Source organism: Anthonomus grandis, chromosome 7 (genome assembly GCF_022605725.1).
Source record: "Anthonomus grandis grandis chromosome 7, icAntGran1.3, whole genome shotgun sequence".
NCBI classification, from domain to species: Eukaryota; Metazoa; Arthropoda; class Insecta; order Coleoptera; family Curculionidae; genus Anthonomus; species Anthonomus grandis.
In genome coordinates, this window is record NC_065552.1 from 29480505 (window position 1) to 29617376 (window position 136872).

A 136872-nucleotide genomic window follows, 5' to 3' on the forward strand; every position below is an offset into this window, starting at 1 on the left:
TTTAAAGCATTTGATACTGTAAACCACACTTGGTTTCTAAGAAAAACTGTAAGTGTAAGAGAATCTGCCTATAGATGTCTTAAATCATATTTATCAACTTTAATCCAGATTGAAACTGGTGTTCCACAAGGAAGTATCAGTGATGACAATTATTATGTCACCTTATTTGCTCATGATATATTGGAAATTGTCTCAGGTTATAACTACTTGATCTTTTTTACTGGTGTTAATAAAATGGTCTTCGAATTAACAGTGTAAATATCAGTTTTATCTTTTTCACACTTGCTTGAGTTACCCAAGAAAATCATTTGTCCTAACATGAACAGGTGGACTTGTGGCAAATAAGTTTGTAGTAACTATGCAATTTTTCAGCTTGGATATTTTGTAGATACTTACATACTATTACTTAAAAACCTTTTCTTACACTGCAGTATATTCTACTTTCGCCTATAGTTTGTTTGCTTGGGATAACTCCTGCACTATTGAAAGGGTATTGATCTGTTAAAAACGCATTATCCACACCATGGTTAGAATTCCTTATAGAGAGTCATGTCGAGAAATCTTTAAAAAGGAAAAAAATTATGGTGTCATAAATATATACATATATACTCCAATGTCCATGTAAAATTTTAAAAAAATCCAGGTTCTTTGTTAGGTTTTGAGATATTATAATCATTACAGGAGTCGTAACATGATTTTCATTCCTTTTTGTATATTTATTATTTAATTGACAATTTCGATGCATTGAATTATGTCTTAGATGTTCAGAAAATATAAATACCTACCTATTGCACTGCTGTAGCCACAGGTTTCCTGTTGCAGCAACACAACGAAAGATTCACAAGAATGAGTTACCTTGATGTGGACAGGGCTTTAGGTAACACAAGAATATAACCTAAAATATAAACAATTATCCTAAACTTAACCTACAAAATTTCAAAATATTTATATTGTTATTATAAAAATCAAAATTATTATCTAAAACTTTAAAGGCACGGAGTTTTAGATTTAACTCGAAATTCATCCAAAAGTATTATAAATTTGTGATTGTGTTGACGCAATACTAAATTCTCTATATTGTTTCAACCCAAACCATTATAACTTAAATTTCAATGATTTGTTTTTAAATATTAAACTGGTAATAGCTTATGTAACTTTTTGTAACTATAATTTATAATTTGTAGTAATAATAAGTACATATCTGCAACTACATTTATTAGTTTATAATAGTTTTGTGATAGAGTTATGAATAAGTTAACTCAAAAGTTATTAACAAGTCGGCCTAATATACTGACTTTACGTTTCCTAACATCTGATTCAATAAAAGCAGCAAAACTTTCATCTGCAGAGTACAACAATGCACAAAAAAGCAGTGAAGCTCCTCCATTTGTCATACTCCATGGATTGTTGGGATCAAAACAAAACTGGACTAGTCTGTGCAAAGCTTTTGCACAAAAAATTGAACCCTCTAGGAAAATAGTTGGTAGAGTATCTTTTAATAATAGACTAATATATAGAACATGTTTTACACTATATAGACACATAGAACCTACAGGATATTCAAATTATATAGCAGTATTACAGAATAAAGAAACAAACCGCCATCAACATTATTTTTCCATGGTTAGTTGACTCAAATTTAACATTTTTCATTTATTTAAAGTTAAAAATATTGCTTTTTAAGAAGTATCATCAGTTTCCATTAAACTGTATAAAATATATCATATTTAAAATTAGGATGATTCAACCTTTTAAAAAGCATCATAGTCATAGAGTGTGTCTTACTGGGCGGCCCAGAATATTGGAACATTTGAGTTGCATCACCTTTGAGCTTTAGCAATCCCAAGTATCTCTATAAAACTACCAAGATGAATTTTTCATTTTCTCAAATGATGAATTTTTTACCTAAAGACTGCCTCCAATCTAAGAAAAAAGGTTTTTGTTGTCTACTATCACTCTATTCTTAGTTACTTTTTAATTTTATTTAGTATTATTTTTTATTTCCCGATATCCTTAAGAGAACATTTTATTATTCCATTGTCTGTTGGCGTTTCTGGAATAATTTAGAATATAATTTAAGTACTAAATTTTCTTTCATAATTCATACAAAACAGACAACTGGTAAAAATAAATAATATGAAGAGTGGAAATTCCAAACGTTCTAAGTGCCATTTTTTTTCAAAATAGAGATATTGCCTTAAAAATGTTCTAGGTGCCATCGCAACAACCCTGAAAATGTTCCAAGTGCCAAACCCCTTTAAATGTGGTATGTTGCCTACCTAAAGAATGACAATGTTCTAAGTACGCGACAATTTTTCCAAACGTTCTATGTGCCATCAGCGAATTTTATCAAAATTAGCCGTCCGTTTAACAGATTCGAGTCACTGCCTTGTATTTATTTTTTGTTTATATTTTTGTTTTGGGGACTTTCAGGTTGGGAAGCGTTTCTCTTAGTTCTTAGAAAATACCCAATACAAAATGGAAAATAAAACAGATAAGCATGTGTGTAAACTCAGTAAAACTTCAAAGCGTGCAGAACAGTATAAAAATCGCGTTTCTGATAAATCCTATAAAAATCGAAAGAATAAAAGTGTTCCAGCGCTGCCACCTCCTCAAAAAAACGTGAGTATTTTGTTTTAATGCACTTAAGTTTTATATAAAAAATGTCAATAAATTGATTAATTTGTGTTATAAGTTATAACAAGGGGGGCTCTTTGAAATTTTTAGTCAAAACATTTTCGTAAGTGCCTGCAGTAATAAAAACTTACATATTTTTGTTACTTACTAAAATCATTATCGTAAATTTAATCACTTTTTATTGTTACAGGCAACTTGCAAATGCAAATACGGCTGCAAAAATATCTCGCTCGATTTGAAACTCAAATTACGTGAAGATTTTATGAAGATGGAAAATCACAACTTGCAGAACAAATAACAAATGTCACAAATAAAGCGGAGGCGCCATGGGACCTATGATACCCCGACTAACAGTCGCAGGAAATGTACCATTTGTTATTCTGTTCCTAATAATACAGGTAGCTCCTTCCAAGTGTGCAAGCAAACTTTCCAGGATATTTTTGCAGTATCGCACAGACGTCTACAAACTTTATAAAGTCGGTGTCAGGAAGGACTTATCACTTACACAGACAAAAGAAAGGGAAACGCACATCACCAAAAGTATACAAACGAAGATTGGGAGCAAATCAAACACCACGTTAACGCGTTTCCATGCGATGAAAGTCACTATGGTCGCGCTAAAAGTAACAAAGTGTATTTAAGTAGTGATCTTAATATTAGTCGTCTTTACAGAAGTTTTACCAGCAAAAATCCAGAAAGCAAAATTACTTACAAATTCTATCGAAAAGTATTTCTGAAAAGTTTTCCACATGTTTCATTTTGCCGTCCCAGGACCGATCCTTGCAGGACCTGCGATTTGCTTGCTTGTAAGATTTCATGTTCCAGTGGATCTGGATTAGTAACTGCTAAACGAGAGCAATTACTTCATCACAGCAAGTATAAGAGAGCCCTTGAATGTATGAATAAAGACTCTTACGATTCACGTTTTCCCAATTGTGACTTTTGTATGATATCTGTGGATCTTCAGCAAGTTTTACTGGTACCAAATTTAACTCATAGTAATATGTACTATAGTAGGCAACTGAGTTGTTATAATCTGGGCATCCATGTATCTCATCTAAATAAAGCTTTTATGTGTATGTGGGATGAAACAAAAGCTTGTTGTGGAAGCAATGAAGTTGGATCCTACATTTTACGTCTAGTGAATTCTTATGAAATTTTTGATAAAAAGAAACTCGTTCTATGGTCAGACAATTGTGCACGACAAAATAAGAACCGCACTCTTATTTTTTTAATGATGTTTTTGGTGCAAATTGGAATTTTGAAGAGATTGTTCAAAAATTTCTATTAAGCGGGTATAGCTTCTTATCGTGTGATCGGGACTTCGCGATAATTGAAAAAAGGAAAAGGGCCTCAAAGTGTTTTACACCGAGGGATTTACAGTAAGTGGTTGCTTCAGCTAAAGTTACAGGGGAACCATTCACTGTAGTTGACATGGAAAATTCATACTTTTTAGACCTAAAAAGCGCCTGCGATTCCGTACTAAAAGTAAATTTTTCAATATCAAAAGCTACTATAATAAAAGTTCCTAAAGATTATCCAGGTATTATTCAGTATAAGACCACATACAGTGACATAGAAACTTGGAAATGTATCAATGTACTAAAAAAAGGTGCTAAACCTAAAGATATTGGAAAAGCTTGCATGTCATTAATTTCTAAGCCACTTTTGCCGGAAGGCAAGAAAAAAGATTTGTCAGCCATGTTGGATTTTTTGCCAGGAACTGCTAAAGGTTATTACCAAAATATTCTAAAATAAAAATTTGTAATAAGTTAGTATGTCATTAATAATTCTTTGGTTAGTTATGTTTTATATAATAATATATTTTCCGTTAAAATGGTTCTATATATAAAGTACCATGGTATATAGAACGTTCTTTAAATACAGTTTTTTTTAGCACATATGGAGTTATTTTTTTCTTTTTAATTACATAGGTTAAGAGCGAATATACCCCAATGTTACAAGTAAAATACATTTTAATAAAGCTTTTAACTTAACATTTGACTTAGACAGTTTTTTTCCTTTCCTGAAAAAAATAGCTAAAGGCACTTAGAACGTTTGGAATTTCCACTCTTCATATATCTTAATTTTTCTGGTCGTCTAATACAGCATATAGAGTAAACATATTTGTTCCTAATTGTTAAAACTTGCTTTAGCTTTAATCTGCTCATCTTAAATACAGAGAATTTAATTCAAATTACAAAAATATTTTATTATCTGGGAAACATAATTTTCTGTTGATGAAACAGGCTCAATCTATGCTTACAAAATATCTACAAGGATATTATATACTGGTGTCAAACTAAATTTGAACACAGATTTATTTTTTATTATAATGTAGTTACCTATTTTATTGGGCATTACATCCATCATATTTAAATAAATATCAATTTGGAAAATACCATAGGTATCACACCTAAAAATTGAAAACACTAATTTATTTAATACAAAATCCTAACTTAAACCAATGTTTTGGTAAATTAATATACTATTGTTATCAAGGTAATTAAAATTAAATTGTATATACATAAAAGTCTAATTTTTTTTGTACATCTTTGATTCTTCCAAAATACTTTGTTCTATCTTTTTAGTAAAAGACTGTTAAAATCAACTGAACAAGTAGCTATGCATTTATCTTCATTTAAAATTATAAATGCACTTTCCTTTAATTTATATAGTTTTGAAAGTAGTTTATCTGCTAAAATTGCGGAAGCAGTCCGGTTTATTATATCATTATTGTCAAATGCATGTTGTGTAGTTTTTGATTCATAAAAATTATTGTGTTTTATGTTTCTCTAATTCTTTTTGCTACAGGTTTTACCTATGTATAATTTATCACAATTTTATTTATTTCATTTTCATTGTTCTATTTTTTGGTTTTCTTTTTATAGTTTAGCTGATATTGTAATGTATTTTTCTATTTAAAAATGATTCTTGTAATAAATTTTTTATTAGTTCTTTTAATTTTATTTAAAAACCAGTAGTAGTCAAATAAGATTTGTGGCAAATAGTGGTTGATGTGATTCTATATATGGATTATCAAAGACTGAATGTATAAACATATAATAAATAAACTTAAACAAAATATGTAACTACTTATGAATTTGTCACAACAATCTTACAAAGATTTTATTTAATGTAGAACTGGCTAAAAATGCTTTATGGGTCGAAATGTTTTGAACTTTGGCCACAATTTTTTTTAAAAGTTAGAATGTTCTATAATATAACATTTCATCAAATTACCTATTGGTACTTTCCTTAAAAATGGCCAGTTCTTATACAATGAGATGTTTTATAATTAAATTTGCTGCAACAACAACTCCAACTCTAAATTTTTTTCATAAATAATAATGAATACTGGATTATAAAAGTTTATGCCATATGACTCCAAAAGGAACGGTAAATGCCCTGAATAGCAATAATAATTTATATACACATTTTAATAATAGAAAAAGCTAGTCTTTATGTCATTCAGAAATACTCATAAAAACTTGTGTTTTTTTAGCATTAGATCTTAGAAATCATGGTGAAAGTGAGCACACAGAAGAACACACCTATGAACACATGGTTGAGGATCTTAAGCATTTTCTGCAAGAGAGAAAAATTGATAAAATGACCCTGATGGGACACTCAATGGGTGGCAGGTGCTCCATGTTATTTGCTTTAAAATATGTATAGAATATTTCAACAATTGATGGACCAAATTTCTTAGATTTGTATGTTTTAGCCAGAGTTTCTAGAAAAACTCATTGTGGTGGATATATCACCCATTGGTACAGTGTCACGGAAGTCGGAATTGGTGCATATCCTAAGTACTTTAGAAAAGTAAGTTAAGCAAGACTCAGTTTTTGTTCTCACTCTCTGTATCTTCATTTATTAACTAGCATTAATCTACTTACACATACACTACCGGACAAAAGTGGAGAAACAAAGTGTCTTTTGTATTTATTTTTATATTAGTGTATTTGATCATTAATTTTTAATTTTTTTTTAAATATATTCTTGTTTTTAGTCTTCAGTACCTCAATAAAAAATTAAAAAAAAAAACAAGTGACAACTAATATATTTTATTCTTGTTTTTACAGGAGACAAAAGTGGAGAAACACTATTTTTATTTATTTTTTATACACAATGTATTAGTTAGTTGTACATACAAATACTAATAATATGTAGCAAAACCCTTATTTTTTATAACTTCAGCACACCGACTTCGCATAGAGTTCATTAGGCTGTGAATATAACCTGCTGAAATGGAATTCCACTCCTCTTGAAGAGCTGTGAACAAATCATCCTGGTTTCTAAATTTATCTTTAATTGTTTGTCTGATTTTCCTATCTAAATTGTCCCATGGGTTTTCTATCGGGTTTAGATCCGGACTTTGTGCGGGTCATTTCATAAGGGGTACATTGTTGTCTTCAAACCATTTCTTTACTACTTTTGCGGTATGCATCGGATCGTTATCCTGCTGAAACGACCATCGAAGCGGCATATTTTCTTCTGCGTATGGAAGCATATGATTCTGAAGAATTCTTAAAAATTGAAATCTGTCCATTTTTCCTTCAACTTTTCTTAATGGTCCTACTCCTGATCCGGAAAAGCAACCCCAAACCATGATATTGCCTCCTACATGTTTCACAGTTGCTCTGGTGTCCGTTGGATAAGGTCTAGTATTGGCAGGACGACGAACCCATTTCATTCCATCAGATCCGAATAGGCAGAACTTACTTTCATCAGAAAATAGAACCGTTTTCCACTTTTGGGTTGTCCAATCAAGATGTTCCTGTGCAAATTGGAGTCTAGCCAATCTATTCTTTTTAGAAATGAATGGTTTTTTGGCTGGACGACGGCTATAAAGTCCAAATTCAGTCAAACGACGACGAATAGTACGCACAGATACCGAAACCCCAGGTATTTCATTATACATTTCTGTGGCGGGCATAAAGGGATGTTCTGTTGCCAACATTTTTATTTTTCTCTCAATAACTTTATTCGTTTTCCTTGGCCGTCCATACCTTGGACGGGTAGTCACACTATTATATTTTTTAAAAGCAGCAATAGTTTTTGAAACTACGGATCTTACGATTAACGATTAATTTGCCTAGCAATTTCACTTTGTTTTTATACCAGCTTGAAATTTTGAAACAATTAATTTTCGGAGATCAATACTCAGATCTATTCCGCGAGGCATTTTGCACAAATCGTATATGACAGTTTAACACTCAACGTTAAGATCAAACTAATGATAAATAATCACTTTAAATACCAAATAAGATTTGTTTGGAATGTTTATTCACTTTTGTCCGCATAATAATTTTAACAACTGATAAGGTAAATACAAACAAGAAGGATGTGTTTTTATGCTGCAACAATAGAGCTAAATATTTTCTACTAAAAATGTAAAATAATATCTTGTATGTTAAGATATTATTGTTAAATTTATAAATGTTTCTTTACTTTTGGCCGGTAGTGTATATGTTTTTATAATACAATTTTTTTTTCAGAATAGAAATGCCCAAGGACATGCCTCTAAGTAAAGCGGGAAGATTTGTAGAGGATCAACTTGCCAAGGAGTTCCATGAAAATGATCTCAGAAAGTTCTTGTTAACAAACCTGACATCAGATGGAAAAAATGGGTAATCAATCAGTTATCAGTTCATAAGAATATTAAGTAACGTTAGTTTTTTTATTTAATGAGCATATTTTTTCAACTTATATTAGCTGAAATTGCTTTATTTACGATCAAAGCCATTTTACACAGCGTACAAATGTTAATATTTGTTTTACATTATTTTAAAAAGAAGTAATGATTATCACGCTATTCTCAATAATTATTGTACAAATAAATATAAAATATGCCCCAAAGAAACAAATAGTTTTTACAAAACGTCGAGCCTAAAAACTAAAAATGCAACGATTACTATTTTATATTAACATTTTGCTCATTTTAGATTTAAATGGAGAGTTAATGTACCAGCTCTTATAAAAAATATAGAGCACATTACAGATTATCAGCTTTCAGAAAGACAATACATTGGTAGCACTTTATTTATAGGAGGCGAAAAATCCCAGCATTTACCGTAAGTACGAAATTCTAAAAAATCCTATTATAATAAAACCATTATACATATAAAGATAAAATTTATTATATTAATAGGTTAATCTTGTTAAAGATTGAACTTTAAATTGAAATATTTATGCATAAATTAGGAAAAGTTCAGAAAGTTCAAATTTTATTCATTGCTTGACAAGAGCTTGTGGAGCTAAAACTGATTTTCTAAGCATCTGTAAGTAGATTATCTTTACTGTCTGTCAGAACGTTATGCAATCATAAAATTAAATTAGTTTCAGAACTAATTCGCCATTTTTTATTTTAAGGTCATTATATTGTGAATATTCTCGTATAGTTTAGAGAAGTAGGTAGTTTTCGAGATTTTTATAATGTACGAGTGATACTCAGTATCCCTTTGTATTTATTTTTTGTACAATGATTTTACAGCCTAATTACTGAAGTTTATAAGTTGGAAAATGTTTTATAGAACTTCATAGCAACGGCGTTTAGCCCTTGAATTTATTGACTCAACACAGACCTGTTTTTTAGAAGCTTTAGGAATAATGGGCATTTGCTATATAGAAGCGCGGATATGTAATCAAAATTTTTATAATAATAATCATAATAATAAGATTATGTTTTTAAGAACTTCTTAAAAAACATAACATCGCACATGATCAAGATAGTCAAACACCTTATTATAAAGTTAAACCGCCCTCTATAGCACAAAATGCAATGCCAAGATGTACTGGGACAAAACAGTAAAGAAAGAAAGAAAGAAAACGTGCTATATTGCGTAAGACAAAACAAAATCTTGTGTACAAGCATCCTAAAAACTAAAAAATTCCAAATTCACTTTAAATTTCAAACAAACATAACATCTAAAACATTTTACCATAAAATTTACACACATTACCAAAATTAGTTATAATAAAACAGATTGAAAAAACCTTAAAAAAGCATCTTTTTGATAAATTTGATTTAAAAATAAGTAAAGCTGTCAATAAAACAGAATTTAGAGGAAGTAAATTAAAATATTTAATAGGAAACAAAATTAAAACACTAAAATGATGTCAGAGCACAGGTTAAAAGGTATCATTAAAAAAAACCGTCAAGGCTATAATATGCCCTGGCTAATAAAAGTGATTTTAATTTCTTTTTGAATTTCTTAACTTCTAAAATTTGTCTGATACATAGAGGAACATGGTTGTAATTTTTTTTGCTAAGGTATATAAGTGAGTTCTTGGTGAGGGAGGATGTAGGGATTGGTAAGGGAAAATCGTTAACCTGGCGAGTCATATGACCAGAGGGAGGTTTAGGACATTTATGAATAAGAATAGCTGTTTCTAAGATAAAAAGAGAAAAAAAGAGTTAGGATTTTTTGAGATATAAAGAGAGGTTTACAAGAATCTCTTAACCCAGCGGAATATAGGTATCTAACTGCCTTTTTTTGAATCACAAAAATTATGTTTAATAATCCCTTGTTGCTTAAACCCCAAAAAGGCAAGCCATAACGAAAATGGGACTCAATAAGAGAAAAGTACACTGAACGTGCAACTACCCCTCCCAGCTCATGCCCCGCCATTCTTACTGCAAAGCATTCAGAGGATAATTTTGATGCAAGATTTAGGATATGATCTTCGAAGCGAATGGTAATACCAAGGAACTTACAGCTTTCTTTGTATTGCAAAGGGGAGTTTTCACTAAAATAAGGCCCTGAACATCACACTTAAATCCCATAATAAAGGTTTTGCCCACATTAAATACAAGCCTGTTTGCAGCACACCACTCCGATAAAATCTTAAGATCCTTAAAAACCTGGGCGCTAACATTATCAGAATCTCTATGATTCCATAAAATGGTGGTATCATCAGCAAACTTTGCCCTGCAGTTTTAATGAACCCAAATCATTTACATAGAGCAAAAATAATAGTGGTTCTAACACTGAACCCTGAGGTACTCCAGTTTTAAGGGATCTGGAATCGGATAAACATCCAGATAGTGTAACTCTTTGGGTACGATTAGACAGATAGGATTCCAGCCATTGCAATGCCACGCCTCTAAAGCCATAATTATTGAGCTTAGACAGCAGTCTTCAATGATCTACACAATCAAATGCCTTGGATAAATCGCAAAACACTGCCGCTGCGGACTCTCCAGAATTTAAGGACACATAGACACTCTCCAAAAAGCCGAAAAAAAAGCGTCATGAGTCCCTTTTCCCATTTGAAATCCAAACTGATTTGCAGATAAAATGCAATTGTTGCAAAAAAGACAAAATTCTGATTTTTGCAAGTTTTACAACTATCTTGGAGAGGGTAGACAATATAGAAATTGGACGGAAATTACAAGGCTCACTCAAATCTCCACCCTCATAAAAAGGGATAACCACTGCCTCTTTCAAACATGTTGGAAAGATGCCATTATGAAAGGAATTGTTTATGGCAGAAGCACTCAATGCTGAGTGAGGCAGAAGGAGTAGTAATTTTGATGATATGATGAGTAGTTACAGATATAACTGTGAAACATAACTGACGAAATATTACTATTATAAACAAGCAACAAAAATTAGCTTATCTTGTTAAATAACATCATCCTATGCCAAGAAAAGAAAGAAATTAAACAGCTGAAAATATGCAAGTACAGGGTGCTCCAGAGAAACTTACTTATTTGAAAAAATTTCCGCGCGGTGAGTTGGGCGGGTAGAGGGGCGCACCTGAAGGGGAAAGTTCCCAAGTTTGTTTCTCCCTCCAGTCAGTTGCCATCATGCTCTGGTCTAGAGACTTAGAGAGCAGCGGGCATTCGCAGTCGAGAGCTTCTTTTCTAACGGTCGCTCACTTGTTGCTACGCAACGTGCCTTCCGCGCTCGCTTTGAAATTCCTCCCCACAGACTCGTTCCTGGCCGTAATTCGATTCTGTCCTGGGTTAACTCATTTCGGGAGTGTGGAAGTATTGCTAAACCCAGAAATGGACTTCAACGGACCATCAGAACTCCGAAAAATGTCGAAAGAAAGAGGCAGTCAGTTGTGCGTTCTCCCCGGCGTTCGGCTCGCAAACACGCAGCTGCTTTGGGAATTTCTGACACCACTGTTCGACGAATTCTCCATAAAGACCTTCAATTTCATCCCTATAAATTGGCTGTTATGCAAGAATTAACTGAACGCGATTTTGTTGCCCGTCAAAATGCATGTGAAATACTGGTTGACAACCTGCCTGAAGACGCGGTCGTTTTTTTTCAGTGACGAGGCTCACTTCCACATAAAACATGCATTATTGGTGTGGTGCAAATCCACGTGAGCTTCACCAGAAGCCACTTAATTGTGAGCGAGTTACTATCTGGTGTGCGATGTCGGTAATGGGAATAATTGGGCCTTTTTTTTTTGAAGAAAACGAACGCGCAGTTACCGTGAATGGAGCTCGTTACAGGAACATGATCGAGGATTTTTTTCTTCCAAAACTCGAAGAAATGCACGTTAGGAACGTGTGGTTTCAGCAAGATGGAGCCACAGCACACACAGCACGAGATTCAATGAATTTGTTGCGACAACATTTCCACGACCGCCTCATCTCTCTCAGAAGCGATCTCCAATGGCCGGCACGTTCTCCAGATTTGACTCCATGCGATTTCTTTTTATAAGGTTATTTGAAATCTCTGGTTTATGTCGATCGACCACGGACCGTAGCACACCTCAAGATCAACATTCGCGACGCAATTGCCAACATACCGATTGATATGCTGCAAAGAGTGGATACGAATTTCAAAAATCGACTTTATCAGTGTATGCGCAATAGAGGTCGCCATTTATCCGATGTCATTTTCAAGACTGCATGAAAAAAAAATTGGGATATTGTATTGTCAAATAAAAAAAAAAAATAAAACAATAATTGAATTACTTTTGTTTTTATTGACCTTTCAAATAAGTAAGTTTCTCTGGCGCACCCTGTACTACCGCCTGTGATAGGCGCGATAGGATTGTTACCAAAAAAAATTAATTCCTATTCAAAACGATACTTAATGCTACCCATATTGTTTTTTTTCAGCCAGTTTATTTTCAAAAATGTGGACGCAGCGTGTATCTTTTTATGAAGGTCGATACTTGACAGTTAAAACTTATGAACAAATAAATAATAATAATAATAAACAAAAAAAAAAGATAAACTTTCGGTTGCCTAGATAGCCTAGATTATTAAATTTAGATTTCAACAGAAGACATTTAATTCCTCTTCGTCATACATTATGCCTCTAGAAAATGGATAAACCTAAAGTTGAATTCTTAAAAAATATGATGAAAAATTTAACAATATCTCTAAACGTAAATATCAGAGAAGTTTAATATATTACCGAGACTGTAAAGAAAAGAAAATTTTCCAAGGAGACAGTATAAGCCTCTTATACAGCAAGTATGGATACATGATCTGCATGACACCAAACAGAAAAATCTGTCACTTACTGTTCATAAACAACTTGAAAATTTATGAAATTAATGAAGAGAACAACTCAATGTATCTATTGCTAACAACAACTCAACGCTCAACTAGTTGCTAGTAAAGGACTGCAGAAATAAATAAATATTAACTCTCTCCTGTAGTCACATTAATTTAATTTGATTAATATTTACCAATTGATAAATTTTAAAGATTAAATGATTCATATTGATTAAGTATGTTCTTAGTAGTTTTAAGGACAGGCCTAGCGTCATATAAAATTTTCCAACTGTTCCTGATATTGATGTACCTTAGTTCAATTTATAAGACTCTACATAATCCATTGATGGGGTATATATGGCGCAACTAACGCCTCCATTTGTTTCAGACTGATCTGTATCAATGGCCAGTGATAAATTCACTTCATGCCTCCTGTTGGTGAAAAAAGGTTGCCAGTGCAAATATCCGAATATACTCAAAATTCAATAATAAATCAGACCTTTATTCTTGCAGGTAGAAATATGGTCTAACATTTAAATACAACACTGTGTCTGTCAAAATGACACTTTTCCAAATTTTCAGTGCGTTTCGTTTCAAGATATTCGCAATAAAATGTATCCCGAAAAATGTGCGGTTCAAAGCGGATTTAGCTCAAACGAATCAAAATTATCGAAGCATTATCGATATGGCCTACGCTTCTTATCAAAGCACAGACTCGATGTTCGGTAAAATAAACCAACAGGATGTACTGGCTCCGTTGGTGATTGTTCATGGTATTTTAGGCTCGAAAGCGAATTTTAATACGTTATGTAAAAGGTACCGTACACATCTATTATAAATAATAATAATTGAAATTGCACCCTTAAAAGGTATCATCAAGTCTCAAAACCTAAACGTTTAATATTCGCTGTTGATCTGAGGAATCACGGCGATTCATCTCATTCGAAAGACAACAGTTATGACGATCTGGTAATGGACATGTTGAAATTTTTGCAATCGATGGGTTTGGGAAAAGTGGTCGTTATGGGACACGATATTGGCGGTAGGACTGCCATGTTGCTTGCCCTTAAATATGTAAGGATCAAGATAGGTATTATATTTTTTATCTAGTCATAGAGGTTGCTTTTTATAATTATCTTGAAGGAAGGCCCGATCCAATCACGCTTCTATTGGCCACTGTAATTCGTTTTTAACTTATTATATAAGGTGTTATTGATGATTTTTAGCCGGAATTGGTTGAAAAGCTTATAGTGAGTGACATTTCCCCGATAAGTACGAGCCACAGTTTCAAAGTGTTTCCCGAAGTGCTGAAAACGTTAAACACTCTAGTGTTTCCCCCAAATCTGCCCCCGGACCAAGCAAAAGCTCACGTCGTAAATTGTTTAAGTAGAATCGTAAAAAGTAAAGGATTGATGACGTTGATTTTGATGAGTTTGGTGCCTAAGTCTGAAGGAAGGTAGAGCTTAATAAGATTTCCAATTTAGGGATTCAATTATAAATAAATATTTTTCCAGCTACACTTGGCGTTTTAACAATAAAGTGTTGCTGGAGCATTTTGAAGAGCTAGCCGCTTTTCCTGATATACATAATTTAAGCTATACGGGTCCCACTATGTTTGTGGGAGGAGGCAAATCGGATTTTATACAGTAAGATTTTAATATAATGTTTTGCTTTTCAACACTTCTGCATAACTGAAACCTTTGGTAAAACTTTATAATCAAAATAGTTGTACCACTTAAACTAACTTTTGTAAAAGCCTAAAATGTGTGCAATAAAACGGAAAGTGCGTAATACTTTCCGTATAATATAATTCAGGGTCGGTTTTCCCTCCATTTTAACAGTGACCTTTTTAGTTCATCATTCTCAATCTCTTCAAGGGCCCTGACCCGTTTTTTGGATGTTGTATGCTTTTTAATAATAAACTCCTCTATCGTCTCCATTCGACAGTCGCGTACATCAATGTTTCTTGCGTAGACCGGCAAATTGGTTATCATTCTTAAAACTTTATTTTGAAACCGCTCTAGTTTGTTTAAATTTGTTTTTGTTATATTTGTTAAAATGCAGGTGCCATAAAGCAGTTTCGCTCTTATAACTTGTTTATATTATAAGAGGAGTTTATTATTTATAGACATCTTGCTCTTGGAGCCCAGATCTGAGCTGATCCAAGGCTTATACTCCTTGTATAAGCCTTCGATCAGCCCATTACATTGGTTTAAGGTTAGGGATAATTCTATGCAAAGTGGATCAGAGTGAAAATACAAGAAAAAAATTGTATAGCCACATTATAACATTTTATAAAAAGCCTAATGTGTAAATGAAAGTTAAGATGATTAAGTTTAATAATTGGCTTAATGAAAAGCCGCATGTAAAGTAGTAGAAATCATGCTTACAGGTGAGGTACATATGCTGCCTAGAAACTTGAAAGCTGATTCTTTATGAATATATACTTAAAAGCAGGATTTTATGACCACTTATTATAGATTTCTGTTTTTTTATAAAAATTGACTGATGTTGAAAGTCTAGAGTGGCACATATCGGCTAACGGCAGCTTATCAGTTTGAAGACACTAATTGGTGGTGGGTTGGCATGAATTATTCTAGAGATGCTTACCTTTTAAATTGTGGGCGCCATCCAGTTTGGTGTTTTTATTTAAAGTGCAGTTGTAAGAACCTTTAACTGGCAAATTGGTTATCACATAAATAAAAGGATGTAAAGAAATATAACATATAGTAAAACACAAAATAAGCTTCAATTATTAACACTATATTATAAAAATATGCAATTTCTGGTCAGTGTTCATTGTTTAAACTTTCACTTAAATAAACCATTGGTGTAAAAATTATAAGACAACAATTGTTAAAAGTACAACCCCTGAAATCAAAACTCTATGCACCAAAGTTATAAAACATAAAAAGAAATCAATAACCCGCTAGTATGTAACTACCCTTTGGCCAAAGTCAGCAACCTACCGAGCAGTACACTGTACGACATGTATGTACTAAATGAAATAAAATAAATATACCTTCCAGTGCGGTTGCTTACATATAATACTGTATGAAAATCAGAATAGTGAAATTAAAAGGTATTGAGTAAATTATTATTTAGATAGATAGGCAAATTACAATATATGTAAATTGCCAAGAAAGAACTTTAATCACTAGACAATAATTAATAAATTAAGGAACCATTAAATAATATAATTTAACCAATATGACTAGTCCCAAAACCCAAATAACAGAAACAAATCAGAAATCTAACATTGCTTACACATTCCTTTTAACTTCTTTAACCTGGTAACCCTTTGTGCAAATTTAAGGACAGCAGCTGGCTAAGGTCTAATCAATAACGTCATGAAGAAGCAATAAATTCTGATAAAGCTCTAATTTATGATGCCTCAGTATGGAAAATGCCGATACCTAAAAAATTGATCCTTAGGCATGGGGTACACGACCAATGACAAAGGACAGACAGATATGAAAATCACTCTAGTCAGAGAGAGAGAGAGAGAGACAAAAAACCTGATGCCAATCAATTGCTTAATTGCGAAGAATCGCTAACGCCATCTAGGTCTTCCTATTTTTTTATAAGGTCATTAACCGACTTTACACTAGGTGTCGCGATCAGTACTATCCTCATACAATATTAAATTATTACATTATAAAAGCAACCAAAAAGAATAAAACGCTACAATTTTCTAGCTATTTTATATGTCCTAAATATATTTGTAAGTAAATATTTATTATATTTCTTATAGTTGGTACATTATATTACAAAATAAGTTTAAACTTTTTACTTACCTTTTGGAAGAAACAAAAGAGGAATAATGAGGCCAAGCCTCTGTGGCTTTTTAGGGGTAGATTGAATTATGGGGCAATTTCACTAGTGGTTTTTAAGATTAATTATCCATTGCGGTCTATATTTGGCGTCTCTTGGAAAAAGCAAGTAGCTAGAATATAGGTTTGTGCAGCCTGGGACATAAACATAGCCATGGTGGTAATACCAATTCAATGTTAATAATTAAAAATTCGTGACCAAAGTAAAAAGTAAGCCTTAGATAACACAGCACACAACACACGAGAAAGTACACCACTGGAGTACCCGAGGTTATTGGATTTATAAATATGTAGCTAATTCCTATTTTGTGAAGTGTGCTAAATCTCATTTGACAAGCACTGGACACTAAATATTAATAGGTATAAGAAGTTTATAGTGTTTATTTCTTTAGTCTTTACGTTTACAGCGAAATTATTGAAATCGAAAGACGTGAGGATGGCGATGTCAATGGTAGCCAGAAGAGAACGCCAATCGGGAAAAACCATAGTCAAAAAATACAGAGTACCTCGATCTATCGGAGAATAAATGAGACAAAACGATTTCTGCAACATCGCAAAATTACGCTCCGCGCCTCGATCGAGCGGATAACCTCAAAACAATCCGACACGCTCCTTCCATTTAACTTTCTTTTCTAAAGGGAGATTTTCTGTGTTCTTAACTCAAAACGTTTTCGTCATTTTCACTTCCATGGACGTTAGAATACCGCGCATTCGCCTACGATTGTTTTGTGAGAAATAGCAAGTCGGTGACTGTAGTTCAACGTGAATACATCGCCAGCTATATTTCCATACTTATAATTCTTTTTTAAATCCATAATAACATAACTCCCTAAACATTTTTTATTTGTTAATAATTTTTTAATTGCCCTTTGGCACAGGATTTTGCTGTCCGGCATTACGGTTTTATATGCCCCTCATAAGTACCTTTCCATTCACATTCTTTTTATCAAAACCCCCGATGACATAGACGACCATAAAATGTCGCTGACTCTTAGACTATTAACTTTGATTACCATAGATAGCTGTAATATCAGTAGCAATTTTTTCTTAGTTTTTAAAGCAGAAGATAATTCAATAAAATGTTGAAACGTTTTTTGCGAACTAAATATATTTATTTGTTATTTAAACCACATTAATTTTATTCATGATTTTTTTAGGAGAAGCGACTACCCAAAAATCCAGAAATTATTTCCAAATTCGGAATTGAAATACATCGAGGGCGCAGGACACTGGGTGCATGCGGAAAAGCCAAACGAATTTTTTAAAATGACCATGGATTTCTTATCTAAAAAAACGTCCTAGAATACGCTATAAATAATTTGTCGTTTGAAAATTGGGTATTGATTAAAGGAAGTTTTTTTATGTGTTGTGCCGCAAGTGTTTTTATTCAAGATGACGCAAATAAAACGCAAACATATAAATAAAAATAATTTGTATTTCAACAGATTCGATTAAAAATAAAAAGAGGGAGAACCGTGGATAAACCTCAAGTAATAATTCATATACAAATATTAACCTCAATAATTTACCTAATATTAAAAATACATTTAGATCTATGTTACTAAAATTATATTTACAAATTTCTTCTCCAGCAAAACTTAAAATTAACTTTTAAATAAAAACTCGAGTTTTAGAATTTATAAAAACCACCTTGCACATAGGGTGACCGATCAAAGACGTATAAAACAGTAAGACCTTGTTCAAGAAAAGCTGAAACCATGTGAATTGAGCAAAGTAAGGAGCTTTTCAATAAATATTATAGGTTAATTTTGATACTCGGTTGTAAATAGGAGTTTCACTATTATCTCTTAGGAATGACGAAAGAAAATACTGCTTGAAATATTTGTATTTAAAAAAACATCCCTAATGTTTAAGAGTATTATAAAAAACATACTGGATTTCCTTTCTTTCCATTAGCTAGTCATTAAACATTTTCATGCAGTACCCGCCATATAAATAGATTTAAACTGCAGTTATTCAATAAATATTTTTGATATTCAATAGGCCACCCTCTCTGTATAATTAAAGCGAAACAGAATACCTTCTATGGAAAAAACTACATAAGGTATTTTTTCATTAGAAGATTTATTAATTTATGACTCGTTTCTATGATATTATGGCAGCTTTTTTGATCACACGAACCTCGTTGGTACCAACTATACAGGGTATTTGACAGATGATTGCATAAATAAACATAAGTGGGTAGGTATGATCACTTAAAAGATATTTAGCTCTCATTGCATGATAGAAAGTCACATAATATTGGAAATATTGACCCTTAAAATATTTAAATTTACCTTTTATGAAGATTTGATATGTTGGGAGGTATATTTATACATTCATATGCCATTTTCGTTTCTAGTATCAGTTCGATTTATTTATGGTAAAAACATTGTGACATGAAAATCCTGGCAATTACATAGATCAACCATTAGATGTGATAGATGCCTATAGCTTTATGAATCTATTGGAATTAGAGCAATTAGATAATGTGATAAATGTACCTAATACATTTTTGGATATATTTTTTATAAATTCTATCTAAAGGCAATTGAAGGATTGTGAATTAAACATAATCTGTTGGAATAGATCTAAACAAGTTAAATTGAACATTAATCATATGCCTAAGGAGGTTTATCGGAGGTATACTTCTAGAATTGAACACAACATGCAAGACGACCATTACAATTTTTTTCCGATATTTTCATTTAAACTACAAACCACTCAATCCACAAAACCTTAAAGCCCGACTTAAAACTTGTGATGTTAGGTCTGTAAGTATTATAACTACCTTTACGTCTGTAAGGACCTACGTAGGGTCTAATATAAATAAGAACAAATTGAGTGCGAGAACTTAGTTATAATTAAGTTCTTTACGAGTTAACTTTAGTGGCTAATGTTGTTGTAAGCAAGTTATTTTTTGTGGCATTATAGCGAAAAACTGTGGCGAACATGGGCCGGTTTTGACAGTGAGCCATCCTGTAGTAACACCTTTAGAAGAAGGCATTTAAGTGCCGATGCTAAAGAAATAATATACTTAAGTTTATTTTGACAAATCAAATTTTTGGCCCACGTTTTGGGTTGGTTTTCTATGCATTACTGTATCTAAACAATTTCTCAAACATTTTTTAAGCTCTTTATTTCAAAATAATTGATTGTAACTCACATTTGATTTCACTGAAAAAAAAAAAATATTTAAAAGTCAATATTTCAAAAATTATAAGACTTTTGACTGAGAATATTACGGCTTCATTATTTGGCAAACGATCTGCCATACCCTGTATATATTTCTAACTAAAACAAAAAAAAAACATACCAGCTTTTAAATTGAAACGAAAAAAATTAATTAATACTAAAGAGAGTTTTCAACAATAGAAAAGACGAAACCTATACATCCGAATTTCAATAAGGAACCATGATTAAGGATGGCAGAGCCCTCCCAGCCCCGCTTTAGTTCTTCGCTGTTTAAGGTGCAGCAGCATTCGACTCTGAAAAAAATATAAATAGAGATAATTAATGTTTATTTAAAAGTTTATGAGAGAAAAAAGATTATTTTATAAGAAATCTATTATTGTCCAGACATATGAAGAAACCCCGAAGTGTCACTGAATATGTTACGAATTTCTGAAACAGGCTGCTTGCCGTTTCGTTTTCGTTATTTATCGAGTTATGATGGACTCGTGACTTAACAGTTAAAAGCAATAAAACTAATGAATTTGTAAGTATTATATGTTATGTTTTCTTTAGCATTATCATTAATGCATATTATAAACACGAATACAAGATAAAATATAATACAAAAACTTACTCGAACCGGATTATATTTGTTAATAATATTGAGTTATATATTTTCTACGAGATAAATATAATTTGTATAACAGGAAAATCATGTAATACACTTGCTTAAAACCCACCCTCCATTAAGTAATCTTTTCAGGGCCTTAAGAGAAACCCGACGTAAACGCCCTACATTAACATTATCGTAGGAAATATTTGATTCTCTGTCTCTTCAGATTCTGTTTCATCTGCGCATCTCAGAGGCCAAGATACGTTGGCGACTTATTCAAAGTATTAAAACATTAATATTTTCTATTTGTATAGGAATTTACTGGCTATACACAACACTACCTACTCACTGAATAACAAGGTCTTAGTGATGTCATGCATTTAAGCCATTAAAGTCTATTAGTATATGAAGACAGATAGACTCATGTTAATAAAAACTATCGTTAATTGATTTATTTTAATATGATTATATTTATTCAATATTAAAAAATTCTTGACAAATTCCAAAAATTATGTTTGAGATTATATTATGAGAGTAATATTAAAAGCAGACTCCCAAATCCCCTAAAATTGCGTCAAAAGTCAGGATATGTATTACGATTATACTCTTAATTATGACTGCTTAAAATCATAAAAAATTGTAAATAAAAATATTTTTTGGTGCTTTAAGTTTACTTTGTTAAGGGATCAATGGATTTGTATAAAAATATTGTATAATGTATTATATCTTGAACTGTTGTATGTTTTCTTATACTACCTTCAGGTAAATGAAATTCACATAATTTTGTGTTTGTTGGCTCAAAGCTGTCTCGCTTTTACCCATTTTAGACGTAAATTTGCGCCTGCGGAAAATCAAAAATATAAACTTTAACCCATTTTTATAATTTCCGCTAAAGCCAGGAATACAACACTTTTTAGGCATAATTATATACAGCATGCAGGTATCACAAAACTGCCCAAAATGCAGGGAAAAAAGTAATTAGCCACCAATAAAATCTTATCAGTTGTGATGTAAACAAATCCGCCTACCGGCAGAAATGAAGCAGGTGTCAGCAGCTTAGAAATATTTTTCAGCGTATTTTTGCCCAACAATAGCAATTTTATATTTAAATATTGAATACAAAATACAAGCACATAAATAATTTCTTAAAAATTTAGCTACATACGTTGTTTTCGCTTGATTACAGTGAAAGCAACCCTTGTAGCTAATGAAAACAACCCTTCCAGCTATCGAAAAGAACCCCATGGAAAACCACCCGTCAAGTTTTCATTGTTACAAATTCTTGACGTTTAAGAAATATATCTTATTTGCCATATGCATTTAGTAATCCCTAACAACGCCCTTTATTTGAAAAAACGGGTCATTTAAACACCAAATTAATCTCTTCTTACCTACAAATGGATGAGGAACATTACAAACTTATTATTGAAGAAATGAGATCGAAGGAAAAGAATGATATGATGAAACCAAACAATTCTTCAACTTATTCAAATAACAATTATTATAATTGTTTTTTTGATAATTATTATTAAATTTTTGGTTAATATAAAAGATTTGTTAATATAAATTTGTTTTAATCGTTATTTGAGTAATTTTCTCCCTATATTACACTCGTGCCTAAAAATTTTAAGATTTGGCATTCAAGCGTATACTCTTTGAAAACACAACATTCGGTCATTTTCATATTTTGGCGAAATATCCCGACTCCGAAGGAGAACTTATGTTTTTAGAAAAATACGCTTTCATGCGAAATTATCGAAAATTTTTAAGCACTTGTGTAATTACCTCCGAAAACTATTACTTTAGACAACCACGACCGAGGTAGCATTATATTATATTATATAGAATTATATTTATCAATGATATAAAAGACTTACGAATTACGAAACCCTAAATCATAAAAAGAGGAAAATGGCGGTTTTTGCGATATTGAAAGAATTTTTATACATAAGATGCACTGTATTTATACAAATCAAATCATTTATTTCCATCGACATCATAACAATGTATAGGAATTGTCAATAAAAAACTACAATGCTAATAAAAATAGTATAAAATTACAAAGATATGAAAGGAAACAAATTTAACTTAATTTAGTCAATAAATCTACAAGTAAAGAACTCTGTCAACGAATAAAAAGGACAGTCAGCTAATATGGTCCTAAGAGCCCTCTTAAAAGTTGGAAATGTCTTAGCTCTCTTTATTCTACATGGGAGATGATTAAAAATTTTGAGAGAGTATATTTTGAGATGTAATTTCCGGACCATCCTGTACATGCGACAACCGGGTAAAAGGGATGTATAATTTATCTGTATTTCGAGTTTCATAAAAATTAAGATCTTCAGATCTCATGTAGTTTGAAAGATTTTTATGTATTTGACATGCGCACTCCAAGATATAGATGTTAATTATAGTTAGGATTTTTTCTTTTTTAAAAGTACCACGGCAAATTTCTCTGATGGAAAGTCTAAACATCGTACGTACAATGCGCTTTTGATTTATTAGCACTCTCCCAATACTGGAGGAATTACCCCAAGCTAATAAGGCATAGGATAGAGTGGAATGCACTGAGGCATAATAAAAGCTTTTAAGTGTATATGCATCCACATAGTCTCGAAGTTGCAAGATGGCATAATTGCTGCGGGACAATCTATTGCACACAGATTCCACCTGAGCATCCCACGATAGATATCTATCAATTACAATTCCCAAGAACTTGGTGGAGTGTTGTTGGATGAGGCTACTTGATGACTGCTCTCTAAGGAGTAAGCTCCGGTCCTGAATAGCTCGAATCGGAGTGAAAACAATGAAATTGGTTTTCAAACAAAGACCATTTTTCTGGAACCACCCCGCAATATCAGCTATACACTTGGTACATTTTGAGTGAATGGACTGCTGATGAGTGTTATGTAGCTGTCATTAACCAGGAGAGGCAAGTCATTAATAAAAAGTAAAAATAAAATGGCCCCAAGAACACTACCCTGTGGAACCCCAGTGACGACAGTTGCCCAATCAGATATGGTCACCTGACCACCAACTCTCAATCTAACAGCCTGGGTTCTACCTGTCAAATATGATTCAAGCCATTTATAAGCCGGACCTCTTATACCATAATGAAAGATCTTATTTAATAGTAATGCATGATTAATGGTATCAAATGCTTTAGTAAGATCAAAAAAGATACCAACAGATTTTAATTTCAATTCTAAATTATTCAATATATTTGTATAAAGAGATATTATAGCATCTGATGTAGAGAGTCCAGACCTGAATCCAAACTGATGACATGACAGTATAGCAAAATAATCTAAAAATGCAATGTCTTCTTTTCAAAGATCTTTGAGAATACAGAGAGGAGAGCAATAGGCCTATAGTTACTCATTTCTGCTGTCTCCCCCTTTTTATGAAGAGGTATGACATACGGGCATCGTTTGATAATATCGTAACACTTGATACTATAGTACCATGCTGGCAACATGTTAATACTGGTAACCAATTATGCTTCCTTCCCATACAAGGCCACCACAACCCATAGGCCAACTGCGTGAAGTCACATCACAAAATTTTGTGAAGTGTAGAGGTATAATATCTGCTAAAAGTAGGTGAGGCCTGATGCTAGGCTATGATCAAACGGATGTAGTCAGAAGTTACAACACAGGTTTCATTTCTTCCTGTTTTAGTCGCGCTCTGATTGTATAAAAGAAAATGTATATTCGCGGAGCAATATGTTACTGGTTTGTTAGCGCTTGCGTATCGAATAATTCGCTGTCAAACTCCTTGGAAGGTATTTAATAGGATATTGTAAATGTCACAAAATTATTTTGAAAAATTCCATTATAATTTTCGAAATACTTAATCGCGCTGAAAAACGGTTCTTAGGTATCACACACTGCATTAGGACATTCTAAACAACAATCACTTACCTATCAGTCCATTCGGCGGCCATCTTCGCCTCCCGTTTCCCCATACTTCCGTTACTGCCTACACTGTCAGAACGACCGAATTTCCGTTTACGGTTTATTAAATCTCTTACTTGACACTCTACATTCGCGGCCTACAAACAACCATTATTATAAAAAACAAATATATTAAAATGCAATCCGTACTAAACACGAATGATAAATTAATTAAAAAAATACCTTCTCGTCGGGACTCAAATTAACGTTAGTTCCCTTATCCGCCCCTTCGACCGTATCTCCTATCTGCGGTTCGATCGCTCTGTTTATCATTACGTTATTCGAATATAAAACGTTGTTCACGTAAGTGCCGCTCGGTGAATAGTTTATTAATTCATAGGCTTTCGTATACTAAAAATTATAAAATTGTTTCCAATAGTTTTCAGGGACACAAACTATTCGATAGTTCGGTACTGTGGTGTATATTGCAGGTTGTGGAAGGATGCAAAAAAATTCATGTTTAATCAGCCAAGTTTTGTTACTATATTGATTTTTTTTTTTAATTTCATTTTAACTACTTTAAAAGCAACAACAGTAAGTAAGCCTACTATAACAAAAGATCTCCAATGTTGAAATCTCCAAGAAATCTCCACTGTTGGGTAAAAAATTGACTAAGCTCGACGCCTTTCGGCTATAGCCATAAGAGCAGTTTTATTTATATCTAAAAAGGTTATAAAATAAGATACTATATAAAATACTAAAAGGATAAAAGGAAGCAAAACACTAAGAGCAATTCGATTTTTAAAATAAAATATTTTACATTAAATAGGCTCAACTATAGCCTCTTAACTAATATGTACATACAATAATTTTGTTTAAGTTTTACTTTTCTGTGTTTTTAAAAATCCAGCTTATCATCTGTCTCTTGCCATTCGTCGTTTCCTCCACCACCCTCTAGCCCATAATTAATTATTATGGGAAAATTATTAATTATTTATAAAGACTTTTAGCGCTCACTCGTGCAAATCTGTTGTTACTTTTTTTGTAATAATTTATTTAGTTTGATGATTTTTTGTATCTTTTTTTTTTTAATTTTCCTTATTAATTAACTTTAGGTTGATGGGTTTGTACTAACTACTCTTGGCTTTTTTTATCAGTAGCGAAAGAGTATCGGTTGTTGAAATTCGCGAGACAGAACTTTTTGTCAAAAAGAAAATCAAAATTCTAGCAATCTATTGACTCTTTCTGGCAAATAAATTACTACGAATTTTAATTAATTAATTTGAAGAAATTTGAATTTGAATTAATTAAAAACACTTATTACCACATCACACGTAAACAATAACAATGATAATATGTTGATATTTAACGACTCATTTTTATATTTAAAATTAATTATGTATCTGTCAATCAGATTTTTTTTTCAGATTCTTGTTTTAAGTAAGGCGAGAATTAACTCGCCTTTTCTTTTATTCTTTTTTTAGTTTTTTTCTTTGATGATCTGAAATATGCTCCTATGAATAATCAAAATGGATTCTGTATTGTGTTTTTAGTAAGTTTAATCAACTAACTACTAGTATTGTAAATTCTAGGATTAGGAAGCTTTTTTAGGACAAGTTTGTAAACTTAGTAAATCAAGTATATTTTGACTTTGACTTATTATACTTGTGTTGATAATTTAAATTCACCGCCCGATCATTTAGAGCATCACCTTCTTTGGCAGATTCGATCGACTCCAAGGCATGCAATTTTCTACCGTGTACAGCACAATGTAGCATTTTAAAACTTGTATTAATGTTAAAATTCTTTAAAAAAAAAAACATTTATACGTTCAACGTAGGTACATTTAATTTAAAAAAAATATTTTTTTAATTAAATGTTCCCCAGAGGCGCAACTATTTTCACTCGCTGAGTTCAGATATTCACGTATGAGCGTTTTAAAATCACGCGCCGTTTTACCCATATACGTAATCTCAAAATCGACGCATTTAAGGTGGTACACTCCGCTTTTAAGCTAGTTTTATGAAAATGTATCCTTCATTCTACTAAAGACAGATGTTAGACGATGTTAGTAGGTTTTATAAGAGTTCTTAAGAATATTGCCTAATATAGTGAGACAGGTCCGATGAAATGACAGTCGGTTTCTCAAAATTCTGCTCTATACAAACCGCTAATGAGTGATGAAAATTCTTGGAATAAGGCTATTGAATATTGGTATATAATTAAATTCCCATGAATTTGTGTTGTTTTATATAAAAAAATATAATAACAGAAAATTCGATTTTTCTCGGAAAAAATTTAATACAAATTTTCCACAAAATGTGCAATTTGGCATACCTTTTGTCTAATCTTTAAACACTTTAAACCAGTCTCAGATCGTACCTGTTAGACGCTTATTAATGTCAATGTATAACTACTATAATTCTGATAAGATGGAGAATATACAAGGATTCTTTTTGTAAGAACGAGCAAGTTTTAATCATTCTTTTATTCTATAATATTATGCTAATGTCTTTTCTGTAAAGTTGTTTTTATTATCTCATTGTTTAAAACATTATATATTTGTAAATCTCTGAAGCTTTTATTAGGTACCTCTCACCTTAAAATACAAAAATACGTACATTTTAGTATCCTGAGAATGGCAATAAAACTTGCCTAGAAGTCGATATAAACATCAGAGAGATCTTGCTTAATATTTGGTTTTGTTGGATGTAGGTCAAAAATAAAATGCTTCAGACGTTCAATTATATATTTTATCGACGTTTCGACGAGATCATTCTCGGGACTCTAAAAGATTCATAAAAAACAAATAAAATCATTGAACCAATTTTATACAATTGAAATTGAAATTACATTGAATGAAATTAAATATTTTAAAAATTGGTTAAAAAGCTGAACTAAAATTAAAAAAAAAAATAACGCTCAACGACAAATTTGAAAAAAGCAAAAGGTCACAATACATAACATTTGGAAGATTCAATCAAAAACGAAAAACTGTATATACACTTACATACATACCGGGTGGTGCATCGCCGAGCGGAACATAGGAAAACCCATGTAAATTTTAAAGGGGTCAATTATTGGCTTCCCTGTACATTTTATAGAAAAAATTTAAGATAACTTTTTGAAGAGACCAATCTGGCAAACCCTTGTGCAAAGTTTCAAAAAATTTTAATAAGCGAATCTTGAATTATTCAATTAAATGTAATTGCAAAATTAGCAAATTTTCGGTTGAGGTAAAACCAAACGGGCACCAGTAAAATGAATATTGTCACTGACGTGAGGAAAAGTGACAATAAATCAGTGACAGTCGATAAAAAAAACAGTTTTAGAGCAGTATCTGAAATGTTTTCAGTTTATTTCCCCACCAAGTCCATTCCGTCCATTTCAACTATTAAACGTATTGTCAATAAGTTCCAAAGGTACCGTAATAAATAATTGTAAATGTTCAACTCAGGATCTCGAAAATAGAGCCGAAGAAAGAGAGAACAGAGATCTTAATATTCTACTGCGTGTGGAGGAAAACAAGATGGTTAGTAGGAGGGTTCTTGGGCAAGAGGTAAATAAACATCATACAACGGTATTGCGCACTTTAAAAAAACACAAATATTATTCGTATAAATTCAAAAAACATCAAGAGCTTCAGGAAGGAGATAAGCGCGAAGAATGGCATTTTGTTTTGAAATGATGGAGAGCGCAAATAATGATAGGAATTTTTTAAGAAATATTTGTTTTACCGATGAATGTACATTTACCCTCAACAATGAACCAAATGTTCAGAATTGCCGGTATTGGAGCCAAGAAAATGAACATCGCTTGGTTCATACTCGGACACAATATCCCCAAAAAACAAAAGTATTCGTGGGAATTATCGGACACCATATCATTGGACCCTTTTTTATGGACTATAACCTAACAGCTGAAACCTATTTGGACTTATTTCAAAATCAAATTGGACCCGCCTTGGAAGAAATTGTTCAAGAAGATCAAATGATCTGGTACCAAATGGATGGTTGCCCGGCCCATAATGCCCGTATGGTTAGAGAGTGCTTGGAAAATGCTTTTAACGGCAATATTATTGGTCCACGGTACCGGATACTTTGGCCAGCCAGGTCACCTGATCTTTCACCGAATGACTTCTTTTTGTGGGGTCATTTAAAAAGTGTCATTTATAAAAGTGTAAAATTTCAGAATTTAAACCAGTTACAAAACGCTATTTCGTTAGAATGTAATAACATTTCCCAATATCAACTTAGTAACGTTAGAAATTAATTTTATGATCGGTTAGGATATTGTTTAGCTGTTAATGGGGGGAACCTCCCCCCCGGTTGTTTGAACATTTGATTAATTGATATTTTTATGTAATTCTCTATTATTTTTAAAAAAGTTCTGTTCTCTCTTTTTCGGATCTATTTTCGATCTTCTAAGAACATTTACAATTATTTATTGCAATGTCTTTGGACTCGAATTTACTAACAATAGGTTTAATGGTTGAAATAGACCAGATAGGCTTGATGGGAAAATAAACGAAAAAAAAAACATTTCTTGTATTCGGCTGTACGTCAGATTTGACAAAGCCTTATAACAAATTGTTTGCTGGTAATCCGAAAAGTTGGTAGTTTTGCAATTACATTTAATTGAATAATTCAAGATTCGCTTATTGAAATTTGTTGAAACTTTGCACGAGGGTTTGCCAGATCGGTCTCTTCAAAAAGTTATCTAAAATTTTTCTGTAAAATGTACAGGGAAGCCAATAATTGACCCCCTTAAAATTTACATGGGATTTCCTATGTTCCGCTCGGCGACGCACCACCCGGTATATTGTAGATCATAAGTGTAGTAGATTGTAAGTGGATATGCAATTTTTCGCTTTTGATAGAATCTTTCTAATGTTATCTATTGTGACCTTTTGGTTTTTAAATTTGGAAGGTTTAGAAATTACAGTGTCCTGAGGAGAATCTCATAGAGATCGAAACGTGTACAAAATACATAATTGATCGTCTGAAGCAGTTTTTTTAACCTATATCCAAAAAAAGCAAAAATTAAGCAAACTTATAAACTATGGTCACATGAAATAATTCACATCAGATAGATCTCAGTGTTTCAATTCTATTGGCCCTACCGAACAAAACCATCTTATGAATATTTTGGGCCACAAACATAACAAAACCTTGTTTATCTAATATTTGTGTTTTTTTATACTCCCACAACCTACAATACATTAAATTACACATTCGCAAACATCACTTAAAAAACTATTACTTACATCATCGAAAAAAATTGTGGCATGTTTCGGAACGATATAATTACAATATCCGAACTTTTCCAAGTCGACATCGTTAGATGATCCTCGACCAACATTTAATATTCGATAACGCATCGCCACTGCATCTGGGAATCTTGTGGAAACTGTAGGTCTGAATCCCATAAAACTAAAAGTTAAAATACAAAGTATTTAGTGTAAAAATAGATTTTTAAAGTAGAATTCGGATATGTTTACCTGGCATCATGTCTAACGTCAGTAGGATCGACTTCTCTCGTTCTGACATTATAGAAATGTTTCGAAACTATAGGACATAACATGGCCCTCGCCCTGATCAACGATCTGGACCTGTGTCGTCTTTTCGGACTTGCGAAAACCCTGTGAGAAGAAATAATTTTTTTTCTACTTAATTGGTATAACAAAAAAAATCAACCTATTTACCTTGATATCCTATCGATATCAGCGGCAGTCAGCAATTCACTTGGTAAAGGCATATTTTTTAAATTATTTCCGTTGTTTCCTTGACTGTAGGTGCTTACGTTGTTGTTTTGGTTATGATTAAGACTTGTGGCTAATTGTTGTAATCGCTGGTAGGCCAGAATTTTTAATAACCGATCGTCCAGTAATTTTGCATCGGATTCGACTATAAAACAAGTATATGAACTTAATGTTTTTTTATTCTCCAACGTGTATAACTTGTATAAATGTTCAGGTTTGACCCGTCTTGGGAGTCATATTGTGAATTCGCGGATTTCAATCAAACATTGGAAGAAGCTCGCTGTTTGGAAAATATTGATGTTAGCTTATTTATTGACAGAGAAAATTAAACGTATGATTTCCTTAAAAATAAAACTCTAAACGAATTTAAAAATCCAGTGCAGTTAAAAAAGCTAAAAAGCAATGTTATTTAGAATATTCTATTTGAAACTAATACATTTTTCTAGTATTCAAGAGCCTAATGATGAATTACTTATATTCTACTCTACTAATATTGATTGTAAATTTATAATCTAATATATAACAGAAACTAAATCAAATTCAAATCAAAGATTTAAATGTTGAAATTGTCTCGGTGGTCCACCTTTTGAGTATCGATATGATAATAAACACTTATTGTTTAGATTCTGTATTTCCTGAATATTAAGAGAACTAAAAAGGTTTACCTTTGCCAAAATGTTCGAATTGCCATATGTATCCACTAATAAGACTCATTTTAACACTGTTACTATTTTTATCCAATGTTATAGAAAAAAATTATGTGAAAGCAAATTAATAAAAAACACAGAAACTCAAGATTTTGTCCTGGATATGGTTGTGCTACAGCTTTGCTTTTCGTAATAGTTGATATTCTTAGAGACATTGACTTGGGCAAGGCACTAAGTTGATACACGATGCGAATCTCATCAATATTTCAATTAGTGATGAACAACTGCCTGTTATGCAATCTGCTGGAAATTTGGGTTTATTGTGGATATTGATCTACGCTTTTCTGAATAGGTCACATATAGCGTAAAAAACAGCATATGCAATTTAAAAGCACTAACACAGGTACCCGTGATGTACCTAACAACACAAACAAATAAACAGACAGAAGCTTCAAAGTCAAATGAATGATAGGGATATGTTAAGAGTAGGAAAAAAGGAAAAACCAAATGGATGAATTATGTTCTGACTGGTACGATAATTAATTGTTCGTTGGTAATATTTATGTGTATATGTTAGAACGTAGACTGTTTTAACCCCAAACTCTCAATTGTCTTCATAGGACTAAAAATTAGTTTCGCCGTAGATAATAAGCAGAGCCCTATAGGCAAGACTCAGGCCTAAGCCTCGTAAAAAGATAACGGTTTAAAGAGAATATATTTAAATAATTAAAAGTAAAGGTGTCTATGGGTCCAGAGCCAGACAAAACTTAGGGAGTGACTAATAAGCATCATATATTGACACAACAAATGTTTAACCCAAATAAACCCACATAAAGAACCGAACTTAGGGGCTTAAACCTCCCGTGTGCTTAACTCAATCAAAAATAAGTCAATAAAAAAGAATAATAACAGGAAGATGGAACGGAATGTTGTTTTTGTAACATTACATGAAAAATTAATGTTCTTTAGAGTTAATTTTAAATAAAATATCCGATATTCCACATTATTTTTAATTTCGACCGAAATCTAAACATTTCTAAAACAAGAATACATTCTGGGTGTCCTGGGTATATTTTTACAATAAAATGTAAACATTTTTTTTTTAATATTACTCAAACAGTTTCTTCTTTTTAGTCAGCTTTTATGCGTATTTTATTAAAATTAAATAATTTTTTCCAAAACCACAGAATGCTTATTTGCCAACAAATAAAACTGACATAGTTAAAATCCGAACCTAGGCCACCCGGCCAAGGAAGATTAGCTTACTATTTCATATTCAAAAATGTTAAAAATCGGAGATACCTAAAGTCGACTAGAACCGCACCAGGATTTAAAATGACAAAATTTATTATTGCTTTCTAAAAAATAAAAAAATAGGCTGGCCATTGAGTCGGTCGTATTTACCTCCCGTCTCACTTATCCCCACAGACGCAGGTCGTTCTGTAAGTTTAAACGAATTTTTCACTATCAAACACAAAAAATGAACAAAATTACTTACAAAATATTTCTTATGTTACATTTAAATTAAATTTGACATTAAAATGAGTTATTTTAACAAAAAATAAAAAAACACTGAAATAAGTTGATTTTAAAAGTGGCTAAACTGTAGACTTACCAGAAAAACATATGCCCTAAATCACACGATCATGTTTAAAAAAAAATCATTAAATTCAAGTAAATAACGAACATTACCTGGAAAAAAACTTAAAAAACAGGTTACTTTTAAAAACTGACACAAATTTCAAAAAAATGTCAAAATGAGTTTGACCGCTTGCAATTTGTTTCATTGTTTTGATTGTTGCTATGGTAAAAAAGCCAAGTCGATTTGTTTTTTCGGATTGACATACGACAACGATCAATTTAAAGCAGAATTTACATGAATACGCAACTTACCGTCATGACTGAAACATCCCTCCATAATGTCCTTTATTATGTTTTCTTCTTTTTTTAATAAATCCTTTTCGAAGTAACCCTTGTTGAGCTCCCGATCGCCATTTTCTCGGGTTTTACACGTAATTACGTTATTGCTGCAGTTCACGTTTACGTTTAAAACGTTATTCATGTATATGTGATTGTTTGTAATGTTGATGCATGTGGCGGGAGTATCAGTTGGGTCGGCTTTTACGGTTACGGGTGGCGGTTTTGGGTCGATTGGGGATGAAGAGAATTCCTTAACATTACTAGAAAAAAAATCAGTTAAAGTCAAAAACAAAGCCAAAAATTTAGACCGCAGCGCAGTAATGTTAGCAACGGAATACCAGCAACGGCAATGGCCGGGCCTTTTGAAAATTGATAGTTTACTCATCACAGGAAAAAACTTAGAGAAAACAAGGAACACCATTAGATGCATAATCTCAAGGCAAAAAAAAATTATTTATGGATTTTGCGATGTCGGTACAATCCAAGGGGACTGAAGGTAAAGAGACTGATCTACGCGCTTCCCAAATAAGGTAACGCGTACACAAAATTAAATAATAACTGGGTTCGCAAAGTAACAACCTCGGCGCTGTTAGTCAGAAGCGTACTTCAGGTGGCAGTGTTCTGTCCTTGTAATTAATATTACTGTTTCGCAAACAATAACAATACCAACTGTTAAAAAGTTGGTTGAGCCACTCAGGGCGACCAACAGCACCGCTGTGCCTACTTTCTAAAGCTGGTTATCGTTAATTTTTGGTTACGCACGATTAGCAAACAGAACAGTCTCCTTACCTGTAGTCTCCTTGGTACAATCAATAAAATTATATGAAATTTAATCCGAAAAAAAAAATTTTCAAATCGATTTCCTGAAGAAACAGAGAGTAAAAAACACCGTTGCTGCAGTTGAAAATTTTATTTTTTTAATTGATTTATCAACTACTATCCTGGGGATTATCACCCACTCGGAGTACACAACGATGGCTAAATATGATTTCTCTTGAGGACTATCGAACTAGGTGTTATATGATATTTCTTCACAGGTTGATTAATAATGCTATTGATTGCCCTGAATTGTTATCGCGGATAAACTTTAGGTGCCATACCAGAGTCCTTAAAGAGGCGTCCCTTTTTCTGGTTAAATGTCACCATACAAACTATTGTAAATTTTCTCCAATTAATCGACTCCACATGATGGAATAGATTTAATCAGGATTTTGACTTAGTGGATTTAAAGCCTTCAAAACTTAAAAGGTGTCTGAGTAAGTTTACTCGTTGAGTACTATGTGTTAAGTATCAAATAAATTTGATTGCTTTTACTTTTCTTATTTTGATTATTTTCCTTAACGGTATGTTAGTAGTTTTATATTTTTACTAAACTGGGGAAAACTATATATTGTTGTATTCATTTTTTTTGGCCAAGGTTAGTTTGTGCTTAAATTTTTCTGGAAGTTTTATCTTATTTGTATATCTTGGGCTGCTACATATTAATATACATTTAGATAGATATATTGTTGATTTATAGAAAATTTGGATACTTAATAGATTAAGTTCATTATATATCTTAATAATAAACTGCTCAACAATCGAACTGGATATTTTATAAATTACCAAAATTTGCCTAAAAAAATAAAATTCATCAAGTTGCGTTTTATGCTATGAGTAAATCCTGTTGATAGCAAATATTTTGTGTCGTTTTTTCCTTTTTTTCATACATTCTTATCTCTTTTAAAGAATTCGGTTTCAAAATCCTAACAATTTAGTCGCATAAAAGTGCTTGTAGAGACTTTATTATTCTCATTATTAACAATTAATCTCTTTACTTTCTAAAAAATAATGGTTCTACGACGGTTAGAAACAGTGCAACTCGAGCAATTAGTACGTTAGCTACAGGAGGTTCAACTCAAGAAGTTGCTAACCGGCTAAATGTGTCCCAAAGTGTCGTGAGTCGTGCATGGAATCGATATGTAGAGACTGAGTCTGCAGCTTACAGGCATGGTGGAGGCCGAGAACGTGCTACAACTCATGCTCAAGACCGCTATATAACAGTAACCACAAGAAGAAACCGAACATTTACGGCTTCAAGAATTAACAACTACTTAAGGCATGCTACTGGGAAGGTAATTTCTAATCAGACTGATAGAAGAAGATTACATGCGTCAAATTTAAGAGCCAGACGACGTGCCACACATCCACGGTTGACGGGGGAACATCGTGCATGCAGAAATCGGTGGGCAATAGAACACAGTACTTGGAATTTTCAAAACTGGAGGCCTTGTATGTTTACGGATGAGTCCAGATTTCGGCTACATATGTGTGATGGTCGAATTTTGGTGTGGAGGGAAAGGGGACAGCGATACCATTAAATGGCGCCCACTACCCTTTTTGGTGGCGGTTCAGTTTGCGTTTGGAGAAATGAAACAATGAATACGATATAGAGACGTTATTATAGAGAACATAATTGTACCATTTATTGGTGCAATAGGCGAAGAATTCGTTTTAATCGATGATAATGCGCGCCCGCACCGTGCGAGAATTGTCAATGATCGCATTGAATTTCATGGCATTACCAGAATGGACTGGCCACCACATTCACCCGACATGAATTGCATTGAACATGTATGGGCCGAAATGTCTCGAAGATTAAACCAGCTGGAACAGCCACCTCTAACCTTAGAACAACTAGCCAATCAATTACCGGAAATATGGTAAAACATTCCTCAACACTACATTAACAACTTAATAAGAACTATGCCAAACAGGGTGACAGCACTAAGACGAGCCAGGGATGGACCTATGAGGTATTAATTTTTATGACATGACTTTGGGGCACGCTTTGCAGGGTGTAATTTTATTTTAATTTTTCCTGTTGTGTGTTAAAAATTTAAATTTTTTAGGAGATATCTGTTTATTTCATTTTTTTGGGGCTATTGTAAGTGAACTTAATAGAGATTTATTTATTATATTTAATTTTGTTTTATTGTAAATCATTGGCAAACTAAAATTGCAGATTTTTATAATATCCACTTTGATTGTTGAGCAGTGTATATTTGTTAATGGCAGAATAATTATATACATTTAGGGTTAGGATATAATTTATTTTGTAATTTTGTTAGAATGGGGACATCTCGTAAATAAATAAATAAACGATGGTGAGACCCATCATTACATACGCAGCACCAACACAGAGAGGCGCCAAAGAGCCAAAGCTTCACAACCGTTACAGGAGACCAGGCAGCACCAAACTCTCTAGGACAGTTTGAGACTAGGTCAAAAACTGTACAAAACTGCTGGCAGGACTACTTATAAACCTTCACTGGATGCGAAAAATAGATTTAACCAAAACAGGTGGAGTGTAAATGTCTGGTGCGGAGTGTTGGAAAATAGAATTATTGGTCCATTTAAATGGCGAATCATATCTCAAGTTTCTACAAAATACCTTGCCAATACTGTTAAAAGATGTTCCCATTGACTTAATGATAAATATCTGGCATTCATGTTTGATTTTCTAAGTAACAGTTACCCAGATCGCTGGTTTGGAAGGTATAGTTTGTTCCCATGGCCACCTAGATCTCCCGACCTAACTGTCTGTAAGTCATAGTCTACTTATGGGGATGAGTTAACGATATTGAGTACAAAACACAGCCGATAACAATAGAATATATGACAGAGCATATTCAAAATGTTCTAAATTCCATTCAAGCGGAAATTGAAACGGCTGTTACCGTTTGTAGCGATAAAACTGAAAACTGTATTTTACAAAGTGGTAGACGCTTTGAACATTTGTTGGTCTTTAAACATGTTTTAAATTCTTTAGGGATATGATGTTTAAATTAAAATATTTTTTTTATTATAACTTCAGAATTTTTAGAAGTTTTGTTATTTTTACATAATTGGGATTAGTCCCATACCTAAATAAATTGCGAACCCAATAATTTTTAATGCCAAACGATATACCCCTATTAAGCGTCAAAAATTTATATTTCGGTAATAAATCGAAAAGTAAAAAAAATATCCTACTGCGGTTTTTAGGTTTCTTCTACTAAATTTAATCCACTTTTCGATTTTGCTACTAAATACCGTACTATTTAACTTTTTATGGAAAAACCAAAGTAACAGTTTTTAATTCAAATGACGTCTCTTACCACTTTAAGTACAAATTTTCGCATAATACTACTGAATACAATATTTAAAAGTACATACGTTGCTTTCATTTATAAACAAAGCCAAATTCAACAAGGTACCTTCAACTGACATTTTCCAAAGAATTGAATTATTGATCTTTTAATAACGCTCCCTATTGGCCCAATTTTGAACTTAAAAATAATTTCAAGCAATTTTTCTTTGCCACTTTTATAATGTCAAAAAAAAATTCGACATTCTATATATAGCCGCGATCCACGCTAAGTGAAACACACATTATAAAAAAGGACTTGTAGTAGGTAAGCCACATGAGGTTCCGGACGCATCTCATTTTCCATAAAGACCCCCAAATTCTTACATATATATGAATAGAATTTAGCACTATTATTAAGGCAAATACTTACGTCTGCATCGGTCATAATATAATTTTTATCTTTGCCAAGAATAATTTTTTGTGTTTTTATTAAGTACTAAACAATGAATTGCACATATTTTGCTTGTGATGGAGCATCAATTTTCTGAAAGCAAATTAACATATCCAGCCAACACAGTTTTGCACTTTGGGCTGTCTTGAGTTGAGAAATTATTTTGCTAATGCCGAAATTTACTTAAGTTTGAAAGACTTGCAATATCGGTTTATTGTATTTATTGTATTGTAAAAATTTACTTTTTGTAGAATTGTGAGTTTCTTTTATCGAATGAGGATTATTTGTATCCCAATACCCAAAATTTTTACAACAGCGATAATCTCCGTGGCAAAATTAAATTAAAGGCGTTCTTTAACGAGATGCCGTAAGACGCTATGAGCGTCTTTAAGACATTTCATTAGATCAAGTCATAATGTCAAGCTTTAATCATTCAATAGCGCTCTCCATACATCAAAGAACTTATCTAACAGATCGGTAATGCATTAACATAAAAATAAAAGCTGTAGCTTACCTTACATCACTAATATCACAATGTGTGTCATTTTTCTCCACCCCGTTAAATTGGACACCACTATCACTTTCTTCCTTAATAGCTATAAGATCTTCCATCGTTTCCTCACTAGAACATCCTGATATATTACCATTAAGTGTACTCTGCAAGAATAATAATATGTCATTGGAGTTCCTCAATTCATAAAAATAAATTTACCTCTTTAACTCTATTTTTATTATATACATGTTCTATCCTTAATACGTCCTTTAAACTTGGTAACAATTGTACAGGCTTTTTATAGTGATACTTGACCATTTCTGGCACCTGAACCTAAAGAAATTATTCGTAAATTTACTAATAGATAAAAATCAACTTCATTACCCTTCGCCTTGGTGCTAAAGTCTGTTTAATCCGAAACGGGGGATTTTTCCTTCGGATTTTCCTAAAAAACTCCAATTTTATCGCATCCTGATCCACCGGGGTAGAAAATTTATCCCACAGTTGCACCCGTTCACTCAAAGATACTGATGTGAGCAAATTTGAATCCTAGAGATTTCAATCAATTGATTTTTGTTGAACAACTTTATTATTCTACATACCAAAGTGTGTTCAATGTGTAGCGGACACATCCATATCGTGGTGGGAGGCGTAGTAAGCGGTGGATCCAAACAGTCCAAGTGAAAATACGATGGACAAAAGTCGCATTCAATCAAAGGAGCCACTCGACACGACTTGTAACACTCAAAACATTTTTTTGCTGGTAACGGCACCAAACCATTAGGTAACCTTTCAAAGTCCTTATGCTTCTTTTTAGGAAGAGCTTCCGCTAGAGAGGAAAATGTCGTTCACAAATATTTTATTGATCGAAACACAGTGCGATTAAAAATCGCAGCGAATTAAGAAAAGAGGTCCTTAAAGATCCCTCAAATTTGCAAGCGTTAGAATGATTTAGGCTTTAAGCAATATAGTGGATAGGATTTTAAATATGAAAATTCCAGAAAATTACCGAATTCCCAAAAATTTTGTTCTAGGTACTCTTATAAAGAACTAAAAATATATATCTAATTACTCGAATCTCCTGTTTTCGGTAATTTCAAGGCTGATATACCATTAAAATTACAGTAGAACCTCGATTATTCATGGTTTGATTTTCCATTATTCAAATTACATTTTTGAGATTCAATCGAAATATCGTCATTGCAATCACTTGACGTAAACTCTCTATGCCCCACGAGGAAGGCGCCCGATGCAATATCGAGAGCACCAGTGCTCGAAGAATCCCTGAAAATCGATTTCGATCTAACATACAAAGACCGTGAGAATTAGTTATGCGTTAGAGGCGATTCGCCTACTCTGCTATATTCTTAACATGTGCATTTGTTTTCAAAATGGCAACAACTAGTGTTAAACGGCAAGAGAAATGTTTTAACGATTGAACAAAAGCTAGAAATTTTAAACAAAAATGAAGAGGGTAAAAATGTCTATTCATTATCACGAATTCGATCCTATTTTGAACATATCTATGTTGCAGTTCTCAATTTTTACAATTCAATTGTAATTCTTGGATCTCCATACTCCACCGATCAAAATGTTGGGAATTTCCTTTTCCTTCATCTAGGTTAAGATATTTGTGCAAATATCCTTTATGCACATTAGTAATTGCCCAGACAGTAACAGAAATCATAGATTTTTTAAATTTCTGTCAAATCCATTATTTCCAATGTCTTTTATTAATGCAAATAACATCCTTAGTAAGCGTCAGTTCGGTTTTCGCGAGAATACCAATACAAATGATGCTGTATACCATCTTCTTCAGGACTTGTACTCTCATATCAATGGCGGGGGAGTTTTGGCGGCTGTTTTTTGTGATCTGTCAAAAGCTTTTGACTGTGTTAGTCATGACATTCTGCTGCTGAAGCTCCACCGCTATAGTTTTAGAGGCTTTCCTCTATCATGGTTTTCTTCATTCCTGCGAGGTCGACGGCAACGGGTTTTGGTTGGTTCAAAATACTCGGAATATAACTTTATTAGATGGGGAGTGCCTCAGGGCTCAATTCTATTTTTGCTTTACATAAATGATCTGGCTGGTCTCTCTATTCGCGGTGTCTTCACTATATTTGCAGATGATTCCACAATATTGTGGCAAGCTCTGGACTCAGATTCTCTCCATAAGATCATCCTGGAGGATCTTAAGATGGTAAAAAGGTGGTGTGACTCTAATTTACTTACATTAAATCCAACAAAAACTAATTTGCTATGTTTTAAATGTAATCTTGAAGATGTTTCGATAGATGGTGATCCAATTCAGATTAACCCTGACAGCAAATTTCTTGGAATTTTCATAGACAAAGATCTCAAATTTGACACACATATAAATCTTCTGGCCAAAAAGCTAACATCTGGTTGTTATGCTGTCAGGATCAGTGTACAGGAACTTGGTCCAAAAATTGGCAAGTCCGTTTATTGCTCACTCTTTGAAGCCCACCTTCGCTACGATATCGCTTTCTGGGGCAGTGCAAGCAGTTACATTATTCAAATGTTGTTTGTTATTCAAAAACGGGCCATTCGATATATATGTGGGGCTAACCCCCGGGATTCATGTCGTCCTCTATTTCACCAAAATAAAATACTAACTCTCCCATGTCTGTATATTCTTGAGACTGCTTGCATAATCTATAAGTACAGAGAGAGGTTCATGGTCAGGAATGCTCGCTACCCAAGCAGGAATCAGATGATTTTGCACCTTCCTCGACCTACTTCAGCTTTAACAAAAAAAATAAATTTTTTACGACAGTATTTCTATCTTTAATCATCTGCCTATCATTATTAAAAACTTAACTTCGCCTAGAATTTTCAAAAAACATTTAAAGAGATTGCTTGCTGCTCTCTATTACTCTGTTGAAGAATTTTTTAATGATATACTTTAAGTGACTGATTATATATATAAGATCAATGGTTATGTTTTTGTATGTATGTTCGTATTTTATATTTGTGTCTTAAATATTTCTTTTTTAATTTTAAATTTTATACTTGTAGTTTGTAAGTTTTAATTTTTCTAGCTTTGTTAAAACCATTTTAATGTTATAACAATAAAGCAATATTTGACTTTCACTTTGGTCTGGCGATTGAGATGGCCAGACCATTACATTTATTTTTTCATCGGATAGCCACCTCTTAACAAATTGAGAAGCATGTTTTGGATCGTTGTCATGCTGAAATATGGCTGTTACTGGCATGACTTCATCCATATATAGCACTAAATGTGTTTTCAGAATGTCTTTGTACATGAAACGATCCATTTTGCCCACTCTTCTTACTATGGGTCCCATGCCATGAGCCGAGAAACATCCCCATACAAGAATATTTCTCCCTCCATATTTAAATGTGGGGCAAATGTACTTTTTGTTTAATCTTTGTTCACTGGGGCGTCTGACGTACATCACTCCATCAGTCCTGAATAAATTATATTTAGATTCGTCATTAAATACGACTTTCTTCCAATCAGCTACAGACCAGTGGACATGAGATTGGGCAAAGTGAAAACGAGCCTTGACGTTCTTCTTTGAGAGTAACGGTTTTTTGGAGGAGCGACGAGCAGATAAGTTGGCATCAAGTAATCTTCTCCTTACGGTACTGGAACTGAAGTTTACTCCTCCACCCTCTTTTGCCAAAATTTGAAATAGACAAAAAAGGATTTTCTTTGGAAATTCGTAGCAGCTGCCTATCCATCCTCAAATTTGTTTTTCTGGGTCTACCAGGAATGGGCGCCGGTGCAGCTGTTCCAGTAAGGCGAAATTTTTTTCAAACTTTGGATACGATTGACCTGTGAAGCCGTAAGCTTCTTGCAATGTCACTCTGCCTAACACCATTTTTGTAATGCTCCACAATAATTTTTCTTACATCACCAGAGACGGTTTTTGAGCGACCCATTTCAAGTTAATTCTGAGATTCAAAAATAACAAGTTTACAGCAGGTAAATCGATATTTAACTGATAAAATAAATGCGAAACAAGAATGTTGCTATATTTATGCACATTGTCTAAATAAACAAACATGAAGTTCCTTACTCTGCATTGGCATTCTTATGATATCTCGGTATATTTATAAATAATACAGAGGCGTGTACTTAAAAGTAAAGAAATAATATGGAATAAATAAAGGAGCAAATAATATTTTTGAAAACATCGCTTGTTGCTATATTTATGCACAATACTGTATGTAGTTAACGTAATATGTCTTCGGCCATTCAGGTAATGTTTTTAATTTATATTTAAACTTTGTCTTGCAGTAGCAAGGTGTTTTTTATATTTTAGGTCTGATGATGCTTAATTCATTCAGCGAAACATGGCCTACATTTTAATTGATTATATAAATTTTTGACACGAAGACTCTTTGTTCGTTTTGTTTCAAATTATATCAAGATCTTTTTAAGCAAATTGCGCGAATTCTTTCAACACAGTGAATCAGTGCCAATCATTACCCAAGTCTTCGATATACGATTAAATTGTGTATGCTTTAATAATTAATTCATATTAAATTTAAATCTTATATGAAGCTCTTGCAATACAAATATACAAATGTTCTTCCACAAATATGGGCAAAAACCATTTGACTAATTGAAGAGGTTTGCAATAGGGTATAGCAAGAAGATACAAACTAAAGATTTTTTTTATGCAATTAGGTTTAAGATTAAAAATATATAAGATTTATAGTCCTAATTGCTTGTACCTACAACGTGTAAATATATAAAAATTAAAGACTCATAATTTCCCAACAAACATTTGTGACTTAAGTTGCTATTGCAATTAAGGCAGTTTTATATCGACAGACATATGTACGTAGGTATAAGCTACAATTAACCAGTTAACATACAAACTAAACACGAACTGAAGAAAAGTGAGAAAACAAAACAAAAAAAAGCTTTCTGGTAATAAAGACCGAGTGGATTTTCTATAATTGGACTTTATGATATTCTTCACATTTTAAAATTAGTTTGCAGTTTAAAACTTTGTGGAAAATTTAGCATATGTCAGCATTTTTATAATGTCAAAACTTAGAGACTAAATGTTGGTTCTAGCCTTTGTATTAGATATTATAAGTAAAGATTAACTCCAATAAAAATACCTCCTGCTAATAATTAAAAATGACTGATACACAAATATTATTTTGAGGGTAATATACACCGCGCATTTGTTGATTTACTCTGTATATGCCTTACTGTAATATATTTAAAATTTGAAAAGGATTATTCCAATAAAAAGAAAAAGATTTTTACCTTTATCCCCTCCAGGAAAATGGCTATTAGGTAAGCTCATCTCAAATGGGAGTTCAAACTGGGTAGGGTTCATTGCACTGGCAGCTTCAATAAGATATTCTATTGGACTTAATTTGGATTTTTTGGATGATTTTGTGCCTATGAACAGATTTAAAAATTTAGTTGTTCCTTACTGTATATGTGCAATATACACATACTTGTGGTAGAAGAAGAACTGTCCGACCTTTTCCTAAGACTCGCAGCTTTCGCCTGTTTTTTCTGATATTTGCAGCTATGACAAAGCCACTCGCCTTCAGGGATATCATCAAAGTCCAAAGGAGGATCACTAAAAAAAGCAAGCGTATATACAGGAGTACATATAGCTTAAATTATTTTTGCACTTAAATTGTTGAATTTAGGCAAAAATAACACAATGTTATATAAACATGTGTTTATATTAAGTCGATTTGAAGTCAATTTGAATAAATTTGTATAGTACAACAGAATTTAAAATTATAAAATACTTATTGCTTTTTATAGAATTGTATATATCCAATATCTAATGTCATTACATTAAAATTAAAAGTATCAGATTATGCAATACTTACATATACTATAGTTGTCTGTGTTTAATAAGAAAAAGTAATAAATTCAAGGAATTAGTAGGTGGTACTTTCTCAGATCAACCAATTTTAATAATCTCTGATATAAATGTGTTTGTATCTATCTATACAATGGATATTATATACATACACACAAACACTATTTATTATTTTAAAAATATTTGCCATAAAAAGCTAGAGTACCGAAACTACCTACTATTATACATTTTATTTGACTAAAACATGACAAAAAAAAGTGACAAAGCATAAAAACAAACTTTTGTAAAAATATTATAGACAAGACAGTTAACATTTGCAAAACTGTAAACTTAGGCAACACAATATTAAAATGAGTCAACATAGTACTCAGCCAGTGAATAATAAGTAATAAGTTTTTCCAATCAAAAGTGTCTTTCATTTATGTTTAAATTCAAATTCTATGTATGTTTAAAGGCTTTAAGCAGTGTTGCCTACTCAATGCTTCCTGGAAAATGATTAAAAAATTACCTGGTAAAAAACTAATTTTGAGTTAATACTGTGGAGGTAAGTGGAAAATACGTATTATATCTTTGGCGCCTAATGTACCTTGAATGTGGAGGTACAAACTTGTAACGATTCGTGAAAATTGAGCAGGCCACTTCTTGTACATAGAGGATATGCATGCCAAATGTCTCTTGGTTTAGCCCCACAAACATAATGTATAGCAAGCTTCTGAAAAACAAGTAGCATCTGTACAAGGTGTCTAGCCTAGCAGCAAATGCACATCTGAGGCGCAGATTCATTCAATGAAATAAACTGACCTTACAAACACCATGCGAAATTGCTGAGTAACTGTTCTAAAGGCATAACAACCTGTTGACAAATTCTTGACTGCAAATGACAGTATATGCTCTTCAAATCTGACCTTCCTGTCTATGACTATACCCAAATACTCTGTGCTATGAAATGGCTGCACTAATAATTGAGAAATAGGCACATGGTCAAGTAGACACTTAAAGAACATTCATTTTTTTTTCAGAATTTAGTGACAGAAATTTGACTGAAAAATAGAACTACTGTCAAGAGATGTGCCACTATTGGACTCTGCACAGTATCTGTGTTGGGACCATGCCAGAGAAGTGCCATGAGTACATTTTTTCTGAACATCAAGATTGGTAAGACCGTGTATAAGACATAAGCTAATGGCACTAAAATAGAACCATGCGGAACGCAAAGGGTAATAGGGTAGAACCTAAAGTACTCAGACTCCTCAAAAACTCAATGGTAAATATGACATAAACCAGGAAAATGTCACATCTCGAAAGCCATATTGAGGAAGCTTTCGCAGTGACATAATTCCATGGTAGATACAGAAAAATTCAAAATACATTTATTGATCATTCAAATTAAATTGAACAATAATAACTAATACATTTAAATAAGCAGTATTCCTAAATATATGAGAAAATTGGACGATTTTTCTGGGAATATTGCTAATCAGCAAAATTGAAGATAGCATTATTTGTACTATTTTCATGAAAACAAAATTGACATTTGATCAGTGAATAATTTTTTGTCTTAAAATAATTTTGCTTCGTATTTAGTAATTTGAAGTGCATTTAATCATTATCTTTGATTTTATCTTATTTTTTTCTTTAAGCTAATTTTGCAATGCCAATTGTTTACATTTTGAGAGATTATTATTGCTACTTGTAAAACAGTTTATAATAATTCATGTTAGAAATTTTTAAAATTAAATCTTATAGTAATTATTGTTATTTTGCAAAAACATTTTAATTTTTTTTGTAATGGTGTTGTATTAATAAACAAATAAAAGAGGAGGCACCCTATATGGTATAGGAACTATTTTGTTATCTCCTCTACCACTTCCTTCAGCAAATCATGACTTTAAACAGAAATTAATTATTAAAATTTATAAATTATGAGTACTACTTACTGTCTTGAAATTGGAAAATAATAAAAACATATTCTTACTGGCAATTTAAATGAAAGCTACTGGGGCACTTGTCGCAACAAATGAGGTCACCTCCTTCGCCACATGCGTCGCAAAAGTCGTGATTGTGTCCCTTTCCAGGTCGCTTGAAGTAAGGGTGTGCCGGTTTTTCTTCTTTTTCCTTCTTCTTGCTGTCTGGTGGAGCTATGAGAGCTTGGATTTCCTTGTAAATAAGAAAAACAGATTCTACAGAGACCTGTGATATGTTACCGTATATAAGAACATTTAGAAATCATTATTGGATCATATTTTTCAATAAATATTTAATAGCTATAAAACAAGGGCATTTTGTATGTTGCTACATATAAAAAGTACATCATAAACATACGTATGATTGCAATCATTAAAAATATTCTTATTTTTCAGAAAATACACTGGAAGAAAGTTAAAGAATACACCTGTTAAGAAATTATGAATAATGTAAACATTTGTCTCGATAATTTTGTTCAAGAACTAATTCAGTAATTTTGGAAATTTAGTTTCTTGTGATTGTGTGGTAAATATTTAAATATTTATTTATTTTTTTATTTATTTATTAAAAACAAATAGGATGTTAACAGGCCGAAACCCAAAGGAACATCCACAAATTACAAAGTGTTTCAGGTGTACTTAACTAATACAAAATTAAAAATAATACAAAAGCAGAAATACAGTAAAGTGCTAAGTTTCTATAACTATAATTATAATTTTGTGTTTTTGTTAATTAGAACAAGGATCTCTGATTCTCTTTTTAAACATAGAAAGAGAGCGGCAAAATAAATCTACAGAAAAAAATTTGGAATTATATAAGGAAAGCATACGACTTACTTACGAATTCCTTGCTACATTGGTTCTATACAAACAGACTGGAAACAAATAAAAATTTCGAAAATTTCGCTGAGGTATATGGAAAGGTATTTGGGATATTAGATAACTCGAGTCAATTTAATTATTTTATAGAGAAAGAACATGTCTGTGTGAGAGCGCCGTGTTGCAAGTGAATATAATTGATATTTAACTCTAAGTTCTATTAAATTAGCATGTAGGTTAAATATACCAGTATTTTTATAGTCCAAAAATCTTAAAAATGTATTTTGTATTGTTTCCAATCTGTTAGCATGCACCGCATATTGCGGAGCCCAGACGACGGAGGCAAAACCCAAACGACTATAAATATAGGCAAAATATAATGCTTTTAGAGGTTAATAGCAAATTAATATAGTGTTGAATTGATAGTTTTAATAAATGTTATCATTTATTGGCTAAGATTTTGACACAATTCGCAACATTTAAGTAGATTTGTTTAGTTTTCCAGCAATAAAATCTGCATGTTGATCCTAGGTTAAGCTATGATCTAATATAATGCCTATGTTTTGGTATGTTCAATATAGATCTTTAATTATTAAAAAGTACCATCCTAGTCTCTGATTGATTTAAAACTAATTTATTTTTAATGAACCAATTGTTAGCTAATATTATGTCTTCCATCTTAAAAAAAAAAGACAGTGTGTCAAGGGATGTTACAAGAAAACTAGTACCATCTGCATAGTTGGTGATTTCAAAGTTATGACCCTCTTAGAAATCTTTGAGGTCATAAAAATAATTAAAAGTAATGGCATGATAACATTGCCCTGTGGTATGCCTAAGGTAATATTTGCAATTTCTGAAAAGACCCTATCATGACCCCTTCCAATAGCTATTTTTTTATGCCTTCTGGATAAGTATGACCTAATCCAGTTTAATGTTACATAACGAATTCCTTATAAGAATAACTTTTGAAACAAAATTTCATAATTTAAAGTATCATATGCCTTGCTTAGACCAAGATATAAGCCCATTGGGATTTCACCTCTATCAAACGCTCCAAGTACATATTCATCAAATTCAAAGGTTGCAGTATTAGTCGACTTGTTCTTTAAATAACCATGTTGTGATTTGCTTAGCAAGTTTAAAATTTAAAATTCTATCCCATATAACCTTTTCAAAATGAAGGTAACAGACTAATTGATCTGTAATTCTCAATATTGGATTTATCTCCCTTTTTTATATATGGGTGTAACAATTGCTGGTTTAAGTTGCCGAGGGAATTTGGAGGACTTAAACAGAATATTAAAATGTAAATTATCTTAAATTATTATTATTATTTTTCTGATCTAGTATAAGTTTAGAAACAAATACCAATTTTTCCCAAATTACCTTAAAATTACAATGATAAGACCTATATTTAGAAAAAAGTGAATAAAACAAAGTTTAAAAATTATAGACCCATTTTATGGAACAATTATGGTAAGATTTTTAAGATAGTTTCTTTCAAACAGGAAACCTGCTTTCTAATTTTCAAAATGGGAAGAAAAAAGCTTTACATAACCAAGCTTTACATAAAATTCTTAATTCACTTAATAAAGGTTATATATTGATCACAATTAGTTAGAAAAACTGGCAAGGCATATGGTATTTCAGCTAGTTTCCTTTTATTTAAACAAGCAAGCAACTTACTGTTTATCCCAATCCTTAACAAAATTACAGAAAAATTAAACAAAAAACTGTATTTTCCACAACTTACAAATGAGTTAACAGAGAAATAAAATCTTTATATTGCATAACTTTCTGGAAATTAAAATAGATTATATCTAGTGGATACTCTGGTCAGATACAGAATCACCTTTTGGGGTAACAGCAAGCTCCAAGGCTAGTAGAATCATTGGTATTCAAAAATGTTGCATTAGAAACTTTTATAATCCAAAATTAACAACAAAGGCAAAAACCTATATTTTAGAAGGAGTGATGTCTGTTAAAGAAAATCTAGATCACTTTTCAGAACTTAATTAAGCATATCTTCATAATTTGAGCTTTATTCAAATGAACTTTTAATTAAAGATAACTGATTTACACCAATTAATAGAACCATTCACTAATTGGTGTAGTGGTCTTTCAGCTTATTGTATGCCTATTTATCATAAATCTGCTGACATTTTGATTTTAAATTATCAAAACTAGTTCTGAAGTTTTTTAGCTTTAGTTAGAATTGCGAGCTTGGAATTATAAGTTAGAATTGAGATTAATCTCAACCAAGAGGAAGGGCAAAAATGGGTCATAAATTTTCACAAAAGAAATGGGGGTAAATGATGGCTTACTATAACTAAATCTAATAAAATATAAGATAATCACAAAAATATTAATTTAAAAGAAACTATCTATTCACTTTTTTTAATAACTCTACACTCTAGTTTTGATAGTAAACGTTTAGGATTTCTAGCTGATTTCCGTTTTATTGTTTTATTATTGAAAATTTAAAAAAGAATTTCGATTTTGTAATTAATAACTTTTTAGGTGTCTATGAGCAAATTTAAAAATAGTGTACACATTTGAAATTTTCCTAGAAATACGAGCCCTAACAACTATATATTGGAACAAGTAGTCATTTTACGAATAAAATTCTAATTTACCGTAATTCTTTTAATTTATTTTTTTTATTTAAAAATAATAAATTAATAACATTTTTTATGTTTTAGAGAATTATTTTTAAGGTTTAATAAAATTTTGATGTTAAATAATATTTATTTAATTGTTTGATAATCAAAAAATGTTGACAACTAAATGTTGGAACATGGGTTGCTTTTGCTCAAATTTTTCCAGTTTTATTAGCATGACGCGAAGATAGATGGCTTTGAATAAACAAAAGTAAGTAGTGCGTTGTCAACGATAAAAATTTTGATGCGTCACTTGACCATTAATAATCAATTACTGTCATTTTTATTACGAGTAAAATACAATAATGGCTCGTGGAAAACCTACTCATCTAAAAGTGCGAGAAATTATTATCTGGCGATACCATAAAGGGAAAACAATGCGAGAAATCTCCAGTGAATTAAATGTTAAAATTGTAAACAACTACTATATTTAATATAATTAAAAAATATGGTGAAACTGCCAGTATTGGTGTTCGCGGCAAAAGTTCAGGACGTCCAAAAGTTGTTTCTCAAAGAAATGTAAGGAACTTGATTAAAATTTATAAGTCGGGAAGAAGAAATACTCTACGAGAAGTAACTGCAAGAGAAAGTGGGATAAATGTTTCCAGAGAATGCTGCCGCAAATTTATCCACAAGAGCGGTCTTAGTTTTTATAAGGTATGTTTAATAGGCTGTTCTGTGCTATATTATTTTCATTTTTCTCATTTTTTAGCCTAGGCCAAAGAAAAACCATTGTTAACGGAGACTCAAAAAAGGAATCGTTACATTTGGGCCAAGTCAAAACTCTCGTGGACCAAAGAAAATTGGAGCAAAGTTATTTATAGCGACGAAACCAAATTTGATGTCTGTGTCGGAGATTATCGAAAGCGTGTGATTCGGGACAAAACAGAAGCATTCCATAAGGATTGTCTTAAAAGGACTGTAAAGTTTCCACAGGGCATCATGGTGTGGGGTTGTATGTCAGCTAAAGGGTTGGGAACATTACACTTTATTGATGGCATAGTAAATGCAGAAGACATTCTCGAACATTTGCTTTTACCAAGTGTAGCAAATTTATATTCATCTGGAGATTTTATCTTTCAACAGGACGGTGCCTCATGTCATACTGCTAAATCTACCAAAAAATGGATGGGGGAACATAATATTAAAGTTTTGTCACACCCCTCTAGCAGCCCGGATCTCAATCCAGTCAAAACACTTTGGCACAAAATGAAGCAACGCCTAAGAAATAGTCCGCAGCGTACTTTGCCACAACTACGTGCTAAACTACAGGAAATATGGGATAGTTTCACCCCTGAATTTTGTGAAGGTCTAGTTGGTCCAATGCCTCATAGAGTTCAGGCTGTTATTCAAACTAAGGGCGACGTTACGCCTTACTAATTTGTATTTTCCTTTTTTAAAACTCACTTATTCCAATATTTAGTTGTTAGCATTTTTCAATTATTTACCAAGTAATTAAATACTAAATAACTTAAAATATATAAATAAATTATAAAAACAATATTAAACAATATAAAAAGCTTGTTCATTTCATATTTATGATTAAAAAAAATTTAATAAAATATTTTCGCTAAATGGGCATTTTATTTCAAAATAACTGCTTGTTCCAACATATAGTTGTTAGGGCTTGTATGCCAACTTTAAGGTTGAACTATTTTCTTCCCTAAATAAATATATTTCATCATTGCCATCCCAGTTTGATAAAATGAAGATCTTCATTTGCATTGTCTACTGTAACTTCTATTTAATCTACTAGTATTTGCCTTGAGTCCATAGTTTAGTAGATTTGTTTTATATGAATAGATAGTTTTATTAGAAATATTACTAGACACTACAACTTACTCTATGGTAAAATTCCCATTATATACATACCCTAGTCTAATAAACCAGTTCTGTTTGGTTAAATCAGCGTCATTATGACAACAAGCATGCTGAGCCCATAATATCTAATTAAGGAATTACTCAAACTATAATAACTATAGGTATACAATAGTCAAATTGTTGATCTAGAATAATAATCAAATAAATAATGTACGTTTGGGATCACAGGCTCAACTTTAAAGTGGGTCCAAGTAAAGAATACAGATATTTTGGTCTTGTGTAAGCCAATAATTGCTAGACCTTCATAATGCTATACTTTAACAAGTTTGCACTAAATTATGGTCCAATATGATGGCAAAAATACCTTTTTCCACCATAAATAAATAATGAACTTTTTTTAATGATATTCTACTAATCATAAAGTAAACTAATAAATATAAAGAAATATTACTAAGCACCTATACCTTATACTCTGCGGTAAAATTCATTTATTTCACACCCAAACATCTTATAGAGTACTAAACTCTATTCTTTTTAATCAAGACTTTTTAGACAAGTATCTAAACACATAATACCTAATAATATATGTTTAAGAACAACTCAACCTATAATAACTACACCTAAACAATAGTCAAATTGTTGATCCTATGAACAGTAATCAAACAAATACTGTACTTTTGGAATCACAGACTCAATTTTGAGCTGAGTCCAAGCAAATACTCAGTCGGTCAATCAGTCCAGTTCAGGCAAATAGTTGCCAGACCTTTAGAATAGTGAAATTGGCATTGAATTGTTTTCCAATATGATGACAAAAGAAGCAAGGAGCAGCTTGTGACTCATGGTGTTCCTCAGGGTTCAGTTCTTGGGCCACTTCTATTCCTCATTTATATTAATTACATGGCCAATCTTAGGATCTCAGGTAAATTCATTCAGTTTGCAGATGATTCAACAATTTTATGGCATGACACGAGTGTGATGAATCTAAATACCACAGTTAACAGAGATATTGTTGAAATCAAGAAATGGTATGATTCCAACAAACTGTGTTTAAATATTTCAAAAACTAGTGTTATGAATTTGAAATGCAATTTAAATAATGTGTTTTTGGAGAATCACATTCTAAGCAACTTGGACGAAAATAAATTTTTAGGTTTATTTATTGATAATAAACTAAAATTTGAGGGCCATATCATGCAATTGTGTAGAAAAATATCAGCAAATTGTTATGCTCGTAAAGTGGTCGCAGGAGAGGTTGATTTTGACATGGCGAGAAATGTTTATTTTTCTTTAATTGAGTCCCATTTAAGGTATGGTTTGTGTTTCTGGGGTGCATGCACACATTACTTATCTAATAGTGTTTTTGTTTTGCAAAAGAGAGCAATCCGACATCTGTACAATGTGAGTATGAGAGAGTCTTGCAAACAGCTATTTATCACTCATAAAATCCTTATTTATATTGGAATCTGTTTGCCTCATTCATAAGAAATTTAGAAATGTGAACACAACTACTAGGCATGAATATAGCAGTCGATGAGCTAATGATGTGCTCTTGCCTATGCCTACAAGTTCACTGATCAAAAGAACTTTTATATTTGATGGTAAAAAACTCTTTAATCATCTTCCTGCAGATTTGAATGGTATAGGTAGATGGAAACTTTAGAAAATGTGTTAAAAAACTCTTAGTTGCAAAGAGCTATTATGAAATAACTGAATTTTTGTCAGATAGATTTTAGTCATTTTTAACTTTTTCTTGCAGGACTTTAGGTATATTCTTTATATTTTTTACACCATATTATCATTTCGCCTAATTTGTTTCTGTGATTCATTTTTTTTTTACAGTTTTACATTTAATAAAATTGTATATTTTGGCAGTGAATAATATCTGTTTGTGTTATACATATTGATACTCTTGACATTACATTAGCTTTGTATGTTTTGGTTCAGAGTCTTGGAGGAGTATTTCTGAAGAATGGGGATGTTGTTGGTTTTACCTGTATAGGTAAACCATATTCATGGAAGTAGAAAATGCCTTTAGGATGATGGACCATAGCATGCTAAATAACCTTTTTACATGTTTTGTATATGTTTTTCTTTGAAAAAACATTATTAGACACACACTTTACTCTGTAGAAAATCAATTATATACACCCACTAGACGTCTTATGAATTCAATCTATTCATTTAAATCAGTAACATTACAACTATTATAACGACAAGCATGCTGTGCCCAGAATATCGAATATCTTTAGAAACAACTCAACCTATACTAACTGCAGGTACATAAGGGTTAAATTGTTGATGTAAAGTAGTAATCAAACAAATATTGCACCTTTGGGATCACCTCAAGCTCAACCTTAAGCTGGGCCCAAAGAGTCTAGATATTTTGGTCTGGTTTGAGCTAATAGTTGCAAGACCTATAGAATGCCACTATATATAAGTTTTGCATTAAATTGTGGTCCAATATGATGGTAAAATTAGCATTTTCCGCCATCTTATGGCACACATGAATTTAGCATTGCATTATTCAGTATTCAATGAGAAACAAAAGACTGTGTGTGAACTTACATCCATGAGCCCTCCAGAGGTGTCCAGATCATACAGACAAGACGACATGGTGGTCTTCAAGGTACCAAAATCGAGTTAAGCGACTAAATGGCTTATCAACGAAAAGTTTTTTTCTTATTTTTTAAGTCCTAAGCACTGAGGTAGTATATACATTTTGCTGTCATTCAATAAAGCCTAGGGATATTCAAATAAAATTGATGGATATAGTTGGCTTATATACTAATGAACAAATAAGGGAACAACTGATTGTTAAAACTGGTAATTTTCTATTTGTTTTTTAACTAATTTGAGTCTCTGAGCAAAAATCGTTTTTGACAGTTTTTAGAAAATTATTTCTGGCGCCTTTCTTTCAAAAGCGCATGCGCTTTCAGGGAATAGTTTACTTCCTTACCGACCGACGCCAATGGTTACACAATTGACAAAGATAAAATTGGCCGTTATTTGTTATTATAAAGAATTATTGGTTAATATATTTTTAATTAAAGGCCAATTTTTTATTTAAATACTTTATTAAAAATATGTTTAGATTTTATTTTATTATTTAATATTCTTCAAAGCTCTTTTCTTCGTACGCCGCAGGAGGGCGTCATATGGCACTAAGTGACTTTGACAAATCTAAATACACGTTTCCATGTACCCGTAGCGGAATAAATTATCATGTGACGCTGCATATTATGCTTAAAGGTGAAGCTTGATCTATACGACTTGTAAACGTATTGTTCCGCAACGTTTAAAAAATTTAAGACCTAAAAGTGCCAAAATTTTAAGTTACAAGAAAAAGATCGCACCTTTAGTTGTGACTCTCCTGGTATTTTTCACGAAAACGCTCCGACACTTTAATTTTGATTCCTAGGGGGACGTCTTTTCATCTATAACTGTATAATACAAGATGATTGAAAAATAAGATGTTGCATTACTTTACATTTTTAAATGAAGTTGTTTAATAATAATAAATATCCAAAGTATTTGACTGTGTGGATCATGGAATACTGTTATCTAAGCTCGATAAATATGGTTTTAGGGACGTAGCGTTGCGATGGCTTGAGATAAAATCGTACTCAGAAGGTTACAGTGTCTGGGCGTTTGTCTGCTTCTAGATCCCTAAAATGCGGCGTTCCCCAGGGTTCACTGTTGGGACCACTGTTATTTTTACTGTATGTGGATAACTTGAGTTCATTGAAACTGCAGGGCAAGGTGGTTCAGTTTGCTGATGATACCACCATACTATGGAGCCATAAAAATTCTGATTATACAGGGTGATTTTTGAGTTGATACTGTTTTTTTAACTGTGTATAGAACTCGGTAAAACAAACTTTTTTTTCAAATAACTTTATTCGAAAAACCGAAAAATAAAAAAATTGCATTGCCAAAATGTTATAAAATGAGTCCAATACGGCCCTCTCTAATTTAAATAAGTTGTTCAAAGTTGTCACCATTAACTTCAACACAACGATTTGCTCGACGTAACCACTGTTCCGTAACGGCACGCAATAGAGAAATCGGTTTTTGTCTAACTGTTGCCGCAGCCTGCTCAATACGTGCTATTAGTTCTTCTTGTGTGTCGATAGGCGTCTTGAAAACTAAACTTTTCATATACCCCCACCAAAAAAAAGTCACATGGATTTAGGTCTGGCGACCTTGGTGGCCATGCAACTGGTCCATTTCGGCCAATCCACCGATTTGGGTAACTTATATCCAAAAATTCGGTCACTTCTCGTCTAAAATGGGCAGGTGCTCCATCCTGCAGGAGCCACATAGCTTGCCATTCAGTGGCACGTCTTCTAACAGAACAGGCAGATTATTTTGCAAAAAGTCCAAATAAACATAGCCCGTCAAACGGTCTGGTAAGATAAATGGTCCAACAAGTATCCCATTCACAATTCCTGCCCACACATTAGCAGAAAAGCGGTGTTGAAAATTGGTTCTGCGAATTGCATGGAGATTATGAACAGACCAAACATGCGTATTTCGGAAATTGTTTAATTCCGTTTCGGGTGAATGTTGCCTCGTCCATGGCTAAAATTTTGTTCGAAAAATGTTGATCATTTTCATGTTGTTGTAGGAACCATTCACAAAACTGAACTCTGCGGGGGAAGTCTTCAGGCAGTAGAGCTTGGACACGTTGAACGTGAAAGGGATTAAATTGATTCTCACGCAATGTTGTCCATACTTTTGTTTGATTTAATCCGACCTGCCCTGCAACAACTCGAGTACTTGTTGTTGGATCTTCTTCGATGAGATTTAAAATTTGTTCTTCCCTATGAATATTTTCAGGTCTCCTTCCTCTTCCTGCATGCCCTCCACGATGTTCCTGTAAACAGCCAGTATCAATAGCCCGTTGAATAAGATTTATGAAACTTCTGGGTGTAGGATGATTCCGCAAAGGAAAGCGGTCTGCGTATAATACCGAGGCAGCAGCAGCACTTTGAAGACACTCTCCATAAATAAGCAACATATCCACAAGTTCATTGTTTTCATAATGATGTGCCATTTTTAGGATTTTCAAATTTAAAATTATTAACAATAAACCAAAAGTGTCTAAGACTAACTGATCGGTACAATGCGTGATCGATAATACAAAAATTCGAGCAAAAACTAAACATAAACGGACGATGAAAAACAAACCCATATTCAATTTTTTTAATCTGTATGTTCCTTGTCTTTGAGTGTATCGAAAAAAGTTATTTGAAAAAAATGTATATTTTACCGAGTTCTATACACAGTTAAAAAAAAAGTATAAACTTAAAAATCACCCTGTATTAAGACTTGTATCCTTGAAGACCTTCAGATTTTATCAGGGTGGTGTGCTTCCAACAGGCTCGTGTTTAATGTAAGAAAGACGTCTATTATGGGGTTTAAGTGCGATGTTCAGGGTCTAATGTTTGACGAAAATTCCCTCTTGCAGAATAAAGAGTGCTGCAAGTTCCTAGGAATTACCATTGATGGTCGCCTTTGGTTGGAAGATCATATTTTACATTTAGCTGGGAAATTATATATTATATTTATAAAATTAGACAACTTAACTTAATACTGATAATAACGAATTCCAATAAATACTAACCATGAATACCAGCAAGAAGATTTAGCATCAGTGAGTGTCATCGTATTTCATCGAAAAACTTTGTCTTTGTTAAATTTAGTAATTCAATAAAAGGTAATAACAAAACTATCTTACCAAAATGAAATCACTGCATGAGATATTGTGCAGTTATTTAATGCGTTACATCTAGACAAATTTATTAACGGTAATTTGTCAAACCATAAGTCAAGAATTAGTAATCAAAATAGGAACTCCTCAGGGTACTGTACTTGGTACTATTCTCTTTGTAGTACACATTAATTCTCTTCCGACTAATATTGCAATAAAAAATGGAACTGTTATGAAAGGGATGATGTCATTGATGGCATTGGAAAAATCAAACATGGGCTAGACTTTTTCAAATTATCATTAAATGTCACAAAAACGAACGATATTGCCTTGTCCCTCTCATCGGCGAGTCATCCAGATTATGTTAAACACACAAAATATTTGGAAATCGTGATTGACCAACACCTGAAATTGAGTTCGTCATGTTTTAAGAATGACAAAGAATATAAGACAGTTAATATATAAATTTTATACCATATGGGAAATTTTAGGCAGACAGATGTTGACTCTGATAGGGGCATTATTGAGTCTTTGTTTCGGTATGGTATGGTTCTTTGGGGAGAACTCATCTTAAATTCATTGTACAAGTTAACTATAGCTCAAAACCATTTATTAATAGTTATTTATAGAAAAAATAAGCGCTATTCTACCAATTTACTTTGGTGTGAGACGTATTTGATGTGCGGTCACTGTATTGTCCTTCAATCTGTACATATGTTCACAAATTTAAAGACTTCATAAGCCATAACTACCAGACGAGGTTTAATGTTAACAGAAACTTAGTTACATCTGCTGCTTCAGCTACAAAAAAATTAGGATCATTTTCGTATCTTTTACCGAAAACCTACAACTTAATACCACCTCACATAAGGCAAATAAACAATTTGAAAACAAACAGTTTGCATAGATTTGAATAGACATTTAAATACTTCAAAAATATCTTCATCACATAAATTTTTAGCTAAGTTGTAAGATATGTTTTTTTTCTCTCTTTTTATTGGTGAAAAGTTGTATTCACATTGTATACTTTTAAAGTGACAACGCTCTGCAATACAGGTATTTGGTTACCTAGGTAGAATTTACTCTGTAAAATTATTGAATTATATGGACTTAACATCGTAACAAGTTATATAGCTTTGTGAGCATGTATCAAATTAGTATTTAATAAATTATTTATTAATATTATTATTTATTATAAGTATGTGGAAGGTTAATAAGGAAATTTGAAGAATCTGTGTCTAATATTCGCTGTAATCGTCATGAAAAAGTGGACGAATTAAAAATGAAGCAGGAGTAAATTAAATTAACTTGTAAGTTTATACATTATGGAATATGAACTATTATACTATAAGAATATGAATTTTTATATTTTATTTAATGTTTTATGTATTATAAGCGTCTTAGAACATTGAAAGGCGTTTCAATGTTCTAAGATAAATATAAACAAGTATACAAGTAAAGCAAAATTAAAAACAAAAGTCGTTTCTACTTCACAATGTTCATTTCCAATTACTCCCAACGCGTCTCGGTTTTTACACCATTGTCCTATATAGGTAGTAACGATTTAACTATGTTATGTATTGTTTTAGTATGTGGATATATACACATCGGAAAAGTCTAAGGATATTTTTATAAAATAATGTAGATTTCTGTGAGACAAACAGAATCTTAACACTGATAACAAATATTTTAGGATTTTTTTCACAAAACAGAAAAAACCGTGGTTTTTATATTGCAATAAATATTCTGGTAGTCTCTATTTCATTCATGGTACAGAGTTACTGCTTTGCAGAGTGAATAAAAAAATTGTGTTTTATCATGGAACGACGTCATTTAACTTTGGACGAGATGAATAGAGCTGTAGGACTTCTTTAAGGAGGCATGAGGCAAATTGATGTAGCTCAGCGTCTAGAAGTCTCTCAGAGCGTTATAAGTCGATTGTGGCGGCGTTTTCGTGAAACTGGAAATTCAGCTGAACAACATCCAGGACGTGACCGCGCTACGACGGCTGCTCAAGATAGATTTTTAGTTTTAACTGCTAGAAGGCAACCTAACATTACAGCTCCTGAATTGGTTATCAACTTGCAGAGAGCACACAATATTACCGTAGGCGTGATACTATAAGAAATCGTCTGCATGAAGCCAACCTCCACAATCGAAGACCACTTAGATGTCCACCTCTTTCCAGAGGCAATCGCGCTGCGAGATTAGAATGGTGCCTAGAATATCAAAACTGGAATGAACATGGTTGGGCTACAGTTTCATTCACCGACGAATCCAGTTTTGGATTTCATCCAGATTCACGTCGAGTGAGGGTATGGAGACGATCTGGAAATGCAGAACGGTTAAGACACATTCTCTACATTCTTCAACCTGTTGTTCGTCCGTTTGCTGGCGCTGTTGGCCCAAACTTCCACCTAATGCATGATAATGCGCGTCCACATTTCGCACGCGTAGTGAGAGACTGGTTGGAGAACGAGGGGATTGATGTATTGCCATGGCCAGCACAATCTCCTGACCTTAATCCAATTGAGCATGTATGGGATATGCTCCAACGAAAAATGATTCCACAGATGGGTGACATTTACACTGCCTTTCGTTTCCGGGAGCGACTGATAGCGGAATGGGCAAACTTACCCCAACAAAACATCGACAACGTTATTTTGTCTATGAACAATAGATGTCGAGCCGTCATAAACCAGCTTGGAGGTCATACTTTGTACTAATTTGCGTTTTTTATAAAGATTTTTTTTGTATCTAATTTAAAAAACATTTTTTTTCATTATAGAAAACAATACATTTTTAAAGAAATTGTTGACTTTTTTTTTTAATTTATAGGCAGTTCTTTATTTTTGTAATTTTGGTTCTTTTTTTAGTATAGTAAAAGAGTCTTAATTACTATAATTCGGCTATTATTTATCCAGAACAATTTAAAAAAAATAAGGTCAATTTATAAAAATATCCCTAGGCTTTTCCAATGTGTTTATTATCATTGTGCCCTAAATTTTAATGTGCTTATAGACATTTTGTAACAATATCATTTCTCCCTTGACAATGGTGTAAAAACCGAAACGCATCGGGATTAATTGAAAATAAAAATTTCGAAGTAGAAATGATTTTCGTTTTTCATTTTGCTTTACATAATGGTACTTCACCTTGGAGAAATCCGTCATAATTATGAGTATATAATGTATATATATCATATAATGTTCTACCTTGTATATAACTTTAACTTGTATAAATGCTAATTTTTATTGTATAACTTGTGGATTTTTGCTGTAATCCCTTTTCACATTATAGACACATTGCGAAAATTTTTTGTTTAATTTTTGCAACCCAAACCTATGTATCTAGTAGGAAACGTAAGGATCTCTTAGAAATTATAGTACGCAAATAAAAAAAGTGATAAATGGGGGACTTTGTTTAATATGGAGGCAAAAAAAGCCGCAATTTAACATTTTTTCTATTTGCGTACTAGAGTTCCCGAAAGAACCACATATTTCACACTAATTTTAAGCGCTACGTATAGTAGATCAAAATTCAAATTTGACGCCACAATTAAGTTTCTGGTTAGTACTAATACTCCTCGACATTCAGAGGGCGCAACGTTCATCCACGGTTGAGTGTTCTATTGGTTCTTATGAGAGTTTCCTACCTAAGAAGTATCAATTAATCTATGATCTATTTTTTTAAGGGGGGTTTCTATTTAAAAATCAAAATTGTAACGCAATACATATTATTTTTTTAGATCACCATGTATTGTAAGGCTTGAGTGAAAAGACGTCTCCCTAGAAATCATTCTGTGTTGTTTCTGACTCTCTTTCTATTAAGTCTCAATTAAAACACCTCAACAGCTTTAACTAATGTTAGAAAATTCGTAGTAAGACATGGTGAAGGAATCCAAAAAAATACATATTGATATTGTATAGTGAGCCCGTGTAATGTTTCTTTACTTTTTTCTTGACATAGCAACAGCATGAACTTGATGATTACGCAGCCACCCTCCGGCTGCGTACCGACTATGAGAGCCAGCGTCATTTCTGCATTACACACTGCCCTTTCCTGTTCATAAACAGATCTAGAAGTATTAGCCTGAATCCATATTGATACGTAATTACGTACCAATGTAGATTTAGGCTTAATCTATGGTCCTAAAGACGTATCGTATAAATAGGACATAAATTCCCGCGTAATTTAAATCATCGAAATAATAGTTTATTTTGAATATAGTTTGTAAACTTTCAATTGAATTGCATTTAGCGTTAAAATAAATGTTATGCAAAATAACATTTTTACCTTATTTTTAATTCATATTAAAACACTGGAATGGCCAGAATAACTGGGAACTAAAAACACACACTAATAATTGTTATCAAAAAGCATACATTTATTTGTTAGAAAACTAACAATATATTAGATTTTCATTTACATTATAAAGCAGTTTAATAAAGTTATACAGCCCATCATAAATACTTGTTTGTACCAAAACCTATATTTTATTATAATACTTATCCACATATCACAATCTAAGTCTAGTCTCTATTTTGGGTGGGATTAGTTAGCGGCAAATGCACAATAGATAGGAATGTCGTTACCACATATAAGTACAACAGATTAAATAAATTAAGGCAAGATAATTTAAATAATATTTTTGTAAAAAAGGTCCCTGTGTGTTATTAGGCGAAGGCTTACTACCATTATGGCCAAAATATAATAACAAACCAGTAGATGATCTTGTATGTTAAATTATTACGACCCTCAACGATTTCGTGCTAAAATTATTAACCGACTTAGTACCGTATTCACATTAGTATTTTTTACAAAGCAGGCCATTGAAATTTACTTAAAGACCACTGCTTCGGCAATTTATAAATAAATTGGGGTAAGTTAACCTAATGGTTTGTTTTTATGTTTGACATAGAATTCAGTAAATACACATAAACATCTATATATTTTATAATTTAAAAAACCTTGTAATATACAGAGTGTTTTTTTTATTATTCATTTATAAACATTTTAAGCTAGTTCTAAATTCCCTTAATAAATAAATCTACTCCTTTTTTTTAATTTTTCTCAGGTTCTATGACTTAATAAAGAGTTAATTTAAAGTTTATTATGTAAATTTTAAAATAATTTGTAGAAATATTAGATCCAAGATTAATTTACGCATTATATTGTAAAAAACAGGAAATACTAGGATAAATTTCAATTAAAAGATTGTTGTGTTCAACAAAGAGCTATCGAAGGCCTAAATTGGCCATTCCAGAATGCATGGCAATTGAGAATTTTAAGAGTAAACAGTTAATGCCTGAAGTGTTACATTACCCTATTGAAACTATTTGAAGTTTGTACTTAGAAAGAAAAGTATTTATGGGTTTTATCTGCAGAGAATGTAAACTAAATAGAAGAATTTTTAATTTACAAATTCATTGTTAACCTTCATTTATAGTCACAAGGCGGCATTAAGAGATATATGCCACCTATTAGTTAAATCACATTTAAAACGGTTATAAGTGAATTAAAATAGGAGATTTCTTTTAAACCTTACAGATCTAATTTTAGTTCGGTTAAAACTTGTATTTGCTTAAACTTGTATTTGCTTAAAAAAACCTCCGTATATAAAATTAAGTTTTTTCACATAGGTACCTCAGGTTCGTTGTTCTAGTTTTTTTTTATTATTGCTATAAATTGTAAATCACAATGAGTAATATATAAAAAATGCAGTTTGGCCTAGAATTAAATTTTTCTTAGCGGCAGATCTACGTAAGTGCACATAATAGACTCTACTATAGTTTCGAATCACTCTACTATAATGTTTTACAACCTCTTCCTGAACACTTTTTAAATTTGTTCAAAATATTATTGTAATATCTTATGAGTTTGGAGTTCATTTTTGAATAGACGTTTCTGAGCTCGTATGGGTCAAGGACAAGGTTGTAGGCTTCTACGAATCGCTAGAAAAAAATCAACATATAGATTTAAGATATAACAAAATTGTATTACTTAAATAAAAATCACTTAAAAATCTCATTATTAACTAGGAAAATAATAAATAATAGTTATTTATGTAACAAGTGTGTAAAATGATCCTTTTTTGATGAATGGGAAGACAATTCCCATGAATAAAAAAGGAGATTTGAAATCAAATTACTTTACGCACTTAAACGACTTTACAGTAAAAAAAGGTCAAAACATTTGTTGACAAATTATAAATGTCAAATTACTTACAAAAGACTTTTTCAGTCACTAGTACGTAAAAAGTGAAACTTTTCACACCCAGGGAAGTGTGTAAAGGGCGCACCTTTACGCACGGTAGTAGAAAAATATCTTTACTCACGCTAGCTGCATTTTATAATCGATGGGAGCGATGAAGATTACATTGATCATAAAACCCAATAACAACCATAATTTAGTATCAACTCATCAATAACCTAAATACTAAATAGTTTTCAAAGAATAAAATGTGTAGAGCTTTCCTTACTTAAAAACATAAAATATGACTTACACAATCATATATTATTTAAAAGTCGGTCAATTAATTAAGGAAAAAGAAATTTTAATTCATAGACCTCACACATTTTCATCACGTAACATAATAGATGAAGACCACAGGGGAAAAACGATCCAAGTCAAAATTGTAAAATTTTTGATTATTCGCTATTTTTATACCATTTCCCTGGTACTTTAATGTGCCATAAAATATTCTTCAGAATACCGATCGTAGTCCACTAAAATCAGCGATATAAGTTTGGTACACTTTGGAATAACGATCCAAGTCCGCCCGAACTCGACAAAGAACGGTCGAAGTCCACAATGTGTCCGCTTAAATCCTTTAAGATTTGTTAGCATTTTAGTCGTTATTGTTGTATCGTCCTAAGAGGTTGTTGGCGTTGTGTATTGTTTGTTTTGCTACCTTGAAATGTCGGAAGAAAGTAATAGTAGTGACAGTGATATATCTTTAAGTGTTTTGAAAAACAGTAAAAAAAGACTAAAGCTTGGACGTGTAAGTGATGCGGCAAAATTTTTGATAAATCATACTTATGAGACGGGTAATGCATGTGGCTGCAAAAGATTTCGTTGTTTTGAGGTTATATCCGCTGAAAAAAGACGAAAAATCATTCAAAACTTTAATAGCTTAGAAAATAGAAATAGTCAAAACAGCCATTTATGCGGATTAATCGGGATTAAGAATGTTAGTAGAAGAAGACCTAGACAAAACAGCGAGGCTTAGAGATAAGTCGTATACGTTTAAAGGAAGAATTAAACTAGATTGCGAGGGCGGCATGATGGAAGAAACCGAGGTATGTCAAAAAGCTTTTATATTGTTACACGGGATTACCAATCGCCGTATTATGACTATGAAAAACTACCTAAAGAAAGGCGGTTATTGTTTTTGCTGATATGAGGGGGAAACATCAGAATCGCCCTCACCGATTGAGCTCTCAGTGAATCGAAAATGTGCGTAACCACATAAAATCTTTTAAAAGTAGGAAGTCACATTATAGCCTTAAAAAATCATTAAAGATCTACCTCCCTGAAGAGCTTAACGTTAAGAAAATGCACAAAATGTACGGCGACAAATTCTCCAATGACCCAATAAGTTATGAAGCATACAGACAAATTTTCGTCAAAGATTTTAATATTAGTTTCGGGTATCCTCGCTCCGATACGTGTAGTGTGTGTGATGAACACATAAATGAAGTCACTACAAGAGAAACTAAAGAACACTATCGAAAACGAGGCACAGTTGGAATTACAAAATGAAATTAAAAGTTTGGAAAATGAAAATAAATTGCATAAACTTAAAACAGCTACTTTCTATACTAGAAAGCGACACGCTAAAATACAGTCCAGAAAAGATGAGTCAATTGAAGCTATAACCATGGACTTTTCCAAAAATTTTCCTACACCCAACATCACTACCAATGATGTATACTACAAAAGGCAATTGACCTTTGTCAGTTTTAATATTCATAAGCTCTCAACCAATGAGGCTGTTTTTTATACATACCCTGAGACTATTGCCAAGAAAGGTGCTGATGAAGTCGCGTCTTTATTACATGATTTTTGCCATAATATTCTAGGACAAACTGTTAGATGTTTGGAAATATTTTGCGACTCAGTCGCAGGCCAAAATAAGAATTACACCATTATACGCCTCTTACATCATATGGTCCATAAAGAAGGTAGGTTTGATAAAATCAAAATTACATTTCCAATTCGGGGGCTATAGATAAAGACTTTGCTCTCATCAAACAGAAAACAAGAGTTGAAGTTCCATCCCAATGGATCAAGGTTTTTAAAAGTGCTAGGGTTAAACCAATGCCATTAATAATATTGAGTGTACTACAGACATTTTCCATGCATGGACAAAATTTTTAACCCCTCAATATAAAAAAACCTGTCCATTTCCAACAAGGCCAATAAAAGAACTAATAATAAGCCATCAGCATCCACGAACAATTCAAATGCGAGAAACTTACAATGAGCTATCAAGTTTTGTTCTAATACCCCCAAGGCCAGGCATAGCGGCTGCAACACCGGACAAACTTTACAATGGCCTCATTCCTATTCCCAAGTTGAAGTATGACCAACTGCAGGAACTTAAGAAGTTTGTAGATGAAACGTCACAAATCTACTACACTAATTTGCCTTATCATGTTAATAATAGGACTGTAGTTGATGCAGATATGGTAAGTGACAGCGATGAAGTTATATTTTCTACTAATAATAAGGTCATTTCTTTTTCAGCAAAAGTAACTATCAATACCAATGTCTATTATAATGTCCGTGCCAAACATGACGCGCTACTTCGTAATGAAGGTCAGCTACAACGGTCAAATATTAAGGTCCTTAGTAATGTTGTATTCTTGTTATAGCGGCGTTCAAACCTAATTCTTGTGGACTTGGATCGTTTCTCGGTACACCGAAGAGAAGGAATTTTCAATTTTTTTTTTCAAAATTCTGTTTATTTTTTTATGATTTTTAGTCCCTAAGTATTGCCCATGTTAATGACTTCTCATAAAAAAATAGTACAAAACGATTAATTTTTTATTGTTTTGCATGGAAGTCTTCAAAATTTCAAATTCGTTTTTCTCAAAAATATAAAAATGTGACTTAGATCGTTCTTCCCCTGTAGTCTTCAGATAATAAGATGCATAGCAGGTCACATCTACAAATCTAACCAAAGGCGAATTTATGATGAATAGGAGTTTTTACTATAACCACCATTCAAAAAATATCCTTGTAAGAATATGTCAATTAAAAAGTGTTGAAATCTTAAGACCTGTATGAATAATAAAGCGTTTTGTTTAACTGAAATGACGGATAGGCAAGAAAAGAATATAATCCTCAATCCTCCTTATAATCCTTGAAAAGTTCTGTTATTTTAAAAATCTGAATGATATCTATGAATAGGAAGTACAGTTTCCAAAACAAAGACTTGGTTGGAAAAATTCTTGGATTCTGTAAGTGGGAAATAAGTAGTTCTTGCAAGATTGGTACCAAGTTCCCGCACCCAGCAGCCTTTATACTATAAGAGCCTGAATATAGCTTTATTATTTAAATAATTTAAATCAGAGTAAAATTTTAATAATAATTGGTAATCCATGTGTAAACCAAGGTATTTAGAATTTGAATGGCAACATTATCCATGGCCATATCTATGAATTCCACAATATGAGTTTTTCATAGGTTAAAGGAAAGTTGATAAGTATTACACCCCAAGTCTTGATCTGTGTAGTGTCCACAGAGAACATGTCGTCCCTACAATGTCCAAATGTCGAATGTGAAAATACCTACTTTTCAGGAGAGCTAAAAAACATATTTAATTGTCATTTAAAAATTATCGCATATGCCAACTTATTTTTTTTTTTATATTAATGCTATGCAGTTTTTCATTCTTTTTGTGATAGTGCTAACACTTATAGTTTTTTTTTCTTATTATAGGCTAAAAATCTATCGTCACTTTGCATCTTATTAAAAATGTGTACCAATTTACGGCTTTGTCAAAAATTTTACTTCAAAGAATCGAATGTGACATATTCGATTGTTTGTGTTATAAAAATTTAATTTTTTTGTTTTTAATAATAGTCAAGTAATAAAACAAAAAATGACATACAAATTATTTATTATAAGCACTTAACACATTAGAAAACGAAACCAAGAACAAGATAAAAATATGGTTAAGTGGAATTAAATGATAGAAGAATCATCATTCTCACGGAAATTTAAACATGAAATTAAATTACAATTAGAAATATTTTTTAAATCTCTTGTATTCGGGCTTATCTTCATCTTCATTAGCATCTGGCTCTGATAGACAGTCCCTTACTTCGCTTGATGTTGGTAGGGAGTAGTAGTATTGGTGGTAGGGTTTTGGGATCAAATTTTGTGAGCACATTGACAAAAGATCTCTTTTTTTACATCGGTGATGGGAAGTCTATTATTATAAGGAGTAGAAGGAGTTGTTTGATAATATCCTCTTTTTTTGTAGCCACTAATTTCAAAAAGTCCTCATTATAGTTTCGTTTCATTAAAATGTGTTTGTTTTCATTCTTTTTATATTGAAACCATACACCATCAATGAAAGTAAAATTTTTTCATCAACAAGATTTTGAAGATTTTTTGATATTTGCGGTGTCTAACTAACAAATGTGTCATATTCGATAGTGTGTAGATTTACAAATATAACAAGTTTTTGTAATCTCGGTACAAAAAAACGAATGTGAATATTCGATACTTTGATTCTGTAAAATATAGAAATACATATATATTCGCTACTTCTAAAACGCGTTCTAAAGGAGCTACGGATTCAATAATTTGCCACAAGACGTATTACGTCTAGTATAACAGCAATGTATCGAATTTGAAAAATCCTTTTTTTCACATTCGATAGTTGGACATTGTAGGGACGATGTGTTGCAAACCTACAAGTGTGGCCACTGTTCTCTCCCTTATAAAGATTAGATAAGACAGAGAAACTGATCAAAACTTCCTTCCTCTCAGAGAGATATGACTTTAAATCCCCTAAGCCTCGAAACCATGGAAACTATATTTATTAAGCTTCAACACCAGTATTATGTGATACAATGTCAAAACAGATCACAGAAAATTCCTGGACTTTAACAACGTCAACAGCCCGACAGCATCTGCAGTGCTTCAGTTTGACGTTGAGAGCTAAGCTGATCTTCATTTACCAGTGTGGAGTAAAGCAATGAAATAAAATTTTATGAATGCACTGAGATTGAGCACTGAGTTTGGTAGTGACTGAGGTTAATTTCGTCGCTTGATTGGAATTGCCCAAATTTTTCAAACGCCACATTTTAAGTTAAGAAGCTGTTTTTTAGTGTTCCAATCTTATTGACATTGCTCGCACAGATCATTCTCTAAATGTTCACCGATATTTCAGAAAATTCATAAAATGTCTCTAAAACTCTTATCAATAATTTTATTTTTTGAGTACTAAATTTGCATTTAAAACTTATCAGTATAAAAATCTTACCTGACTATCAGCAAATCTACAATATTTAAACCTAAGAGCTTCACGAAAGTCCATAACACAGGTGTAAGTGTTATTCCTGCTATCTTGACATTTGCACCATTGACTAGTACTACATTCCTTATAAAGAAAAAAAACGTGTAAGTAATAACACATCATTAATTGTAACTCTTACTGCTAAATTGTCACCATCGTAAGCCAAATCGCACTCTCGATCTACAGTCTTTTCATTAGCTTCTCCCCAGTATTCCATAAAAACAAATCGAAACCCGATATTATTTTTTTTAGATAGAAGCTGTTTTTTAAAACTTTTGCCGTCCATGTGATGTGGGGGTTTTACACCTGCTAAATCTAAAACAAAAACTCGTGCAAAAAATGGCAAATCAGCATACAGTATAGTGAATTACAATATTTAAATTAAGTGTTATATCATTATGCTACTCATATACATTTATATTATATATTAGTAGAAAAATTGATATGTTTGAGAGAACTTTTAAATACGCAGTTGAAAACATGTATGTCTAATCCATACAAATGAAAAGAACGCTGGATCGTAGTAATTGAAATATGAAATTCATGACTTTGAAGGGTTTATGGAATTTCTGGAGAGAAGGTTTCAGTCGTTAGAAGCAATAACAAAGGAATCAAAAACCAAGAGCATCAGCAATCATGGGTGCACCTTTTGTAAAATGCAAAATCATGGCATATTCCAGTGCCATAAATTTAAGGCACTATCTCCAAATGAACGAAACAATGAAATTTACAGCCAAGGAATATGTGCTAATTGCTTAAGTCATAATCGCAGCAAAAATGCCAAATTACTGCAATATGTACCATCTGTAAACGCAATCATCATACACTCCTGCATATGGACAGAGCTCCCACTAACGAAAGGAATATTAACCAACGTCAAAATCAGATAAGAGGGTCAGGCAGAAGATACGGGGACAATAATGCCATACGTCAGAACACCAGCAGCCACTATGTAGATAACCAACAAGAAAATGTGCTGCTAGCAACGGCATTGGTTCAAGTTGCAACTCAAAACACCAACCAGATACTTCGACTACTGATTGATCAAGGGTCACAATCGTCATTGATCACTGAAGAAGTCGGATGTTTGCAGGATGTTAAATGAGACACAACGTGATCGTTAATGCTAATTTTATTAATTTCCCCTAGCGTATTTATAGTAAATACAATAGTCGATTCATCACTTTTAATTTACAATGGGTGACTTGGTTTTAGTAATAAATGTAGGTCAGGCGTAATAATGCAATAATGCTGACTGGAAGGTTCATTGATATTAATTTAGGTATTTTATATACTATGCGAAACAATATGTACAATATAAGATTTTTAATAAAATTAAAACTAATGGCGGTTAGACACTGGACGTAATTATTTCTGTAGAAATCAAGATAAGACAGTTGTTGTCTTGTCCCCTGAATAGTTCCATTCAGTAATTTCAAAATAAAATATAAATCAGCCTTAATTCGAGCGTATCCATCAACCACATAGATAAAATTGATTTATAGTTAGTATGTGCATTATTTTTGGAACTTTAAGTTTAAAGGACCAATTTCTTAGAACTTATCTCTGTACTGGTTAGCATACTCTAAACCTAGATCGTACCAAAGTACAAAACAAGATTTTAAGTACAGAACATGAAAAATCACCGCTAAATCTAGATATAAAACCGAAACTTCAATAAACGCTTTTTATAGATTTTTCAGTATGTAGTACAAATGGTAATTTGCCCTCCAAAATAACGCAAGATCTTTTACCTCCGTTACTATTTTTAGAGTAGGAGAACCAATGCTATAATTAAATAAAATTAGATTGCGTGACCCAGAAATAGAAATCGAGTTACATTTTAATGCATTTAATTCTAAACTATTTAGATTACACTGTTTCCAATAACTAGACTAGTCCTTCTGCAATAACTAACATTGACAAAAGGAATTAATGGCTAGAATATTATCAGCAAATAACAAAAAAACCTCAATCTTTTATGAATATTGAAGTATCATAAACAGGTTAAAGAGCAACTGACTTTGAGGAACACCATAGATTTAGAGAAAGAATACTTTAGTTTTATACACTGAAATCTCTCAAGCAAATAACTCTCTAGCCAAGAATTTAGATTTAAATCAAAAGCCAACCATACAAACTTCGCAAGCATAAGAGCTCAAAAATTTACTCAAACGCTTTTGAGAAGTCCGTATACACGGTATCAACCGGTAAACCTTTTTCAAAAGCACCCAACACACAGTCCTCATAAGAAATGAGGTTGGTAACAGTGGAAAAACCCACTTGAAAACCATGTTGATGTTCAGTAATTTGGCCTTGACATTACCAAGTTAATTCCTTTGTTACTATTTTATCTAAGAGTTTGGGTAGAGGACTGTAATTACAGACTCCTCGGTAATTGGTGACATCGCTAGTCTTCCTCTTTCAAAAAGTGGGAATAATTACATATTAAACACTGATTTAGCTAGAGCACAAATACACTCATTTCATAGCAATACAATAGAGATGTTGCATTTTTAATTAAGTATTTCACTGAACACATCTACTTAACAGATCCTAATTGAGTTTACATTAAATTGCTCTTTAAGATTGACGTAATAATCAGGGACTCGATATGATGTATCAGAGTAAACACTAGAAAGATATTTGGCAAACAATTCAACTGCATTACTCCCCTCTTCACTTGAAAACATTATCTACTCTCTAATAAAAGATTTCCATATCCAAGGTGTTCGTTGGCAGAGCCTGTATACATATATTATCGCTTACCTGAAGTACATAGTTTTTTGTCTTGCTATTTAGTACAATTAAATTTTGCTAGTCATCTAATAATCTTATATTTTAACTGTATTCGATTAGGACCTACTGCAACATAAGTATTAATACTGTTTAATATTGTAACGACAGTCATATCTGACATCTAAAAAGGTCTGTATTAAATTTGAAAAAGTCATTCGGCTGTTCAATCATTTTTGGGCCACTAGTGCTGCCAATTTTAACTTATTACTACTATACGGTCTACACCACTGGTCCGACTACTACTACTACTATGCAGTGCATCCGTAAAGTAGCCAATAAACTCAATAAAAATGAAATGGTTTCTGGAAATTAAATATACAGGGTGACTCAAAAAAAATATCAACGTCATCAATGTTTTTTAAATGGAAACCACAATTTTTTAATGCAGAATCAGAAAGAACACATTTTTTTACAAAGGATATGGTACAAATGATTAGTGGTTATATAAGCAATTTTGAACGAAAATCGATGATAAAATGTAAAATTAAAGAAATACGGTTAACAACGAGCACCGTTAAAAACCTGACAATAACCAAGGCGATTTAAATATTCTTTTAGAACGTTGTCAATGACATCTGGAGTAATATTTCCCGGCGTATTAATCCTTTTAAATCTTCTAAACTCGCTGGTTTAGTGACATACACTTTACTTTTTAAGTATCCCCATAAAAAGTAATCAAGGAGAGTTAAATCTGGCGATCTGGGTGGCCATTCAATGAACCATCGCCTACCTATCCAATCATTTGGAAAAACTATATAATTTATTTGTATAATTGTGGAAATTTGTGACCAGGACTTATAGGAGCATCGTAAGTGTTAGTGACGTGTATTTTTGCCAATAGCTAAGTAATTAAAAAAAATTACAAGTACAATGAGTTTCCTACCTAAAATAGTTGGTGCCAGATCAACAGAAGACACCGGATAAGATTCCAGAATTTTTTTTCCAACACCAGGACCGCTTATGAAAAGTGGTACTCGGGTGTCGGCCTCGTACGGTTGACGTTTATCCCAGGGCTGACCGAACTGACCTAAAAATCTTGGTCACGCATATTTTATTTTATTAACAAAACTCTCACCGATATGAAATCCATTGTCTGAATGAACAATAAAATAAGTTTTATGAAACACTTTCATTTTTTTCAACATCAAAACGATCCTCTCGACCAAGTCGTCTACGGCGAGTAAAGTTTGAAACCTCCTTCTCTGTATTTGGTTCAAGATTGTTATGTTTGTTGGGAGTCTCTTTGGGGGCATTTTGACCACCCAATGTTTCTACAAAGTATTTTTCTTATTACAGACATATTAAAAAAAAAACTTAACTTACGTTATGAGGTGTGTAATTAAAAGAAGGATTCCTGACCACCTCTACATCCGGAAATGAGTGGACATATCGTCTTGGAGGAATGAAAGGCGAATGAGCAGCAGGGGGAGCCACCATCATAAAAAATGGGTTATTGTCTGGTTTCTTTTCATTCAGAAAGGCTAAACTGTAATTGGCCTAAAAAATGTATTACAAACATTTTTCTCAATCTAAGAACATTTTTTTACCAATAAGTCTGTTAAATATAAATTTTTCAAAGCCATATTGGTTCCATTAACAGATAAAGTATAATTGTAATATTTGGAGTTTCCTTTTAGCCCTATCCACCAATCCCAGCCTTTGGGGACGTGTGCAGTTCCTCCGGCAAACTTTGAACCATACTTCAAAATAAATACACCATTATATATGAAAATTTAAAAACTTCACAGCCGCATTTTACCTGATTTAAATATTTTCCAGCATAAAACGTTGTGTAGTTAGCTTTATTTTTCAATAAGGCCCCAATTGAATGGGGCTCATGGTGTTTTTGCCAGTATTCGCTGGAACAGTTTCCAGATAAAGAATTGTTGAATACTCCAAGGTTGTGCGGGTATTTTCCTGTTAGAATGGTGCTTCTGCTCGGACAGCACAGTGGGGTATTAACAAACTGTACAAAATTTGAAGTGTTGGTTTATCTTTTACATTTATCAAGATGTGAAAAGAAGTATATACTTACTGCATGCATGAAAAACTTGCCCTTGTCAGCGATGAGGTTTAGAGTCTTTTTCATGGCTGTCTAAAACAAAGTTAGAAGAAGTTAAAATATCATATTAAGAACATTTTTCATTTCCATTGTGCTGAGCATCACAGAATTACGACATTGTATTCCTTTCTATTTGAGAAAGATTCAAAGCGTTTTAATGGTTTGTTATCTTATTATTTGGTAGGAATTTGGATTTTTACTCCTATGGTAGGTTGACTGAAAGAAGATTTAAGTTCAAGGTCCAATTTTAGACAATATCTGCTGTTTGTTGTACATGATCAAAAGCTGGAAAGGTTCACAAAGTTGAATACTACAGCGAAAAGATGTTTTTTTTTATCACCCTCATTTATTAAAAGGAAATTTTGCCCAATATAGGTATATAGAATAAACATTTTCACATTCAAATATATAATATTATAAGCATCTTAGCATATAAACAAATTAACAGTTATAAAATAACATGTAAGAATTTTATAAATATTTTTTGGATTACTTTATTTTCTTTTGAACTGGACCTTACTCTTTTAATATTCTATTTCATATATTTGCATTTTAGGACCATTAAAGTGCTAAATTATTTAAAGATCTTGAAAAATACTGCTTTACTACTAAATTTGGACAAACAGAAAAATTTGAACTTTTTTTTCAAATCCGGGTAATTATATTTTAAATTAAAAAAGCATGTCTTTTGTTAATTTGCCAACATGCTATAACTAATGAACAGAAGGTTTGGTGTGGTACTACGAAATTTTCAAATCTCTCAATTATTTTTTTTTATAGAAATATATTTATTCTACATATATCACTATTTACCATTAATAGGTGGTTGGCTGGTTTATACTAAGTAAATATTAATTACTTTATTATTAGTATATAACTATTTTAATCAGATATTACATTAATATACTAATTATGGGACATCCTTCATCGGGCATACCAAGAATAGTGAGTTTGTGTTTTTTGTGTGAGCTTGATGTTTTTACAAGAATAAAATGTTAGTAAATAGCACAAGTCCTCTTTTATGACTCTGTCATTTAAATCTAATATTATCAAATAATATGATTACAACATTAATGGAACAATCTAGATATTACTATCAAAGCAATAGTAATATCTGAAAACATTTCTATTATGTCCTTGGATAAGGAAATGACTTTAATTTAAAATAAAACTTATTAAGCATAATGTTTTTTATTAGTAGATATTGAAGACATTTTGTGATATTTTCTACCAATGCAACTGTCCTGAAAGCCCCCAGGGTTTGAACAGTGTTTGCTAAAAATAAATATGGTGACCTTATGATAAATATCTTCTTTGCAGCTGATACACTTGAAGGTTCTCTGTTGACACACTTGACCACCAACGTATGGTTCTGTGTAAACAGATTTCTACTTAATTGGTATATAAAGATTATATATAGAGATAAAGATTGGTGATAGGGCTCTTGAAATTCTTACTGTGACTGTGTGACAATCTTATGTTTGTCAAGCAGAATAAGGAAGACTTTGGGACCCTTAGGAACATTCATAATCATCACAACAATCATCATCATCACACAATCGTGATCTTGTTCCTGCTTACTAGTAGCATCAAACTGTGCCTAGTATTTGAAAATTACATTTTACAACTTGCCTATTAACTGAAAGTATCTCACACTCCAATTTAAATCCAAGATTAAGGACATTTTATTGAAAAAAGCTGTTTATAGTAATAAAGAGTACCTATTTCAAATGTGAATTTTGACCTTTTAATGGTATATGCGGCCTGTTTTTTTTTTAATGGTGTCATAGAGCCTTGTCATATAACTTTTACAGAGTCTTAATTTTAATCAATTTTTATTGGATAGCCAAATTAGTAGAACTTTGTGCTCTTGTTCTGCTTTTCTATTATTTCTTTTCTTCAATGCTTGACATTGGTTAGCCTTTTGTGAATTTGGAAAAATAAGTAATTTTTTTTACCCTGCATTATATGTACCAAATAATCTGCAAAACACACCATAGTGTCTTCATCTGTTGAAGCCATCAGATCATTGACAAATTAAAAATAATATAATAACTACCGACTATGATAAAATTATATTACAAATAATATATTTATTTATTTATGGAATCCATTTACAAGTGTTACATAATAATATAATAATAATAATAATAATAAATGTCTTCTTTATTCAGCATAAAAATACATGTTTTCTTAACTACTAAATAAGTAATGGCGAGATCTAGCTTAAAGCTACTCTATCTAACCATATTAATAAGCACAAATGCAAAATTTTATAGAACATAATAGCAGAATAAAAATGTAAAATAATAAATATAATACAATCTGCTATGCGCAATAAATCATAGTAGGTACTTCAATGAAGGACCAGAGATGATTACCTATGTCGGTTTTGAAAAATATAATTTTTATTTTTTTGTTTAAAGGTTGTTCCAGAGAGAAGAGACTTAACTTCAGGTGGTAGTGCATTATAGATTTTTGGAGCATTGTAACTAAATGAGCCCTGGAATTTTGCTGTTTTATGCCCTGGAATAACAAAATTATGCGCGTTTCGTGTGGTTCTGCCGTGAATTTTGGAGTTTGAAATTAATTTATTAGATAAATAAGCTGGTTGTCCGAAAACACAACTTTATGGACTAGTGTAGCCATTTGCAGTACAAAGCGTTCATCCAAAGAAAGCCACCCTGATCTGACCAACAGGGGAGTGACATGGTCGCATTTACTCATACCAAAACTAAACTTGAGGCACCCGTTTTGAATTTTCTGAAGGCTATTCTTTTCACGTTGATACAAGGCAGGCCAAAACAGAACTTGAGCATAACTAACAATTGACAAAATTAATGTATCACAAAGATGTAGTTTAATATCAGCTGTCAAAACCTGTTTGTTCATATAGAGTATTTTTAATTTATAAAAACATGCCCTCAACAAACTTGACACATGCCCCTCAAACCTGAGATCCGTGTCAAGGACAATCCCCAAATTCTTCTGGTTATTAGAAGGAGGTAAAGGAGATCCATCTATGCTGATCTTCACGGTATCTGGACATAACATACCTATACAAACATATATACACAGATACAAGAGTATCTATAAATCAATAAAAGGTGAAGACAAATTAATTATTTAAGGACCCTATGAAATAATATTTTTTAACTGCCTTTTAACAGGTGTAATCTTAGAGTCAAAAAAGCTTATCTGTCTCGACAGACCATTAGCACTCCAAGCCATTCATGTAATTGGCTCATTAATACCATAATTGGTATGGTGGAATGGGAGTGAAAATATTTCTGACTGTCTATTCAATCTGGAAGGCACTCTACACTTAAAAAGAGACAATGACTCGGGACAATCTATAGTAGCATTTAAAACCTTATGCATAAAACATAAGTCAAGTAATGTTCTTCATCACTCTAATGGTAAGTTCAGGTTATCCCTGACCGACTGATAGTAATACTCATGTCTCCTGTAACCACATCTAAAAGCAGTCACCCTTAAAAATTTATTTTGAGTCTTTCAATCTACTCAATGTAGAAGTACTCCAAGATGGGCTTAACAAGAAAGCAACAAAGTAGTCTAAAAGTAAACAAAGACAAATCAGTTGTAGAACTCTTCATTTAAAGTATATCTTATTCATTTAAAGTATCTATCTGATTCATGACACACCACATTTTATGAATCACAATATTTTAACTAGTCTTGCAGGTCATAATAAAATAAATTTTATAACTATTATCCATACACTGAACAGTGTTATATGCCCAGCTATAACAATGTTTTCCCAGAACTGGGTTCAGTTTCCTCAATTAGATTTCTTATATGTAAATGTATTCTAAATGCATTGTACAGATAATTGAATATTACAAAACATGTAATTTATGCAATCACCCACATCTCATCTTATTATTTATCAACTGAAGCAAAGAAATATACTTACCACCCCATTGAGCATCAAATCCAGATCATCAGCTAAAATATAAACAAAATTCGGAGGGGACCTGTCCAAAAGGGGCTCCCGCCACTTGCCTTTGAATTTCGCGTGCCGCGCCCCCACTATTAAAAAACATAAACCGAAAAACGCAAATTTAAACAAAAAAACAAACTGCGCCATTTTTATCACTGGTTTAATTATTGTTAAACACAAAACATTTAGATACTAAATAAACTATACTTAAATATAAATTAACAAAAACTAAGCTTGGTAAGGGACTAGTTCAATTCCTTGGCATTCCTGGGCTATTCGTACGCCCAGCGCAAAGATCCCGATACTTTTGACGAGGGCCCTGCAAAAAAAATTGATTTTTCATTTAACCTCACTTTCGCCCTTCTGAGAGAAAGTGAGGTTAAATAAGAGTTTTTAATCAGTTGCTACGTACCATTTGAATTCGTCATGGTAGATACTTGTGAGGAATGTAACAAGACCGCCTTGTTTAGACATGTTAGATTTTTCTCAAGAAGATTTTTAGAATGTGATATCTCTAGGGAAAATTCTCTAGAAAAATCGGAAAATATTTTAAAACGTCAAAAAATGACAAAAGGTATATGACAGATGTCACCCTTAACAAGTAAAGGTACAACTGTCATTTAAGGCCCCATTCAGGCACCCGTGACGCCGATATAAAATCGCTTGATTGAATGCTGTGCAGCGCGATATGACCCGCTTATAACAATGTACAATTTTCTCTTCGGTGATAATACATACAACTATCTATATCTTCAGGGATAGTCAAGAATTGGCACATCTTGGGTGTCTGACTACAGAAGAAGCAGTGAAGCGATCGTGAAATAGAACAATTCTAGAAGTTCAGAGTTAAGATGCCCGCTACACTTCTCAAATTGCACGCAACAAGTGACGTCATACATAAAGTTACAGAAACATTTTGGGAGGGAAAGTCGACCTCAAAAATTTTATAGCCCGTATTATATGCGCTAAAAATTTTGATATCCTATTATATAAGGTATATGTATCCTATATAGAGAGTTTTTCAATAAGAACGCAAGATTTGACTTAAAAATATTACATAATTACAAAGTGCGTCCAATGATCGGTCGACATAATACTCCTAATTTGTGAAAAGGATCATCAAAAAATACAAAAGTACTGTTTCGGTTAGTGATGTGAAATAAACGATTCGAGCTCGTAGAGGTTGTTCAGAACAAAATATCACGGGAGATCGCGAGAGTGGGACAGAAAGGCCAGAGATATCAATTCGTCATTGTCTACAATGGAATCGGTTTCTGGTAAACAAGCTTCCGTTGAGCCAAGATAAAAGTCAAAATATGACCTTTACATTACGAAAAACCACAGAAACTATATCAGTTAAATTCCTTGGCATCCTCTTGGATTCAGAATTAAAATGGGAAATTGATGTTGACCGATACCTTGAGAACCGCGTACTTTGGCATCTTCACATTGTCATGGCTTATGGTGTGTTAGTATGAGGAGGATCCACTTATTTAGAGAAGGTTTTTGGACTTGGACACAGGAAAATCATTAGAATTTTGTCTGGAATAGGCTGTAGATAGGACATAGGACTACCGAGATTCTTTTACCCAATTAGGAATATTGACACTCCCTTGTTTATATTTTGGAAAACCTTGTTTACATCAAGGTTCATTGGCTACTCATATGAGCATATGATTATGACACCAGAAACAAAACTAATTAGTTCCAGTTTATTGCCGTTTAGGAAAAAGCCAAAATAGACCACATTATATGGGTGTTAAACTATTTAATAAGACACCTTATATAGTGAAAAAAATATATAAAAGAGTTCAAATACCACATAAAAAAATTCTTGAGAAAACATGTATTCTATACTCTAGAAGGATTCCTAAATTACCAGTTTTCACCCTACGTTGCCACCTGAATACATTTACGATCATTGACTTGACTTGCTAGTTTCAATGGCTTCTGCTACGAGGCAATCAGCCAGCACGATTTGGAGATTCGGGAAAACCGTCGGGTATGTACCCTGTTTCCCGATTCGATGTTTTCACACTTTTTAATACTGAAATGCACGGTGACGCTTCCCCCACGATGCATCCGGCCAGGCTACCGGCGTGAATAGGTTCAGCTACCACTACTGGCAGAGGGCAAGGGCAGGAAAGGGTCTAGGAAGGGTTCCAAAGGATGGGAAAGGAAAGAACGACCACGTGTTGACGGGGTGCAGGATGACGCGGAAGTGCATTTATGATCATTTTAATTTTTTAATATATTTTTTAACCTTATTTTTAGTGTGTATTTTTATATTCGTGTTGCTACATATTTTTATCTGCGATGTAGATTCATGATTCTTCTATTTGGATTTGGTCATTTCAAAAGGCACTCTTGATCCTTTAGCGAATTTTCACTAAAGATTTACAGCTACATGTCTACAAAATCCAATTAACTCAAGAACTTCTGCTAGCACACCATGAACAGCGTAGAGAATTCACTATTCAGTTGGATTCTTGATCAACCTTCTATTTTTGCAAACAAAATCATTTTCAGCGGTGGGGCTCATTTTCACCTCGATGGCTCCGTTAATAGGCAAAATTATCGCATTTAGGGCTCTGATTTATCAGAAAGCAATAGATTCACAAGATGTCGCTGTATGGATGCATTATGATCTAGATAAATATTTGAACCGATTTTTATTGAAAACGAAGAAGATAATACAGTAACGGTGAATAGAGAATGTTATAATGCTATGATAATAAAGTTTCAATGCAATCATTGAAAGTCGAAAATAGATGCTGTACCAATGAGATACCACGATATACAATAACGCTATTGAAAATTTCGTCAAAGTCGTATTCATAAGCCGGCAAAGCCGTGGACGCTATTCACAAGATATTTTGTTTCATACATAATTTCCAAATGTATATTTTATAAATCAATGAATATACAGAAAACCCTGTTTTATTTAACACTGAACTCTTGGGCTTTTATTAAAACACCCTTTATATACCGTATGTGTCCGCAAAGGGCAGTTTTTCAAAGTTTTTCAAAAAGGTCTTTTCCAGGAAGGAATAGATCTTCATAATATCAATAAGTCACACAATTACTCCAGAGCAAAGAACTATTATTCTAATAAACAAACATCCTTATATACTTAAGATGTAAAAAGATTATTTTGCAATAAATGAGATATAATTTCTAACGAAATCCAAGAAGCTTATTATTGTTAACTTCTTCTTATTTATCCACAACACCACTGGGTGACATTAAATGCCACATCAGCACCTATCTAGCGATTGCTTTGCCACGTTTGCGCTATTATTATTATTATTGATGTACTGGTTAGTGACCAGAGTTATTTTAAGTAAATGACGTGGTGGTGGGTTTATTGGTCAGACTATAAAAAAAATTTTTAGGCCATCGTTTTGAATTATATTTAAATCATCCTCAGAGTTCGAAATTATAGTTTTCTTGCGTTATTAAAGAAAAAAACATCACAAGTTGAAACATAGATATCGGCGCAACATATATCGGCATAATGGATTTTCAAAATCTTGGAAAACAGCTTTGGTGCGTTTTCTTCTTAAAATTCCGAATTCTGAGCAGTTAACTGATTTGCGTCTATTATAAGTTGCTCTCTATATTGCGCTCTTTTCCTGCACCCAATTTGTTTTTCTGCTAAAAGACTGTAATTTATTACAATTATTTACATTTATTGAATATATTGTTACTAATAATACCTCTTAGGGTTTTATAGAGAGTTGGGAGAGAGGAATTTCGTTTATATTTTGATAGGCTGATCTGTTTTCGTCTCACCTTTCATAGGGAAGTTTTGTACGTATGCTGGTTGTAATATTAGGTCGTTTAAAAGTTTAAGAAGTCTCGGCATAATGCTAGTTAGCCGTTTGTACCAAAAGTCCTGAATCTTATCAGGACCCAGAGCTTTTCTGTTAGAAGTACAATATAGCAATTCATTAGGTTCATCCAATGTGATCTTTTAGGATTTAAATATTTTGTCGTCATTTTGCTAATTGAAATATGATAATTGTTATGGTCTATATCCATTGTAAATGAACCCTTAGCGGACTCAATTTTTTTAGACGAAGAAGAAGATGTTTGACAGGACTGTAGGTAAGACAGACATTGACACTGATGACGGTTTTTTTTAAATAATTTCTGATTTCAATTTTCAGTTTGATTACTCGTTATATATGCTTAATGCTTGTAAACCTTTTACAATGGAAGGCGAATCTGATTCTTCCTTACAAGCCAACACGTTAAGTGTGTCTTATTTACAGGCACGGGATCCTAGTATTTTATGTTGGAATAGACCTGGCCTTGCACATCCAAGAGGATTCCTAAAAAGGACTCAGCTGAAATTTTCCAGTTGTATATCCCTTCCTTCTATTGGTTTACCTTCAGAGGAACTTGAACAGGTAAATATTACAAAAAAAAGTTGTTAATGTTATCTATTCCAAATAATGCAAATTCTTTCATTCCATTTCAATTGTGTTAGTAAAACACGCCACAGAATAAAGTATCCAATATAATTGTAAGTAGCATGAAGACAATGAATTTGTATCAAGGTTCATTAGAATATTATATGTTGGTAAGAAACAGTTTCATTTTAAGTGTTGCCCAGTCAATTTAATTAAGAACTGTCGTAGAAATACATCATAACAAACACCATATTGCCTGTTTCTAATAAGACAGGCAGGTACAACTTGTATTTATCATATTTATATTGCTAGTTTTGAAATATGTATTTTTAAAGGCTTTAGAAGTATTCGAAGTATTGTTCTGACATTTTCTGTACAGGTATAATTTATATTCCTATATTTTACATAGAGTATCTCTGTAAAATATAAGAATATAAATTATACCATAAGAAGATATGTGACAATTCATAAGAAAAGGTGCCTTACTCTAAAAAATAGAAGTTGCTCTATAAATTAGTAGAAACTAGAAATAGATATCTTTATTACTTTTTGATTTTTGAGCAGTCAAAGTAGACAAAAATTAACATACCTACTTAATTCCTAATTCTGGTAATTTTAAGATTTTTATATTTATGTATAATAAGATAATTCATAATATTTTTATTTTTTAACCCTATTAAAATACATAGAAATACACTTAATATTACGCTTAATAATACTACTATTATTTTTTCAAATCACGCAAAAATCTTGGGTCTCATTGTTGACACATCTCTCACATATTTAGGGATCACTGCAATATGTTATTACAAAAATGCCATTAACCCTTGTGAATGCTTTATGCAAATAAAAGTATTTTAAATTACAAAACAAGAAAAAAGCTTTCTGAATCCTTGGTTATGTCTATCATTAATTATTGTATAATTGTGTATTACCCATGTCTAGATAGAATAACACAAAATCGCTTGCAGCATATTCAAAACACATGTTGTAGTTTTATTAATAATCTTAGGAAATACGACCATGTATCACAAGCTATACTACAACTTAAATGGCTAAAAATTGTGAATATATTTAAGTTGTATTTATGGGTATTTTCATATTGCCTATTTAAAACACGCACACCTGTGTCTTTGTGTGAAAAGATGATTTACAGAACTGAGGTTCATAGTCGAAATATAAGGTATATTATACTTTCAATGCCACATCATACTACATCAATGTTTGAACATCCTTTCACCTATCAAGCTGTCATTCTATTTAATTGTTTCAGGCCAAATTTTCATTGTACTATTTATTTTTATCGAAGATTCTATAAAGATCTATTCTTGGAACAGCAATGATTGGTTGTTCTCGGTTAATTTATTTAATTGTTACTTAGCTGATGGAACATATGTTTTACTTTAAAGTAGTATTAATTTTAGTTTATTTATTTATTTATTTTTTTAAACTGGATAGGTTAAGAGGTAAAGAGTAGCTTTTAGCTAATCTTCGCCTGTTCAGGCAAATACTGTAATTTGCAGGGTTTGTTAAATAAAGACGATTTATTATTATTATTATTATTATTATTATTATTTTGGCCTCAAAAACGAGGTCGAAAAAATACTCGATTTCTTAGTTCTGCTCGGATTCCCTTATAACCCGGTATTTTCGTGACCTACTTGATGAGAATAATCCGCTAGTATAGTTAGTTCGAATTCAAAAAAAAAAAAATTTCTGAAAAAAATCCAAACGGAAGGGTATACCCGAAAAATGAAAAAACCCAAACTTTGAAGACCGATATCTCGGCTTCTATGGGAGCTATCGGGAAAGTTCCAACGGTTTTATCTTAGTTTCGTCCTTCTGAATCCAACGAGTCCATCTGCAAGGTCGTAGCTTTTATGATAGCCGAGATGTGGCATTTTTGATGCCCATTTTTGGCCTCAAAAACGAGGTCGAAAAAATACTCGATTTCTTAGTTCTGCTCGGATTCCCTTATAACCCGGTATTTTCGTGATCTACTTGATGAGAATAATCCACTAGTATAGTTAGTTCGAATTCGAAAAAAAAAAAATTTCTGGAAAAATCCAAACGGGGGGGTATACCCGAAAAATGAAAAAACCCAAACTTTGAAGGCCAATATCTCGGCTTCTATGGGAGCTATCGGGAAAGTTCGAAAGGTTTTATCTTAGTTTCGTCCTCCTGAATTCAACGAGACCATCCGCAAGGTCGTAGCTTTCATATTAGCTGAGATCTCGCATTTTTGTGGCCCATTTTTGGGCTCAAAAACGGGGTCGAAAATTGACTTTGTTCCGAATTTTTAAAGTGCAATTATTCCACTTGTTCTGGTCGAATTCTGTTATAATCCGGTGTTTTCGTAATGTGGGTGATGAAAATAAGCCGCTGATAGAGGTTTCTATAGCTATTTTCGGGTTTAAAGAAAATAGATTTTTCGCTTTTTCAAAGTGCTATAATTCCCTTAGTTTTTCTCGAAACTCATTATAACCCGGTGTTTTCGTGTTGTAGGTGATGGGAACAAGCCGCTGGTATAGTTAGTTCATATTTAAAAAAAATCAATTTTTGGTGAAAAATTCGATACGGGGGGGTATACCCTAAAAATGAAAAATCTCAAACTTTGGAGGTCCATATCTCGGCTTCTATGGGCCCTATCGGGAAAATTCCAACGGTTTTGTCTTAGTTTCGTCCTCCTGAATCCATCGAGACCATCCGCAAGGTCGTAGCTCCCATATTAGCTGAGATCTTGCATTTTTGTGGCCCATTTTTGGGCTCAAAAACGGGGTCGAAATTTGACTTTTTTCCGAATTTTCAAAGTGCAATAATTCCACTTGTTCTGGTCGAATTCTGTTAAAATCCGGTGTTTTCGTAATGTGGGTGATGGGAATAAGCCGCTGATAGGGGTTATTATAGCTATTTTCGGGTTTAAAGAAAATCGATTTTTCGCATTTTCAAAGTGCTATAATTCCCTTAGTTTTTCTCGAAACTCATTATAACCCGGTGTTTTCGTGTTGTAGGTGATGGGAGCAAGCCGCTGGTATAGTTAGTTAAAATTCGAAAAAAATCAATTTTTGGTGAAAAATTCGATACGGGGGGGTATACCCTAAAAATGAAAAATCTCAAACTTTGGAGGTCCATATCTCGGCTTCTATGGGCCCTATCGGGAAAATTCCAACGGTTTTGTCTTAGTTTCGTCCTCCTGAATCCATCGAGACCATCCGCAAGGTCGTAGCTCCCATATTAGCTGAGATCTTGCATTTTTGTGGCCCATTTTTGGGCTCAAAAACGGGGTCGAAATTTGACTTTTTTCCGAATTTTCAAAGTGCAATAATTCCACTTGTTCTGGTCGAATTCTGTTAAAATCCGGTGTTTTCGTAATGTGGGTGATGGGAATAAGCCGCTGATAGGGGTTATTATAGCTATTTTCGGGTTTAAAGAAAATCGATTTTTCGCATTTTCAAAGTGCTATAATTCCCTTAGTTTTTCTCGAAACTCATTATAACCCGGTGTTTTCGTGTTGTAGGTGATGGGAACAAGCCGCTAATATAGTTAGTTCAAATTTTAAAAAAATCAATTTTTGGTGAAAAATTCGATACGGGGGGGTATACCCTAAAAATGAAAAATCTCAAACTTTGGAGGTCTATATCTCGGCTTCTATAGGCCCTATCGGGAAAATTCCAACGGTTTCGACTTAGTTTCGTCCTCCTGAATCCATCGAGACCATCCGCAAGGTCGTAGCTCCCATATTAGCTGAGATCTCGCATTTTTGTGGCCCATTTTTGGGCTCAAAAACGGGGTCGAAATTTGACTTTTTTCCGAATTTTCAAAGTGCTATAATTCCACTTGTTCTGGTCGAATTCCGTTATAATCCGGTGTTTTCGTAATGTGGGTGATGGGAATAAGCCGCTGATAGGGGTTTCTATAGCTATTTTCGGGTTTAAAGAAAATCGATTTTTCGCATTTTCAAAGTGCTATAATTCCTTTAGTTTTTCTCGAAACTCATTATAACCCGGTGTTTTCGTGTTGTAGGTGATGGGAACAAGCCGCTGGTATAGTTAGTTAAAATTCGAAAAAAATCAATTTTTGGTGAAAAATTCGATACGGGGGGGTATACCCTAAAAATGAAAAATCTCAAACTTTGGAGGTCCATATCTCGGCTTCTATGGGCCCTATCGGGAAAATTCCAACGGTTTTGTCCTAGTTTCGTCCTCCTGAATCCATCGAGACCATCCGCAAGGTCGTAGCTCCCATATTAGCTGAGATCTCGCATTTTTGTGGCCCATTTTTGGGCTCAAAAACGGGGTCGAAATTTGACTTTTTTCCGAATTTTCAAAGTGCTATAATTCCACTTGTTCTGGTCGAATTCCGTTATAATCCGGTGTTTTCGTAATGTGGGTGATGGGAATAAGCCGCTGATAGGGGTTTCTATAGCTATTTTCGGGTTTAAAGAAAATCGATTTTTCGCATTTTCAAAGTGCTATAATTCCCTTAGTTTTTCTCGAAACTCATTATAACCCGGTGTTTTCGTGTTGTAGGTGATGGGAACAAGCCGCTGGTATAGTTAGTTAAAATTCGAAAAAAATCAATTTTTGGTGAAAAATTCGATACGGGGGGGTATACCCTAAAAATGAAAAATCTCAAACTTTGGAGGTCCATATCTCGGCTTCTATGGGCCCTATCGGGAAAATTCCAACGGTTTTGTCTTAGTTTCGTCCTCCTGAATCCATCGAGACCATCCGCAAGGTCGTAGCTCCCATATTAGCTGAGATCTCGCATTTTTGTGGCCCATTTTTGGGCTCAAAAACGGGGTCGAAATTTGATTTTTTTCCGAATTTTCAAAGTGCAATAATTCCACTTGTTCTGGTCGAATTCTGTTAAAATCCGGTGTTTTCGTAATGTGGGTGATGGGAATAAGCCGCTGATAGAGGTTTCTATAGCTATTTTCGGGTTTAAAGAAAATCGATTTTTCGCATTTTCAAAGTGCTATAATTCCCTTAGTTTTTCTCGAAACTCATTATAACCCGGTGTTTTCGTGTTGTAGGTGATGGGAACAAGCCGCTGGTATAGTTAGTTCAAATTTTAAAAAAATCAATTTTTGGTGAAAAATTCGATACGGGGGGGTATACCCTAAAAATGAAAAATCTCAAACTTTGGAGGTCCATATCTCGGCTTCTATGGGCCCTATCGGGAAAATTCCAACGGTTTTGTCTTAGTTTCGTCCTCCTGAATCCATCGAGACCATCCGCAAGGTCGTAGCTCCCATATTAGCTGAGATCTCGCATTTTTGTGGCCCATTTTTGGGCTCAAAAACGGGGTCGAAATTTGATTTTTTTCCGAATTTTCAAAGTGCAATAATTCCACTTGTTCTGGTCGAATTCTGTTAAAATCCGGTGTTTTCGTAATGTGGGTGATGGGAATAAGCCGCTGATAGAGGTTTCTATAGCTATTTTCGGGTTTAAAGAAAATCGATTTTTCGCATTTTCAAAGTGCTATAATTCCCTTAGTTTTTCTCGAAACTCATTATAACCCGGTGTTTTCGTGTTGTAGGTGATGGGAACAAGCCGCTGGTATAGTTAGTTCAAATTAAAAAAAAATAAATTTTTGGTGAAAAATTCGATACGGGGGGGTATACCCTAAAAATGAAAAATCTCAAACTTTGGAGGTCCATATCTCGGCTTCTATGGGCCCTATCGGGAAAATTCCAACGGTTTTGTCTTAGTTTCGTCCTCCTGAATCCATCGAGACCATCCGCAAGGTCGTAGCTCCCATATTAGCTGAGATCTCGCATTTTTGTGGCCCATTTTTGGGCTCAAAAACGGGGTCGAAATTTGATTTTTTTCCGAATTTTCAAAGTGCAATAATTCCACTTGTTCTGGTCGAATTCTGTTAAAATCCGGTGTTTTCGTAATGTGGGTGATGGGAATAAGCCGCTGATAGAGGTTTCTATAGCTATTTTCGGGTTTAAAGAAAATCGATTTTTCGCATTTTCAAAGTGCTATAATTCCCTTAGTTTTTCTCGAAACTCATTATAACCCGGTGTTTTCGTGTTGTAGGTGATGGGAACAAGCCGCTGGTATAGTTAGTTCAAATTTTAAAAAAATCAATTTTTGGTGAAAAATTCGATACGGGGGGGTATACCCTAAAAATGAAAAATCTCAAACTTTGGAGGTCCATATCTCGGCTTCTATGGGCCCTATCGGGAAAATTCCAACGGTTTTGTCTTAGTTTCGTCCTCCTGAATCCATCGAGACCATCCGCAAGGTCGTAGCTCCCATATTAGCTGAGATCTCGCATTTTTGTGGCCCATTTTTGGGCTCAAAAACGGGGTCGAAATTTGATTTTTTTCCGAATTTTCAAAGTGCAATAATTCCACTTGTTCTGGTCGAATTCTGTTAAAATCCGGTGTTTTCGTAATGTGGGTGATGGGAATAAGCCGCTGATAGAGGTTTCTATAGCTATTTTCGGGTTTAAAGAAAATCGATTTTTCGCATTTTCAAAGTGCTATAATTCCCTTAGTTTTTCTCGAAACTCATTATAACCCGGTGTTTTCGTGTTGTAGGTGATGGGAACAAGCCGCTGGTATAGTTAGTTCAAATTAAAAAAAAATAAATTTTTGGTGAAAAATTCGATACGGGGGGGTATACCCTAAAAATGAAAAATCTCAAACTTTGGAGGTCTATATCTCGGCTTCTATAGGCCCTATCGGGAAAATTCCAACGGTTTCGACTTAGTTTCGTCCTCCTGAATCCATCGAGACCATCCGCAAGGTCGTAGCTCCCATATTAGCTGAGATCTCGCATTTTTGTGGCCCATTTTTGGGCTCAAAAACGGGGTCGAAATTTGACTTTTTTCCGAATTTTCAAAGTGCTATAATTCCACTTGTTCTGGTCGAATTCCGTTATAATCCGGTGTTTTCGTAATGTGGGTGATGGGAATAAGCCGCTGATAGGGGTTTCTATAGCTATTTTCGGGTTTAACTCTCACGAGATGTGTGCATTTTCAAAGTGCTATAATTCCTTTAGTTTTTCTCGAAACTCATTATAACCCGGTGTTTTCGTGTTGTAGGTGATGGGAACAAGCCGCTGGTATAGTTAGTTAAAATTCGAAAAAAATCAATTTTTGGTGAAAAATTCGATACGGGGGGGTATACCCTAAAAATGAAAAATCTCAAACTTTGGAGGTCCATATCTCGGCTTCTATGGGCCCTATCGGGAAAATTCCAACGGTTTTGTCCTAGTTTCGTCCTCCTGAATCCATCGAGACCATCCGCAAGGTCGTAGCTCCCATATTAGCTGAGATCTCGCATTTTTGTGGCCCATTTTTGGGCTCAAAAACGGGGTCGAAATTTGACTTTTTTCCGAATTTTCAAAGTGCTATAATTCCACTTGTTCTGGTCGAATTCCGTTATAATCCGGTGTTTTCGTAATGTGGGTGATGGGAATAAGCCGCTGATAGGGGTTTCTATAGCTATTTTCGGGTTTAAAGAAAATCGATTTTTCGCATTTTCAAAGTGCTATAATTCCCTTAGTTTTTCTCGAAACTCATTATAACCCGGTGTTTTCGTGTTGTAGGTGATGGGAACAAGCCGCTGGTATAGTTAGTTAAAATTCGAAAAAAATCAATTTTTGGTGAAAAATTCGATACGGGGGGGTATACCCTAAAAATGAAAAATCTCAAACTTTGGAGGTCCATATCTCGGCTTCTATGGGCCCTATCGGGAAAATTCCAACGGTTTTGTCTTAGTTTCGTCCTCCTGAATCCATCGAGACCATCCGCAAGGTCGTAGCTCCCATATTAGCTGAGATCTCGCATTTTTGTGGCCCATTTTTGGGCTCAAAAACGGGGTCGAAATTTGATTTTTTTCCGAATTTTCAAAGTGCAATAATTCCACTTGTTCTGGTCGAATTCTGTTAAAATCCGGTGTTTTCGTAATGTGGGTGATGGGAATAAGCCGCTGATAGAGGTTTCTATAGCTATTTTCGGGTTTAAAGAAAATCGATTTTTTCGCATTTTCAAAGTGCTAAAATTCCCTTAGTTTTTCTCGAAACTCATTATAACCCGGTGTTTTCGTGTTGTAGGTGATGGGAACAAGCCGCTGGTATAGTTAGTTCAAATTTTAAAAAAATCAATTTTTGGTGAAAAATTCGATACGGGGGGGTATACCCTAAAAATGAAAAATCTCAAACTTTGGAGGTCCATATCTCGGCTTCTATGGGCCCTATCGGGAAAATTCCAACGGTTTTGTCTTAGTTTCGTCCTCCTGAATCCATCGAGACCATCCGCAAGGTCGTAGCTCCCATATTAGCTGAGATCTCGCATTTTTGTGGCCCATTTTTGGGCTCAAAAACGGGGTCGAAATTTGATTTTTTTCCGAATTTTCAAAGTGCAATAATTCCACTTGTTCTGGTCGAATTCTGTTAAAATCCGGTGTTTTCGTAATGTGGGTGATGGGAATAAGCCGCTGATAGAGGTTTCTATAGCTATTTTCGGGTTTAAAGAAAATCGATTTTTCGCATTTTCAAAGTGCTATAATTCCCTTAGTTTTTCTCGAAACTCATTATAACCCGGTGTTTTCGTGTTGTAGGTGATGGGAACAAGCCGCTGGTATAGTTAGTTCAAATTAAAAAAAAATAAATTTTTGGTGAAAAATTCGATACGGGGGGGTATACCCTAAAAATGAAAAATCTCAAACTTTGGAGGTCCATATCTCGGCTTCTATGGGCCCTATCGGGAAAATTCCAACGGTTTTGTCTTAGATTCGTCCTCCTGAATCCATCGAAACCATCCGCAAGGTCGTAGCTCCCATATTAGCTGAGATCTCGCATTTTTGTGGCCCATTTTTGGGCTCAAAAACGGGGTCGAAATTTGACTTTTTTCCGAATTTTCAAAGTGCAATAATTCCACTTGTTCTGGTCGAATTCTGTTAAAATCCGGTGTTTTCGTAATGTGGGTGATGGGAATAAGCCGCTGATAGAGGTTTCTATAGCTATTTTCGGGTTTAAAGAAAATCGATTTTTCGCATTTTCAAAGTGCTATAATTCCCTTAGTTTTTCTCGAAACTCATTATAACCCGGTGTTTTCGTGTTGTAGGTGATGGGAACAAGCCGCTAGTATAGTTAGTTCAAATTTTAAAAAAATCAATTTTTGGTGAAAAATTCGATACGGGGGGGTATACCCTAAAAATGAAAAATCTCAAACTTTGGAGGTCCATATCTCGGCTTCTATGGGCCCTATCGGGAAAATTTCAACGGTTTTGTCTTAGTTTCGTCCTCCTGAATCCATCGAGACCATCCGCAAGGTCGTAGCTCCCATATTAGCTGAGATCTCGCATTTTTTTGGCCCATTTTTGGGCTCAAAAACGGGGTCGAAATTTGACTTTTTTCCGAATTTTCAAAGTGCTATAATTCCACTTGTTCTGGTCGAATTCCGTTATAATCCGGTGTTTTCGTAATGTGGGTGATGGGAATAAGCCGCTGATAGGGGTTTCTATAGCTATTTTCGGGTTTAAAGAAAATCGATTTTTCGCATTTTCAAAGTGCTATAATTCCCTTAGTTTTTCTCGAAACTCATTATAACCCGGTGTTTTCGTGTTGTAGGTGATGGGAACAAGCCGCTGGTATAGTTAGTTAAAATTCGAAAAAAATCAATTTTTGGTGAAAAATTCGATACGGGGGGGTATACCCTAAAAATGAAAAATCTCAAACTTTGGAGGTCCATATCTCGGCTTCTATGGGCCCTATCGGGAAAATTCCAACGGTTTTGTCTTAGATTCGTCCTCCTGACTCCATCGAGACCATCCGCAAGGTCGTAGCTCCCATATTAGCTGAGATCTCGCATTTTTGTGGCCCATTTTTGGGCTCAAAAACGGGGTCGAAATTTGACTTTTTTCCGAATTTTCAAAGTGCAATAATTCCACTTGTTCTGGTCGAATTCTGTTAAAATCCGGTGTTTTCGTAATGTGGGTGATGGGAATAAGCCGCTGATAGAGGTTTCTATAGCTATTTTCGGGTTTAAAGAAAATCGATTTTTTCGCATTTTCAAAGTGCTATAATTCCCTTAGTTTTTCTCGAAACTCATTATAACCCGGTGTTTTCGTGTTGTAGGTGATGGGAACAAGCCGCTGGTATAGTTAGTTAAAATTCGAAAAAAATCAATTTTTGGTGAAAAATTCGATACGGGGGGGTATACCCTAAAAATGAAAAATCTCAAACTTTGGAGGTCCATATCTCGGCTTCTATGGGCCCTATCGGGAAAATTCCAACGGTTTTGACTTAGTTTCGTCCTCCTGAATCCATCGAGACCATCCGCAAGGTCGTAGCTCCCATATTAGCTGAGATCTCGCATTTTTGTGGCCCATTTTTGGGCTCAAAAACGGGGTCGAAATTTGACTTTTTTCCGAATTTTCAAAGTGCTATAATTCCACTTGTTCTGGTCGAATTCCGTTATAATCCGGTGTTTTCGTAATGTGGGTGATGGGAATAAGCCGCTGATAGGGGTTTCTATAGCTATTTTCGGGTTTAAAGAAAATCGATTTTTCGCATTTTCAAAGTGCTATAATTCCCTTAGTTTTTCTCGAAACTCATTATAACCCGGTGTTTTCGTGTTGTAGGTGATGGGAACAAGCCGCTGGTATAGTTAGTTAAAATTCGAAAAAAATCAATTTTTGGTGAAAAATTCGATACGGGGGGGTATACCCTAAAAATGAAAAATCTCAAACTTTGGAGGTCCATATCTCGGCTTCTATGGGCCCTATCGGGAAAATTCCAACGGTTTTGTCTTAGATTCGTCCTCCTGAATCCATCGAGACCATCCGCAAGGTCGTAGCTCCCATATTAGCTGAGATCTCGCATTTTTGTGGCCCATTTTTGGGCTCAAAAACGGGGTCGAAATTTGACTTTTTTCCGAATTTTCAAAGTGCAATAATTCCACTTGTTCTGGTCGAATTCTGTTAAAATCCGGTGTTTTCGTAATGTGGGTGATGGGAATAAGCCGCTGATAGAGGTTTCTATAGCTATTTTCGGGTTTAAAGAAAATCGATTTTTTCGCATTTTCAAAGTGCTATAATTCCCTTAGTTTTTCTCGAAACTCATTATAACCCGGTGTTTTCGTGTTGTAGGTGATGGGAACAAGCCGCTGGTATAGTTAGTTAAAATTCGAAAAAAATCAATTTTTGGTGAAAAATTCGATACGGGGGGGTATACCCTAAAAATGAAAAATCTCAAACTTTGGAGGTCCATATCTCGGCTTCTATGGGCCCTATCGGGAAAATTCCAACGGTTTTGACTTAGTTTCGTCCTCCTGAATCCATCGAGACCATCCGCAAGGTCGTAGCTCCCATATTAGCTGAGATCTCGCATTTTTGTGGCCCATTTTTGGGCTCAAAAACGGGGTCGAAATTTGACTTTTTTCCGAATTTTCAAAGTGCTATAATTCCACTTGTTCTGGTCGAATTCCGTTATAATCCGGTGTTTTCGTAATGTGGGTGATGGGAATAAGCCGCTGATAGGGGTTTCTATAGCTATTTTCGGGTTTAAAGAAAATCGATTTTTCGCATTTTCAAAGTGCTATAATTCCCTTAGTTTTTCTCGAAACTCATTATAACCCGGTGTTTTCGTGTTGTAGGTGATGGGAACAAGCCGCTGGTATAGTTAGTTTAAATTTAAAAAAAATCAATTTTTGGTGAAAAATTCGATACGGGGGGGTATACCCTAAAAATGAAAAATCTCAAACTTTGGAGGTCCATATCTCGGCTTCTATGGGCCCTATCGGGAAAATTCCAACGGTTTTGTCTTAGATTCGTCCTCCTGAATCCATCGAGACCATCCGCAAGGTCGTAGCTCCCATATTAGCTGAGATCTCGCATTTTTGTGGCCCATTTTTGGGCTCAAAAACGGGGTCGAAATTTGACTTTTTTCCGAATTTTCAAAGTGCTATAATTCCACTTTTTCTGGTCGAATTCCGTTATAATCCGGTGTTTTCGTAATGTGGGTGATGGGAATAAGCCGCTGATAGGGGTTTCTATAGCTATTTTCGGGTTTAAAGAAAATCGATTTTTCGCATTTTCAAAGTGCTATAATTCCCTTAGTTTTTCTCGAAACTCATTATAACCCGGTGTTTTCGTGTTGTAGGTGATGGGAACAAGCCGCTAGTATAGTTAGTTCAAATTTTAAAAAAATCAATTTTTGGTGAAAAATTCGATACGGGGGGGTATACCCTAAAAATGAAAAATCTCAAACTTTGGAGGTCCATATCTCGGCTTCTATAGGCCCTATCGGGAAAATTCCAACGGTTTCGACTTAGTTTCGTCCTCCTGAATCCAACGAGACCATCCGCAAGGTCGTAGCTCCCATATTAGCTGAGATCTCGCATTTTTGTGGCCCATTTTTGGGCTCAAAAACGGGGTCGAAATTTGACTTTTTTCCGATTTTTCAAAGTGCTATAATTCCATTTGTTCTGGTCGAATTCCGTTATAATCCGGTGTTTTCGTAATGTGGGTGATGGGAATAAGCCGCTGATAGGGGTTTCTATAGCTATTTTCGGGTTTAAAGAAAATCGATTTTTCGCATTTTCAAAGTGCTATAATTCCCTTAGTTTTTCTCGAAACTCATTATAACCCGGTGTTTTCGTGTTGTAGGTGATGGGAACAAGCCGCTGGTATAGTTAGTTAAAATTCGAAAAAAATCAATTTTTGGTGAAAAATTCGATACGGGGGGGTATACCCTAAAAATGAAAAATCTCAAACTTTGGAGGTCCATATCTCGGCTTCTATGGGCCCTATCGGGAAAATTCCAACGGTTTTGTCTTAGTTTCGTCCTCCTGAATCCATCGAGACCATCCGCAAGGTCGTAGCTCCCATATTAGCTGAGATCTCGCATTTTTGTGGCCCATTTTTGGGCTCAAAAACGGGGTCGAAATTTGACTTTTTTCCGAATTTTCAAAGTGCTATAATTCCACTTGTTCTGGTCGAATTCCGTTATAATCCGGTGTTTTCGTAATGTGGGTGATGGGAATAAGCCGCTGATAGGGGTTTCTATAGCTATTTTCGGGTTTAAAGAAAATCGATTTTTCGCATTTTCAAAGTGCTATAATTCCCTTAGTTTTTCTCGAAACTCATTATAACCCGGTGTTTTCGTGTTGTAGGTGATGGGAACAAGCCGCTGGTATAGTTAGTTAAAATTCGAAAAAAATCAATTTTTGGTGAAAAATTCGATACGGGGGGGTATACCCTAAAAATGAAAAATCTCAAACTTTGGAGGTCCATATCTCGGCTTCTATGGGCCCTATCGGGAAAATTCCAACGGTTTTGTCTTAGTTTCGTCCTCCTGAATCCATCGAGACCATCCGCAAGGTCGTAGCTCCCATATTAGCTGAGATCTCGCATTTTTGTGGCCCATTTTTGGGCTCAAAAACGGGGTCGAAATTTGACTTTTTTCCGAATTTTCAAAGTGCTATAATTCCACTTGTTCTGGTCGAATTCCGTTATAATCCGGTGTTTTCGTAATGTGGGTGATGGGAATAAGCCGCTGATAGGGGTTTCTATAGCTATTTTCGGGTTTAAAGAAAATCGATTTTTCGCATTTTCAAAGTGCTATAATTCCCTTAGTTTTTCTCGAAACTCATTATAACCCGGTGTTTTCGTGTTGTAGGTGATGGGAACAAGCCGCTGGTATAGTTAGTTTAAATTTAAAAAAAATCAATTTTTGGTGAAAAATTCGATACGGGGGGGTATACCCTAAAAATGAAAAATCTCAAACTTTGGAGGTCCATATCTCGGCTTCTATGGGCCCTATCGGGAAAATTCCAACGGTTTTGTCTTAGATTCGTCCTCCTGAATCCATCGAGACCATCCGCAAGGTCGTAGCTCCCATATTAGCTGAGATCTCGCATTTTTGTGGCCCATTTTTGGGCTCAAAAACGGGGTCGAAATTTGACTTTTTTCCGAATTTTCAAAGTGCTATAATTCCACTTGTTCTGGTCGAATTCCGTTATAATCCGGTGTTTTCGTAATGTGGGTGATGGGAATAAGCCGCTGATAGGGGTTTCTATAGCTATTTTCGGGTTTAAAGAAAATCGATTTTTCGCATTTTCAAAGTGCTATAATTCCCTTAGTTTTTCTCGAAACTCATTATAACCCGGTGTTTTCGTGTTGTAGGTGATGGGAACAAGCCGCTGGTATAGTTAGTTAAAATTCGAAAAAAATCAATTTTTGGTGAAAAATTCGATACGGGGGGGGTATACCCTAAAAATGAAAAATCTCAAACTTTGGAGGTCCATATCTCGGCTTCTATGGGCCCTATCGGGAAAATTCCAACGGTTTTGTCTTAGTTTCGTCCTCCTGAATCCATCGAGACCATCCGCAAGGTCGTAGCTCCCATATTAGCTGAGATCTCGCATTTTTGTGGCCCATTTTTGGGCTCAAAAACGGGGTCGAAATTTGACTTTTTTCCGAATTTTCAAAGTGCAATAATTCCACTTGTTCTGGTCGAATTCTGTTAAAATCCGGTGTTTTCGTAATGTGGGTGATGGGAATAAGCCGCTGATAGGGGTTTCTATAGCTATTTTCGGGTTTAAAGAAAATCGATTTTTCGCATTTTCAAAGTGCTATAATTCCCTTAGTTTTTCTCGAAACTCATTATAACCCGGTGTTTTCGTGTTGTAGGTGATGGGAACAAGCCGCTGGTATAGTTAGTTAAAATTCGAAAAAAATCAATTTTTGGTGAAAAATTCGATACGGGGGGGTATACCCTAAAAATGAAAAATCTCAAACTTTGGAGGTCCATATCTCGGCTTCTATGGGCCCTATCGGGAAAATTCCAACGGTTTTTTCTTAGTTTCGTCCTCCTGAATCCATCGAGACCATCCGCAAGGTAGTAGCTCCCATATTAGCTGAGATCTCGCATTTTTGTGGCCCATTTTTGGGCTCAAAAACGGGGTCGAAATTTGACTTTTTTCCGAATTTTCAAAGTGCTATAATTCCACTTGTTCTGGTCGAATTCCGTTATAATCCGGTGTTTTCGTAATGTGGGTGATGGGAATAAGCCGCTGATAGGGGTTTCTATAGCTATTTTCGGGTTTAAAGAAAATCGATTTTTCGCATTTTCAAAGTGCTATAATTCCCTTAGTTTTTCTCGAAACTCATTATAACCCGGTGTTTTCGTGTTGTAGGTGATGGGAACAAGCCGCTGGTATAGTTAGTTCAAATTTTAAAAAAATCAATTTTTGGTGAAAAATTCGATACGGGGGGGTATACCCTAAAAATGAAAAATCTCAAACTTTGGAGGTCCATATCTCGGCTTCTATGGGCCCTATCGGGAAAATTCCAACGGTTTTATCTTAGTTTCGTCCTCCTGAATCCATCGAGACCATCCGCAAGGTCGTAGCTCCCATATTAGCTGAGATCTCGCATTTTTGTGGCCCATTTTTGGGCTCAAAAACGGGGTCGAAATTTGACTTTTTTCCGAATTTTCAAAGTGCAATAATTCCACTTGTTCTGGTCGAATTCTGTTAAAATCCGGTGTTTTCGTAATGTGGGTGATGGGAATAAGCCGCTGATAGAGGTTTCTATAGCTATTTTTGGGGTTTAAAGAAAATCGATTTTTCGCATTTTCAAAGTGCTATAATTCCCTTAGTTTTTCTCGAAACTCATTATAACCCGGTGTTTTCGTGTTGTAGGTGATGGGAACAAGCCGCTAGTATAGTTAGTTCAAATTTTAAAAAAATCAATTTTTGGTGAAAAATTCGATACGGGGGGGTATACCCTAAAAATGAAAAATCTCAAACTTTGGAGGTCCATATCTCGGCTTCTATAGGCCCTATCGGGAAAATTCCAACGGTTTCGACTTAGTTTCGTCCTCCTGAATCCAACGAGACCATCCGCAAGGTCGTAGCTCCCATATTAGCTGAGATCTCGCATTTTTGTGGCCCATTTTTGGGCTCAAAAACGGGGTCGAAAAATGACTTTTTTCCGAATTTTCAAAGTGCAATAATTCCACTTGTTCTGGTCGAATTCTGTTAAAATCCGGTGTTTTCGTAATGTGGGTGATGGGAATAAGCCGCTGATAGAGGTTTCTATAGCTATTTTCGGGTTTAAAGAAAATCGATTTTTCGCATTTTCAAAGTGCTATAATTCCCTTAGTTTTTCTCGAAACTCATTATAACCCGGTGTTTTCGTGTTGTAGGTGATGGGAACAAGCCGCTAGTATAGTTAGTTTAAATTTTAAAAAAATAAATTTTTGGTGAAAAATTTGATACGGGGGGGTATACCCTAAAAATGAAAAATCTCAAACTTTGGAGGTCCATATCTCGGCTTCTATGGGCCGTATCGGGAAAATTCCAACGGTTTTGTCTTAGTTTCGTCCTCCTGAATCCATCGAGACCATCCGCAAGGTCGTAGCTCCCATATGAGCTGAGATCTCGCATTTTTGTGACCCATTTTTGGGCTCAAAAACGGGGTCGAAATTTCACTTTTTTCCGAATTTTCAAAGTGCTATAATTCCACTTGTTCTGGTCGAATTCCGTTATAACCCGGTGTTTTAGTAATGTAGGTGATGGGAATAAGCCGCTGATAGGGGTTTCTATAGCTATTTTCGGGTTTAAAGAAAATAGATTTTTCGCTTTTTCAAAGTGCTATAATACCCTTAGTTTTTCTCGAAACTCATTATAACCCGGTGTTTTCGTGTTGTAGGTGATGGGAACAAGCCGCTGGTATAGTTAGTTCAAATTTAAAAAAAATAAATTTTTGGTGAAAAATTCGATACGGGGGGGTATACCCTAAAAATGAAAAATCTCAAACTTTGGAGGTCCATATCTCGGCTTCTATGGGCCGTATCGGGAAAATTCCAACGGTTTTGTCTTAGTTTCGTCCTCCTGAATCCATCGAGACCATCCGCAAGGTCGTAGCTCCCATATGAGCTGAGATCTCGCATTTTTGTGACCCATTTTTGGGCTCAAAAACGGGGTCGAAATTTCACTTTTTTCCGAATTTTCAAAGTGCTATAATTCCACTTGTTCTGGTCGAATTCCGTTATAACCCGGTGTTTTCGTAATGTGGGTGATGGGAATAAGCCGCTGATAGGGGTTTTTATAGCTATTTTCGGGTTTAAAGAAAATCGATTTTTCGCATTTTCAAAGTGCTATAATTTTCTTAGTTTTTCTCCAAACTCATTATAACCCGGTGTTTTCGTGTTGTAGGTGATGGGAACAAGCCGCTGGTATAGTTAGTTCATATTTTAAACAAATCAATTTTTGGTGAAAAATTCGATACGGGGGGGTATACCCTAAAAATGAAAAATCTCATACTTTGGAGGTCCATATCTCGGCTTCTATGTTCCCTATCGGGAAAATTCCAACAGTTTTGACTTAGTTTCATTCTAAAATTATGTTTTTCTAGTTCAGTTAATCCAATCACAGACCTATCACTTATTTTATGTTAGTTCTAATAATGTTAGTCTGTTCACAAAAGGCGTGGTAGTAAGAATTTATTTATTTTTTTAATAGAATATTTTATATTTTTAGATTCTTTATAAAATTCTAAAAGATTAGATTTTGAGTAGAAGTTTTTGAATTAGAGACAGTTCAAATTTGGTTTTTTTCAGCTTTAAGAGACTATGGAGCCATAACTACTTGTCATAGGTTAAAATGATTTTACATTCCTGTCTTAAATTTCTTGTTAACCTAGCTAAAAATGTATGTCGTGAGATAGATATTAAAAAGTTAAGATAGGAATTTGCAAATTATTTATCCTATAACGAATACTTATGAATCTCCTCTTAAAGTTGAAAAAAGTCGATTTTCAACAGTCTCTAATTCAAAAACTACTTAATGAAAGTATGAAACTGTTTTTTAAAGTAGAATCAGAAAATTAAATATTAGCTAGGATGTTCCATTGAAAAAAACATAAAATTCTTTTGTGAACATTTTGCTTCAAAAACACAGCCACAATTGAGAGAGTACTAAATGGACAAACTGTACTAAATGTAAACTACTTATATTTTCATATATTGTCTTAGTGATTCGGATTTCTGAAATTTATAAAAGATGAAGCTTTCTGATTATTACACCTTTGCCTTTTTCATTTCCTTTTTTTATAGAGGTGCTATTAAAACATAAAAACCATTTTGAATTTTGCAAAAAAAAGTTTTAAATTATTAACTTTTTTTGAAATCATATAATTTTTATTAAAAAGTGAATAATTATTGCTAACGCCAAGTTTCTCCCTTAGGAGGACGAAGAAAAAGTTGATGACACTCTCAATGTCTATCTAAGGATAAAACAAAGTACAAGACCTTTGGATAGCACTCTATATAGAATTGAACAGAATATATTAATAACTAGAATACCAGAAGATTCCCTGGCCCCAAGAAATCAAGCTGACAGAAAAAAAATTAATCAAATTCTTTATAAAAAATTTTATTTTACTGGAATATTTGATGCAGATGCAACCCAGGTAGATATTTTTAATTATGTTGTAAAGAAAAAACTTCTCAGTTTCATCAATGGAAAAAATAGTACCCTCTTGGCCTACGGAGCATCTGGAGCAGGTATTTTGAATTTGTCAATGAATGTATAATTTTAAGTTAAACATTAAATGTTTATTTCAGGAAAAACTTTTACTATGGTAGGAACAGCAGATCAACCTGGAATCATTCCTAGGTCTTTGGATTACCTTTTTCGGACTATTGGCAATGGGGGAAAGCCAACTGTCCAACCCTATCAAAATAACAATATTCTACTCTTAACAGAAAGTGAAATTAATAGGAATATAAATAATTTAGAGGCCATTTTACAGAATCCACATACTGTTCATGAAACTGATGTTCATATTAGAACTTACAGGTATATTAGATAGAAGAAATTTCTTAGCTTGAGTTAATATTTTTACTTAATTTAAGGCAAATGCAACAGAGGCTAAGTACTCTTTCTGTAGGTACAGTGACTACTTTTCCCCCTATTAGAGAGGTGTGGGTATCATTTGCCGAAATCTACAATGAAAACATATATGATTTACTTGAACCAGGTAGAGGAAGCCAGAGACCCAAATTACAAATTGGGGGCTTACAAGAAGATTGCTATATAAAAGGATTGAAACATATCTATGTCAGATCAGGTACTTTACTTCATCCAGAATAATATTTTTAATGTATGTAATGAAAAAATTAATTCTTCACAGGATTAGAAGCTTACCAAGTGATGCAATATGGATTGCACAACCTGAGCTACGCTGCGACTGCAGTGAACAGCCACTCGAGCCGCTCTCATTGCATCTTTTCAATTCGATTAATAGCCGGGACGGACGAAAATAATTACAAAATGTCCGTTTTTAATTTTTGCGATTTGGCTGGAGCTGAAAGAGTTAAGAAAACTTTAAATAATGGAGATCGATTAAAGGAGTCCACCAAAATAAATTCGTCACTTTCAGTCTTAAGCAGGTAAGCAAATTTAAGAAGTCTCTATAATTATCTAGAATTTATTAAAAATGATGCCTAAATATTTATTGATAATAGAACGTTTAACTCCATTTGTAAAAATATTTAGGCCAACACTTTTAACATCCTGTAGCTTAAGTTTCTTTTAAAAAATTTGAAAATCTGTTGATAACAAAAGATCGAAACGTTCCCGTTTATGTAAAAATATGGATGGTATTAACCAAGCAAATGTGTAATATTACTCAAATATTTTAAAAAATCTATATTATAATTAGTACTTACATCAAAATGGTATAGGGAACAAAGGTGTTAAATGACAATTAAATGAAAATTTTGAAATTTATTTGAAAAATATTGAACTTAAATACATCTGAATTCATTTTAAAAACCACTGCTGAACATGAATTTATTAAAAACACAAAAATTTATCGTAGTATACCGGGGGATTAATAATGTATGTCTCCCTGGTCTTGGAGAATAAATTATTATGTGGCTCCTTTCAAACTAACTCTAATAGCAATTGCTACAACTTTAAAAAGGCTCCTCTCAAAGACCAATTGGCAGTTTTTAACTACTGCATCTGATGTCAATCTGGCAGTATCACTTTTGTATAAGCATTTATATGACATATTCGACCGGACAGTGACTCTCTTAAAATATCTCTTAAAATCTCTCTCTCTTTAAATACAACAAATATAAAATGAAATACCTTGTATGGTATACAAATCAAATTATCAAAAATTTGCAAAAGAAGGAAAATATAGAGTGTGCACAATGCTTCACAGCTCCCCTGCTTCTCATATGCAATTTTGCTATAAGAACTTCCACTTTTTCAGATCTTTGAAAGATTTCTAAAATTACGCCAATACATAAGAGCGGTGCAACAGACAATATTGGAAATTATAGACCTGTCTCCATACCGTCCCCACCTTCTTAAAGGCCTTTGAAATGTATATCTATGAGAGCTTATTTCAAATAAAAAATCATATTTCTTTAAAACAACCTGGTTTCTTCAGTAGAAAGTCGACCGTCACGATTCTCACGTGCTTTCTACAAAAAGCATACAAAGATGTGGGACATAGAAGACAAATGGATGTTGCATATTCAAATTTTTAATGAATATTCTTGGGGAGACACAAAAAAAACTGCAGAACTTGGTCTGGCAACAGTCAAGAACTGGCTGGATTCTTTTAAATTAAGTCTCAATAGTCAAAAAACAAACTATATTGCATTTTCTATAACAGCTGCTAATCGCCCCAGCTTTCATCAAATTAAACTTGAATCAATTGATATCAAGGAAGTTTCATTTACTAAATATCTGGGTATCATTGTGGATACCCAGATAAAATTTAAAATGGGACCAACACATTCTAAAATTAACACAAAACATCCGTAAACTTATTTATCGATTTCATATTTTGAGAAATATTTTAAATGAAAAATTACTAATTTTAATTTATAAATCCTTGGTTGAGTCCTTGTTAAGGTATGGGGTGATTGTCTGGGGAGGTCTATACAAGAATTGTTTAAAACAACTTAATGTAGTACAAAACTTTATTTTAAAAGTTATATACAAAAAACAAAAAAGATTTCCTACACAACAATTATATTCTGAAGAAATTTTTAATATTGTCAACATGCATTTATACACATAAATCAGAAAAAATCAAGAATTATGTTAGTCATTCCTACACAACCCGAAATAATATAAACAGACACTTAAAAATACCAAACATAAAAAAAAACTATAGGGCAACGATTTTTAGGATACTTGTCCCCGAAATTTTATAACATCTTACCAAACAGCGTTAAAATATAAATAATATTAAAAACTTTAGTAAGGTCTGTAGAAAATTTATTTATTCAAATATAGATAAATTTAATTTTTTTTAAATAGTTTTGGGAAGGGAAACTTTATTGGAGAATTTTTGTTTTTTGTTTAGTTGTAGATTATGGTTAGTTATATTTTATATTATTACTAAAATTTTGTGATTTCTCAGCATACACAAACAGATGTTACAACATCTAGGTGTATGTTAAAAACAAAAATGACTGTTAACTATTATTATTAAGTATAATTAAGTTAAAAAGTTTGTTATAATATAACCAAAATGATTAATAGATTTGAATTTGAATATCAGTAATTTATATAAGTATTGCGAGAAGATTGGCGTGATATTAAACTTAGCAAATAAGGAAGCGGCATGAATATATTTGACTTGACTGTTTTTGACTAGTTTGTGACTTGACATTCTCCTAAATTGTTCCAGATGTATACAGAGTATCAGAAATCGACAGCGTAAGAACTTAAACATATCAGCACCATTTAGGGAATCGAAATTAACTCAGTTGTTTCAAAAAGGGCTAAAAGGCAACGAGGACATTTCGATGATTGTAAGTAGAATATTTAAATAAAATAATGTATTATTGATTTTTTAAGAATCACTTATAGTAACTTGAAATTAACAAAATTTTTAACTTTATAAAGGTTTATGTTTAAAAAGTACCATATCTCCTTATATTTAAGTTTAATTTTGCCGAAGATTCTAAGTCCGTTGATCTATTTTAAATTGAACGTTTTCTAAAACTGACAATGATTTTGGAAAGTATCTGCTACAATATTATTAAACAGGAAAAATGATAAAATGAAATAAATAAAATAGAGATGAAAGGTAGTCTAACTTACATATACATTGCAACACCTAAAACTTAAATCAGCATATTTTCCAGATAAAATGAAGTGTAGTTATTAATTACTCATTATCTATTGTTTAACTCAATTCAATTAGAAATGTCAACTCTTTCTTTACAAAAAAATCAATTATATTATATACATCTTAAACCTGTGAATTTGCTTGTATTCTTTTATATTATCTGGTCGTTCTCTGTATATGTATGGCGCCAAAATACTTCTTGTGATCTTTGGACGTGCGAAGTAGTTACTCTCCACGTTCTAGTCTTTATTTCATTTTTATGTCTAGTGTTAGGTTGACAAGAAATTCTTTGGAGGAAATATCTGCCTTTGAGTTGTACTATTTATAAGTACACAATTTTCATTTATCAAATATCTTCGATTCCATATAAATCAAGTGACTAAAGTAAGTGGTTATACTTCCATCAAGTTTCCTTTTTAAAAATTTTTATATTGTTTCTAGTGAATTAATATGCTTAACATATGCTCCTCCCAAAAACTTAACCCAAATTGTATATGACAACAAGTGTATATAGATTTTTAAGTATGTTAGTTTTAAATGACCAAGAAAAAACCATCCAAGGTTTCTCATATAAATGGCGCAAGTGTCTGAGTATTTTTTCATCAGTAATTTGGGTGTACTGAATCCAAACATCATGTCCATTTTGCCCTTTCAGGTAAAGTTTTCGAGATATCGCGAAAAAATATTTTTTTGCAAAATTTTGCGGAATTTTTTTGCAATTAACAATACGTCGAGTCGAGTCTACATACCCAGTAAACAATAACAAAATTGTAGGGTGTTTTGATTCAACATGCAGTAAAAATAATGTTAAAAGTTATCAAGAATATGCTTCTATGTTATATTTCATATTTACATTGAATTGGCATGGTTGTAAAACTGACATATCCTGTTGGGTCCCGATAATATTTACAGCAGTTGTTGCTTAGTATAACCATTTTAACATGTCTGAATCCTTAGTGAATATAATTAAAATTGTTCAAGTTATGTTTATTGAAGAGCGTAAATTACACATATAGTATAAGATATACGTATGACCAGAAAATGCATAACGTACTGAACGCATACACAGTGAAATACTCTGAATGTATTAAAATTATTATGATTTTCATTTCTTGGGGAAGACAGCATTATCCAGACCATGAAACTTCGATATTTTTTAAATCCATTGACTATATTTCAGGTGTTGTCCTAATCGGCGACAGTGGAACGATCAGAACATGAACCTGGTCTTTTAGTATAGTAACCGGCATCTTAAGTTTCTATACGTCATTAAGTTTACATATCGTTTTCATATTCTCTATGTTTCTAAATATCTTTATTAAAACGAAATCGTAAATACCTTCACACCAAATATTTATTTATACTTTTCTATCTCCATGAAAGAGTCTTAAAAATATACAAGGGTTTTGTGCAAGTATCTAAATAACAATTAAAAGTAAATTATGGTTCAATTTTTTCTGTTGATACTTACCATTTGTAATAGATCTGTTCATTATGGCAAATAAATATTGAATAAAGTTTTTACATCATGAATCTTATCATTATAAATTTTTTCTTCGTTTTTTTTTCTTTATTTACGGGTCTCACACCCAGTCAAATTCCGCGTTTTACCAAATTTGATTTTTTTTAGGTAAATATTAATCCTTCCCCAGACGTGTTTCATGAGACTCAACACGCCCTTATATTTTCTGCCATTGCCAAAGAAATAACTCAAGATATAATAGAAGAAACCAAGAATGGCTGCGGTGAACAGTAAGTTTAATAAATTTTTTGAACACACTCCACCTCTATAATTTAATTTATTTTTAGGACCAATGGAGACTTTGATACATCGGACCTTCTGCTACAAATATCAGAGTTAAAAAATGAAATACAGGAAGTCTATAACGATAAGGCAGAACTCGTGCTTCAAAATTCCGAACTAGAACAACAGCAAGAGGAAATGGAGATGCAAATTTTGGAGCTGAAAGAGATAATTGAAAATAGCGAGCATGTTAATGAGGTATTTAAAAACCATAGTAAAGTACTGTTTAGTAGTAGAATTTTCAGGCATAATACTGCCTAGAATTGCGCAAAACTTTATTATTAAAGGCCTCAAAATTTTATTAAAATTTGGTACAAATTAAATTTTTCCCATATATTAATACTCCCTGGTCCCTCACGGTAATGACTGACTCTAGAACAATGCCATAACATTGATGAAATTAAAAGCTGGAAAAATTGTTCTCTTGAGAGGTTACAATGTGTGCGGTGTGAATATTTTTTCTAAATAATTTATATCGTGAGGTCAGGTTGGAATATTTGTAAATAATATTGGAAACGATTAATCCGATTTTTATTAAGCATAAATTACAGAGAATTGGCGTGCGAAGTAGAGTATTAAATTGGGTTACATCATATATGATGAACAACTAGATCTTTAGTTGTAAAAGTGGGTGATGATTTCTCAAGTCGGTATAACGGCGAACTTGGATCTCCACAGGGTGGGGCACACACTTTGCGCCGCTGCCTTTCCTATTATACAGATCGTGTTTTCGTTCGTTACTTATAGGAAACCGCATAGAGGCGAAATTTTGTAACGTCGCGCGTGTACGAGTGCCTGCGACAGAGCACCGCCCCGGCCGGCCCGAGGACGGGATTAGTTACACAGAACACAAAGAGGAAAACTGGTCTGTTCTTCCTTCTTCCTTGGTCTGTTTTCTGTGATTAGTAAACATCTGACTTTCGTAGGAGTTGCGTCGTTTGGCGACAAAATGTCCCAAAATATTACGCGAAAATCCAGGCATTTTTAAAATATTTATTCTAATGCGGGTTTTACAGACATGACAAAGTGTAAAACCCGCATAGAATTGTACTCTTAAAATATTAAATATGTTTAAATATGTTTAATATGCTGTGTTTTGCATAATGAAAATTAAAGCGTTATTCTAATAAAAAATAAAATATCAACTCTGATAAAAATATAATAAAAAATCAAAAATAAAACTCTAATAAACAAACTTAGCAACATATCATTTTTTAAATAAAAGGCTCAAATAAACCGCCTTCTTTCGCTAAACAAAAACTTAAAATCGTACTATCGTAAAAGCTATTTCGCCACTCCTCTAAATTTGTTGGCCTACTAAATTCATGCTTGCAAATGGTCTGCCTAAGGTAACCCCACAGATAAAAGTCATTTGGAGACAAATCTGGAGATCTAGGAGGCCATTTAATATCGCCAGTCCCACTAATAAGGCGGTTAGGAAAAGTATTTGTTAAAAATTCTTTTACCCTAGCCGCGTTATGAGCAGGACAGCCATCTGGCTGAAAATAAACCGATTCCAGGTCTACATCAGGTAGGATTTGAATGGCAGGAAGAACTTGGTTTTGCAGCAACTCAAGGTACTTTTGGGCGTTTAAAGTGCCATCAATAAAAAATGGCCCTATAACATTGTCGCCCAAAATACCTGCCCAAACATTCAATTTCTGAGGATACTGGGTACAAAACTGAAAACTTCTGTGCTCGTTTTACTGAGACCAATAACGAATAATGGAAGGATTGTTTGCCATGTAATGGAAAAGAAGATTCATCAGAAAACAAAATATTTTTTAAAAAATATTTGTTTTCATTTGCCTTTTCCATCATGGTTTCACAAAATTCCATTATTCGCCACTGGTCTTCAGGAAATATTTCCTGAGTTTTTGAATACTTGAAACATTTGTACCCATATTTTTTCCAGATACGAGCAACAGTTTTATTGCTCATTCCCAGTTCCTCTCTAACACTTCTAGTGGACCGTGTCGAATCAAGTTAGTAGCTAGGGTACTGCAAACCATTTCGTCCCGCCGTTCTATATCCTGGAACACTTCAACAGGTGGTTCTTGACGTTTTGTGTGGCATTTTTTACAATCTTGAAGACAAAAAGATGTCTCAAAATTTGTAACCACATTTAAAACCGTTTTTGCACAAGAAATCGGTTTATTCTCAAATGTCACTGAAAACATATCTCTACATTGTACTGCCGAATTGCCTCCATAAAACCATTTAATTAGTTGAACTCTTTCGGAAGGGGTATAAACAGCCATAGTGAAAAAAACACGAAAATAACGCTCAAAAATTATTAATGCAACGTGCAGTAACACAGCAAAGTGAGGTCTGCTGACTCCCGCTTCAAAAAATAAAAACGAATAATTTCGCCGCCTGCAAGCCGCAACCAAGCGGTGTTGCCATTATTTTGGGTAATACGTAGCTCTCGATAACACGATCTGTATATTTGATGATCGCATATATGAAATAAAGACTTTGACAGTGATATGTCAATCAAACAATAAAAATTAAGCCAAGTTTTCTTGTTTATTTAACATAGGCAAAACACTATTTTTAATTTGGATTGCATAATAACTTTTAATATGATGATGACTGTAATTACTACCAAAGTTATGGTACTCATACATATATAGCATATTTATTTAAGTGACTATTGCGTTTGTATAAAGTTATAATTTAGTGCAAAAAGAGTATGCTTGGGACACAACTCCATATTGCTGCAATTTAGAGTATTGCAAACCATGATTCATATCTGAAGAGTGAACCCAAAATGAAACCTTGTGGTATTCCAGTTGAAAATGGTGTGTGGTATTCCATTCAAATAAATAGATTTTTCTACAGTGTCTTCTTTAGTAATAGAGCACTATGTACTATGTTACTTCGAGAATTCGTTTTTTTATTCATGGGAATTGTAATATTCGCGTACGGCTTATTGGGCAAATTTCCCATTCATAAAAAAAGGATAATTTTACACACTTTATACTGGGCTAAAAAATCAGAATTTAGAAATCCCGATGAGTGTGGAAAATGAGCATTTTACCCATGATAGTAGAAAAACTGTGAATAGTGCTATAGTTTACACAAAATTCCCAATTTCATAGTTACATAAATATCCGTAATTTTATCGTTTTTAGAGCCAGCAAAATTTAATAAATAGGCAGGCAGCTCAACTAGAAAATTACAAACATACCTTACAAATGAGAGAGGAAGAAATTGAAAAGATGGAAATGGAAATTGCCAGATTAAACTATAAATTAATGGAGCAAAAACATACAAGGTGTAGCGAAGGAGATTCATCCTCGTCGAGTTGTTGCACGTCATTATTAAATGAATCGGCCATCATTATTGATTAAGTTTTTGTAATTACTCTCATTTAAAAACCATAAGAACAAATTGTAAATATCGTTTGGTATTATAAATATGTAAAAGTTCTAATTGTGATAACTAATATTAAGTAGGATTTGTGATTTTCTTATAATTTTTAGTTTTTTATAACTTTTATATTTTATTTTATTAATAAGGTGTGTTGTATATGTTTAATTTGTTTTATTTACTTTTTACTAACCATTATCCCACACGTAATTTATGGGAAGATTTTATTAGTTATGAGTGATTGAGCTTTTTGATATTCTCGACCAGTTGGGTTCAGTGATATCCTCTTAAATCGTAACGTTTCTAATCCTGGGAGGTGTTTGAAAGCATCAAAATCTAACTTTCGAACTTCCATTGTCGTTATTTTAGATTTATCACGAGAGGACGCTTTCGTTGGTTTTACGTGATGTAAGTTGCTTTCAGGAATTTTCTTTTCTTCCAATGTTACTCTGCACAAAATCTTTGCTTTTCTCCAATGTATATTGTGGCCATCGTACCAAGTGTGTTCTTTTATTCCTGAACTGGAACTCCGTCCTGTTCGGCTCTATTTTCCATGTTCTTTTGTCCGCTTTGACTCTATGTATGACTCTAATTCACAGGAGATTTGGTATATGCAGTTATTGGTGTTTTTTTTGACTATAGGAGAATTTTTTAAATAATATTAGTATAAAATAGTTCAAATTTAATTAAATGAGGCATACAGTGGACTGTATGCATTGATTTTTCTTCGTTTCACATAAAAGTTAAGGTTGAAGAAGTAGTCCAATTTTGCAGCGGAGTTAATAGATCTTCGGCCATCCTCCACTAAATCTGTTTAAAAAACTATTAATCAAACATGTTTCGGACATATAACATGTCCATCATCAAGGATACTATAAAAGAACCAAGGGAACTTATAAGATATAGATTAAAAATCATTTTAGGGTGTTAAATTGCAAAAGGTATTAAAATTATTTATACAAATTAAGGGGTTCTGTCAATTCATCTTATAGTTCTAGTGCCTCAGACAAGGTTAAAGCGACTGAAAATGGCATCTACAATAATGATAAAATGCTTAATTAATTGACAAATAAATGGACGTCGAAGGCGTAAAACTTTGAGAGGGACAAAACTTCGATTTTGTCACCTTTTGAAACTTTGTCACCTTTTGAACACACTTTTACTTGTAACTCCGGTATCCTTCGTAATTTGGGTGGCCAAAAATTATGAGTATACCGATGAAATCATCCTCTACAACTATACTAATTTTTTTTATAAAAAGCGATTTAGCTAAGAAAAAATATATTGATGGTGACAAAGTAACCCCTTGGTTGGGGCTACTTTGTCACAAAGTTTTATTAAGGTTTAAAACACCTTAAACGACATTATACTGACAAAGAAACCCCAGATATGGGGTAAAATATATTGGCGTGTGTCATATAGGTAGGTACCTAATTTTTTTGTAACATCCAAATGGTGAAAAACACATAAAATAAACAACTTGCTTATACAAAAGTTAAAAAATATTTATTTCAAGTAAACAAACCAGAAAACAAAACAAGAAAATAAAAAACAAACTTATACATACATTTTGGTATCGTAGGTAGTAGGCAATTAATGCCTAAATAAATAGGAACTTTGATACACAACCTTAATGCTGTAGTAAACATACAAAAATATTCAACTTAACATAAACTCAACAAAACGAAAAGTGAAAACTTCACTGAGGTTAATCAATACGGCACTAAACGTTAAGGCACTAGAGTTTAGTTAGGCACATATTCGTCTTCTTCGTCTGTATGATAGAGATCTTAATCCGAACTATCTTCACATCTATCACAAATGAAATAGGGATCCCTACTATCATTATTACAGATGCCACAAATCCATTTTTGGCATTTGCAGCATTTTATCCATTCAACTCGATATTTGTAGTTTTCCCACAAACACTTACAGATGCCACATTTGTTTGAATCATCTATTTTTCGTGTCGATTTTCTTAATGGGAGATTTTTTTCTTTACCCTTAACACCCAACTTTGATTTATTTGTTGCGCTCTTCGAATTTCCTTTAGAGGTGGATGGTTCTGCATCATCATCGACAATATTCATGGCGCTCTCGCCTACTTCTGAGGAGGTGATGGACGAAACATTTTGCCCGGGTTCTATTTCTTTTTCCTCGTTTTCTTTTCTTCTCGGGATTTTGAACTCCCTCTATGTTCTTTTTAACAACTCAACTAAACTTTCGTCTAATGTTCTCTCAATTTCTTTTTTGTGAACAGCAGTATCGGGAAGTTTTCGTAGAACCTCTTGCGCATTACATGGATATAAGCCGGTGGTGCGAAATCCTGATATTAAATTTTGCGACACTGTGTCACTAATGGCCACCCAAAGTCTGTTCAGTAAAATGGGAAATTGTTCTTTTGGAATTGACCCAGGATATCGACTTTCTCTTCGCCATCTCTTCTTCATTGGTCCGAATACCGCCACATCTAATGGTTGCATTAGATATGTGGCATTGGGAGGAAACGGGCTCATATATATATCATGTTCTTGTGCTGCCTGTACGACACTTGGAGCAAAATAGCTGGCCAAGTTGTCTCCTACGAGGATCACTCTTTTTCCAGGTTCTCTTGTTCTTAGGACATGTGGAAGTAAAATTTCCTTAAACCATATCTCGAATAAGTTGGCGTCAAACCAGCCACCTGGACTATTTTTGTAAACTGTTCCTGGTGGACCGCCTTTACACCAGTTTTCATAAATATTATTGGCTTTATATACCACCATGGGCGGCAACAAGACTCCACTGGCGCTACCGCAGACCATTATGCTAATGGCTGTCCTGGAATGATTTTGAACACGTTCGACCCTTCTCGAGTTTCGTGGAACAATGGCTTTTCGAGCACCGGGGTCATCAGTGACGTTTGTTTCGTCATAGTTATATATATGATACCCACTAGAGTCTAATAATACTTATTGCAAAAAACTTCAAAACATCCTCTTGGTCCACTGAGGATCGGGATCTTTTGATATTCGAGGCTATTCGAACAGATAAATTGTTTCGTTTGATGAAAGCACTAACCATATCATCCCCAGGGGTGTTGTCTTTTAATACAGGTATAACAATACCCTTTTTGTCAAGGTATTTTTTAATAACAGCCTTTATATCTGCCTTTGTTAGTGGAAATCCCCATTCTGCCACGACTCCCAAGGATCTTGATATTAACCCTTCTTCTTCCTTACTGAGGACTGTCGGATGTCTAACAGACTTTGGGTGCCTTCCAAGGCATTTATAGACTAGAGTCATGCGTGGGATCCTATAGGTTTGGGCCGCTAGTTTTTTGCTCATACCACTTCGAACGGCCTCCACTGCTTTTTCTAAATTTTCTTCGCTATAGTTGGCATATGGCCGGCTGCCAGGGGTTTTTTCGTAGGTCCTCATGGTTTAATTAGTTACTTGGATTTGTAACAAAAGAAATACCATTATGTTTTAAATTGCAGCCGCACATTTTTCCCTTCATAAAAAAAACAATGGCGCACTACTGGACGTGACAAAGTTACCCCGGGGTGACAAAGTAACCCCGGTTTACGGTATTTAACAATAGATCAATAATGTGTTGTATAAAAAAACTATTGTTTGAAATTTGATTTTCCCGCCTTAATTTGGCAACGCCTTTCTACACTTTTGATTGATCCAATTAGGCATATCAAAGTGTCAAGTTAGTTATGCCAAGCGAGAGGACGCTAGCTGATTTGTCAGACGAATTTCTATCAGTTTATATGCAACCACCACTTCTCTATAGTTTTGTGATCCTAGTCTTGGATTTTATTTACATGCATGGCTGTCCTGACCTTGACCTTCGTGTCATGTGTCATTGTTGTCACAGATGTCACTTTTGTTTGGTTTTAGAAAAAATGGACAACTTTTCCTTAATTTTTTTTAAAAATTCAATACTTTATAAATTACAATAATTTATAATTAGTTATTTTTAGTTTATGCAAAATGTTATCTGCAATTTCCTCCTTTATTCTTCTACTTTTCGCTTCTTTTGCATACGGTAAGTTCTACGCCGTACCCCAAAAACTGTTTTAAGTTACATTGCTAATTTAAACGTACATTTCAGGTAGTTTAGACTTAAAAGTAAACAAAAAAATAGACAACACCTTTTACCCGGTAACTTTTAACGTCGAAGAATTAATAGGAACCACATTTTCCCTGATTTGTGAACTAGTAACTAGCGACAATAGAACACAGTTCGATGACAACCTTAGTTGGATCAAAGATTTACCTGATCATATGGACTTATCAGATTCTAATGAAATTAATAAGTCTGTAAAGAAATTTAAGCCATTACAATTTAAGGATCAGGGCAAATATCTTTGTGTTAGCCATAAGTTTAACCTCACAAAGGAGGTGAAAGTTGTAGCGAGGAGTGAAGTGAGGCGAGAGCCAAAACCTCTGAGGGAAACCATCTATTGCAATGAGCTTATGTTTCAGGTATAAATTTTCTATATTTCATTCCTAAAAGTCATAAAGACTATTATGAAAATTTTTTAACTTTTTTTGTATAATATCGGACAACCATATATCAGCTAAAAATCTCAAATCACCACTTAAAGCCTTGAGAAATAAATTTTCCTAGCAGCCTGTAAGTAACTGATTAGCACATTTATTTCCTTTTCATATTTTTGTAGAGCATTCATGGTATATCAATGTAAAGTTCTAGTTTTGTAAAGCTCTTTTAGAGGGCATCTTGTTACTTGATTTTTTTTTAAATAAAAACTACCTCAAATTTCTCAAAAACCATTAGAGGAATTGCCTCTTATCAAATATACTTTTTTTAGATCAAATGAGTGGCTTAATCTAAAATTTGTACCCAAACACCTTTTTTCCATTGGCATAGAAATCTAAAATGTACTGATATCAAAATAATTGTGATATGGGTTTTTTTGCCTCACAAATTATGTAAATGTACTAAATTTTGGAAAAATTAATTTTTCAAATTATCAAAAAAAGCAATTTTTCAAATTTTCATTTCAGCATCTTCTAGAGCATAACCTTAGCAAGTTTATATCAAGGTAAGCTTACTTAAATTGAAGAATATGTGGTGGGTTTTTGGTTAAAACCCTTTACAGATCCATAGCCATGCCTCCGCATAGCACTACTGCACCATGGGTTTACATCATCCATTAATTTGCAGAGTGCATTGTAAAATTTAAAATAAAAATATAATATAAAAAAGGAAATAAAAGCATACGAATAAGGGACACATAATAATATCATAAAATTTGAAATAAACTTAAGGAAATGGTTAAAAACTTAAAATAAAAAATTAGAAATCTATCAAAAATTGTCACAATAAAATTTATTTTAATTATAATCATTTGGTAAATGGTTGAAGATGATCTTAATGCTCTTGTAAAAAATAAACGATTGATGAATGAGGTATAGGTAATTGCAATTTCGAAGCATTTAGAGTCATGTCATTGTTATAAGTAAGACCTGTTTAAAACCTGTGACAATATTTATGGATAAATGTAACTGTTTTAAGAATAAGTAATCCATATAGGGTTAAAATACCTTGATTTTTAAAAAGAATTTTTAAAGAGACCTACTACTTCTCTTCTTCAATACCAAAAATGATTCCATAAAGCTTGATTGTAGAACCCCCAAAAACTAAGCCATTACTCTTTAACTCTATCAGAGCATAGTAGGCATATGATTTTGCCATCACATACCAATTCAATGACTGTAATTCTGATGACAAAACATCTGGATGATATCTTCTTTGAAAGAATTATGATACAAGATTTTAAACTCAATTCAGTGTCCACAATATTTGTCTACCAGATATAATAATGTCCCTGAGCATTTAGTCTCAGGTCAACATTCACAATTTTGGTTAAAATGTGAGATGGGCCTATAGTTAGAAGTATCATCCAAGTCTTCACCTTTGTGAAAATTAATAATCTTAACTAATTTTAAACATGGAGAAAAGTACCAGACTTCCAAGAAATATTAAGCTTGAGACAAGGTATTTAGATTGTGGTCAGACAAACCTGCAAATTCCTTCTTTCTTCAAATAGAAGATCCAAATAATCCTTTAAGAACCATAAAAGATCCTATAAGAACCAAATAGATAGACCATATTTTCAATGACTAATATGGATTTAATGCTGTCTTTATAGAATTCATTTAACAATTTCAGAGATAACTCCCTTTTATTAATGCTAGAGGAAAATTTGTTTTTTTTTTTACGAATATATCCTTTATTATTGACCTACTCTTCTTTTGCTTATTAGATGGTCTCTACAATAGAAATCCTTTGCGGGTTTTATACATTTTCTATTAAAAGATAATTATTAAAATAAGTGTGAATGGAGACAAAGTGGTTGAAAGTTGCTGTGAATTTCCCCAAAAATTGGAATTGTGAAAATCCCCAAATTATAGAATCTGTGGATCTCAAAACATTTTCACAAGTGGTAGGTACATCATTATAAAACCTATCATATATTAATTTAATAACTTCGGTTTTTTTTTAAAAATAATTTTGCTGGTTTTTTTACAGAAATCATGTTAGATTCACATAGAACGGCATAACGATCAGATAAGTCTGCATTAATTGCAGTACAGTTACTTTTAGAACAAACATTAGAACTTACATCTATTAACAGACAAAAACTGTGTAACACAAGTTGGACTTTAAACATGCATTACTAGAAGTATTAAATAAATAGTCAGTCTTGTGTTTTCAGGCATATATCAGGGGAATATTAGTTATATAAAATGCTTAAGGAAGATGATATATTGAGCAGAAAATAAAATCATTTAATAGGTGTCCATAAGTGCCCAGCTATACAGAGCGATTTTTGTACCTAAAAAATATTGGCCTTAATTATAGTTTTAAAGAACGTTCTAAATAAACGTTCTTTCATGTAATCCAGGCGCGTTCCTCGAGAGAAAATGTCACATTACTCAATATTTCTATTGTTAAGTCACATACAACGTATATAGGCCCCTTAATGAATGAATAAAAAATCATTATCAAGATGGAAAGAAGTTTCTCTGACTATCGAGTGTGGTAGTAAAAAAACTTTCGCCTCTTATTCTTTTATTTCTGGCCATCTATTTCACTTCTCTATTGCTAAAAACTGTTTCAAATGGTTCCATGTAAAACCGGCAGGGGCCACCGAGGTTGTTAATAATAATAATAATGGCTTTATTTTGCAAATTTACAGATATAAACTCAGAAACTAACTAAAAAAACGCTTTGAATACAATTTGCATAAAGAAGCCAGTAACAATTTAAGAAAGTGAACATAAACGAGGTAACTAAGGATTGATTCAAGTTTATATTTTAATGACCTTATAGACCAATTAGTCTAGTCAAAAAATTTAAAAAAGGCCCCTGTTAAAGTTTTAGAAGCATTTCGTATTACTTTTTGGCAAAGAGTGTTTTTTTACTAATTTGACCCCGCTGAATCCGAAAATGCCGGTTGCCAAAGCGAAATCGTAACCGGAAGTGAGATATTCAAGATGGCGTCCGAAATGACCTTAAAACCGAATTTTTTAGCTAAATCTCCTTTGTTCGAGGTAGAAACGCTACCAAAGGGTCTTTTTTATGTTTTCAGACATAACATAGACACAAAACACAGAATAAACTTAGTTCACATAAAAACATATTTTTAATAAAAAAAAACGACAAAAAAAATGTTTTTTCCTCTTATTTTTTCTCTTTTTTTTGGTATTTATTTTTTGTGTGTGTTGTCTATCGTACATTTATTTATTGTGAACCAAGGTATCTCCAGAACGTTTCTACATGTATTTATAAACCTTATTAGTTTTCACCATCGCAGGTTGGTAGCACTGCAACGTGTGAAATTACTGCGCGCTCGTCGAGCTGCGGTCTTTCTGTCTGTTCGCATACCTTTAGTGTGCATTAAACCGTCTGGATGTGTTGTGCTGTGTTATCGAATTTAAAATAAAACTATTGTGAATCCGCTTAGGTGTTAGGTGCGAACAGCTGAAAAAGGTCATTACTTAAAGAATTAGTAAAAGGGATTGAGTGCCCAAAACATCTGCCTGAAAATGATAAAACAGGCACTGTTCTCATAATTGATGGCATGGCATTTGTCTTATCTTTGGGCCGTCCAAATCAAATTGAAACCTTTGGTGAATATGCTGCCTACTTCATCAAAAAAATATTATATTATGGATACAAATATAAAGAAGTTCACATAGTCTTTGATAGATACCGTGCACAATCAGTTAAAGGTGGAACCAGATAAAAAAGATCAAAAGGTTGTGCTCCTGTGCGCAGAAATATTACAGACTGTAACGTACCGTTGCCAAAGGACTGGAGTAACTTCTTGTTTTTATCCGAAAACAAGGCTGACTTATGCAGATTTTTGTCCGAGAGAATTCTGAAGCATAACTTTAACGATCTTGAAGTAGTTACCTCCGGGGGCTTTACTGAGGAAGAACGTGTCCAATCTACAAATGCGAGTCGAAATGTTGACTACCTGAAATCATCACACGAAGAAGCTGACACGCGCATGGTTCTTCATGCCGTTCACAGCACTGCTGATGAAATTGTTGTGATGACGAAAGATACAGACGTTGTGCTTCTTCTTATCTACCACTTTGCTAAAATGAAGTGCTCGCATTTGTGGGTAATTAGTAGTACTGCACGTGATATTAAGTACATTCCTGTACATGATATATGCAGGAAGCTTATGCCGAAGCAAGTTTCACATCTTCTTGCTTTCCACGCAATAACGGGCTGCGATTCGACGTCAAAGTTGGCGTCTATTACAAAAGTTGGTGCATGGAAGGCTTTTTGTGGGACAAATTGCGAGCTTCTGGGACGCCTTGGACAGTGGCCACTGGAGGAGGACGTCCTTAAAAACATCGAGAAGTTTGTCGTCAAACTGTATAAGGTAAAAGAATGCAAATTTTTCAGCTAGATTAAAATAAACTACACCCAGAAAATCTGTTTTTATATAGGTGGATCCCAGCATAACAAGCTCAAACGATGCCCGGAGTTTTTTGTTTGGAGCTGTCAAAAAGGCAGAATTCCTCCCTCCAACAACCGATGCACTTCGTCTGCATATCAAAAGATGCAACTATCAGGTAAGCGTACCAAAAACACAATTGACAAAAATAAAAATAAACTATATTTTTAAAAACAGGTGTGTGTTTGGGAAAACGCCCATATCCCCAAACCGTCACTCCCTAGGCTACAGGACTGTGGCTGGATTGTGCAGAGGGAACAAGTTGTCCCTCTTTTAATGACTCTGGATCCCATTCCAAAGAAGTGCGAGGAAATAATAGTTTGTCATTGTAAAGGACATTGCAATACAAAAAATTGCAGTTGCCGAAGGGCGAATGTGTCTTGCCTCAAACTGTGCACTCCTTGTAAACGTTCTTGCATAAACTCTGGAGACACACAATAAATATTTCTTAAGTCTTTTTTTTTTAAACAAATAAAAACAGTTTTTTTTACACAAATAATTATTTTTTTAAATGTTAACATTAGTCTTAGTATACTTGCACAGTTTGCTAAAAGCCAAAAAGTGCAATTTTAACCGCTTATGATGTACTTTTAAGAAAATATATTTGACCAACATGCTTAGTTTATGTGTTTTTGCATTCCTTATGTGACATATTAATAAAACACTTTGGTCGCGTCCCAACCTCAAACAAGGGAGTTTTAGCGACAAAAAAAACGGTTTTAAAGCCATTTCGGACGCCACGTTGCATATCTCACTTCCGGTTGCGATTTCGCATTGGCAACCGGCATTTTTGGATTCAGCGGGGTGAAATTAGTAAAAAAACACTCTTTGCCAACAAGTAATACGAAATGCTTCTAAAACTTAAATATTCCAGAAATTTGTCTAGACTAAATTGGTTGTAGGAGCCAACAGAATGTTGGACTTTACTCTCAGAAATTGCCTGGATTTATTTTTGGATGCAGTGAGGTCTGTGTATTGTGGCTTGGTTAGGTCACAGCTTGAGTATGGCTCTGTGATTTGGACTCAATTTAACATTTATAAGACCATGATAGAAAGTGTACAGCACAAATTTTTAAGGTTTTGCAATAATAAATACAATTTGGGGCTTATTGCTGACCATAACTATCACACCATTTTATTCACAAGTATTTCAGATTTCTTCCACTGGAAGGGAAAAGGACTATTTCTGATGTCTCTGTTATGTCAAACAACTAAATAGAATAATTTAATGTCCTTTTTTACTTTCTCAAGTCAAATTTGCTGTTCCGCAAAGAGTCTTCAGACAAAACAATTTATTTTCTATTGAGGTTTTTAGGACTAATTATGGGAGACATTATTTTGTTGATAGAACTTTAATTTTTGAAACAGGGAGAATAGATTGGATGTTTTTCATGGATCTTTTCATTCATTTAAAAATATATTAATAAGGATGATGATTCAGACTGAGTAAGATGAAAGTATTGTTAAAACTATTATTATAATTTTTATATATTTAGCTTAAGCTTTTGGTTTGTTAAAACCTTATTATTGATTTTGTACCTTATTTTATTTGTAATGGGGTTCTCCCATCTATTAATAAATAAGTTAATTACAGCTGTTTATATTTTTAAATATTGGCCTTATTTAATATAACCATCAAAGATGTTTCATCTCCAACTATCTTGAGTAGTACTTTTTTCTCAATTAAACATGGTCTTATTATGGACTGCCACATCAAAGGCCTTATACATTTAACAAAAGATTATTTTTAATTAGCTTTTTGTGACTATTGATGTGGCTATGAATGCGAGGGAATTTGTTAATTTTAGCAACATGTTAAAATAAATATGAAAGGAAAGATTTTTTTCCCGATGCTTACTAAATTAGTTTAATTTTTAGTGTGTCTCAAATGGCCTGTGCATAATTCAACACTACGTATGTGACGGAAAACCCGACTGTAAAGATGGCTCGGACGAGAGCCTAGAAACGTGCAATGGAGACCCTTGCAGAGATAAAATCCCCTGCGACGATGGCAGGTGCATTCCAACTGCTTGGTGTTGCGATAGGCACCATGATTTAAATTGTACTGTCACCAATAGACCACGGTGTTGCTTAGGACAATCAGATTGTATGTTAAACATTTTTATTAACACACAACAGTAACCACTTGAAATTATTTTTTTTCGGTATTTTTAGCTTATGAGGAAATGGAATTGGGATTCCCCACACAATCCCAGACCCAACATACTGCTCGATACCTGTTTATACTTGTATGTAAGTGTATTATCAAGTATCACTTTAAATATTTTATTTACGTCTATTTATTTAACAAATAGGTCTTTAGTTTTGGTGTAATAAGATTTTGATATTTTTCAACGTAATTTTTTAATTAGTTATCTTAATAGGTTGCTTCCTGGACAGAAAAAATAAATCTGTATGCACTCAAATACCTAAATAAATTTGAATAATTCTTGTAGAAAAATAGAAAACCCAGCCAAATATCTCGTATGTTTATTGGTAACAGATTAAAAAAATTAGGTGCTATATTAGCCATTGATTTAATGTTTAATGAGATGAAGGGAGAGCTACACTGTCATTAGTTTCATGTCGATGGTTGGTAAACATCTCATTATCTTCTTTTTATACATAAAAATATGCATGCAGAAAAAACATACAGTTTCTTTATGTTAAAAATATCTCTGTTGTATCTCTTTCAGGATATAATTTTGCACAGTTTATAATGGTTTGGATTTAGGTTTATACATTCTCCCCCAAGCTATAAAACCATACCTTAATAGTGACTCAACTAGCGCTTTGTATACTAGAATGGAAATTTTTACTCAAAAAATTTTCCTTAATACGTAAATTTTATATACCAGCTTTCTTATTTTAGTAACAAAATTTATAAAATCTTCACCCCATTTCATATTAAAAGAACTCGTTCTAAAAACAAAAACCCCAAGAAAAAAATAAAAACCCCAAGTCTCAGTCTCAAAAAATCCTTTATATATGTCCCGAAGGTTACATGTTTCACTAATAAAGCATCATCAGACCTTATAAACTAGATGACCTGCTTACTACTAAACTAAGTTAAGTAAAATCAATTTGCACATCCCTCGTAGACAAACCAGACCTAATAAATCCTTCCAAATAAAACACCATCGGACCAACTACGGATATAACTCCCTATTTATCGAGATCGTCTAGACTCGCTAACAATTACTTTGACAGTGTAGATCGTTTTAACTTAACCAGAGAGTATTTAAAGCACAGCTTAAATATTTTATGTGATGTTGCTGATTGTTATAAATGAGTAGATATTTTTGCCGATATATGAATTTGAATCATTTACTTATTGTGGTATGTTGATTGAATTTATTGATAGTACTGTTTATTTTACGTTTCAAATTAGGTTAGGAAACTTTCTGTATTAATAATTATTATCACTTTGTATTTTAATATTTTGATATTCCCAATAACATGCCTGTATTCAGTATTCTAAGACTTAATTTTTTTCTCTGCAGGTGTAGTAAGTATATTATTTTCTGTCATTCTGCTGCTCCTTATCATCTCAAAAGTGGTAATGTTTGCGAAAAAAGCAGCCTTACAACAACAGCAAGCAAGAGTATGTGAAAACATCGCCCTGAGGAACCAGACTAACATAAACGTGATTCCTTGTAGCCTGTATACTTATAGATCGGCCTCCAGTAGGACGCCCAGGTCCGGTAATATTGTCAGGAATATTATTATCGACTCTTCGGATGTTAATGATCCGTTGCTGTTTAATCCGGCAAGGTAAGTTTGATTTATATAATAATAGTTTCAGTTGTTGAAAGAGCCTAAGAAGAAATTAACTTAATTTTTTCCATCCTTCTAAAATGGTAACGTTTTAAATAAATTTATCTATATTTATTGATTATTGTATTGCAAACGGTGTTTATATATTGCACGGCTCTTAAAAGTATGAAGAAATTTTCATTTTTTTCGACAATTTATATAATAACTTTTATTTAAGACCAATCATCGAATTTATCATCTTCCAAATAAGCCTTTCAAACAAAATATCAATAGAAGTTATTTATTTATTACAGAATAGTTCATTGCAGGTTTAAGTCAAGTTTAAGGAGTACAATTTATATTAAATTATACAGGTATCATTGAATCTGAAGTGTTGCTAACTTCTTTATTCCTGAAGGTACAAAGATGGTTGAACTAGCAAAGTTGACACATTTTTTCCGCAGTGTAACATGCATCTGTCCTATCAGACTCAAAATAACGAAATTTGTTTTTCTCAAGATTAAGTCGACATTGAACCGCCATACAAATAAGTATTTGATTTTAATAGGGAACTCTTAAAAAAAACTAATTGTAATGAAATAATGTATTTACCAAATATCAGCAATTCACATGCCCTGAAATATTTTCTCTATACTTGGGTTACCGAACAGATGGAGTGGTCACGTGATCGTTCTGCGCCGGAGTTGTGGCCTAGAGCCTCGATAGGGTTCATGACTTGGGTTTTATTTAATTTTATTAGTCGAGCGGCTTTAGATCGTTTTGGTTGAATTTTCTGCTATTCGAATATTTAAATCTTCGCAATATTGAAAAGTTGAGATTGTGTTTATTTTTTTTGTTAACAAATAATGGCTGACGCGCCACGTATACCCCCATTGTCACCCCCCAAGAAAAGAGTACGAAAACATTTGACCATTGCTGAAAAGGAAGTGATTATGAACATATATAAATATATACATATATAATAAAAGATAAAAGCTACTTAAGTAATTCTCAAAACCAAATTATGATCATAAAATTATATTTTATAATGGCCGTGTTCATCAGAAAAAAGCGCTCCTTGAGCGCTCGATTGTTGCTCAGGTATGACAATTTTTATTGGTCCTTACTATTATAGGCAAAACTTACAGCGCTCAGGTAGCGCTCGGTTCTGATGAACCTGACCAATTACACCCTAAATGTTTGACCTGGCACGATTACTTAAAAGATTACCTATCCTTTTTCGGTAAACCCCAATATATTAACATAACTTTGCATAACAAAATACTTAAAAGGGATTATTATATCATTACCTGGCACAACCTCAAAATCGATTTTACAGGCGACCGTATTATATTTTAAAAAAAGCTGCTTACAAAGCAAAGCTGTACGGTAAAATAATTTAAAATAAGTAGGCATAATTCTCCTCGTCTAAATCTGCCAAGGTTGCATCGATGGGCGGGCCTATATTTCGCTATCATTTACTCCATCTGTTCGGTAATCCGACTATAGCTGTATCTGTAAGAAAATTATGGGAGGGTGTTTCTCTTGTTGAAAATATAATTGACGGGTCTAAGAACCGGAGGTAAGGGTCGTAATCCTAAAGTCGGCATACTTTCTTCCTGTTAAAACACCATTACAAAAAAGGTTCCTACTATTTAACATCTTAACAAATCGCATGGAACATTGAAACTAAATTGCCGCTATGGGTTTTTGCGATCGTTAAGGAATATTTTTTCTGTTTAAAACGACCCTATTAAATATACTCTAAAATATGTGGTTATCATAAAGTAAAATCTTCTGGTGCTAGTTACGAAGGTCTAGTGGAGTGGATCGAACATAATTTCTCCGTCATTATGTATCTCTCCTACCTGGTTATGTTAAAGGTCCCACTCTTATCGGTTGGCAAACCTTTCGCCAAAAACCCTATATAAAATACGTGTTGGCAAAAGTTTCTTCGCAAATCAATTATAAAGCCTATCCATGTTTTTCAATATTAGAGATAGGTGATTGAAGAATATTGCTAAATTTCACTCTTCCTGTGTTATTACCTGGTCCCTTTTGGATCATATCCACACTCAAATGAATAAAAACAGAAGTTACGCTAAGAATCCTTTCGCGAATAATAGAACTCTCTGGGACTTCTCATAAAGTACAGATTGATAAAGTACAAAACTGTCCAAATTGGGACACTTTTGTAGGTTATCTCGATTGCTATAGGAGAGCCTTGCAGCTTTGGTATTACGATGCTACTTTTTTATGAAACGAAATATGCCATTGTCATGTTTCATCAGATTAAATCTTTAATAGGCATAATAGCAGATATTGGCGCCAAGAAAATACTCTTATATTACTCTTTAACGTCAACGGCAAGGAAGGTTGGCGGCTAGCGTTGCATGTTTCATTTTGCGTGGGCAATACTTTTTCAGAATATTTGAAGGGGGTTTAACAGCAGACGCGTATTTAAAAATACTACAAGAACAATTCCCGAACTTTTAGAAAAGAACTTTTTAGATTAGAACTTTTCAACAAGACGGTGGACCAGAACGTAATGCTAGTATTATTCGGTCAGTCCTAGATGATTCGTTTCCGCAAAAATGGACAGCAATCAACGATTGGTGGCCAGCAAGATCTCGCGATCTGTCCAGTTTGGACTTTTATTGTGGGGCTATCTAAAAAAATACGTTTATATGGTGTGGCATACAAATTCTCAACAATTACACTGTACAGCAATCAATAATAACAGCTATAAAGAATTTGCATGCGTATCCCATTATACTTGCAAATGCGACAAAACGCATGGAATGCACGAAAATGGAAACAATTTTGGAACAATTTTTATGATTTATTTGGATACAATTTTTAAAAAGGAAAAAATAAATAATATAAAAAATAATTAATGTAGCCTTTTTTAAAATTAACAGCTCTAGAAGAATCTGCCATTCTATCACAGCTTTCTTAAAAATAATACGGAATTATTTCTATAGAGATGTATGACCATGGTTTAGTATTAGAATTAAGATAATAGGTAATTATTTTATAAACATTGTCTCTTATTTGGTAAATATTGAAATAAATTCATAATATTACATATTTTTAAAAAAGAAAAAGTAAAGTGGATTCTTCTATATAAAAATATGAAATATAAGTGTTTAGTTAAGTTAATGTGTAATCCATTTAGTTAACAAAACATCAGTTTATTTTTTATCTCAAAATTCTAAAGGATTACAAAGTAGCACAGTAATACGCAAACCACATGGCTCTATAACTACCGAGACAACCTACAAAATTATCCAAATTTGGATTCCCTAAAAAAATAAAAATTATAAACCCTGGTAAATATTTGCGCTATTTTATAAGTTTATTGTTTTTAAAACCTTAATAGCGCAAAATATTTCTCTTGCTTGATTTATATTACTTGTATAGGGATGTTTTAAAAAAAAAACCCTTTCTTGACCATAGAAATTGAGCCCTTCTAGTGCCAGAATTAGGAACTGAAAAATTTATTTCAGCAATTTCTTGCCCACTTTTATCAACTGATTTTGTTCTCCAAAACCCCAGGATTATTTATTGACTAGACATGGAACCTCACCATCCTTGTATGTTCTTTAAACTTCAATCTAATTTTAATAAATAAACTACCACTTTTTATTTGATTCCTTCACATATCCCTTGAAACACACGTTTAAAAATTACAATTAAGTGCAAAAGCGCCATCTCATATATTTGAGATTCAAAATTCGGCAAGACTCACTCGATCAAATAGCGAGCAGACTAAAAATATGTGATAGTTAATAGAGGTCGGCATAAGTCAGTTAACCAATTTGCATACCAAAGAAAAAGTAAAAAAAAAAATACAGAAAAATAGTTTATTGCTTTGATTATTTCTATACAAAAGTAATTATGATTTAAAAATTACATTTTGTATTCAAATTGCAGACCGCCTTCCTCAATGCAGATATGACACCGCTTATTTAGGCTTTTGCAGGTTTTATCAAAGAATTCTGGGTTGTTGCGAAGTGCATCAAATTCTTCTTGAATTATCATTTCAAGTGTTCGATGTCACGTAATGGGGTGGCGAACACTTTGTTTTTGAGTACTCCCCACAGAGAAAAATCACATGGTGTTAGGTCGGGTGACCGTGCTGGCCACTCAATTCTTCCTCTTCTTCCTATCCACATACCAATTTCGGCATTCAGGTATTCGCGAACTTCAAGTCCGAAGTGCGGCGGAGCGCCGTCTTGAAATACGGTGACCCACAATCGTAAACTAACAAGTAGTGACAAGTACCATACTTCTCACCTCTAATCGCACAAATTCGGTAAGGCAAGCACCGTTGCCGCGTTCGCACTATTTTTGAATAGCGCAGAACAGCGGTAACTGACTTATGCCGACCCCTATTACGTATTCTTTGTTTTTTATCATTACTATTTATCATTTTTTAAGTAGTTTTGAGATTAAAGCAAGTAACATAAAAAAGTTGTGCAGCGATTGTGGGGAGCAGAATAAGAAGTCGATTTTTATTGAAATGCTTTGCTGGTTTAGTTTAATTGCGTCCCCAAACCTTAATGAAATCCAATGAACTTCACCTGTAGTAGGCTATTCTTTAATGCTCTCTGACAGAGTATTCAGAAAAACTTCAGAAATTATAAAGCCTGTAAGATAAAAGAGCGTTTAAAAGTAGTGCAGATGAGAATACTTTTTGAGGTGTATGATTGGAAAACTGAATTGCAAAACGTACTAAATTCTACTGCGCAATGACATTTTAAATTTAAACCTGCAAAAAGGTTTATTCTTACCAAAAATAAATCAGACTTGGTTATCAGAGACAAAGCACTGTACAGAATAGCGGAAGCAAAAACTTCATGCAAGAAAAGGTCCTAAAGAAATTCCTATTTATTAATTAAATGTGACAAAATTAAAAATATTGGCCATTTTTTAAGACCCCCTATGTTGATGCAGTCCAACTAAACGTTAGGGCATTTCAAAAACATTTTTGAGAACAATGACCAAAATAATATATTAGCTGATGCAGATGAAATAAGATAAACAATAGAGAACTCAGTTTTAATCCGTAATGTCAATTACGGATTAAAACTGAGTTAATATATATAACTGAATTAATAATAATGCCAATTTTTTGTTTAAATGTTTGTCAAGAGTGTAAACATTTATGTTTTACTACTGTTGAAGCCTATTTAGCGATTTGTATACTTTTTCATAGTCTTTGAAAAAGTATATTATTTTTTTTTTAGTTTTATTTATGAAATATATTAGCACATGTGGCTTATTGGGCGACAAAAAAAATACCAGAAGGTTAATTTTTGCATTAGGTTTGAAAATACGTCATGTTCTTTCTAAAGGAAAGTAGTAAAAACCGGTAGGTACTGGCAAATAGAACTTTATTATTATTTATTCAAAATTTACATTGTATGGAAGTTCTTGAAACATTCTTTGGGGTGCAATGGTATATTGCACTTTTCGCACAAAAATTGAACCTTTTTCTTGCGGTAACCACAACGAGATTGTTTTGCTTGATAAATAATTAAATAGTTCATACCGTCAAATCTTGAGTGTAAAACCGTAGTGGGATTTCGTCTTGTTGGGCCACGTTTTGTATCTTTTTTATAGGTTTCTAAAAGATTGCAAGCAATTTGCCTTCTGAACTCAAGCTGATCAAGACTTCCTTCATCTTTTCGATGCAATTGCCAAGCGTTTTGAATAGCCATATCAATACCATGTACAACTAGAGGAAAGTACCATTTTTCCCCTTATAGAGATTCGATAAAGACTAAAGTTTTGATCACTGCGGTCGACGCCGCCCATGAAAGAATTGTACTGCTTTATAACATTTGGTTGAGAAACAAAAATGTGTTTTTTTTTTCATTCTGGGAGAAGCGTTTCACTAGATGACGCGGTGTTACTGAACAAAAGTTAGACGCGATCGTAACAACACTATTGTCATGCCAGCGACAAACCACAATTCCTGTGTTTTCATTTTTTTCATAGCTGCTACTGGGATTAGGGGGTATTTTAATGTACGATTGTCCCTTATTGTACCTGTACCGAAAATGCCTCTAGTTTTTAGTTCAATTAGCAGGTGCCTGGATGAAAAGAAGTAATCAAAAAAAAGGTGGAATCTCGTTTTTGGCCAACATGATTGAAGCACATCTGCATAGGAAAACAACTGACGAATCAAGTCCCAAGTTTTTGTATAAAGCTGTTATCTGCGATGAATTGCCTTGATATGATGTAAACCACACAATGTATCCTAGGCGAAGAGTACCCGCCCAGAGTTTATAACCCCAGCGAATGGGTTTGTTTCGTATAAATGGTTTCGTAGGGTGCCTTCCAAAATATGGTACCATGGCTTCATCTATGCTATGTTCTTGCTCGAAAGGAGCATGTTTTAGAAAATTTTTATTCAAGCCGTCATATAATGGTCGTATTTTAGCAAACTTGTCCGTATTATTTAGATTATTATTATCACACACATGAAGAGCTTTCATTATATGGCTAAAAATTTATCTCGCGAAATAGCCTCAGCAACTTTGGTACTATGACTATCATCACGATTTTCCCAATACATATATCTTTTTGGTAATACTACGTAGCCACTCAAAATAAGAACACCCACAAAACACCGAATTTCGCTATCTGTAACATCACTAATCAAGTTTTTTTGTGCCGCGTATGTATTGGTAAATGTAGTTATCATACTGAATAGGTCGTCGTCAAAGAAAAGCGTGAAGAGTTGTAATGGAGTACTATTTTGTTTGGGTTCGATTTTTGGTATCCAGTAAACATCCTTAGAATCCTGGTAAAGATCTCCGACAAGCCAGGATGCGGATGTTAGTTTTTTCGGAAATATTGAAGCATTGTTTTCTTGTATGCGTAGTTCAGAAAGAGGCATGTCTTCATCTGAATCCGATTCTTGAGCACGCTGATCTTGTTGATCAAAAATTAGCTCTACGTCATTTCTCAGCTGGCTTCCTGGTAAATGATCGATAGTTGTGACATCCTCGTCTCCTGAGTCGCAATCTCTCGCATTTATCATTTGCATTGTCAGGAGGAAAAATAATTATACCCATCAGGAGGCGTTGGAATCTCATCTGTCTCAAGTTCTGCAACTAACTCGTGCAATTTTAACGGTCTCCTAAAAAAATATCAACATTGTAGTACATAATACCACTGTCCTTTTAAAAGAACAAAACAAAAATGGCCGTACGCAAGAATGTAAAAAAAAACTCAAACCAATATTTACACTATAATTGCATTCAAGTAAATGAATTAACAAAATCATATTGCCTAAAGTGCTTATGTTTAATAAGTAATAAATAAACTTACTTCCAATTAGCGATATCCATGTTTCATAAAAAAACAAAACAAAACAATGCAAAGCCGGTACGTAAATAAAGTTATGGTGCGAGCGACTGATGAAATCTTTGAATAGATATGTTTGACAATAAATATCACAGGCGCTATCTATCAACGCTAAGTTAAAGTTATCGATATAACGACATTTTATCGATTGCCTTTTAAAAGGACAGTAGTTATATCTGGGTTAATAAAGTATTTGTAAGTAATTAACTTCTTTTAAACCAAGTTAAAAATAATTGTAGGACACAATTTTTTATAGTTTTTTTTTCATTTTTATTAAATTATAATGTAGACGTCGCATTACCGTCGCATACACCTCACAACTGTTAGAAAGCACTTAAAAAATATTAGTTTTGGCCATATTAAATATTATATTTGAATCACTTTCTTTTCGTTTTTTCTATAGATTTAACGTAATAAATGCGAGCAGCGCATTCGATCAACCACCTTCCTACGTGGACGTGCTACAAAACAATAGATTGGCCGCAGAGCCTCCTCCTCCTTACAGAAGTCAGGACCGGATTAATGTTTCTAGTTTACATACAAACGAAAGAGATTAACTAGTGTTAATGCCTTGCCGCATTACCACTCTAATTTTTTCTTATACACGTCTGGCCATGTCTTAGGTGCAGAAATACCTGAGCATTTATACGCAAGGGGAAATTATAACCAAAAAAAGCGTAGTGAATTCGGATCGTTTAATTTAAATCGAACTATAGTGTGTGATTTTGTTATTGCAAATTAATATCTGCATCTAAGACCTTAGTAAGTTGGCCAGACCCGTATATAAGTATGTATTTTGCAAAATGGCAAGCAGTCATCTAAGTAATACTAAATATGTTATTGTGATCCTCTAAAAGCAATATGTTTTGCAAATATTTAAAAACGTAAAAGTATTATAATTTATTATTAAAAATAAAAATACTGATCATATCATTTATTTGAAACTAAAAAACATATCAAAATTGTGCTAATAAACATCTTACGTTTGATATTATTATATTATTTTAGTTTGTACATGTTTATTTTATTATTGTAAATAGCGTTTTAAAAGTAGTACTTACTTACAATTAAATGTTATGTTAAGTTTTAGTTAGTGTATTAATAAACCCAAGGACAATAATAAATTATGATAAAAGATATTTTTAGTAAGAACATGGTTCATATTGTTCTGTTTTTGGTATAGACTGGATTACTGTATTAGTGTTATTTTGTAATAGAGTTATTTTAATAATCGTATGTTTTATTTTGACATGAAGATATTTCAGGGTGTGATAGTACTAGGTAAAAATAAGAAAAAATATCAAATATCTACTTGGACTAGATAGCATTGTTTAAGATTTGGGGGATAGAAATCTGTTTTTGAAAGGCATTGGTAAAGCAGTAAAGTCTAATTTTCGAATTTCAGTTTTCTTTATTTTAAATTTACCACGACGTTTCGGTTACGAAGTATGTCCAAACGCTATCAAGTGTAAACTAACAACTATTCTACAGGCTTATGTAATAGAGTGTGACATCCGGTTATGTGTGAAGTGCATTAGATCTTGCATTGTTCTGACGACAGATGTGAAAATCAACACTGGACTGGAGGCAATGATGGACCTTTTGGAGGTTCGTCTTCGTAGCTTCTATCTTTAATTTTAAAATAGTTTTTACTTTTTTAAATTGAAGGTACAAGCTACGAAGACGGGCCAACAACACAAAAGTGGTCGCCAACATACATGATGTGGTTTGAGAGAGCACTATAAGCACACTTCACACCAAACTCCAGGTATGACTTTGGATAGGTCGATGACATTCATTATTTGGGACAAAAGAGATATATGGTGCACATTAAGAATATTAGACCAAGGATCGAGTTCACGATGGAGTTGAACACTGAGTCGAACTGCCCTTTTTAGATGTTCTTGTAAAGAACAATGGACGCCTAAGGTCATCAGTCTATCGTCACTAAAACTCCTGATACAACAAAGGCGAGAATCATTAAAACCCTGTATAGTACGGCGGCCACAATGCAATGCAATGCAATGTATGCGGCAACATACGCAATGTTGACCTCAACAAGGAAATAGACAAAATCATTAAAGGCTTACAGCATAACGGGTATCCAAGCAACTTCATAAACACAACTATTAGGAAAGCAAGGAGCCATAGCAACTGGAGCAGGATTTGTAACGATTCCGAACATCAAGAGAACTAAGGGAAGAAAATCAGAAGAATTAAACAAAAAAATCAATGCATCCATGTCCTTCCCTTCGAAGAAACGTGCGAAGTTTACTATAAAAAATCAAGCCAGACTACCTATTGGAAACCAAGAACTGTATATACGGAATCCTCTGCGAATGTAGGGATCACTAGAGGTCACGAGAAAAGAACATCGAAACTGGACCTGAACAGGAGAGGCTTCCAGATGAGGAATAGCAGAATATGCTTGGTTCAATGGCCACAACATACATTAGACGAAAGCAAAGATTTTGTGCAAGGAGCAACATTAGAAGAAAAGAAGATTCGTGGAAGCAAGGATCTTTAGCTAGCCCAGTGTTGATATTCCCAACATATATCTGGAGACCTCTACTGTCAGGACACTGCAAGATTTAATGCACTTCACAAGTGGCCGGACGTCATACACCTCTAGTATATAAGTCTGTAGAATAGTTTTTGGTAGTTTACACTTGATAACGGTTCTAGATAGTTTCCAACCGGAAAGTCGTGCTGAACTTAGCATAGAGACCATATAAATTCAAAAATTGGATCTTACCACATGGTAGAAAAGTGTAAATTTTTTCTCGTATTTTCCATTTTCTCTCTTATATTCGTAAATCAATTTTTGTTAGTAGGTATTTCACAATCATGTATAAAAATTTCAGGTTGCAGTATATAGAATGTTACATTTCATTGAGTTGGATACAATTTTATCTTCTAAACCCTTTTTTGCGCTCTATATAAATCTTGGCACGAAATTTGAATTACTTACTATGGTGTTCTTCTTCTGAAGCAAATTTTGGATATAATAAAAATCATTTATTCCTATAGATCTAGAGTACGTATGAATATGGCACTGTCACTTATTAGTCACTTATATTTATCTTTTTGATATTTCAAAAAGATACATATATTTGATTAAAACTAAGCATTGAATAGAGTTGTTCTGTCAAAGAGTAGTGTCTAAAACTTTCTCAAATGCTGGAAGAATTTACACTTCTGATATGGGCCACATATTTGCATTTCTAGAACTATAATAAATACTAATTCTGCAAGGTGACCAGTCTTCTTAAGCATATTGCAAAAATAGATGTGAATAGTTAAAATGCTTTTCTTTTTAAATGATTCGCGGTAAATCACATGGTTTTTGACGTACTCTTTTGTAAACTATACTACATGGCATTGACTGGCCAGTCTCATGGTCTTGAGCTGCTATGTCATCTATAAAAAGGGTTACTATAACAATCTTCAACAAAAGGACACAAGTCATTTATAAACAGCAAATAGAGAATAGGTCCTAGAACTCTCTCAATCTCTGCTGCTGCTCAAAGGGAAGTCTCAGCCTCTCTAATGCTAGGCCTCACAGTATGGTTTGTTATTTTTGGTGTCAAAAGATTTTGGAAAATGCAGATAACCATATTTAACAGACAACAAGAGAGCACTCACTCTGATGAATGACAATCAATGTCTCAAGTTGTTTGCAGGAAAATACTAGCAGTACACTTTGACAGTAGAGATAAAAAGGATAAGAAAGAAATCATATCAGAAAAGGCCCAATTTCAAAAATTCAAGAGTTGAAATTTGAAATTTAACAACCTTGAACTTAATAATTATTAACACTGATGCTACCTATTGGTTTATTTACATTTTGGGAAGTGTATTTTTTATTTATGATTTAAAAAAAATATTATTTATCTAAAAAAATGACTAAATTATGCCAAGTCCTCTTTTAGAAAACTAATGTAAGTAATTTCTGAATCTAGTTGTAACCTGAGTTTCAATGGGTTTAGAAAAAGGATAACCTAAGCTCTTTAAAAATAACATAGATAGTTATCTAACACTGAATGACACTAATTTCGTGTTACTAGCATGATACAGTTGATAGGTAAAAATTAAAATATACAAATCTCAAACTTACTTATTTATTTAAAAAAATGTCAGTGACATTTCTATAATAGAATACAAGTAGCTTGTATTCTGGGATGAGGCAATTCCTATTAGGATTTAATTAAATAATTATTAATAATAATATATTTAGGATATATTAGAACAATTCCAAACTATACTCACCAGCTACCACATTGTAGAAGTATCAAATAAATCCATTTGTAGTACACTAAAAAACGTACTTTGGTCAACTTGAACCGACATGAGGTGGACATTATCCACTGCATGATAAGCATTTGATTACAGCCCTGATAAACATGAACAGATTGTGAAAATAAGTAGAAATATGTTAAAGATTGAATGATATAATAAAACTAACATTCAATATTCTATATATTTTTATTTTCCTTGCTACTATTATTGCAATTAGCCAAATTATCAACTTTTATCACAGCCAATGGTTTATAAAATCCATCTTCGCCTTTTAAGGTCATATTAGACAAGTGTATACTATCAAAATCACACTCTCCAAAGTCATAGTGTTTAAACAGTTCCAAAATTTTAGTAGCATCAATGCTTTGCCTCCTTCGCTTACTTTTGGGCCCTTCTACATTTTTCCTGTATTTTGTATTGATAATAGTCATGTGAATTTTGACATTTTCCTGGTGCTTTCTAGCCAAACCTCTGTGATAAAAATGATCTGATATGTCATTGACAATCTTTTGTAAGTCATGCTCATCTGATTCATTAACTAAGTTCACCTTGGCATAAATCACATCAGTTTTTTTAACATTTTTGCCCATACATTCTAGAGTTTGTATTTTAAGCTTTGGAGGTTTAGTATTATCTAAGAACTTAAACACATACTCGTGCAGTGCCTTGACAGCCTCAGCCTTTTCATGTTCATCCAATAATGCATACACATCTATTGTCACATGCAGTTTTAAGGGACTAATAAAAATACTTTCATGTAAGTCCTCAATTTTCCCTTCTAAAGTTAGAATTTCCTTCTTAAGGCTCTCAAATCTCTCCAAAATGTTTGTGCTGATGCAAGGTATACATGTAAAGTGCATTGGAGGATGACGAATTCGTATTTCACTTATGGCACTATGTACATGGGTTACAGCATGCAATAATTTGTTTTTGGAGTCACTTTGTATTGTTAAGCATTGAGTTTCAGTGTTATCTGGCAAAACTAGTTCGGTTTTAGGATGAAAGTCAAAATTAAGCTTTGATATTTTTGTGTAGTATTGCATAGGCAGTTTCATGTTCGTAATGAATTTACCAGCAGTTTCTCTAATATCCAAATGGTTTAGGTGCTCGAAATTATCTTCGATTTCTAATTTTTGGCTTTCAAAAATTTGGTCTCGTTGGCGTTTCTTTTTTGTGCTGTTTACCCTGTTGTTTAGCGATCGGATTTGAAAAATCTTGCCATCGATCCACATTTTAACTGGTTTTGTACTATTAAGCATTTTGTTTGCCATTTTGCACTAAAAAATAACAAAAATTAAATTAAAATAATTTTAGAAAATTTTTGCCAAGCATCTAAATATAAACATAGGATCATGTACACAAACAAGATGTATGTATGTGAACTAGTCTAGCATCAGCAACCAAAATCGAGAACGCAGCATATGTCGGTTGCCAGCGAGCTATTTATAGTCCGCGCTTGCTGTTATTTAATATAATAATAATAATACGTTTACTAGTTAGTTACCAAAATATTATATTATAAATTGTATTTATTATACATAAGTGCTAAAACTAATTAATTTTATGGTAACTAGCAGGCCATTAATTGAGACTTCCAGGACCATTTAACAAAATAATGCCTGAATTCTGTTGAAGCCTAGGTATTGCCTAGAAAATACTACAGATTACATACACTTAATAATAAATTACATCACATAATCAACATTAAGTCCTAAAGAAGAGCTTAAAGCAAAAGAAAAAACATCAATACCAGAAGGATAGAGACAGGATCTCTCCTACATTTAGGTAAACCCTATAACGAGACTCAAAGGATTCATTCAGATTGATGTTAAAATTACATACCGAATCCGAAATTATAGTTGTATTTGACTTAGAAAGTGCCGTTACATTCTTAAAAGTTAGTTCGGAAGAAGCAAACTTTATTTATGTAAAATGAGCAATGGAATATAAAAAAGACTTCTTAAATAATTCTTTAATGTGCGATGGGATAATTAGCAGATCCTTCCTCCTAATATTAAAATTATGCAGGTGTTTTAAATTTAAGAATGTTATAAAAAAATAGAGTGTATGTAAGTCTCTTCGGCAGTACATACTCAACCAGTTTGCTTCAGTCAACTTATGAGATATGTGGTTTCTCCTCCTCACACCATAAATAAATCGTAGACAACAGTTTTGAAGCTTCTGAATTCTGGCCGCGTCAGAATAATCAAGAAATTTAATAAATATAATGCCCTGTATGTATCTCGCGAAATTCCCAAGGCATTTTAATAATTTTTAATTTTCAAGTTTCCGTGTTTTAATTGTAAGAGTTGCGGTTGGCACTTCACTCTACTTAGTACTTCATTATTTGTTATATAGTCGATCCAAGATATCTTCAGGATTCTTCTGTAAGCCCACGTCTTGAAGGCCTCAATTCGTTTCTACATAGCCTTAGACACTTTCCAACTTTCCACTCCCTATAGGACTATTTTGGGCAGATGTAGCAATTTACTATTCGTTTTTTCAACTCCAAACTGAGATCTCCGTTGGTGAACATGGTTCTCATTCTCCACAGAATAAAGATGATCCGCTTATCCTTGGCGTCGAGCCCACTCTCTCCAATGATTCCTTCATTTTATCGTATTGACACCTATCGAATGCTTTAGTGTAGTTCACAAAACATGCGTATACGTTGAAATTAACATCTCTGCATCCCTAAAACAGCACTTGTACTGCAAGAAGTGCCTCACGTGTTCCAAAGCCATTACGAAAATATTAAAATTAACATTTGGAAAATAAAATAAGAAAAAATTCCACAAATAATAAAATTCCACACAATATTACATTGATCTAGGTTAATCAAGTTAAAAACCCATCATAATTCGGATTTGATATTATCTTGGTTAACATTTAAGACACAGAATCGGTTAAATTAGCTAACTAGGAGGATTTTTTTCCTAATTAAGCTGGTGAAAACAGCTTAATTAGGCATCTCGTTTTTTAGAAAACGTACCTTGGTTAAATGGTAATCCCCTATATATTTTTATATAAATCCAAAGTTAATAATTTTCTTAATATAAAAGTTTATTTACACTAATAGCATAAACCTGAAAAATAACAAAGTTATAGAGATATTAATAATTTTACCAAACTGAGGCAAGTCGGCTTTGAAATATAAAGATATCATCAAATAAACTTACTTAATTTTCAATAAATGAGCAACAACATAACCATCTTGTGCAATACATTTCTGAGCACACTTAAGCGAGTGTCTTGTGCTCTTTAAGATTGATCCTCCAGCTATTGCCTCAATAATTTAATAATATGTGTTCAACTTTCATCAACGATTCTGTTTGGTTATACACTGCCATTCTTTATGTAACCCGAAAAGTAAAAGTCGAGATAGATTAGGTCTGGTGACCAAGGTGGACAACGAATCGGGCCACTCCATTTCGTTAACCAGTATATTAAAAAAATATTCATACATCATTTAGTTGATGGAGAGATGCTCCATTCTGTTGGAAATAGAT

General features: G+C 33.3%; 6 protein-coding genes across 7 annotated transcripts; 3 read left to right on the forward strand and 3 right to left on the reverse strand.

Moving 5' to 3' along the window:
• Window positions 1-1032: 1032 nt before the first annotated feature.
• On the forward strand, window positions 1033-18306 carry LOC126738800 (uncharacterized). Its single transcript, XM_050444238.1, has 12 exons — window positions 1033-1483; window positions 6143-6309; window positions 6365-6462; window positions 8139-8270; window positions 8586-8714; window positions 13500-13520; window positions 13560-13566; window positions 13629-13927; window positions 13981-14185; window positions 14338-14567; window positions 14626-14757; window positions 18102-18306. Exons 1-12 carry the CDS (start codon window positions 1246-1248, stop codon window positions 18244-18246), a joined length of 1803 nt encoding a protein of 600 aa, XP_050300195.1. The 5' UTR covers window positions 1033-1245; the 3' UTR covers window positions 18247-18306.
• Window positions 18307-18361: 55 nt separating this feature from the next.
• On the reverse strand, window positions 18362-54003 carry LOC126738748 (PHD finger protein 12). Its single transcript, XM_050444185.1, has 15 exons — window positions 53698-54003; window positions 45844-46025; window positions 43486-43613; window positions 43289-43426; window positions 38613-38839; window positions 38395-38559; window positions 38230-38343; window positions 38032-38174; window positions 32929-33215; window positions 30332-30533; window positions 30128-30268; window positions 29894-30059; window positions 24871-25038; window positions 24655-24785; window positions 18362-20432 (listed from the first exon to the last, which is right to left on the reverse strand). The coding sequence occupies exons 1-15, from the start codon at window positions 53743-53745 to the stop codon at window positions 20297-20299; spliced, it is 2376 nt and encodes a 791-aa protein (XP_050300142.1). The 5' UTR covers window positions 53746-54003; the 3' UTR covers window positions 18362-20296.
• Window positions 54004-61210: 7207 nt separating this feature from the next.
• Window positions 61211-77798, reverse strand: LOC126738750 (N-acetylglucosamine-6-sulfatase-like). Its single transcript, XM_050444189.1, has 11 exons — window positions 77619-77798; window positions 77180-77525; window positions 73216-73275; window positions 72940-73146; window positions 72728-72880; window positions 72504-72677; window positions 72256-72451; window positions 72064-72207; window positions 68521-68696; window positions 68349-68465; window positions 61211-62799 (listed from the first exon to the last, which is right to left on the reverse strand). The coding sequence occupies exons 2-11, from the start codon at window positions 77351-77353 to the stop codon at window positions 62653-62655; spliced, it is 1548 nt and encodes a 515-aa protein (XP_050300146.1). The 5' UTR covers window positions 77354-77525; window positions 77619-77798; the 3' UTR covers window positions 61211-62652.
• Window positions 77799-81343: 3545 nt separating this feature from the next.
• Window positions 81344-130295, forward strand: LOC126738747 (kinesin-like protein subito). Of its 2 annotated transcripts, none has more exons than XM_050444183.1 (12): window positions 81344-81621; window positions 99839-100157; window positions 100218-100452; window positions 100509-100723; window positions 100787-101045; window positions 103313-103436; window positions 105387-105508; window positions 105566-105758; window positions 119807-120035; window positions 120104-120181; window positions 121432-121702; window positions 129468-130295. In XM_050444183.1, the coding sequence occupies exons 1-12, from the start codon at window positions 81397-81399 to the stop codon at window positions 129619-129621; spliced, it is 2424 nt and encodes an 807-aa protein (XP_050300140.1). In that variant the 5' UTR covers window positions 81344-81396; the 3' UTR covers window positions 129622-130295. The 2 variants fall into 2 exon arrangements, with proteins under 2 accessions (XP_050300140.1, XP_050300141.1); XM_050444184.1 differs by lacking the exon at window positions 81344-81621 and adding an exon at window positions 81687-81794.
• On the forward strand, window positions 116955-118530 carry LOC126738759 (uncharacterized). Its single transcript, XM_050444198.1, has 3 exons — window positions 116955-117853; window positions 117921-118046; window positions 118106-118530. Exons 1-3 carry the CDS (start codon window positions 117470-117472, stop codon window positions 118367-118369), a joined length of 774 nt encoding a protein of 257 aa, XP_050300155.1. The 5' UTR covers window positions 116955-117469; the 3' UTR covers window positions 118370-118530.
• Window positions 130296-133530: 3235 nt separating the features above from the next.
• Window positions 133531-134765, reverse strand: LOC126738756 (uncharacterized). The gene has a single exon (XM_050444195.1). The coding sequence runs from the start codon at window positions 134632-134634 to the stop codon at window positions 133540-133542; it is 1095 nt and encodes a 364-aa protein (XP_050300152.1). The 5' UTR covers window positions 134635-134765; the 3' UTR covers window positions 133531-133539.
• Window positions 134766-136872: the final 2107 nt, after the last annotated feature.

What these genes read in the sequence shown, in the direction of transcription:
- LOC126738756 (XM_050444195.1), bottom strand. Translation starts at nt 134,634, where the DNA reads ATGGCAAACAAAATGCTTAATAGTACAAAACCAGTTAAAATGTGGATC.
- LOC126738747 (XM_050444183.1), top strand. Translation starts at nt 81,397, where the DNA reads ATGCTTAATGCTTGTAAACCTTTTACAATGGAAGGCGAATCTGATTCT. An exon ending in CTTCAGAGGAACTTGAACAG is followed by an intron (nt 81,622 to 99,838) that starts GTAAATATTACA and finishes TTTCTCCCTTAG; the next exon opens with GAGGACGAAGAAAAAGTTGA. An exon ending in ACGAGGACATTTCGATGATT is followed by an intron (nt 103,437 to 105,386) that starts GTAAGTAGAATA and finishes GATTTTTTTTAG; the next exon opens with GTAAATATTAATCCTTCCCC.
- LOC126738750 (XM_050444189.1), bottom strand. Translation starts at nt 77,353, where the DNA reads ATGGCGCAGTTTGTTTTTTTGTTTAAATTTGCGTTTTTCGGTTTATGT. An exon ending in ATTTGATGCTCAATGGGGTG is followed by an intron (nt 73,276 to 77,179) that starts GTAAGTATATTT and finishes ACTTTGTTTTAG; the next exon opens with ACAGCCATGAAAAAGACTCT. An exon ending in TATATTTAACAGACTTATTG is followed by an intron (nt 72,678 to 72,727) that starts GTAAAAAAATGT and finishes TACATTTTTTAG; the next exon opens with GCCAATTACAGTTTAGCCTT.
- LOC126738748 (XM_050444185.1), bottom strand. Translation starts at nt 53,745, where the DNA reads ATGTCGTCTTGTCTGTATGATCTGGACACCTCTGGAGGGCTCATGGAT. An exon ending in AGCTTTCATTTAAATTGCCA is followed by an intron (nt 43,614 to 45,843) that starts GTAAGAATATGT and finishes TGCTTTTTTTAG; the next exon opens with TGATCCTCCTTTGGACTTTG. An exon ending in ATAAAAATAGAGTTAAAGAG is followed by an intron (nt 38,175 to 38,229) that starts GTAAATTTATTT and finishes TTATTCTTGCAG; the next exon opens with AGTACACTTAATGGTAATAT.
- LOC126738800 (XM_050444238.1), top strand. Translation starts at nt 1,246, where the DNA reads ATGAATAAGTTAACTCAAAAGTTATTAACAAGTCGGCCTAATATACTG. An exon ending in TTTAATACGTTATGTAAAAG is followed by an intron (nt 13,928 to 13,980) that starts GTACCGTACACA and finishes CACCCTTAAAAG; the next exon opens with GTATCATCAAGTCTCAAAAC. An exon ending in TGTTGCTTGCCCTTAAATAT is followed by an intron (nt 14,186 to 14,337) that starts GTAAGGATCAAG and finishes GATGATTTTTAG; the next exon opens with CCGGAATTGGTTGAAAAGCT.
- LOC126738759 (XM_050444198.1), top strand. Translation starts at nt 117,470, where the DNA reads ATGGTTCTTCATGCCGTTCACAGCACTGCTGATGAAATTGTTGTGATG. An exon ending in TTGTCGTCAAACTGTATAAG is followed by an intron (nt 117,854 to 117,920) that starts GTAAAAGAATGC and finishes GTTTTTATATAG; the next exon opens with GTGGATCCCAGCATAACAAG. An exon ending in TCAAAAGATGCAACTATCAG is followed by an intron (nt 118,047 to 118,105) that starts GTAAGCGTACCA and finishes TTTTAAAAACAG; the next exon opens with GTGTGTGTTTGGGAAAACGC.